Source organism: Apodemus sylvaticus, chromosome 8 (genome assembly GCF_947179515.1).
Source record: "Apodemus sylvaticus chromosome 8, mApoSyl1.1, whole genome shotgun sequence".
NCBI classification, from domain to species: domain Eukaryota; kingdom Metazoa; phylum Chordata; class Mammalia; order Rodentia; family Muridae; genus Apodemus; species Apodemus sylvaticus.
In genome coordinates, this window is record NC_067479.1 from 5,972,630 (window position 1) to 6,116,808 (window position 144,179).

At 46.7% G+C, this 144,179-nt stretch overlaps 2 protein-coding genes across 5 annotated transcripts; one reads left to right on the forward strand and one right to left on the reverse strand.

Moving 5' to 3' along the window:
- Window positions 1-5,164: 5,164 nt before the first annotated feature.
- Dzip1 (DAZ interacting zinc finger protein 1) lies at window positions 5,165-62,178 on the forward strand. Of its 4 annotated transcripts, none has more exons than XM_052190650.1 (23): window positions 5,165-5,475; window positions 6,085-6,178; window positions 6,511-6,708; window positions 7,322-7,570; window positions 7,684-8,232; window positions 14,334-14,418; window positions 17,317-17,441; window positions 18,286-18,447; window positions 20,290-20,427; window positions 23,906-23,968; window positions 29,199-29,339; window positions 29,723-29,771; window positions 31,145-31,201; window positions 33,279-33,335; window positions 41,473-41,535; window positions 44,771-44,907; window positions 47,207-47,369; window positions 47,707-47,836; window positions 48,652-48,705; window positions 54,538-54,731; window positions 56,469-56,599; window positions 57,998-58,166; window positions 60,993-62,178. In XM_052190650.1, the coding sequence occupies exons 4-23, from the start codon at window positions 7,568-7,570 to the stop codon at window positions 61,070-61,072; spliced, it is 2,550 nt and encodes an 849-aa protein (XP_052046610.1). In that variant the 5' UTR covers window positions 5,165-5,475; window positions 6,085-6,178; window positions 6,511-6,708; window positions 7,322-7,567; the 3' UTR covers window positions 61,073-62,178. The 4 variants fall into 4 exon arrangements, with proteins under 4 accessions (XP_052046610.1, XP_052046613.1, XP_052046612.1 ...); XM_052190653.1 differs by having other exon boundaries at window positions 6,589-6,708; XM_052190652.1 differs by lacking the exon at window positions 5,165-5,475 and adding an exon at window positions 5,502-5,632.
- Window positions 62,179-62,740: 562 nt separating this feature from the next.
- Cldn10 (claudin 10) lies at window positions 62,741-84,077 on the reverse strand. Its single transcript, XM_052190711.1, has 5 exons — window positions 83,753-84,077; window positions 77,663-77,824; window positions 77,492-77,573; window positions 64,486-64,593; window positions 62,741-63,998 (listed from the first exon to the last, which is right to left on the reverse strand). Exons 1-5 carry the CDS (start codon window positions 83,970-83,972, stop codon window positions 63,875-63,877), a joined length of 696 nt encoding a protein of 231 aa, XP_052046671.1. The 5' UTR covers window positions 83,973-84,077; the 3' UTR covers window positions 62,741-63,874.
- Between the last annotated feature and the right edge of the window lie 60,102 nt (window positions 84,078-144,179).

Genomic DNA, 144,179 nt, shown 5'->3' on the forward strand with positions numbered 1-144,179 from the left:
TCAACAGAAGGGTTCCCCAAATCTGATCAACCTGAGGCCCTATCTGTAAGTATTTTCAAGACAGGATCTCACTATGTAGCTCTGGCTATTCTGGGCGCAACATGTAAACCAGGCTGGCCTCTAACTCACAGAGATCTGCCTGTGTGGCACAACGCCCCTATGAGGTATTTTAATTACTAATTATTGTAGTAGGTCCTAGTGCAGTGTGGGCAGTGCCATCTCTAGATAGAGAGAATAGGCTGTATAAGAAAGTTGGTTGAGCCAGGCATGGCGGCACATGCCTTGAACCCTAGCAGCATCCAGGAGGTGGCTCTCTATGAGTTCAAGGCCAGCCTGGTCTACAAAGTGAGTTTCAGGACAGCCAGTGCTGTTACACAGAGAAACGCTGTCTTGAAAAAGCAAAAACACACACATAAAAAGATAGGTGACCGAGTAAGCCATGGGAAGCCAGCCAGTAAGCAACACCCCTCTGTGGGTTTCTGCTTCAAACTCTTGCTTTCAGTTTCTACCTTGGGTTTCCTTGATGGTGGATTAAAGCCCATAAGCCAGAATAAGCCCTTTCCTCCCCAGGCTGCTGTAGGAAATTAAATGGACATTAAATTAGAACATGGAGTAACTGACTACTCTCTTGATGGGATTTAAGGTCTTCTTCCCAAGAGAGATTCCATGCTGCTACTGTAAACATAGTCAAAACCCATGCCTACGGAAGTCATTGGCCACATCACAGAACTTACGGGTATTACCTTACTAAACGGTCATGCTACAAAACTGACTTGTAAATATTTATGTTCGTACCTATACATTAGTGCTGTTCGTAACCTTGGTCACAGAAGCTTCTTATTCCAGAGAGCGGTAGAGTGCAGTGTTTAATGCAAAGACTCACAATGGTCCCAACACACACACACACATGCATGTGCACACCTACAAGCACATGTGCATCCAGAGACACACACTAAAAAACAATGTCCCCCAACATTGTCTTCCCTGAAGTCCCTTAGTAAGTCACACTCACTAGATAACTGCTAAGGTCTTTCTAATATGTGAGAGACTTTCCTGCAAACCTGTATGAACAAAGTGTCCAAATGTTTAGCCTTTTGGGGGCACAGTGATGTTCCCTATCCTCTGCAAACAGGACATAACGTCGTTACCAAACACAAACTTTGGTGCAAAGATTAGAAACCAAACAAGATGTGCGCAGACATCAGCATCCTGATGAGGCAAGCAACATCCACAGGAAACCGGGCAGGAGGAGGGCAGCATCCAGACTCCATCTGCTGCCTTCCCTGACAGCCTATGTATAAAGCCTTCCCCATGCATTCCATTAGACTATAATCTTGGGAGGAGGGGCAGGGGAACCTTTGCTTGCTGTCACCTGCCTTGTTGTGATTTCTCCCAAGAACCCTAAGTCTTAGGCAAAGGAAAGAGCTCAGTTGGTGGCGTGCTTGTCTAGTGTTGACAAAGTCTTAGGCTCCATCAACCCTACATAAACCGGATAGTACACATGCCAGTGAGTGTGAAGTCACCAGGGAATAAATGAGACTCTTTCAAAACCAAATCCCTACAGCTTTAAGAGACTGGCCAGCTCTAGCATGGCCGGAGTGGCTCTGGCGGGCCTTGCCTCCCCCCATCCCCTCTGCCTTGATAAAAAACTGTTAGGTTACATTTCTAAAGCTAACCCCAAAGTCTGTTCCCTTATTTGGTCACTTCCTCCTCCTGAGGCTGACTGCTAAGGTCCAGCAATCAAAAGCCCCCCTTGGCTCACCTAATTAACATGGCCAATTAAAACCAAGCACCTTGTCCTAACCCCATGTTCCCACCACCTTTATAAACCACTATTTCCCTGTGAGCCACAGAGGAGCCACACCTGTCTCCTCTGATGCAGAGGCAACCTTTGTCCTGTCTTTGTTCCCTTTCCCTTCTCCCTCATCCTCTATCTTCAGTTTTTGTCTCTTTGTCCCTCTGGGGCAAATAAATCTCCTTTGTGCTGAGAACTTGTTCTTGGGAGTCCCGAGCCGATACTGATTTCTTACACACAACTCCCTAGTTGACTGATAACACTGCCATGTTTAATCTATACATAAGTTTTATATTTAAAGTGGATTTCTTTTTTTTTTTTTTTTTTGGTTTTTTTCGAGACAGGGTGTCTCTGTGTAGCCCTGGCTGTCCTGGAACTCATTCTGTAGACCAGGCTGGCCTCGAACTCAGAAATCCACCTGCCTCTGCCTCCCGAGTGCTGGGATTAAAGGCATGCGCCACCATGCCCGGCAGAATTTCTTTTTTTTTTTTTTTTTTGAGGCATGGTCTCACTATGCAGTCCTGGAACTCACTATGTGAAGCAGGCCTTGAACTCATAGACATCCTCCTGTCTATGCATTCCAAGTGCTCGGATTAAAGATATGCACCACCATTCCTAGTTAAAGTGTATTTCATACAGATAACAAATTATGGATGTTTTTATATAACACTTATACATTGTTAACACTTTAAAATCTTTTAATACATTTATTTAGACATTTCATTTAAAAATAATTATCCATATATGTCCTGGTGTTGTGTGAAAGGCTTTCTCTGAGGAGACAACACATGTCTACTTGCCTCAGATCAGAACCCCACAGCAGACCAACCTAAATACCACAAAAATACAACTTGGTGAACCAATGAATGTTATCAGAGTTGCTTATAGGAGCAGAAATGACTCAATTGCAACACCAAGGACCACCCTAGCATGGGTGACAGCTCACAAAAGTGTGGAACCAGGAGCACACTGCACAGCTTGGAGGGAACTCACCAGACTGGAGAGTCCTTTCCAAGCGACTGTGCTAAACAGTCTGCTGATTTCTGCTTCTCCTCAGCAGCTGGTCTGGTTTCAGAATCTTCTTTGCAGCTTGTCTTGTCTGAGAGTCTTCACAGTTTAACCCTGTCTGAGAGAGATTCTCAGCTTTTATTGATTACTGTGGGAGGGAGGGCCCTAGTGAATCTGGTCAGTTTCAGGAACTTCCTGAAGTTGTTTACCTTACTGCTTAAAGAGCTTCCCTGCAGCTTGGACTGTTTCCTTCTCAGAGGAAACTGTTGCATGTCATGTAGTTATTTCCCTGTTGCTGAGATAACAGCTGTTGTAGTTAGGGTTTTACTGCTGTGAACAGACACCATGACCAAGGCAAGTCTTACAAGGACATTTAATTGGGGCTGGCTTACAGGTTCAGAGGTTCATTTAGTCCATTATCTTCAAAGTGGGAGCATGGCAGCATCTAGGCGGGCAAGGTGCAGGAGGAACTGAGAGTTCTACATCTTCATCTGAAGGCTTCTAGCAGAATACTGGCTTCTAGTAGGATAAGGGTCTTAAAGCCCACACCTACAGTGACACACCTTCTCTAACAAGGCCACACCTTCTAATAGTGCCACTCCCTGGGCCGAGCATATACAAACCATAACAACAGCCATGACCAAAGGCAACATGGGAAGGAAAGGGCTTAGTTGGCTCCCATTATCCAAACAGAATCTATCACGAAGGGAAGGAAGCCTGCAGGTACTTAGGAAGGAACCTAGAGGCAGACTCCAAAGCAGAGATCTCAGAGACTGCTGCTTACTGGCTTGCTCCTCAAGTTCGATCAGTCTCCTTTATTTAAAAAAAAAAAAAAAAGTACAATTCAGAATCACCTGCCCAAAAGTGGATCCACCCAGAGTGAGCTGGGCCCGGCCATATGAAACAGGAACACGGAAAATGTCCCACAGACATGCCTACAAGCCAATCTGAAGGAGGCGATTCTTTAATTGAGGTTCTGTATTCCTGGGTGGCCCTAATTAATGTCAAGTTGATAAAAAAACTATCACCATATTTTGTGCTAATATCTTCCACATTTGCAATTGCTTCTAATTCTTCAAATTGAATTTAAATAGTTGGTTGGATCTCAGTTAACTGAAAGACCAGGTATAAGACAGATTTCAGGCTGTAAGGGTCCATGATTCACCGGGGAATGATACCCTGGACTCAAATAGTATGCACACTCAGAGTGTTTTATTCTGCAGAGGTCCAGCGTACTGGCGCCTCCCATTGCCAAGGTGGAGAGACAATCAAGAGAGCTTGCAGGCCCTATTTAAAGCACATTGGGATTCTGGGGCAGGTGACCTCCATCGGTTGGGGCCATCTCAGAGTAGGTGACTTTTATGTTAATCTGTCGGGTGCATCTCTACGGACATTCCATTACCGGGGTGTGGGGGCTGGAAACTTGCTGGGGAGGTCTGGAAACTGTTGCTGAGGAAGTCTGGAAACTGCTGCTGACCCGCTGCCCTTGCCTCAGACCAGGTGGTGGGACAGCTTCTGAGGCCTGGACTTGCCTGGGCTTGCCCAGTTCTTGGAAATAGAGATTTAGGCCTAGTCTCCTTAACTGCCAATTTGAAGCCTGTCACGGAATTAGCCTAGCCTTCTCAAGGCAGAATATGGACTTCAATCAAGTGTGTTAAAAACCTACTTCTTGGGCTGGAGAGATAACTCTGCGGTTAAGAACACTGACTGCTTTTCCAAAGGTCCTGAGTTCAAATTCCAGCAAGCACATGGTGGCTCACAACCATCCGTAACGAGAGCTGACGCCCTCTTCTGGAGTGTCTGAAGACAGCTACAATGTACTCACGTATAATAAATAATTTAAAAAAAAACCTATTTCCTGCCGCCCTCTGCTGTCATCGCGTTTGTTTTGTACCTAATCTAACACTCATCATGAATGAATATCATCCCCTTCCAAATGGTGTTTTTATCAGAGGCACCATGCGAGCATACGGGGATCCTTCCTCCCAGCAGGACCATAGCTCCAACTTCAGGTTAAAGAGGTGTTCGCGTTTTTTCTTAGCTCTAGAGCACATCCGCCTTAGACTCTTGTAGCTCTCTTTTATCTGCAGATATCTGCAGTTAGAATGCATCTCTTCTGAGAAGACAAATCACGCCAGCCCTTCGGAGGAATCAGCGAACTGAAAGAGAGGATTACAGCCCGTAGAAGTGAATCTGGGTTCTTTTTGAAAAGTCTTCCCCGGGCTAGCACCCAGAGCCAGCGACAGAGCTCGGCGTAGCATCACGTGTCTGCAGCGGCTGCGGGATTGGAGGAGCGCTTTTTAGTGCTGCGGTCTAGGCGCGGGGGGTCCCGCCCAGCTGCCAGAGGAGCCGGGTAGCGGAGAGAAGAGGCCACCAGAAGACCGTAGAGGGGAGGGGGCGGGAGGGGGGTGGGGCAGCCTTAGCCACCCACGGCCTGGAGCCTGGGAGGACCAGGAGCGACGCCGGGCTACCCGCCTCGTCACAACTTGCCCGGACCAGACACGCTTTATCTTGCACCCTGGAAGAAGGAGCCCGCCTGCTTCTCCCTGCTCCGTTGCTCCTCGGCCTCCGCGAGCCCCGCCTCTGCGCCAGCAGCAATCCCGGGATCTGGATCCCCCGTGACTCCCCGTGCCTTGCAGCGCCCGGCTTTCGCCCAGGAGCGCGCAGCTGGGGTGAGCCGAGGTCTAGGATGCTCCAGGCGTCCGCCGGACTTGAGCCACACAGAGCATCTCGCATCTCTGTTGGCGAAGTCCGGCCTTCTTCCCTGTTCTGTGTGCTGAGATCCGCAAGGCTGCAGATTTGCAGCTCCCCTCTACCATCTTTTGCCTTGTAGGACCGGGTTCCCCGAGCCTTTGTCTTTTTGGGTTCTTCAGGCTAGCGGTACAGTGCAGTGAGCCCAGAACAGTAGGATGCACAGGGCTGGGAACCCAATCTGGGGTGGGAGCCAGGGAACAGGAAAGTATGCCCCCTGCCTTCCTGTTCCGGCCATCTTGTGGCGGATTCGACCTAGGGGGTAAGGATGGCTAACCGCAGATGCCCTAAGCTCACGGACTGCCAAGACCTTGGGCCTGCACCGGTTCTTACTGGGTATGCAGCGGAAGCGCGGAAGCCTCTCCCACTTTCAGCTACTGGGCCTTTGGAACAGAGCAAGGCAAAGACCAAGAAAAAAGGAGAGTATGGGCCTGGAGCCATTATCTTCTTTACTGAACACCTAAGGCACTCTACCGTTTTTTTGTTTTTTAACCTAGCACATTCTGAACGTCCTTTCCTTTCTGCACTAGGTGCTGGAAATACAGCGGTGAGCGACACACCTCTCGTGTTCCCGCTGATCCTGCCAGCCCAGTGGATGGAGCCCAGAATCCGCAAACCTGCCAGGTCTGTAACCCAGTGCTTCAACAGATGGGGAAACTGAGGGCCAGGGTCAACAGATGTATTCTAGGCTGGCATCAAGTACGTGGAAGAACCAATCTTTAAACCGGTCTCTATTCTTAGGGCTTCTATGCTAGGTTGCAGTGAAATGACTTTTTCTTATTGCCTTAGAATCTTGTGAATGCGTAGCTTATATGAAGTGTATGTTTTATTTCCTGGACACTTTCGTGTGGGTTTATTTATATTAATATGGAAAGTGCTCAAAACAGTTGGTTACGACTTTACTTCCAGACAGTTCCTGGGATTGTATTTTCCTTTCTTCTGTTCTTGGTTGTTAGGAAAGAAAAAGCAATTCCTGACGGTTGGTCCCAGCAGGGCCTCCCTGGAGGACTGAGGAATGTCTGGCTTTTCCTCAGCTCCTTGATCCCGGAGGTGACCACAGGCGGCCTCCAGAAGACCCCTGCAACGAGAGGCCTGGGGTCTGCAAGGCGCTGCTAGAATTTTTAAAGAATGCAGCACCAACACAGATTTGTAAGGTAAATACTGTAGCCCGGTAAAAGTTCCCATCCGTTTTTAACGTCACTGTTTTAAGAAATGTTGAACGACATTTTTTATTCCAAAAATGGAATAGCAAGCTATTGCATTTACTGGGAGAGTTATCTGGTTTGTGCTTTAACACGTTGTCAACGCTGAGGGATAAGAAGACCTTTTAAAAGTACGCTGGGAGAATGCACGAAACACACCCTTAATTTTAAAAATACAATTCCATTAAAATTGGCAAAAGTAAATGTATACATAATTAATACCAAATGCAGAACACCCCGCCCCAGATTTTCCCCTTGCCCTTATACCCTCACTTAACTTTGTACTTTATTGCTACACGTTTCCCAAACCTGAGAAAAAGATAAAGACAAATGTGTCTTTCTAATCGCGGAACCTAACGCTAGCATAGGGATGGATAGCGAGAAGACCACCACTAGGACTGAAGATTCTGGAGACGTGACCACACGCGTGTTTTAGGGGCTTACTGGGCCCTCTCTTGATACCAAGGAGGGTGGTGTCAGGGAAGGTGGCCGCCAAGAGATGCCCACCACAGGTGGATGAGGCCTGTTGGTCCAAGAGGTCTTCTCTGCCTTTCTGGCCCCGCAGGTCCCTGGGCGCATGCTGAACGCGCGTGGGCGGACACGCCCTGTACTCCAGGTCGGGGCAGGGCGCTGCCATAGCAACGTCCTGGACGCCCAGATCTTAGGCCGCCGCCGCCGCCGCAGCGGGGGTCTGGGCCATCTCAGGCTCACGAGGGGAGTGGCGGCGGCGGCCCCAAGGCGGCCAGGACTGGGGAGAAGACACTGCTCCGCCCCTCCAGCGCAAGCCTAAGCGGAGGACTGGCTTGCAAGCATGGTAAGATGCACGTGGCCGGAGGTGTCTGTCCCGGGATGCAGGGCGGGACCGTCGGGTTCGCCGGGACTCTCCCCATCCCCCCGCTTCCCACCCCGCTGTCGCTTCCTCCGCAGCCCTTCCAGAAGCACGTCTACTACCCTCTGGCCAACAGCCCCGAGGGGCCCGACGCCTCTGCCGCAGGCGCGGCCCCCATGGCCTTTGTCCCCCCCAGCGCGGCCTCGGGGCCCCTGCCCTTCTTCCAGTTCCGGCCGCGACTGGAGAGCGTGGACTGGAGGCGACTGAGCGCCATCGACGTGGACAAGGTTGCCGGCGCCGTGGACGTCCTGACACTGCAGGAGAACATCATGAACATCACCTTCTGCAAGCTGGAGGACGAGAAGTGCCCGCACTGCCAGTCGGGGGTCGACCCGGTGCTGCTGAAGCTGATCCGCCTGGCGCAGCTCACCATCGAGTACTTGATGCACTCGCAGGAGTTCCTCACCTCGCAGCTGAACCTGGTGGAGGAGAGGCTGCGCCTGAGCCTGATCGACTACGAGCAGAGCAAGCAGCTGCTCACCAGGCAGGCTGGCGAGATCAAGCTGCTAAAGGAGGAGTGTAAACGCAGGAAGAAGATGCTGTCCACGCAGCAGCTGATGATAGAGGCCAAGGCCAGCTATTACCAGGTGGGACACTGTGCCGGGCCCGTTCCCTTTAGGACTCTACCCTTCCCATTCTGCACAGAGATTTTCTTTCCCCCCTCAAAGAAAACAGATTAAAGCCAAAACAGTCACTTTGATCAACAGCAAAAATATCTCAGTGCCTTCTGCAGCCGCCAAGGAATTAATAATTAAATATCTAATATTGTCTGTCAGGCTTATGGAGTTACCCAAATGTTGGCTGTTGAGCCTGTTTCCTCTTCACGATAGATTCTGTGAAAAAAATTCAGTTGTGTGCACGTTGCTATTGAAGTTGGCCCCCAGAGGACCTGGAATATGATTCAGTATGTGAGCCCCTCCCCCCTTAAATTGAGGCGTTTTTTTCCTAGTGACAGAAAAGTGCCAAAATAGAACCTTAATGGGCCACACACACACCCCTCAGCCCCTCTTAACCTGCATTTGTCACACCCCTGTGTCTCCTCTCTCCCTGTTTGGTTCCTGGGCAGGAACTATGTCAGTGAGTTACAGACTCCCAAAGTTCTCAATGTGTGCAATTCCCCAGGACAAGAATACTAACAATAGCATATAAGCACTCTTATATTCAAATCATAATCTCTGTCTGCTATGGATTAGACATTGAGCCCAGGATAAATATTGCAATTTTGAAATCAACATACAGGTCGATTACCTCTGCTTTGAAATGCTTGGGATCAGAAATGCTTTGAAATTTGGAATATTAACATTCATCTTACGAGGTATTGGGGCCGGGACTCAGACTCAAAAATTTGTGTGTGTGTGTGTGTGTGTGTGTGTGTGTGTATGAGCGTGTGCAGGTGCCTGAGGAGGCCAGGCAATGTCCGCTCTCCTGGAACTGGGGTTCTAAGTGCTTTGTGAGCACCTTAATCTGCATGCTGAGACTCTAACCTGGGGCCTCTGCAAGATCAGTGAAGGCTCCTCAGCCCCTGAGACCCAAACTAAGACCCACCCATCCCTTAGAGCGGGGTGTGGGATTTTCACACTTGTAGGGTGATGTCTATGCCTTGGGGCACTTTGGATTTTGGATTTTAGATCAGGAGGCTCAAATGGTATGTAACTGATGGAAGGACAAATGTTGATTAAGAAGATAGTAAACAACAGGTTGACAGAATTGGTCATTTGAGATAAGTGCCCTTTCAATGGCTTCGAGCCTTCTTGGGAAGGCAGGAACCCACCAGCCCGACGCAGGCTTCAGTGTTGCAGAAGTGGGTGCAGGGCAGAGAAGTGGTCCAGTTCATAGGACATGAGACATGAGACAAATCCCAGGAGCTCTGAAAGAAATGGACTGCAGCCTGGGAGCAGCTGGGAAATCACGCTGGCAGGAAGGCCCAGGGTGTGGCCGTGGGCAGACACCAGGAGGCGCTGTCCTCAAAGGATACTCCATGTCCTGGGGGCCTGCTTTGCAAATGCTGCTTGACTTTACATACCTATACGTAGTGCTAAAATTACCCTTCTTTCTTTCTTTCTTTCTTTCTTTCTTTCTTTCTTTCTTTCTTTCTTTCTTTCTTTCTTTGTACAACGAATAGACATTTAAAGGAAGTATATTGTTCTCTAGATTGGGTAGTAATCTAGTGAAATACTAACACATCTAGCAAAAAGTTATCTCTTGTTCTTTCAGTCACCATAGAAATAATTGTCAGTAAAGATTTTCACATGTGAAGTACGAGTGTGACTGAAAGCTCTCAAACGAATATGAAATATGATCGCCATGGGAATATGTAAGAGTAAGGACTTTATCAAACCACTGCTTGTCAATCCTTAGCACAGGTGGTCTCTCTGAATGCCAGCATGTTGACTCTGGTGGGGCAGGTGTGGGTTCATGTGGAACAGTGACTACATCATTGTTTCCTACTTAGGTGGACATTTCCGCCCTCTGTGAAATGACGCGCCTTTGTTAGTTTTGCAGTTAGACTGCATAGGTCTAAATGTGCTTCCACCTCAGTGTTGCAGAAATATTTCCTTTCTGAGCTCATTGTCCTCTCTGGAAACTGGACATTAGCAGCAGCAGCAGCCTATTAGGATGAGGAGTTCCGTGAGATAAATCAGGGAGCGTGTGTGAGGGCCCCGTGGAGGCATGGATTCTGTTTTCCTTGTGACTTTCCAGTACTGAGTTACGGCTTCTTATTGTCTCTAGTGAACCCTCACACCACCTTAAGAATTCACTGAGTATTGGAGGTGAAGAGGTTAAGGCCATGGAGGGGTGCACAGGGTGTTTCAGGTGTTCAAAGACTCCATATGTGAATGGAGAATGCACAGCTAAAGTGTTGAGACTCCAGGTTCTACTTGGACGCTAAGAGTTTACAGAAGATACTTGATTTTAGTTAGTCATTTGGTGTTAGGATACAGTCATGGGTTTTAATTAATTAATGAAAACTGATTAATAGCCCTACTACCAGAACAATAATCCAACCCAGGGCTTTGTCCCACGTGTAGGTAGCCCTCTACTGGAGCATGGACAAACTACACCCAAGAAGAAAACTTGACTGTCCCTCTGCCAATAAATACTGAGCTAGATAGTACAGGATCTCAGAAGCCTGCTCCTTCTCCAGGCTGGAGTGCTGACCAGTTTGATCTTGTGCAGGTCCTACGCTGGTGGCCGTGGTTCACAGATGCTGTGGCCTCATCGTGTCTTGGGGACGCAGTTTCTAGGGAAAGTTCCTGATACCTGGCTCTTCCGTTCTATCTACTTTCTTCTCCATGTCATCTCCCCAGCTGTTGGTGACCCCAGGACCTTCATGGCACCGTGGCACCGGTTGGCGTATCTCTCTAGGGCAGGGCAACTGCTGTTATGGCTTGCAGGACTCACAGCTTCGTGAGACTTGATGCCTTTTCTCCCTCCACAGCCTTCACAGCACCTTAAGGCACCGTGAAAACTAGCCAGCAGCGAAGAAACTTCCAGATTAGTACCAGCTTGATTTACCCATGTCCCGTACTCGAAGTGTGGGTCTTACAATCATGTTCTAGTAGGTAACCAAGAGCTCTGGTAATATGCTGTATTGTTTTGAGATTCTTGGCCCCTCAGCAACTCTATAGGGTATTCCCACGCCTGCCACTGGGGTTTTGGTTTGATAACCGAAGGCTTCTTGGAGGAGCACTATCTCTCTGCATAGGGTAATTAGATAAATATCAGTGGGATGGATGATAAGATTGTGCAACATATACCTAATGGAATTTTACTTATCTGTAAAGAAAAATGAAATTATGAACTTTGTATGTAAACTGTTCAGTATAATTTTACTAATTACTATTATAGTTTAATGTATTTTTTATAGTTTTATTAATCCAGACCCAGAAAATAAACACATTCTTTCTCATATGCTGATCCTAGCTTTGAATCTTTGGATCAGTAGGTTTATCATGGAGAACCTGTAGCAGCCAGGAAACTAGAAAGAGGAAGCATTAGGGAGGAGAAGAAAGTGCGTCAGGGAGGACAGACAGTATGATGTGGGGAGGGGGGAGCTTAAGTGGGGAGGGGGAGGGGAGAGTACAGCGGAAACAAAGGAAGAGAGGTAACACTAAGGATGTTTGAAAAAGTCACGTGGAACCCTGCTATGGTAGAAGCTTCCTAGTATTTGTATATTTTTATAACTTATTTGGATTTTATGTGTGTGGGTCTTCTGCCTGCACATATGTCCATGCAGCCCATGCATGCAATACATGCAGAAGCCAGAAGACGGACATCAGATTCCCTGGGATTGGGGTAATAGACAGTTGTGAGCTGCTACGTGGCAACTGGGCATCAAACTCAGGTCCTCTGTAAGGGCAGCCAGGGCTCTTACCCATCAAGCCACCTTTCCAGCGCACACACACACATGCATGCGTGCACACACATGTGCATACACGTACACACACATATTTACATCTTTTTAAATTGGAGACGTGTTGTAATAGCTATGCACGCACACACATAGCACACACACATACATACATTAACCTTTTTAAATTGCAGATGTGTTCCAATGGCCAAGTACACAGACACGCACACACACACACGCACACTTCTCAGTTTCTTTTCATTGGAGATATGTTCTAAGGCCAAGCATTCCTTGTGGCCTTCCCTTCCCTGCCAGGAGATTATGATGTCTTGGGGATTCTGATTCCAGAGGGATGGAATGAGGAACTACTCTTGTTAGGAGACAGCCACACCTTTCTGACGCTGTGGTTGAAGATGATGACAGAATTAGATTGTGTAGGAAAATGTGAGTTAAATGAGTCTGTCTGTCCCCAGGCTTCAAAAGGAAACTTGGCTCCAGATGGATCGAGATGTGTGTGTGTTCTCTCTCTCTCTCTCTCTCTCTCTCTCTCTCTCTGTCTGTCTCCCTCTCTCCGTCCCTCCCCTCCCCCTGCCCTGTTCCCTCCCTTCCCTTCTCTCCTTCTCTCAAACCCTTCCATACCTTCAGTCTAAGATAATTTTGGGGGGGACTATGTGCATTTTCAGAGTATAAGAAATCCCTTGACTTAGAAGGATACTGTCAGGACTAAGAAGATGGGGGCGTGAATCGGTTATTGACTAATTTATTGATTACATGCTTCTGCCTCCACAGAGAACAGTATTATAGACGCTTTCTAGGCAGAACGGGTTCAAATCCTGTCTCTACTACTGTCACGACTGCTAGACCCTAACAAATAACCGTGTGGACGTTGGTATCTGCTCCATGGAATGGGAATGGCATCATGCCACATCACAGCCATTGTCAATGGGCTGTGTGGCCATGCGTAACGTACAGTTCTTTTAGCCAGAACCTGAGGCTGCTGTACAGAGAGCCCCGTGACACACAAAACAAGCCCCAGAGCTGCTTGACTGCGAGATGACAGACGTCACGTGACTGCCAGAACTTTAGGTTTATCTTCACCTCTCTCAATCCCAGAGGCCGAGAGACTGAGCAGGCATGTGACAAGGTCACCTCCAGACATTCCTGATCCCATTTCTGTATTCCTTCTCTTTGTTTCCACTCCCTCTGCCTCAAATCACAGGACTTACGGAGTGGAAAGGAAACACTTAAGGATGTCTGTTTCCTGAAGGCCCCTATCCCATCAGGAACCTGAGCGTGACATGTTTTATGGAGTCAGAATATGTAAAGGGGTTACAATGACAATGTATATTGTCCTTTTCTCCCCCCTCAATATTTTGTTGTATAAAATTTACAATATACAGAAAAATCAAAATAACCATATGCCGGATCTGCATATATAGAAGATTTTAAAAGGAAAACTAATAAGAACAAGCAGTGGACCGAGTAACAATAACCTAGGAAGGGTGTGTGGACTGGACCAGTGCGGCTGACACACACCCCGCCTCCAGGGTGTGAGGCGCACTGGTGTTTGCTCTTTTTCCATCCTCTACTGTGGGGAACATTTAAGATGTTAAAAATAAATAAATAAGAAAATAGATATATTGGTACAGGACCATCCCCTGGAGTGTGAGTGACTCTGAGAGCTCATATCCCTAATTTTAAAAAGTAGTGTCCCTCCATCCATTTCCAGAGGAAATATTTCTGTCCCCATATTCTCCCTTATGTCTTTGTACACTGTATTTGTCGGAAAGGTTTTCGTGGATGTATATATTCATAGGAGAATTTTTTAGCTTTAAAATATTTCTCCCTCTTGCTCTGACACACACACACACACACCTGTATTAGTTGCTAAGTCTGCTATAATAAGTGCCTTCAATTCGTTGGCTTAAGTAACAGAAATTTATTTTCGTGAATATTTGGAAGCTGGAAATCTTATGCCCAAGCCATCGGCAGGGCCAGGTCCTGGTGAGGTTTCTCTTCCTGCCTTGAGCAAATTGGTGGTAAGAATATAGAAACCCAACGGGGTAGCAACCAAGTACAATGTAGTAGCATTGTAAGGGCTTCCAGAAATTACCAGGAGGGTGGCTTCAGCTGCCAAAAGACATACCCCGCTGACTCATTTTGGTTTGGGAAGGACATTCTTAACTTTACGTTTGCCCTTTGAGTTAATGTCGTAGCCCGCACCCCGTATCCTTTAGGAAGAAAGCCGCCGTAAGCCATGCTTTGGATCCTGGTTTTTGACTTCGAGCAGGTGAGGAAACTCACTGCAGACATTTAAATTTGCTGCTCTCTTTCCAGTGCCATTTCTGTGACAAGGCCTTTATGAACCAAGCGTTCCTACAAAGCCACATTCAGCGCCGCCACACTGAAGAGTCTCACCTTGGTAAGCATGAACTCTGTGCTCAGAGTTATTTTCCTCCTGCTCCCTTCCTTTCTTGATGAGACGTGGCCCAGGGCGTCCCTCGATCCTCTCGAAAGAGTCTCATAGGCTGGGAATAAATGCTGAGCCCCTTAGGTGCCCTGCCTACCACACAGCTGGGAGCTTGAGTCTTGCATTCTAACGGAGGGTTGAAGAGACACTTAAACCCAGTGTGGTGCTTTCCAAGTGCCAAATGCAAAGATAGGACAAAGGGACAATCCTCTCAGGTGGTCTTTGAAGCTCTCTGAGGAGCCATGTCTAACCAGCCGGAAGTCCTATGACGGAGCCACTGTCTGATGACAATGAAGAACCAGAGTGCGTGTACTGAGGGGCAGGAGGAGAGGCTGGGATGTGTGTTTAAGCAACAGCAAGGAGATTGGAGGGGTGGGGTGAGTCGGGCAGAGGTGTGGAGGGCTGGAGCTCCAATCTCAAGAGCCGATGAGAGCCCAGGCCCGTGGGTGTTACAGCAGTACGGTGGCAAGCCAGGGGATGACATTTTTTGTAGAGGAGAATGATGATGAAATTAGTACCCTAGAGAGAACATTCTGGCTGTTGATGATAGAAGAATGTTGAGACAGATGAAGATATAGTCTCTGTGAGGGCCAGAGCAGAAGCTGGCAGAATAAGGCCGTGCATAGAAGTCCAGGTGAAGTAGGGGAGAATCCTGGACCAGGTGGTTCCAGGGCAGAGGGGGATACAAAGGACACGCGTTGGACACGGAGCTGTGACTTGGGGTCAAGGTGAGAGACCTATGAGGACCTACTCCAGTTTAGATGAATTTTTCTATGATAGAGGGTAAGGGTGGGAAGGAGTTTAAAAGTGGGAGAAGCCGGGCAGTGGTGGTGCACGCCTTTAATCCCAGCACTTGGGAGGCAGAGGCAGGCGGATTTCTGAGTTCGAGGCCAACGTGGTCTACAGAGTGAGTTCCAGGACAGCCAGGGCTATACAGAGAAACCCTGTCTCGAAAAACAAAAAAAAACAAAAAAAAAAAAAACCAAAAGTGGGAGGAGACAGGAGCGTTTGCATTATATACACACAGACACACAACACACACACACACACATTTATATCTGTGAGTCACGTGACTGGTGTTTGAAAATGAAGGCCGGGGATGGATAGATGGATGGATGGATGGATGGATGGATGGATGGATGGATGGATGGATAGATGATGGATGGGTGGATGGATGGATGATGGATGGATGTTGGATGGATGGTGGATGGATGGATGATGGATGGATGGGTGGATAGATAGATAGATAGATAGATAGATAGATAGATAGATAGAAGGATCTGGAAGTCACTGGATAACTGGGCTGGCTGAAGTCATCTAGTTAAAGATCAGAAGACCCAAGACCAATATTAGCTCCCTCACACACACACAAATACACACACACACACACACAGAACCTTATTCCTCAAGAAGGGTAGGTAGAGGGTGGCAATGAGGGTGACCTAGGTAGGCACTGTCTTAAACCTCAAGGGGAAAAGGGTCCCGAGAAGATGGTAGTTGTCAAGTGTATCAGATGTTCTAGAGGCAAAGACTGGGATGCAGGTTGGGAACATCCTGTGGCTGCACAGTAGGTGGCCTTGATCTCACAGCTTCAAGGAACTGATAAGACAACAGATCAGTTTGAGTGAGCTCAGTCGGAAGCCAGTGAGGAAATGCTCTTAACAAACATGGCTCTGTATGTTAGCCATGTGTGCTGGGAAGGAAAGCCAGAGACCTGACACATCACCTCAGGTGAACTGTAGAGATGAGAAATTTGTCTTAGTGGGAGTTAGCATGTCTGGGTGCTGATGGGAAAGACCCAGAAGGGTGAGAGTGCTCTGAGGTTCACCTAAGGAGCCAGTCTTCCCACCGTTCCAGTCTTCTCAAAGGCTGCAGCGTCCCCTCCTCCCAGGCCAGGCTTTGCGCTGCTGTAACCTACGGAAGTGTTTTAAACGGTTGTACTGGTTTTCTTTGATTGGGGGCCAGTCTGTATGTATTCCCATCCATAATGCTTTGTAGTAGAAGCAAAACAGACGGCAGAAAGTTTCATTATACACCGTGGACCACCGATACGAGTAAGCGGTATCTCGGAAACATGAAGTGTTGGGCCATTTGTAAGTGGCCCACCATTCTTTGGCATGAAACTGATCTCTGTCTCTCTGTTTCAGTATCTTATCCTATCTCATACTCGTGTCAGAGCGCGCTTCAGACTCTGAAACGAGTATTGTCTCTTCAGGTCATCTTTGAGCTTCTGACTTTCTGCTTTGGTTCCCATACCTTTCATGTCTACACTCACAGCACATGTATACCATTCAGTCATGTGTACGTCCTCATGTAAGTACATGCACATAAGTTCCTTCCTTTCACCACCTTTGAGTTCTTCGCTTGTGCCCTAGTTGACAGACGACTGCCCGAGCTTGCGTCTCGGGTCCCCAGCCCTCTCTGTGATCGCTGATAGAGGACTTCGGGGATCTTGGGTGGGAGCGCCAACCATGGTGACTGATGGTTTCAGGATTGTGCTGCTTGTAGGCAAAGCCCTTGCTCCTCTGCTTTGAGGGAGACAGACATCTCTGAAAAAGTCTCGCGTACCCGTGGGTCAGAACCACCGGGCTCACTCCCTGAACAGGATCTCACGGTGGCCCTATTGAACAATCAACCTTAGTATAGTGGGTGGCAGAAAGAAGCCATTAAAACTAATGAAGTGTCCGGTCACACGAAGGGCTCCAGCTAAACAGTCAAGAACAGGACTGGGCTCGGGGCAGTCCCGGGGAGAGAGCATTTTCCTTTGCCTTATCCGTAGAACTGTGCCCCGTAAGTTTTCAGGTGAGTTCATAAGAAATCGTACTCTAACTAGATCTTCTCTTGCAACAGAGTATAATACAAAGGCCCAGACCGACAGGCTCCAGAAGGAGATCGACATGTTGAAGGAACAGCTGCAGCTCACCAGGTCTCAGCTGGAGTCCGCCCAGCACGCTCACGCAGTCCGCTTCTCTAAGGTAGGGTAGCGCTCTGTCCTGGAGATGGTGCGATGACAAGTAAAAGGCACAGGGAAAGAGGGATGCAGGCTTCATGGTATCTGTGCGTGTGTGTGTGTGTGTGTGTGTGTGTGTATGTGTTAGTATGTATCAGTGTACGTGTCTGTGGTAGTGTGTGCATGTCGGTATGTGTGTCTGTGTGTCTTGTGTGTCAGTGTGTGTGTATGTGTGTGTCAGTGTGTGTATGTATGTGTTAGTGTGTGTCAATGTGTGTGCACACGTGTGCATGTGTGTCAGTGTGTGTGTCTGTGTGTATGCGTTTGTGTGTGTGTGATCTGTGTATGATACATGTGTGTGTTGCATATATGCGTTCTTGTATGGGCCAGACACACTCTCACTGAATCTGGACAAGGCCGGGTGCCCTCGGTCCTCAGCAGTCCTCCTGTTTTTGACTGGCACATCACAGGGATGTAAGCTTGTGTGGGGCCTTTCTGGGTTTCTACCTTGGTGTCAGAGGTTTGAACTCAGGTCCTCAGACTCATGCCGCAAGCGCTGCTAACCACTGAGCTGTAGCTCCAGACTCCAAATGGAGTCTGGGTTTTTTATGGATTTGCATTTATTTATTGAGTTTGTGTATGCGGGTGTGTGTGTGTCCTTCGCCTGCTGAGCCATCTGCCTGTTCCCCTTCTGTGCTTTGCTATGGAAGAATCATTGTGTGTAGTCTAGTGGGTTTAGAAGTTATTACAGGTCTAATTCAAAGAAGAAACACTAACAGACTTGGGGTGAAACTATGATTTGCTTTTAAAATTTGCATATGTGTTATATACCAGAGCCCCTTGGTGACCTAATACTAAGATAATTTCAGGACTATGAAATGCAGAAAACAAAAGAAGAAGACTTGTTGAAGCTGTTTGACAGATGGAAGGAGGAGGAGAAGGAGAAGTTGCTGGAGGAGATGGAGAAGGTCAAGGAGATGTTTATGAGGGAATTTAAAGAGTTAACGTCTAAGAATTCAGCACTAGAATATGTAAGTTTGCACCCTAGACGTTTTCACAGAATCGCTTGCTCAGAGACTGGCGTTAGCATGGCGTCATAGCCAGGGGGCAGGTCTTTTACATGCCCAGTACACACCTCCCTCCTCCCGGGCATCCCGGGGAGCACGAGGCACTGAGGAGGTGGAGGAGGCAAGAGAGACGGTTTTGTTACGAGTGGACGGTCTGGCCCCAGACTCCATTACAGAACCCCTCCCCCCCCCCTGTAGGCGTATCTGTTCCACTCCAGAAGAACTTCCTTACCAGATTAGGTTTAAATAACCATAAACCACAGACCCTCAAAGGAATTCTAGAATGTCCCAAGTAGTGGATGGAAAGGCTGATACAGATCACAAAGGCAGGAGGAGGAGAGAGAGGAAGAATACTTGCTTACCCTCTCCTCAGTCCACACCCGATCTTTGAGGAGGATCAGGTCTCTAAAGTAAGCAGGAAACGGCAGGTGGGCCCTGTGCCGTGTAGGACGAGCTGTGGTCCACAGACACGCGTGCCTGCTGATCAAGTTCCTTATGATCAGATAACTCGAGAAAAGTAGGAGGGAACTGGGGTCGATCCTTGGGCTTCCTCTAGGGGCAGGCAAGTTTCAGAAGCAACACTAAAGAGGCCGCCAGAATCCATTTGTTTTCCTCTCCTGCTCAGGATCTTGTCCAAGACGCCACGTTACAGTGGGTCACCACGTTACGGTGGGTCACCACGTTACGGTGGGTCACCACGTTACAGTGGGTCATTCTAGCTCCGTAGGCTTTTCTGTGGCCGGTGAAAGTCTGTCAGCCTTGTTGTGGCGGAACCTGAAATCTGAAGTGCGGGCTGTTTGTATGGAAAGCCCTGTTGTTGGGGTTTATTGACAAGCGTCAGGGAATCGTGATTAGTCAGCATTTGTGCAGAGAGGATCTTGGAGATACCGTGTTGCTACATCGAGATCGAGATCGTACCAAGGTCACACAGGTCTTCATGACCTAAGGCCTTCACTCTGGCTTTCCCACTCTGTGCTGTCGTGTTGGTCGAGAGAAGCTTCCGTACTGAAAAGCTCCTCTTCCCACTTCGAGTGGCTGCAGTGAACGCAGAATGAAGTAGTAGTATAATGTTCTCAGTGTTAACTTTATTGCCTGTTGTTGTCTGAGGTTTTTTTCCATAGTTAACTTTGGGGAAATTAAAACATTTATACCCCTAGTGGATCCATGGGTGTAGCCCCTGGTCATTGTTCACCTTCTGTGGCAATATCCTACTTTCCCAGAATTGTCACAGGCATGGCAACACACCCCAGCAATCCAGCCCTCAGGAGGCTGAGATGGGGACAGCCGGAGTTCAAGTCCAGTTTGACCAACGCAGCAAGATCTGCCTAAAAAAGTAAACAGAAAGAGACAGATAGACCCAACTCCTCTCATAGATGGTATATTTCTGCCAAAAATGTAAAGACCCATCATCAAAGGCCAGAAGTTGACTTGGGGGCAGAAAGATGGTCAGTGAGTAACGCAGCCGTGTACAAGCCGGCCTTAGTCCCCTATTGGTCCCTGAAATCCACAGAAAGGCGGAAAGCGGGACCAGACCACAGTTGTCCTCTGACGCCCCTGTGGACACTGCCATGCCCCAGCTCCCAGCAACAGACCATTTTTAAAACAGCAGTCTCCTTCCCATTTTTTCCATATCCTGGTGGAGGTATCAAAGATCAGGGATGGCTAGGAGGGGAACAGCGGAGGAGACAGGCAGGGCAGGCCTGGAGGGACAGGGAGAGCGGAACGGGGCGGCTTCATGCTCCCTGGCTTTGTCACCATTGCAGGCAGTAAACACCTAATGCGTCTGTTGATTCTTGTCACCCGCAGCAGTTGTTAGAAATACAGAAGTCTAACGTCCAGATCAAGTCCAACATCGGCACCTTGAGAGACGTCGGTGGGCTGAGGGAGGACCACCTTCCGTGTCCCCAGGACTTCCAGAACATGCTGCAGCTCCTTGATAGCCAGGTACAGCATGCGTGATGGCCACGGCCACAGCATGTGATATGCATGTAATTACGGGGGGGGGGGTGTCTCCACGCACTTCTGTGTGTGCACCCCGTGGACCTAGAATTACAGGTGGTTCTGAGCAGGGCGGAGGCAAGAGCAGCAAGAGCTCTTTTTTTTTTTTTTTTAGATTTATTCATTATTATTATTATATGTAAGAACATGGTAGCTGACTTCAGACACACCAGAAGAGGGCGTAAGATCTCATTATGAATGGTTGTAAGCTGGAATTTGAACTCAGGACCTTTGGAAGAACAGTCAGTGCTCTTAACCGCTGAGCCAACTCTTAACCACAGAGCCAGGTCTCCATCACCTTGGTTTTTCTCTTAATGAATTCGTTCCCAGAAAATGTTTTTGTTCTGTCTCTTTCTTTCTTTTTTTTTCCTTGTCTCGTAACAAATGCCTAGTTCATAATAGGTGTTGAATCATAGATGTGAATATGGAATAGTAGTTAAAACTGTTTCGGTTTTCACCAGCAAAAATGTTACTGTGAACTAGTCAATTCATATTATTATTCAGTGTTTTCCAGATTGCAGTTGTAGATATCACTTTAAAAATGCATATTGAAACATTAAGCTTACATTTGGTTTACATATAGCATTGTGTTGACAAACTGGTATCTTTGACATATTTTATTTTCACTTGGAAGCCAGACTCCATAATCACTCTATAAAAGTTATTTTATCGCAGTGGTAAAGGAAAAGAAACTAAAAAATCAAAAAGGCTAAAGTATAGGTTGGTGGTATAGCCTTGAGAGGCCTCAAGTCCAGTGGTGCCTCTGTATTGGTGGGGAGGATTGTAACTGTGGGTATTATAGCCTACGAATTCACTCACTTTGTAAAAGCCTTCGAGTCAGTGAGATGGCTCACAGGGTAAAGGCTTTTACCACCAAGCATGAAGACCCCTGGGACCCAGCTCGTAGAAGGAATGAACCGGCTCCCACAGGCTGTCTTCTGACCCCCACTGGTGTGCAGAGGGAGTCCTTGACCTTACATGCACACACACAGGTGCACACACGTGTCTACCTAAAAAGCAAACGGAGCACAATTTTGGTAAGAGCAAACCTCCAGCGGATAAACAACTTAGGCAAAGTGGCCAGATATAAAACTAATACAAATAAATAGTAGCCTTCCTTTATACAAATGACAAACAGGCTGAAAAAGAAGTTAGGGAAACAACTCTGTTCCCAATAGCCACAAATAATATAAATATCTTGGGGGTGACTCTAACCAAACAAGTAAAAGACCTGTATGACAATAAGTTCAAGTCTCTCAAGAAAGAAATCAAAGATCTCAGGAAATGGAGCGATCTCCCTTGTTCATGGATGGGCAGAATTGACGTAGTAAAACTGGCCATCCTACCAAAGGATCTGCAGATTCAATGCAGTCCCTATCAGAACCTGTGAAGTTTTTAAATGGTAGGGGCCTTTTGAAACAGGGTGGCTGCTTCTTGTTCTAATGCTGCGTCTTCCCTGCCTCCCTTAAATGTATCAGTTGGCTGCACATGTCGCTGTCCTGTCTAACTTTAGTTTTTCAGTGACAAAGCCCCTCCCCCCAACACACACACACACACACACACACACACACAAACGCACACACACCCCATCTTCTGGGCCACACACACACTTTTCAGACTTCTTAACAAGTAGCAAGGTCTTGTTTTCCATCCAACTGTACTTTACAGCCTAGCGTCCTTTCTTTAGAACACAGCTCCTTGTTCCCTACCGTGGTCCTGCGGCCTTCTCTTCCAGCCGCAGCCTCTCTGTTCTCTTTTTTTATTTTATTTTTTTATTTTTTTTAATTCGATATATTTTTTGTTTACTTTTCAAATGATTTCCCCTTTTCTAGCCCCCCACTCCCCGAAAGTCCCGTAAGCCCCCTTCTCTCCCCCTGTCCTCCCACCCACCCCTTCCCACTTCCCCATTCTGGTTTTGCCGAATACTGCTTCACTGAGTCTTTCCAGAACAAGGGACCACTCCTCCTTTCTTCTTGTACCTCATTTGATGTGTGGATTATGTTTTGGGTATTCCAGTTTTCCAGGTTAATATCCACTTATTAGTGAGTGCATACCATGATTCACCTTTTGAGTCTGGATTACCTCACTTAGTATGATGTTCTCTAGCTCCATCCATTTGCCTAAGAATTTCATGAATTCATTGTTTCTAATGGCTGAATAGTACTCCATTGTGTAGATATACCACATTTTTTGCATCCACTCTTCTGTTGAGGGATACCTGGGTTCTTTCCAGCATCTGGCAATTATAAATAGGGCTGCTATGAACATAGTAGAGCATGTATCCTTATTACATGGTGGGGAATCCTCTGGGTATATGCCCAGGAGTGGTATAGCAGGATCTTCTGGAAGTGAGCCTCTCTGTTCTCTTACTCATTCCCCGGTAATACTACAGCAACACCTCCACTCGGTCTCCCCAAATCTCTCCACTAGACCCACCACGTTGTTGGGTCACCTGAGCAGAGCTGGCTTACACACATTCAACAGGACTTTTCTCGTGGTTGTGTACACCCCGTCCGGTACAGTGCAGGGTCTTTAATCCTCTTCCAAGCTGCCGGCGGTTGCTCAGGCATGGGACTGCCGGAAGCGAGCAGGACATTAGGAGCTGATGTTTACCTTCCACAGACCACAGTGTCTCCCGTACCGAGTCGCCTGTTTTGAAGACAGGCACCCAGCAACCCTAGTTCCTTGACCCCCTTAGCGTCTCACTCCTGATTTTTTTCAAATAATGTCTTATTGGAACACAGCCCACACATTCGCTTAAGTCCTGTCCACGGCTATTCTCCCTGTGCTGGATAGCTTCCTGTCAACTTGACACAGGGTAGGTGACACTGGGGACGAGGGAGCCTCACTCGAGACAATAAGGTCCAGATGCCGGCCAGACCTATAGACCGTCTTCTTAATTAGTGGTTGACACTGAAGGGCCCAACCCACTGCGAGTGGGGCCGACCCTGGGCTTTATATGAAAGCAGACGGAGCAGGCCATGTGGAACAAGGCCGTGAGCAGCACCGCCATGGCCTCTGCATCCTCGCCGGCCTGAGTTCCTGTCCTGACTTCCTGAGACGGTGTCCCTTCCTCCCCAGCTTGCTTTCGTCATGGTGTGACAGACTCCCCTGCCCCCACTTCATAACCTAAAATACTGACTGTGTCGTATAAACAAACACCTACTGGTCCCAACCCTGCAGTACAACCAGAGACGGGTGGGTTTGAATGTCCAGCTGCAGACACTCTGACGCGCCAGCAATTTTACTAGATTGTTGGGGTTCATGGGCACCCAGTGGAGAGCAGGCTCTAGCATGGAATGGGTTTTTCTGTTAATTACATTATACATGTTACATTGTACATGTATACATTATACATGTTACATTGTACATGTATACATTATACATGTTATGTTAATATACATTGTTCTGCTCTCTTCTTCAGGCAAGCAAGTGGACAGATCGATTTCAAGTTCTCAATGAGGAGCACAGCAAGGAGAAGGGACAGGTAAGACTGATTCAGCCACCCCGCCGCCATCTCCCCGGTGCCGAGAGTAGAAACCAGGGACGTGTGCATGCACGCATACACACACACCACACACCATGCACACATACCACATACCACACACCACACACAAATTGGTAATCCTTGAAAAGAATTTCTAGTTTACTTGATAATAAAAGTGGTATTTCCCTACTTAACATTTCCAGAGAGATAAGTAACAAAATTATTAGAATTATTTATAATTTTCCTGCCAGAATTTACCACTGCTACTCCTTTGTAAGTTTCTCTCCAATTTTCTTTCTGTATTAGAAATGTTAAAAGATTCTAAACTATCTTATTTGTCCTTTAAGAGTTTCACACACGTACACAGACTATTTTGAGCTTCCACATTTCTGACTCTTCACCTCCAGCTCTCTCTGGACTTGGGCCTTACCAGTGTGCCCTCTCCCCCTCCCCCAACCCCATGTCCCTTTTTAAAAATATACTTAAAAAATAACTCACCAGGCAGTGGTGGCACACGCCTTTAATCCCAGCACTTGGGAGGCAGAGGCAGGTGGATTTCTAAATTCAAGGCTAGCCTGGTCTACAGAGTGAGTTCCCAGGACAGCCAGGGCTACACAGAGAAACCCTGTCTTGAAAAACAAAACAAAATAAAAACCAAACCCTTCATTGATTCTGGTTAATGCTGCCCATAGGCACACAGGTATAGGACATCCACTAGGCACTGTGTATGCCAGAAAATTCATTATTAATGTTTCCACTGGGGGTGGGTATATCAAGACAGGAAATCTTGTTTACTTTTCAACAATATTATCTTTTGTACGCTTTGTATTCTTAATAGGCATTTTTCTGGGTAGAGCATGCACATTCCATAGAATAACCTTCCTCTCATAGAGTTAGTACTAAGAACTTCTTCCCTACATCTTTAAGCTGAATATCATATTGCTAAAGACTTTATATGATACAACATAGAGTGCATGGGGGTGCACAAGAGCTAGGAAAATAGAAGGGTAGATGAGCCCAGAATTTTCCAGTTTTTGTTTCTTTGTTTTTTCTTTCTTTCTTTCTTTCTTTCTTTCTTTCTTTCTTTCTTTCTTTCTTTTTTTTTTTTTGTTTGTTTGTTTTTTTTCAAGACACAATTTCTCTGTGTAGCCATGGCTGTCCTGGAACTCACTCTGTAGACCAGGCTGGCCTCGAACTCAGAAATCCGCCTGCCTCTGCCTCCCAAGTGCTGGGATTACAGGCGTGCACCACCGCCACCACCACCACCGCCCGACTCTTTATTTTTTTTCTTAACGGATATGTAGGGCGGGAAGGAAAGAGGGAGAGAGGGACAGTTTCAAACAGCATTAAAACTCAATGAAAACAAAACAAGGGAAAGGTGAGAATGCATGAGTGTGTGTGCAGGTGCACTAACCTGTGAGTGTGAGGATGGTGTTGCAGCTGAGCAAGCACTCGGCACTGCACTTCCCAGGGCTTCCGTGGGGAACAATCCCCATCCCAAGGGGATGGAAGGACACTCCCACTGTACTAAGGTTGATTATTCTACAGGGCCACCATGAGATCCTGTTCAGGGAGTGAGCCCGGTGGTTCTGACCCACGGGTACGTGAGACTTTTTCAGAGATGTCCTTCTCCCTCAAAGCAGAGAAGCAAGGGCTTCGCCTACAAGCAGCACAGTCCTGAAGCCATCAGTCACCATGGTTGGCGCTCCCACCCAAGATCCTCGAAGTCCCCTATCAGCGATCACAGAGAGGGTTGGCTCCCTTATCCTAATCCTTTCTCTTCCTGAACCTGCTTTTTCCAGCTGTAACAGCTTTCTGATAATTTCCAGAATATTCTGATTTTTCAAAACAATATACATGTGTGTGTGGGTGTGGGCGTGTGTGTGTTTCAAAAAACTATACGTGTGTGTATGTGCTTCAAAAAATGTGTGTGTGTGTGTGTGTGTGAGAGAGAGAGAGAGAGAGAGAGAGAGAGATGTGAACATGTATGTGTGTTCACATGTGTGGGTATGTATGTAGTCGTATGTGCACTGCTTGTGTCAGCACAGGTTGATAATGAATATCTTCCCCCAATCACTGTTCATTTACTGAGGCAAGATATCTTGCCTAACTTGGAACTTAATGATTTGGCCAGTTAGTCTGGGCAGCTGGCTTGGCCAAGGAACCTTCTGTCGCCTGCTCTGGAGCACAGCCACCCACTTAGCTACCTCGGGCACTGCGTATCTGAACTCTGGTCCTCATCCCACTGCTGTGTATATATTTTATCCACTGATCTCTCTAGCCTCATCTTGCTCTTTTTTGGGGAGCAGGGGTCTGGAAGCCTTCCTTGTAGGCCCTTCTTTTAAAGGGTAACTGAGCGAGACAAAACCAGTCAGGATAACTTCTCCATCTGTTAGCTGAAACTCAGCTGCTGTAGGCTTTTAGCTACGCCCGCGCAGTCCCTTCGCCTTTGCTGAATCCAGCTAGAGGCACGTCACCAAGGTCCCACCCAAACCCACGGCCGGGCTGTGCACAGTGTGTGCAGACTCATGCCCCGCAGGTTATGCTGTTCCTTTGTCTGCCCATTCCGCTGATTAGAAGCTGTTTGCTTCTCTGTCTCCCTTGTACCTAACAAAGAGGTGAGTTCAACCAAACGCAGTCATCTCTGCCGGAGACCTATTAATTATTCCACATGATTGGCGCCCCCTTGTCCCACAGAGCACAAGACTGTGTTTCTCTGTTTAAGGAGAGCGCCTGTGCCAGCTTGTTATTGCTTTACCTGGTTCTTGGCAGGCTTTTTTTTTTTTTTTTTTTTTAAATAACATTGCTAGGAGTTCAAAGGGAGTCACACATAAACCATGGTGTGACCTTCTGACCCGGCCTGAGAGCCCTGGAGGCACATCATGGTCACACAGTGACAGCAGGCTGGTGTTGTGAGCGAGTGAGGCTACAGAGGACAGCAGAGAGAGCTTAAAATGATAGATCTCAATCTCTCTCTCTCTCTCACACACACAAACACACAGGCACAAGGATCTAGATCTGTCTGTCTCCCTCTCTCTCACACACACAGGCTCAAGGATCTCAATATGTCTGTTTCTCTCTCTCTCTCTCTTTCATACACACACAGGCATACACATGCACACATATATGCACACACACAAGTGCAAAGCTCTTGATCTGTCTGTCTGTCTGTCTCTCTCACACAGGCACAAGGACTGCATGCTTTATGAGCTAGTATCTGTCTTGTTTAAGCTCTCTGAACCCCCCCTCATATTCTCGTCTATACCTTTGTCACCTGTTCTTGACTCTGCTGTCACAACGATGTCACCCCTTGATTTGTTGTCCTGGGTTCCTTTGCTTCTTGGGGGTTGACAAAACTCAGTTTGGTGACCTGATCTAAGACCCTAAACCTCCACCTGAAACCCTGAGCATTTCTACTAGAATTTCTTCCAACTTAAAGCTAAGCATTTCTCTGATGGCTTTTTTTTCTTTTTTTCTTTCTTTCTTTTTTTTTTTTTTTTTTTTTTTTTTTTGAGAGGGAGGGAATACGTTGTTCTGACCATCTAAAAGTACTGAGAACTTTCAGGTTTGTTCTGCCTTGAGACAGGAACTTACTATATAGCCTTAGCTGACGTAAGAGGACCCAAGTTCAGTCACCAGCTTCTTTGTCAGACAACTTAAGGCTGCCTCTATCCAGCTCCAGACACCCTGGACCTGGTTAGACACCCACATTGGCATATACGTGTGCAACTGCTTAAAATTAAATCTTCTACATGAACAAGCAAGCAGGTGAGGAAGTGCCCATCCGGACTCCTCCCTCACACCGGACGGATGCCTCCCCTGGCTTGACAATCCCTCCCCCTCTCTCTCCACATCAGGCTTTGAATGCACACTATCCTGAGGATGCACTACCAAGCTCAGTTTGGTTTTGTCTTTCTTTGCCGCTCTGTTTTGGCAATCACTCAAACTGCCTTCACAGGGCCCTCCCTAAATTATCAGAAGCAAATTTTCCCTGAGTTCTTTTTATCCACGATATAATCTCCCTCAGCATTAGGTTTCTTTGTGACTTTATGCCCCTTTGTGATGAAAGGCAGGCGAAAGCAGCGTGGGGACAGTTCACAGTTTGAGGGAACAGCCTATCCTGCAGGTGGGGAAGCAAGAACTCCCTGCAGCTTATAGTCACACCTTATAGTCAGAGAAGGAAATGGACATCAGTATTCAAGTCCCCAACCCCCTTCCTAGTCAGTCCAGGACCTATTCCACAGGATGGGGCCACCCACATTCAAGGTCTTCCCACCCAAATGAACTTCATTTAGGAAATTCCTCACCCTCACCTACAAGCTTAGAAGTTCGTTTCCATGGTGATTCGAAATCTCATTAAGTTGACAAGATTAACCATCACACAGGCTAAGGAGTTGGTTCAGCGATTAAAAAAGCTTGCCACACTAACAAGGGGACCTGGGGTCAGATACCTGGAACCTTCATAAATGCTTCATGGGCGTGGCAGCCAGCCTTGATTCTAGCCTCGGAAGGCAGTTCAGGGTTGGACAGAGGAACTCTGCCCACACAAGGCAAGGAGTGATGTTGGAAGACTCCCAGTATCAACCTCGTTCCCCACATAGGCTTGGCACATACCAGTGTGTACTCACATGACCGCACGCGCGCGCGCACACACACACTGTGCACATAAAGGAGAAAGAGTAAAGAGAGACTAATCCTCACAGTCTCTGAAGGTGCTTTACCCCTCCCACTCTTCCCCCCTTTCCCCTCCTTCCTGAAGCTCCTTCCTGGATAGACCAGGCATTGTGCTGATTTTTGGGAATGTAAACTGTATCAAATGAACTCTGAGGCCCGTGGATGCCAGAACTAGTGTGTTACATGTAGATGTGAGGGCAGGGGACAGGACTGTATGAAAAGTTCACCGTTACATGTAGATGTGAGGGCAGGGTACAGGACTGTATAAAAAGGTCACCGTGGAGGTGTGCCAGGGCCCTGGGAGCGACACCTTTATCCTTAATCGCCGAGCAGCTGTATATTATGTTATGGAGTGTGCTCCAGGTGAGGCAGCTGCCCACCTCATCGCCTTCATGTGTCTCATATCAGAAACTCCCCGGAAGAGGGGAAGTCTGGTGCAGCCAGGGCCTTGACATGCACTGATGGAAGGTTTCTGAGTCACTTGGTGAACAGAGACCACAGAACAGTTAGGACGAGCACAGTGCGCAGACTCTCGAGCCTCCTGTTGTTTCCCCAGCTCCTGTCGCACATTGAGAAGCTTCGAAGCTCAATGATGAAAGACTTGAGTGCAGATAATGTCTTCTACAAGAGGCGGGTGGAAGAGTTAGGCCAGAAACTGCAGGAGCAGAACGAACTGATCATCAGTCAGAAGCAGCAGGTATGGCGGGCGGGCGGGCAGGGTCTGCACTGGGCCTGAGGCAGCCGATTGCTCTAAGAACACAGAGGATTAGGTCACGGTGTCTGAAGTGGAATATGACAGAAGCAGACTGTTTCCTCTTCATGTCCTTGTGACTGCTTGCAAGAGTAGATGTGTGCAAATAAATTGTTCCCATGGCTACCTTAGACACAGAGATACTTCAGACCCAAATCTGAAGGCAGATAAGACCTCCACCCATGACCACGGGGAGAAGCAGCCAGATCCATTTGTGTGTCACTTCTGCAACCCTTGCCTCTGCTAGGAAGCACGTGCATCTGGCCGAGGTCAGTCTGTCCCTCTCTAGCTCAGACTGTGAACTTAACAGACTGTTTTCTGTTTTTCAGATTAGAGAGTTTGCCAGTAAACCATACAGCAGCAGCAGTGAGCCAAAAGGTGAGTGGCCGAGATGGCCGCGCCCGACAGCCTCGGGAACCGACCATCTGGGCCGAGGATTTATGTCTACGAAGGCAGCATGCTACTTGATATTTTAATCTGGGATATCTGTTCTTTTGCTGTTTGACTATTTAAGAGAGTTTTCGTTGTTTTGTTTTTGCCATAACCCAGAAAGTTGAAGATTTTAAATCTAAACTCTTATTTAAATTTTATATGTTATCCAGTCATCAATTATATGCAATTATCTTCTGGTTAATAGTCATTTGACTCTTTAAAAAGTTTTTAAATGGCTGTATGAGTGTTTAACCTGCATGTTTGTATGTGCACCATGTGTGTGTGCAGTACCCACAGAGGCCAGAAGAGGGAGACACATCCCCCTAGAACTGGAGTGACAGGTGGCTGTGAGCTGCTGTGTGAGTCTGGGCACTAAATAAACTCAGTTCCTCTGCAGGAGTAGCAGGCGGCCCTAAGCACTAAGCCATCTTCCCTGTCCTGCCCTTTATGTCTTGAATTATATACACAAGACAGAGTTAGAAGCACAGGGCTTAGAAAGAGTTTGAGCTCAGCCCCTGTCCCTGGCACTTCAAGCCTTTTTGCGAGTCTGTATTTGGTTTCTTCATCTCTAATGGAGGAAATATAATAGTAACCTCACTAACTCAAAGCCTTGTCACAAGGATTAAACGGAGTAACTCATGAGGTACACTGGTTACACACCTATCAGGACTGACATCAGACACTGGTTTAGAGTAATAGCTTGACCCGAAGCATCGTGCCAGTCCTCGTGACTTACAGGCTACAGCAGCTTCTCCCGTCAGGCTTGATCAAAAGGAAAATGGAACTAAAAGTCCCACTGTGCTTACCCTTCCCCCTGAGATCTTGGGCCCCTGCAGGCCTCAGGTAGTTTAAGAATTCTCAGTTGTGTGGGGACGCCTAGCTGGGGTTTGGTAATGGGAAGCACAGCTGGGTCTTCTTCCATTTTTATATGAGATAAATGTCGGGCAAGCAAAACAAAACCCGAAACGCTTGGGAGGGGCTGAGTTCACGATTTCCTTAAACCTCTCTGAGGACAACAAGCGCTGACGTGATAAGGACTGTAAGTTAATGCTCATTTAGATGTAAATAATCACCTAGAAGGCATTCCAGGAAAAAAAATGGAACTGTGAAAGAATCTGAGTCAAGAATCTTTGGTGGCACGCCCCTTTAATCCCAGCACTCAGGAGGCAGAGGCAGGCCATCTCTGACCTCCGCGAGTTCAAGGCCAGCCTGCTCTCTAGACAGAGCTCCGGGACAGCAGGGTAATTGCTGCTCAGTCATGCCCCTCCGATCGGATCGTGTGCAGTTTTCATTTTTAACTTCCATTTCTGTCATTCCAGGGACTCCTTTAACCCGACAAACACTGGAACCTAAATCAGCGGCACAGACTGCACCCAGTAAGTGTCAGCGGAGGTTCAGGGGCTAACTAACTACACGCTCATTTTCACTTGCTTATATAATTTTGTAGAGATTTTTCTTTGAGAAGCAGTGTACTTGGTGGTGAACAGTGACTGCTTTTCCCCCCAAGCTTTGACTGAGAGCCTGTGATTTGGGTTAGTTGTGCCTGTCATGCGACAGTTTGAAGGAGTGAAAATGTTGGCATCACATATGTTCAGAGTTTGGGACTTCCCAAAGTAACCCTGGAAGAGCATGGCTGGTGGCCACACCACACCGGCATGACTGAGACCAATTCTGAGGAGTTTAGCAGGTCTTCCTGCCCTTACTTGTGATCGCCATGGGCAACTGGTCAGAACCAGGATTTGTCCAGATGCAGATGTAAACCAACAAGATCAAATCTTGGGAGATGGCGGTAATATCCTTGCTAGGCATGTGTGAGGACCTGCCCTTGATTCCCGTCACTCAGAAACAATTCCACACAGGGTAGCACATGCCTGTGACCCCTAGACAGGAGTCTCTGGGGCCTGCTAGCTAGCCAGCCTAGTCAGATCGCAAGCTCTAGGTTCAGTCAGAGATCCCATCTTAAAAGACACACTGGATAGCCAGGAATGGCGGTGCACGCCTTTAATCCCAGCAGTCAAGTGGCAGAGGCAGGTGGATCGCTGAGTTTAAGGCCAGCCTGGTCTATGAAGTGAGTCTCAGGACAGTCAGGGCTACTTAGAGAGACCCTGTCTTAAAAACAAACAAACAAATAAGCTGGAACGATAACTTGAAGATTCAGAGCATTTACAAAGATTGGAGCTCAGATCCTCGAACCCACAAGTAAATAAATAAATACATACATAAATGAATAAACAAGCAAATAAATAATTGAGTTGGAGCCCAATTGAGGAAGCCACCTGCATTTGACCCCACATTCCACAGGCACACACGTACACACACTCATATCTAGACGATACCAAGATGTGACCTTTTCATGCTTTTTTTCAATGATAGTGAAATAATTTAGATCTTTTAATCTCTGTTCAGGAAAGAGAGAAGAAGGAAAAGCACTCTGGGTAGAGGAAGTCAGAGCAGGTCGTGTTTGTGAACAACAGTTCAGGGCCCTGCGTGCACAGGGTCTAGGGCACTAGTGAGCTCAGGCCTGAGGCTGGGCGCAGAGCTGACCCCGCTCCTGTGGGCCAAGAAGAGTGTGCAGTGACTGCGGTGCATTTGTTACTGGCGTCCTTAAGGGTTTGGCTAACAGCTTTCACCAGTTACTCTGGTGGGGTGATGAGAGGCTTCTCTTAGGAAGCCACTATTGCCTCCTAACGCCAAGGAGGAGATCGGAAGGTCGTGGGAGGAGGGGAGCTGGACTTAGCTTAGGAAATAAAGAAAATGTACACACACTTGAAAATAGAGGTGTAGTTCTGTATGTATGAAATGTTCAGAAGAAGTCAAGTCACAGACACACAAGGGACAGTCATTGTCACAGGGGGTGGAGAGATGGACAGAGAAGGAGCTGGTGGGCACGGCCACTGAGAGGGAGGCTGACAGAGGTGCTGCAAGGATCATGAGCGATTGTGCTGTCACAGCCCTGTGAGTATACCAAAAGCTACACACATGCACAGGCACACATACCCACACACGTACACAAACATTCACACAGGCACACACACATGAACGTACACACAGGCACACATACAGGCACATGCACACACATATACACATACTCACACATGTACTCATACACTTGCTCGCGCGTACACACACGCACATGCACATGCACATGCACACAGACGTGCACATGCACATATACCCACACACAAGTGATTATTTCTCAGGAAAGTTATTTGTAAAGACTTGACCTCATTAGCATGCACGAGGCTCTGGGTTTTATCCCTGGCACCTCCAAATAATACTTTAGAAAACCGTAATGAAAGTTAGAGTAGGCCATCTGCACAGCGCGTGCCGTGTGAGGTGTGTGCCTCCTCTGGGATGTCTGCATCTTTTTGGAGAGTATGCAGTCGTGCTCACGGTCAGATGCTTACGCTGTGGTGACAGGGCCAGTGAGCTCTCTCTTTTGTTCTGTTTCAGTGAATGCCTCAGCCACACAGCATCTGGATGGGACATCCAGCCTGCCCATGGTGCATGGTAGGTTTCAACAGTAGTCTTCATGTTTCGTGTGCATTTTTCACCCAGAGTTAGATAATCCATTAACCCAGATTGCCAGCGGGCGTGCGATTATATACAGCAGGAAACACTAGCAACTACAAAGCAGTTATTAAAACTGCTGTCTTCACCAACAGCGTGACCAGAACCAGCCAGGACACACCGTCAAAGCCATAAAGCATGTGTGTGTGTGTGTGTGTGTGTGTGTGTGTGTGTGTGTGTGTACCAACACCAGCTTTAACTCCACTCCCTCATTTATTTACGGTCCTTGAAGAAAGTGGTAGGACCAGAGGAAGAACAAGGTGGCTTGATACTAGACCAGCCAACCAGCACATGCCACAGGGCATGCGAGCTTGTTTTTATAACTTTCAATGTGGTAGCTAGTCACCTTTTTAAAATAAACAGTCTTGATGATTGGCCAGGAAAATGTAGAAAAAAAGATAGAAGCCAAAGGCAACGAACTGGACCAGGCCCCAGGGATGAAGTCGCTGCCAGAAGCTGGGCCTCAGCCAGGACAGTGGGGTCTTAGGGTCAGGCCCTGGTGGGCGGAGGGCTCTCTGCAGCTGTGGGGTCTTAGGGTCAGGCCCTGGTGGGCGGAGGGCTCTCTGCAGCTGTGGGGTCTTAGGGTCAGGCCCTGGTAGGCGGAGGGCTCTCTGCAGCTGTGGGGTCTTAGGGTCAGGCCCTGGTAGGCGGAGGGCTCTCTGCAGCTGTGGGGTCTTAGGGTCAGGCCCTGGTAGGCGGAGGGCTCTCTGCAGCTGTGGGGTCTTAGGGTCAGGCCCTGGTGGGCGGAGGGCTCTCTGCAACTGTGGGGTCTTAGGGTCAGGCCCTGGTAGGCGAAGGCCTCTCTGCAGCTGTGGGGTCTTAGGATCAGGCCCTGGTGGGCGGAGGGCTCTCTGCAGCTGTGGGGTCTTAGGGTCAGGCCCTGGTAGGCGGAGGGCTCTCTGCAGCTGTGGGGTCTTAGGATCAGGTCCTGGTAGGCGGAGGGCTCTCTGCAGCTGTGGGGTCCTAGGATCAGGCCCTGGTGGGCGGAGGGCTCTCTGCAGCTGTGGGGTCTTAGGGTCAGGCCCTGGTAGGCGGAGGGCTCTCTGCAGCTGTGGGGTCTTAGGGTCAGGCCCTGGTAGGCGGAGGGCTCTCTGCAGCTGTGGGGTCTTAGGATCAGGCCCTGGTAGGCGGAGGGCTCTCTGCAGCTGTGGGGTCTTAGGATCAGGCCCTGGTAGGCGGAGGGGTCTCTGCAGCTGTGGGGGTCTTAGGATCAGGCCCTGGTAGGAGGAGGGCTCTCTGCAGCTGTGGGGTCTTAGGGTCAGGCCCTGGTAGGCGGAGGGCTCTCTGCAGCTGTGGGGTCTTAGGGTCAGGCCCTGGTAGGCGGAGGCCTGTCTGCAGCTGTGGGGCTCCTCCAGTTGACTGAGCTTCTCACAGGTTTCTCCTCTTTGTGTTTTCCTGACACTGCTGTATGTTACAAAGGAACCAGGTCAAGATGACTGCCTTTTCCTGCCTCATCTACCAGTGGCTTAGAATCTAGTGATTACTGTCCTCCGCTTTGGGTTTGGACCCTGTGAGAGAGTAGAGATGAGTGAGGAAGTAGCTGAGGTCAACCAGTGGATAAAGCAGTTGCCACACAAGTGTGGGGATTAGGGTTTGGATCCCCAGAACACACATCTGTAATCCCAGTGCTACTGAAATGGGAGATGGGAGAGTCCATGGACTCTCTCCCTGGGCAGCAGCCCAAGGCCAGAAGCAGTAAAGAAATGACTGAATGAAAACAAGGTGGGAGATGAGGACTGAGACCCAAATTGTCCTCTCACCTTCTGTGCATGCCATGCTCTCACAGCCATGTTTACACATGCACACATGCATGCGCACACATGTGCACACATGTGTGCACACATGCACACTCACATGAACACATATCACACACATGCATATACACACAAACACACAGGACATACACATATTCACATACACAGAATGCATGTACATATACACTTACACATACACACACATGAACATATGCACACATACAGAAAGCACACATACATGCATATACATGCACAGAGCACATGAACATGCATGCACATGCACTCAACATACACAGAGCACATATGAACATATGCACATATGCACTCAACATACACATACAGCACACATGCACACATGTGCACACACAGAACACATGCATACATGAACATACGTACATAACACCCATGCACATATACACTCATACACATAGACATGCACAGATGCACATACACAGAATACATGAACACACATGCACATAGATATGAACACCCATGCACATATACACTCATACACACAACACACATAGACATGCACAGATGCACATACACAGAATACATGAACACGCATGCACACATATGCACACACAAACACACATAGTTATACACACATGCATACAAAATCATGCAGGAAGTAGAGTGCCAATTAATCAATGTTTAAAACATGTTTTTGAAAAAAAAGTAGACATGAGCTGGGTATGGTAGTTCATGTCTGAAATCCCAGCACTTGGGAGGCAGAATCTGGAGGTATACTGCAGGTTTAGGGCCAGCCTGGACTACATAGTAAGTTAGGCCAGCCAGGATTACATAGGGAGCCTCTACTCAAGCAAAAGAGTGGGCGTAGGTCCATGATGGAACTACATTAGACCTTTTGTCTTCATCAACACTGTGATCAGTGCACATGGCCTTTGATGATGATCTTTATGACTGGCTCATGAAGAATGAACTGAATCACAGTATGAAATCTACATGCTGGATTTTATTACTTATGGGTGTTTTTTGTCACTTACATAGAATCATTTCTCATTTACACTAATAATAGGTACAGTGCATATTCTACAAGTCAGCTTGATGGTGAAAATATAAGAAACTTATCTCAACCTTACCTGTCGTGTATGTGTATGTATATTAGTGTCTGGATGAGACAAAACTTTACTCAGTCTAAAGGTGATAGTCAGAAGAGCAAACCAGACAGTTGGGACCGCACTAGGCTTCTGTTCTAACTTATGCGGGGACAGTGTCTTCTCCCCATTGGCTGGGGTCCCCTCCCAGTCTTATCTGATTGGCTAGTCTTTTTTTTTTTTCTTTTTTTGTTTTTTTTGAGACAGGGTTTCTCTGTGTAGCCCTGGCTGTCTTGGAACTCACTCTGTAGCCCAGGCTGGCCTTGAACTCAGAAATCACCTGCCTCTGCCTCCCAAGTGCTGGGATTACAGGCATGCGCCACCACTGCGCGGCCTGATTGCTAGTCTTAAATGATGGACAGGAAATGAAGAAAAGGTGAGGTGCTTTATTCCCTGAGTGGAATAGGACCTTTGTGTAAATAAAGTTTTATTGGTTGTGGGGTGGGGATTATATTTACATAAGAACCTTATAAGGTGGTGGTGGGGGATAAAAAGATTTGAATTCCCTCTCCTAGGCACAGGGTTTTTTAGTATTTGGTAGAAAGGACCCATGTTTCCTGTCTCTTGCAAACCCTCTTCTTTTCAAACATCCTCTCCCTCAGACTCCTTTTCTGTCCTATCTTGGAACTGCAGTAAGAAGGGAGTACAGAGTAGCCGACTCACTCGGGGAGGCCCTTAACTAGCTTGTTAGCATAGTTTAAGGGATGCTGAGTCCCCGCAACTCAGTGCAGGCCTCAGCACCTTCCTGGGGGAGCTCTCCTGACCAGGAGACTGGCCTGCCTCCATTGCAAAGTCAGTTCTGCACCCAGGCTGGAGATTCAGTTCTCTTTGGGTTTTTTGTTTGTTTGTTTGTTTTTTGTTTTGGTTTTTCAAGACAGGGTTTCTCTGTGTAGCCCTGGCTGTCTTGGAACTCACTCTGTAGACCAGGCTGGCCTTGAACTCAGAAATCCACCTGCCTCTGCCTCCCAAGTGCTGGGATTACAGGCGTGTGCGCCACCACCGCCCGGCTGAGATTCAGTTCTCTTAACAGGCCTCCTGCTTAATATTCTCCTCCCTGAAGAAGTGACCCCCAAATTGTTTAGGAGCCAGACCAGAGGTCCAAGTTCTAAGTTTTAAAGCTGCCCACTGCTCTCTGGCAATCAACTCTTGAACTGTTCTGTCCTTTCTATCCGTTGTTAGCCTTCTGGGTCAGAGTGTATGGGATCGCACTTTCTTTTTAAAATATTTTTTAATGTATTATTGCTGTTGATGTTTGTGCACCAGGCGGGGATGGGGGTGGAGGGGGCTGGCGTGCATGCAGTGGCCGCCCTGGGGAGCTCAGAAGTGACTTTCTGAAGTCTGTTTTCTCCCGTCGGCACACGGTTTCTGAGAGCTGAACTCTGGTCATCTGCCCTGTGGACTCCGCCCTGACAAGGCCCATCATGGCTCCTTCCTGGCATCTTCTAAGATGCAAATGCTATCCAGACGTGGCAAGGGGCCAACAGCCCGAGCTGGTCACAGTAGCAGGAGCTAAGGGGGGACTTGGCCAGAGGCTACTGATGTCCTCTGCTGACACCGTGGTGGAGAAAGGAAAACATCAGTCATGTATCGATCCACACTAACCGGCTCCTTCATCCTCCATCTCTTGTTCTGTCACGAGTTGCTAACTACCTTGGACTGGATTCTCTGGAACCCGTTCGAGGCACAGACGTGAAGCTTTTATGCCTAGCATAAGGAAAGCAGGCTCTGGCGGAAGGGATGCTGAGTCCGTTCAGCTCAGTGCAGGCTTCAAAGATCCTGCTGCAAAGCTGAGGGGCACTCTAGAATTGTCCACCGCTAAGGCGAGGCGGGGCGGGGCATGGCAAGGCGTGGCATGGTGGGGCGGGGTGGGGCGGGTGGGGGAACTACACTCAACATTTCAGTGTCTCTTCGGGTGTGGGATATGGACCTCGTTGAGGAGAGGCTGAGCTGTCCTGTGCACCTTTCTCAGAATTCACTGTGAATCACATGGTCCAGCGTGGCCAGGACGTCTGTCCTGAGGGGGCTGAGGTGGAAGTGGGAACCAAGATGGCTCCCTCTCCAGCTTTTGACTTTACTGCCAACACTGGAGATAAAGGCAATAAGTTCTGATTCCAAGGTGGCCAACAGGACTGCAGATGAGTTAAGAGAACATTTGTCGTCCACTGCTCTAAGATAAAGACCAGCCTGGGCTACATGAAAGTATATATATGTGTGTGTGTGTGTATGTGTGTGTGTGTGTGTATGTATGTATGTGTATATATATATTTACACATATATATAAATACTATTTTATATATTATATATATATATATATATATATATATATATATATAATAGTATTTTTCGCTACTGGAAGACAAGCTGCTCTGAACTTGTGACTAGATGTGGTATCAAAATGCCTAGAATATGAAATACACTAGATGGCTATCAGCCTGACTCGCACACTAGCTGCTTATGTGGGCCATCCTGGGTAAAATGCCCCCATGTGAGGTCACAAAATGATCACTTCTCTAAAAGTGATGGTCACCTGATGGGTTCTGTCTCCAGCGGAGACCTTCAGATAGTTTATGTGTTCTCAGTTCTCGTGGTATAGCTAGGACAGAGTCATTACAATATGAAGTGAAAAATGGAGAAGTGGTCTGTCAGGATGTTACCATTGGTTTTTCCAAAGGCAGAAACATCTGTATTCGACTTCACAGTTCCTGATTTGCTGTTTTCAAGAATATTTTATATCTTGGGATGGTACTTTGAATGCAGCAATACTTAATTGTTGAATATGTGGCAGGTAATAGATTCTGGGATTCTACAGTATTGTAGAAGCAGGACTGGACCCTCTAACGCAGACTGGGTTTGATCTCTTCCAGGTGGCCATACTTAGGTACAATTCGATAAATGTTTAGATGTAGCTGACATCTTGATTTGTATCCTGCAGACCTTCTGTACTCTTATGGACACTTTTGTAGCCTGAGGTCTTGCTATGTAGTCCAGGCTAGCCTCATGATCCAGCCTCAACTTCTGAAGCATAAAATAGATGCTTCTTGTAACTACAGCAGTTCTCCAGCTGTCCCCTGTGCCATCTGTCCTCCTTCCTATCACAGACCACTGGCAGCAACAGAGGTTATAGGCAGCCTGGATGTGCAAGGCCAAGGCCAGATGCAACAGCCTCAGGAATAAATGGAAACAAAGTCTGTCCTTGAGGAATTTGCAGTCTACAAAATAACCAAGTTCTTACCCTTGTGTTAAAGGGAACAGATAAACTATGGTGGTATGGGTTATCAACCTTTGGCCATTTGAGGCATGGAGGCAAAGATGAACATTTGGAATGGCATCCTAGTAGGGTAGAAAATGGGCAGAAGAGGTAGTGGGCAAACACTGACTGTAGTAGTGGCACAGTTAATCACTTAGCTAAGCACACAGAGGAGACTAGAGGGAGGTAATGTTGGTCCTGACTAATCAAAGAGGACTAAGCATCAGACTCTAGCTGTCGGGGTGTTTCTGTGGACGTGTGTAGCCTTTGGATGTCCTTGAGGCTGGGCATGAAGGATCCGAGAGGAAGGTCACGGAGAGTGGCTTGACCAGAGTTTGTACAAAGAACGAAGGCTGGAAAGAGCAGCTTGGGATGTTGGTAACTGTGGTAATAGTCATTCCCTAAAAGCTGGGGTTGGTTACAGAAGCAGAAATGATTCAAGCAGCTGCACCACCAAGGGCCACCCCAGCATGGGTGACGGCTCACCAATGCCTGGAACCTGGCGCACACACCACAGCCTGCAGGGAACTCATCACGTTGCAGAGAGGCTTTTCCAAGTGCCTGTTGTAGACTTCTGGGAAATTGATGGTTTCTGCTTTCTCCCTGGTTTCCCCTTCTCCCTGGCAGCTGCTCCAGTCTCAGGATCTTTTCTTTGTAGCTTTGTTGTCTGAGAGTCTCCTCAGCTTAACCCCGTCGGAGAGTCACTCAGCTCTCAGTGCTTACTCTGATGCGGAGGGGCCTAGTGAATCTGGTCAGTTTCAGGAACTTCCTGAAGCTATTTTTGAGTTGTTTACCATCCTGCTTAAAGAGCTTTCCTGAAGGATGAAATGTGTTTCAGTCTTGGAGTAAACACCATTCTGGAGGATAAGACAGAGTGAAATGGCCTTCACCTCCAAGGTGAAAGTAGGGTGTCGGGGAGAAAGTGCTCTGTGGTCTCGGAGCTGCAGGTGGGTGAGCACGTATCCCGTAAGCCAGCTTGATGGGTCCCTGGTGCCTTCGCGGCTTCTCCCCCACCCACGAGTCATTCCTCCCTTCCCCGGATGGAGCTCCTGGGGGATTTCTTTGTGCATGGAAAAAGCATGGCCCTGGTAAAAGTCACCCAGAGATCGTATATCCCGGTCTCCAACTCATGTCCTAGGTGAGATGGGGTAGCTCTCTCCCCGTCACCCTACCGGAAGGCCAGGCTCGCCTCCAGCCTGTAGCCTCACCCTGGGGCTCCGTAGGACAGAGCTGAGTCTGGGGCCTCGGATATCCATAAACCGTGTCTCTGCGGCTGCTCCCCTGCCCTCGCCTCACACTCATGCTTCAGTACTCCCTCAGCTTTGCCGGCTTCTCCTGCCAGCAGTTCAGGGTTCCAGCGGGTGGCCAGGCGGAGCTGTGCGCTGTGAAGGCCTAACACATCCATCCCTCTTGGAAGGTCTGGCTTCGCTCTAACGTGTATCTACGCCATTGTATCTTAGGCACATGGCTCCTGGGAAAGGATTTTTGAAGTTGGATCTCATGTGTCAGCAAGAGATTAACGAGTGAGAAATTTAAACTTGTCCTTAAAATATATAATTTTAAAATGATACTGAAGTTCACAGAAAACACCTAGAAATCGGAGCGTTCCTGGAGAAGCGATCCGTTGTCACTGCCTCAGCCAGGCACGGTGGGTCTTTCTCACAACCCAACCGACCGTTTAGGAGGTGGGAGCAGGTCAAGGTTCGAGGCCACTGTTCACTCCACAGAGAGTTCAAAGCCAGCCTCAGTTATAGAAGACCCTATCTTTTTTTTTAAAGGAATAAATAAATAAACTAAAATAATAAAATCAGAAGTTATTGCCTTAGTATTTTCCCAATAGATCTTTGCTATTTAGTCAAGGTATGTCAGTGGATATGTGTATACACACGTATGTCTGTATAAGTTATTTGGAGGCAAACAAATGTATTTGTGTAACTCCTTTTTGTCTTCACTGACAGAGCAAATGTTCTCCTCACACGTACTGGAACCAATAGAAGAACTTTCTTCAGAGGAGGAAAAAGGTAATGAAGTCTTGACGTTCAACCGACCGTCTGCTCTGGGCCTGTGCTGTACGGCACACCGCGCCAAAAGCACGAGCAGCGTTTAGATGTGGATTGTGTTTTCCACCTCTGTGATAGACAATATTTTGTTAACTTGTTCCCCTAATGTTCATATATCTTCTGCTTTATTGAGTTTTTATGCAGGTAAGTTAGTAAGAAATTTCTTATGTCAGGAAACTTTAAGGCAAATATCCTTCATTTCGATAACTGCTCTCTGACGGGATGGTAAAGTGACTCCCGTTTTGCATACCTGATGATGTGAAACCCTCTGTGCCAGAGTGGTTTCTCACAGTGTTAGTCTGAATAAGTGAGTGAAGTTTTCCATTTCCAAATTACTGTGTTACAAGTGCTGGGGATGAGACTTGGGGCTTGCACACGCTGGACAAGGGTTCTGCCTGGGAGCCATAGCCCCGGGGACCGACCTCAAAAGTAAACACAGGCTGTAAGCACTGGGCACAGAATAGAGAAAATGCTATCCCCAGTGTGTCCGGTGGGAGCTGGCCAAGGTTTGAGTTGATAAATTATTTTTGCTTACATATTTATTTTGACATCCCTAAAAATTTTATGTTTTTTTAAAGTTTATGAAAAATTGGGTAATTATCTTCTCTTTTTAAAAATCCCTTTTTGAGGCAGGATTTCATGTATTCCAGCTGTACTTGAGGTCTGCTTCCTCCCCCCACCCTCCCCCACCTCTCCCTCCCAAGTGTAGTGGCAACAGGTGTCTGCCATAAACATTCAGGGTTCTTTTGGGAGTTGGCTTTGGTTTGGGTTTGATTTGGTTTGGTTTGGTTTTCTAGACAGGGTCTCACTGTGTAGACCTGGCTCAGGAAGAGAGGTGAAAAAAATAGGTATTCCAATATGTAAACTTTGAAAAATGTCTTGGTTTTTTATTTTGTGTGTGTGTGTGTGTGTGTGTGTGTGTGTGTGTGCAGAGGCCAGAGGCCAGAAGAGGGCAATGGAGTCCCTTGGAGGGAGAGTTACCAGCAGTAAGCTGCCTGACACGGCCACTGGGATCTGAGCTCAGAACTTTTGGAAGAGCAATGTGTGCTCGTAACTGCTGAGCTATCTCTCCAACCACAACATGTAAAATTTTAGTAGTTGTTATAACTCCTGTGTTTGCTGGGATTTTACCATTTTATCTTATTTTTATAAAGCTACAAATACAAATTGAAAATTGTCTAAACCAGTCCCGTTCATAAAATTTACATGATATATATTTTCATGTCCTAGCGTTCCTATGTTAATCATTGGCACTTTTTAAAAAATACACTTTTATTGAGGTGTATTTCCATGTATCTTTACTAGTTGCCGCTAACTTTTTATTTACTACTTCCATAGTAGCACCGAGATCCCAGGAGCCCTGCCCTGGCCAACTAGACAGCAAATCCTGTGATGTAAAGCACGCTGGTGGTCGGAATGACGGCCAGTTCCTAGGACAGAGTTGTTGTTGTTGTTGTTTGGTTGGGTGGTCAGGGGGTTGTTTTGCTATTGTTGGTTTTGTTTCTCTTTCTGTGTGTGTGTGTATAGTTGCAGTATTCTAAAGTATTGGCTCTGTGTGTGTGTGTGTGTATGTGTGTGTATATGTGTGTATGTGTGTGTATATGTGTGTTGTGTATATGTGTATGTGTGTGTATATGAGTGTGTATATGTGTGTATGTGTCTGTATATGTGTGTGTATATGTGTGTATGTGTCTGTATATGTGTGTGTATATGTGTATGTGTGTATGTATGTGTGTATGTGTCTGTATATGTGTGTGTGTATGTGTGTATATGTGTGTGTATATGTATGTATGTGTGTGTTTGCAGAGTTTTCTAAACCAGCAGTTAATCAAGCTCATGAATGGTGAGAGTGTAAGATTTAAGGTGACCCTGACTTGTAATAGCATAATCACATATACTTTGATATTTCCAGCTGAGCGATCAAGGATAGCAAAGCGTTATATCTTCATGTAGGAATTTTTGCTATTCAATATGCAAACTCGTTTGGCTAATTTTGTTTTTGGTGAAAATTAATTAATAGGTGGACATTTTGGCTCATGCTTGTAATCTTACCATTCCATCACTGGCTTCGAGGCCAGCCTGGGCTATATATTATAGTAAGACCTTGCCTCAAAAAAAAAAAAAAAAAACCACAAAATCAAAAAACATTAATTTAATAAAATCTGATTTAGTATTGGGATCAGATGGGTATCTGCAAAACGTGTGATTAACATCTTCCACAGATCCACGTCCCATATGCTAAGGCAGATGAGTAGCGAAGAAGAGTGGGGGGTTGCAAACAGTCTGAAAGAAGAAACGTGTCTTTCAGGCGTAAGGCATGTGTTTTGTCCTCGTGAGTGAAATGAACCTGCTTGGAGGTGGGAGCCCAGAGTGACAGTACATTTGCCAGACTTCCTCAGATCTGGCTTTGGACAGTCCCTGAGGTTCCCACCTGACAGATACTGGCTCTTTTTAGTCAGGACTTAAGCTACGGCGGACAGACAGACCCTCATTGGGAAGGGCCATGCCTTCAGGCTCGTGTTCCAGGCTCTCTTCAACTAGACACGTTTCCTGTGGGCGCTAAGGTAGACCAGCACGAGCTGGGGCTGTAATCATGGCTCTGTTCAGCTACCTGAAGGAGCAGGGACAGGAGACTGGGCCGGGAACGTGCAAAGCGACTTACCTGGGCTTTTCTTGCTTCTTTGTTTAGCTTTTGTTTGTGTTAAATTATAGGTTGTTTCCCTTTCTAAGGCTTTGGTAACCTGTTTGAGGTTTGGTGACAACTCTGAAAGGGGAGGATAGACACCAGCTTTGGTGTGTACTTAGCATTCATTAAATTGTCTCCTTAAAATTTAAATGAATTTTAAATAAATTGGACTTCTTCTCTTTGTAAGATAAAGTCTAATTAAGCTTAGAGACATTTTGGGCAATACGCCCACTGATAAAACAGTAAAGAAATATATATTATGTCTGCTTCTTAAGTCAGTTGACTCTAACTTAGCTGAGCAGTCAGGAGTATTAGAAGTCACTGAGGTTCTGAGGCAGACTTAAAATGGTTGCAGAAGCTAAGATACCTAGGCCTTGCAAAACATCCAATACCTTAAAATCTTTACAAATGTTTACTTTCTGCCTCAAAGTTGCATGTTTTGAATTTCCACATGAAATGGGTTTGTATAATCCTCTCTAAATCTGCTTTTTTTATAAAACCGTATCTCAGGACGAGAAACCGAGCAGAAATTAAATAAAAAGACGTACTTTCGGAAGACATCGGCCGCCAACCCGTCCCCTAAGGAGCTGAGGACCAACCTGGAGGAGGAGCTGGGAAATAAACTGAGAAGCTTTGGGATCAGCGCGGTAGGTCCTTCAGTCTCTGAAATTTGCTCGTTAGGTTCCAGCTCCTAAGTCAGGACACAGAGAAAATAAAAGAGGGCTTCTTAACTCTGTCCGAATTTAGAAACTGGATGCTGAGACGACTCAGGTTAGCAGCGCTGGGTAGCGTTTGCTAGAACCTGGCACATTTCTAAGACCTTAACAAATACAAACGTGTTTATAAATGGGGGGGTAAAGCTTGGAGGAGATGACATTATTATTTCTGTTTTACATAAAGATGAGGTAACTTGACTGGCTTCACGTGGCTAGTCACGAGGGAGCCAGAGTGTGTCTGCGTGCTGTCTAGTACTCTGTGTCTTGCCTCTTGCAATGATGTTCCTTGTTTGTTTAGTGCACCAGCAGGTCGGCCTGTATTTACTATAGCATTTAGTTGTAGAAATACGGTGGAGTTTTAGCTCTTTTTGATAGTGGATGTGCGAGGGTCCTGTGTGGACTCAGCTTCTAAGTCTTGTCCATGTCCTTTGCGGTGGCCATAGACCATCAGGCATTTTTTTTTCTTGGAGGTATTTCTAGGAATGGCATTACCGGGTCAAGAAGCAGCCATGTTTAATATCGTAGCTGTGGCTGAATTGTATTATTAAGTGTTCCAGTCTACACTTCCGCTATACAGGCAGAAGAGCTCAATGAGACCAAGTCTTCAGTCAGTCCTTAGTACCGTCAGCCTGTAATTTCTGCGTAGACTCTCTGTGTGGGTTTTAATCGGAGACATCCATGCAGTGTCACAGTTCCTTTGCAGACACTCTTGAGACTAGATTTCTGTGCTCACTGTTTCTGGACTTTGATTTTGATCAGAGCCTTATCTACGGTTTGTCTCCTAATACTTGGAAACATTTTTGCTTGCTTTGTGTGTGTGTGTGCATGTGTGTGTACACACACATATTTGTTCAGAATTAGAAACGTTGGACTTTATTTCCAGTTGAAGGAGTTGACCTCCTTCGTAGCTTGTGTGACGCAGCTTTGTCATTCATTTGGAATCGTGCTTTTACCACGTGGAAACCCTCCCTGCCTGCTCTTTATCCAATCGCTGACTTGAAAGTCAGCTGACTTCCCTTTATTCACACTGACTTGCTTGTAGGAGCTGCACATTAGTCTCACTATTTCAAACGTTTGCCAGTTCATCCACCGCTTGTTCCTGTTGAACTTTAGAAAAACACTCCCACTTCTAGATCAGCTGTGGTTGGGGTTCTGATGGAAACTGTGAAATTCTGGGTGTTAATTAGGAAAGACTGGCAGCTGTATAGCATCAGATCCTCCCATCTAAGTACAGGGTGTAGGAAGACAGACATTAACCCTGATGGTCACAGAATGTATTGGAAGTCTTTGACCCTCTTAAGAGACCAGAAGATGCTGGGCAGATCAGATGACGAACAGAGGACAGAGGAAATGTGGACATGACACCTATCTGATGACAGACACTTCCCTCCTGGGCAAGTGTGGGTCAAGATGGGGAACTCAGAAGAGAGGGGGTGTGAAGGGGGACTGGGGAGAGGATGGGTGCACTCGTGAGTCAGGCACTAATGCAGAACCAACCCTGTAAGTAAGAGTACCTTCTCTTCTGACTACATGCCCGTCAGCTGCAGAGTCCCTCGGTCACCTGTGTAATCACACTCATACACTTCAGCTGTACAGGACACACACATAACCAGGGCTCCCCTCTGCAGAGAGAGTGATGAGCTTCCCACGCTGGCTGGCATCCAGCTTCTTTCTTTCTTTCTTTCTTTCTTTCTTTCTTTCTTTCTTTCTTTCTTTCTTTCTTTCTTTCTTTCTTTCTTTCTTTCTTTCTTCTCACACATCTTTATAGGACAGGCCCATAGGACTTGTGGCTATGTCTGTCCTGCTGTCCTGTCTTTCTCACCAAGGCGTCCTTGGTGCCTGAACACCTGGGAATGACTCCTTGCCAGGTTCTGCAATCTCCACCTTTCATGAGATTGCAGCTGAGCACACACACACACACACACACACATACACACACACACACACACACACACACACACGCACACACACATGCACATGCACACGCGCGCGCGCACACACATACCCCCTTCTCTGCAGGCCAGGGCCTCTGATGGCTTTTCTTCTCAGGATTCCTCCCAGTTGCGTTGCAAGCTCCTTTTAGAACCAGGAGAGTTTGTTGTATGCTGGGCTCCCGTACCTAAAATGACCCTGGATCCCAAAAGAACAGAGTTAATGCTGATGTATGTCTACGAATGAAGCACACCCAAGGATGGTGACAGCAGATTGACATGACATCCTATTCCTTCAGAATATCCAAGGTATTCCGTGTGAGATCTTGACTAGATCACTGAAAGCCATGCAAGTCGCCAGACACGATCTAGCAAAGCAAATGCCTGACATTCAGCAAATCCGAGAGTCCCTGGAGCACCAGCTGATCTGTAAGATGGAGGAGAAAGTGTCACAGTCTTCAGGTAAGCCCGCTGCTACCACCTGGCATTCTACGGCCGCAAATGAGAGCCAAGTCTGACAGCCTTTTAATAAGTACTCAGGAGGTGAGGGCAGGTGGATCAGGAGTTCAAAGACATTCATAGACGTATAGCAGATTCAAGGCCAGCCTGGGCTACAAGAGACCTTTCTTTAAAAAAAAAAAAAAAAAAACAATAATAATGAAGGCCTCGGCTTGGGTCCCAGAGCTGAGAGGTGCCTTGTCTTTTTCTGTGGCACATGGGTTAGTGTTATATTTTTTAGTTAAGCCTTTTCCCCTTACCATAAAGCAGTGGAGACTCACGAAGGATCCTTCTCTTCCAGATAGGCACAATGTCCCTTCCATGACCTCCTTTCCACCTGAAGAAGTACCCAGAGCAACCCAGCTTCCCCCCAAAAGCAGACCGTTGGTCAGACAGAGAACCGTGTTTACTGATAAAGCGGCTGTCCCAAAGTGAGTATTTTCAACTGTAAGAAGAATGAAACCACTGTGTGTCCTAGCCAAGTAAAGCTGCTGTAATCATGCATCATGGGCCGGATCAGTGAAACAACTGGAATTTGGTTTGGAGGCCAAAAGATCAGAAGAACCAGGGTGTCAGAGATCAAGCTGTACTGCCAGAGCTATTCCCTCGTGTGTGCTCATACGGGGAACAAGCTCTGGTCTTCCTCTTTTAAAGGCAGTGCCTTCATTACTTTTTAGTTGCTGTGACAAAGCACTATCACCAAAGCAACTTATAAAAAAAAGCATTTGATTTGGGGTTCATGGGCCCAGAGAGTTAGAGCCAGAGACCATCACAGAGGGCAATATGGCAGCAGGCAGGCAGGCAGGTGTGGCGCTGGGGCAGCCCCTGAGAGCTAGCTTACATCCCAGTCCTCTAGCAGAAGGTCCAGAAAGCTAACTGAGAAGGGGTGGGCCATTGAAACCTCAAAGCCTGTCTCCAGCGACACACCTCCTAATCTTCCCCGTTGGCCACCTGGGAACAAAGCATTCAAACTTTTGAACTTCTGGGGACCATTTTCATTCAAGCCACCGCCGGTAGCAATGCCATCGTCAGGAGCCAACCCTGTGACTCCATTTGTCCAATTACTTCCCAGAGTCCTGCCCCTGGATGTCATCACACTTCAAGTCTTGAATCTGCAGCGATGAATCACGTTCACAACGACCTTGTGGTTTCTGATCGATAACCAAAGGCGATTTGTGGTTTTTCCATTCACTTGTCTACCTTCCTCTTATTTTTTTTCACCTTCCTCTTATTTTTTTTTTTTCAGACTCAAGAAAAATACCAAAGAAAGTCATTTTCTCAGAAGGTTTCCACCTACCAAGTGAGTCCTGGCAGAGGTACCGGGGCTGGCGGGGGATAGAACGTTTTCACGTGTTGCCCTCATGGTGAAGTAGGGCCCGCTGCGGCTAAGGAAAGCCACGGTGATTATTCATCATGGTTACCTTTTGAGTCCCTTCTGGTTATTATCTTTGACTTCATTAGTTACCACACCACTCAGTAGCTTTGCCACATGACAGTATCCACTAAGAAACAGGACCACCCTGAGTCATTGGGGTGCAGCCTCCTACAGTGTGCTTTCTTCATAAGCACATTTAAGTACAGTGCACGGTGTTTTGGTGTCAGCTGGTTCTGGTATTCTGGCTCCTGTAATGGCTGGTGATGACTTCTGTTGAGGTCTTTTCAATGCTAAGAATCTCTATTCACTCATCAGCTGATAGCCACCTGGTGCCTGTTTTGAGCCCAATTTAAGAAACACTTCTGTACTGTGTCACAATGCTTTTTTTAAACAAATTTTTGGGGGGCATTGGTTTGTTTTTTAGATAGGGTCTTATTATGTAGCTCTGGCTAACCTAGAACTCTCTATAACTATGCTGGCCTTAAAGTCACAGAGATGCTCCTGCCTCTGCCTCCTCGGTACTGGGGTTAAAGGTGTTGGATGCCGTGCCTGGCTTAGGATTACTTTACAAATTAAATAAGAACCTATAAAAGGGGCATGGCACTTGTGGGCCTCCAGTAAATTGCAGGGATGTTCCTGTTATTAGTTCTGAATAACACTCAGGGTTCAGTGCCCTCATTGTCTGAGTCCGGAGATATCAACGCCATAAAACCTGTCTCCTCTGGATACCTGAAAGTAGTGATGATAATGGTTTGTCTTTTTATGAACATAACCTCATGGAAAGAGCTTTGCTTCGAGGGATGTGTGTGGCCGAACCAACATCCACAAGCAGATGTGGCATACAGAATTTAGACATTCTACAAATGCTCTTCAAATGGACAAACACTCTAAGCTTATCTTTCACTTCCAAATAGGGGTAGTAGTCCCCAAGTCAGAAGTAATGCCATTTAAAAATAAAATGCTGTAGGTGTAGAAATTTATTTTCAATCACTAAGAAGTGTTTTCCTTTGGCATTTAAAAGCTAAGAATATCGAGAGCGCACTTTTGTGTTTAGGGGTTGAGACTGCACATCTGGGTTTAGGGGTTGGGATTGTGCACATCTGGGTTTAGGGGTTGGGACTGTACACATCTGGGTTTAGGGGTTGGGATTGTGCACATCTGGGTTTAGGGGTTGGGACTGTACACATCTGGGTTTAGGGGTTGGAACTGTGCACATCTGGGTTTAGGGGTTGGGACTATGCACATCTGGGTTTAGGGGTTGGGACTGTGCACATCTGGGTTTAGGGGTTGGGACTGTACACATCTGGGTTTAGGGGTTGGGACTGTACACATCTGGGTTTAGGGGTTGAGACTGTACACATCTGGGTTTAGGGGTTGGGACTATGCACATCTGGGTTTAGGGGTTGGGATTGTGCACATCTGGGTTTAGGGGTTGGGACTATACACATCTGGGTTTAGGGGTTGGGACTGTGCACATCTGGGTTTAGGGGTTGGGATTGTGCACATCTGGGTTTAGGGGTTGGGACTGTGCACATCTGGGTTTAGGGGTTGGGACTGTGCACATCTGGGTTTAGGGGTTGGGACTGTACACATCTGGGTTTAGGGGTTGGGACTGTGCACATCTGGGTTTAGGGGTTGGGACTATGCACATCTGGGTTTAGGGGTTGGGACTGTACACATCTGGGTTTAGGGGTTGGGACTGTACACATCTGGGTTTAGGGGTTGGGACTGTACACATCTGGGTTTAGGGGTTGGGACTATGCACATCTGGGTTTAGGGGTTGGGACTGTGCACATCTGGGTTTAGGGGTTGGGACTGTACACATCTGGGTTTAGGGGTTGGGACTATGCACACCTGGGTTTAGGGGTTGGGATTGTGCACATCTGGGTTTAGGGGTTGGGACTATGCACATCTGGGTTTAGGGGTTGGGATTGTGCACATCTGGGTTTAGGGGAATTTCAGTTTTAACAGCTCTGCTTCATGATGTCAGACTGGGTGACTCCTTAGGCTAGCACATGGCTTCCCTGCCTCATTGTCTATGGGTTCAGGGGAGTTCCCTTTATTGTAGTTTCTGGGAACCACCTGAGGTGGTCTGTAATACTTTAAAAGGCAGTCAAATCAATATGGAGAATTCTCAAAAAACTAAAATTAGAGCTGCCATATGACCCAGCTATTCCATTTCTGGGCAAACAGCCAGAGGACTCTTGAGTCCCACTACACAAAGGTATTCGAATACACATGTGCTTTTTCTTCACTATGTGACATAGCTAGAAAATGTCCACCAAGAGATAAATGATAAGGAAAATGTGCCACATACACACAATGGAGTTTTGTCCAGGAAAATGGTTAGAACTCCAAATTACTGTGATGCCAAGCATTCCATGTGCAGAAAGACAAATATCTATCGAGTGCTGTCCTCATATGCAGACTGTGTGTGTGGATATAGATATAGATATAGATATAGATATAGATATAGATATAGATATATATGGGTGAGGGAGGGGTGGTGAAGAGACCACAGATGGGAAAAAGGTACTGAGGAATGTTGCAGAGGGGAAAAAAAGAAATAAGAAGCAGGGGACAGGATGCGTGTAATGTGTAAGCAGCGGGGGTCTGCTGTGGGGAGGGAGGGGCCCAGCAGAGGGCGCTGAGGGAGAGGAAGCAAAGAGCAGCCAAACAGCTTTGTGAGAATTTCTAGTACAGCCAGCTGTGTTGTCATTAAACAGCATTGTGAGAATTCCCAGTACAGCCAGCTGTGTTGTCATTAAACAGCATTGTGAGAATTCCCAGTACAGCCAGTTGTGTTGTCATTAAACAGCATTGTGAGAATTCCCAATACAGCCAGCTGTGTTGTCTTTAACAGCATTGTGAGAATTCCCAGTACAGCCAGCTGTGTTGTCATTAAACAGCATTGTGAGAATTCCCAATACAGCCAGCTGTGTTGTCTTTAACAGCATTGTGAGAATTCCCAGTACAGCCAGCTGTGTTGTCTTTAACAGCATTGTGAGAATTCCCAGTACAGCCAGCTGTGTTGTCTTTAACAACATTGTGAGAATTCCCAGTACAGCCAGCTGTGTTGTCTTTAACAGCATTGTGAGAATTCCCAGTACAGCCAGCTGTGTTGTCTTTGAGAATTCCCAGTACAGCCAGCTGTGTTGTCATGAAACAGCATTGTGAGAATTCCCAGTACAGCCAGCTGTGTTGTCATGAAACAGCATTGTGAGAATTCCCAGTACAGCCAGCTGTGTTGTCTTTAACAACATTGTGAGAATTCCCAGTACAGCCAGCTGTGTTGTCATTAAACAGCATTGTGAGAATTCCCAGTACAGCCAGCTGTGTTGTCTTTGAGAATTCCCAGTACAGCCAGCTGTGTTGTCATGAAACAGCATTGTGAGAATTCCCAGTACAGCCAGCTGTGTTGTCTTTAACAGCATTGTGAGAATTCCCAGTACAGCCAGCTGTGTTGTCATTAAACAGCATTGTGAGAATTCCTAGTACAGCCAGCTGTGTTGTCTTTAACAGCATTGTGAGAATTCCCAGTACAGCCAGCTGTGTTGTCATGAAACAGCATTGTGAGAATTCCCAATACAGCCAGCTGTGTTGTCTTTAACAGCATTGTGAGAATTCCCAGTACAGCCAGCTGTGTTGTCTTTAACAGCATTGTGAGAATTCCCAGTACAGCCAGCTGTGTTGTCTTTAACAGCATTGTGAGAATTCCTAGTACAGCCAGCTGTGTTGTCTTTAACAGCATTGTGAGAATTCCCAGTACAGCCAGCTGTGTTGTCATGAAACAGCATTGTGAGAATTCCTAGTACAGCCAGCTGTGTTGTCTTTAACAACATTGTGAGAATTCCCAGTACAGCCAGCTGTGTTGTCATTAAACAACATTGTGAGAATTCCCAGTACAGCCAGCTGTGTTGTCATTAAACAGCATTGTGAGAATTCCCAGTACAGCCAGCTGTGTTGTCATTAAACAACATTGTGAGAATTCCTAGTACAGCCAGCTGTGTTGTCTTTAACAGCATTGTGAGAATTCCCAGTACAGCCAGCTGTGTTGTCATTAAACAGCATTGTGAGAATTCCCAGTACAGCCAGCTGTGTTGTCTTTAACAACATTGTGAGAATTCCTAGTACAGCCAGCTGTGTTGTCTTTAACAGCATTGTGAGAATTCCCAGTACAGCCAGCTGTGTTGTCTTTAACAGCATTGTGAGAATTCCCAGTACAGCCAGCTGTGTTGTCTTTAACAACATTGTGAGAATTCCCAGTACAGCCAGCTGTGTTGTCTTTAACAGCATTGTGAGAATTCCCAGTACAGCCAGCTGTGTTGTCTTTAACAGCATTGTGAGAATTCCCAGTACAGCCAGCTGTGTTGTCTTTAACAGCATTGTGAGAATTCCCAGTACAGCCAGCTGTGTTGTCTTTAACAACATTGTGAGAATTCCTAGTACAGCCAGCTGTGTTGTCATTAAACAGCATTGTGAGAATTCCCAGTACAGCCAGCTGTGTTGTCATGAAACAGCATTGTGAGAATTCCTAGTACAGCCAGCTGTGTTGTCTTTAACAACATTGTGAGAATTCCCAGTACAGCCAGCTGTGTTGTCATTAAACAACATTGTGAGAATTCCCAGTACAGCCAGCTGTGTTGTCATTAAACAGCATTGTGAGAATTCCCAGTACAGCCAGCTGTGTTGTCTTTAACAGCATTGTGAGAATTCCCAGTACAGCCAGCTGTGTTGTCTTTAACAGCATTGTGAGAATTCCCAGTACAGCCAGCTGTGTTGTCATTAACAGCATTGTGAGAATTCCCAGTACAGCCAGCTGTGTTGTCTTTAACAGCATTGTGAGAATTCCCAGTACAGCCAGCTGTGTTGTCTTTAACAGCATTGTGAGAATTCCCAGTACAGCCAGCTGTGTTGTCTTTAACAGCATTGTGAGAATTCCTAGTACAGCCAGCTGTGTTGTCTTTAACAGCATTGTGAGAATTCCCAGTACAGCCAGCTGTGTTGTCTTTAACAACATTGTGAGAATTCCCAGTACAGCCAGCTGTGTTGTCTTTAACAGCATTGTGAGAATTCCCAGTACAGCCAGCTGTGTTGTCTTTAACAGCATTGTGAGAATTCCTAGTACAGCCAGCTGTGTTGTCATTAAACAGCATTGTGAGAATTCCCAGTACAGCCAGCTGTGTTGTCTTTAACAGCATTGTGAGAATTCCCAGTACAGCCAGCTGTGTTGTCTTTAACAGCATTGTGAGAATTCCCAGTACAGCCAGCTGTGTTGTCATCAAACAACATTGTGAGAATTCCCAATACAGCCAGCTGTGTTGTCTTTAACAACATTGTGAGAATTCCCATTACAGCCAGCTGTGTTGTCTTTAACAACATTGTGAGAATTCCCAGTACAGCCAGCTGTGTTGTCATCAAACAACATTGTGAGAATTCCCAATACAGCCAGCTGTGTTGTCTTTAACAGCATTGTGAGAATTCCCATTACAGCCAGCTGTGTTGTCTTTAACAACATTGTGAGAATTCCCAGTACAGCCAGCTGTGATGTCATCAAACAACATTGTGAGAATTCCCAATACAGCCAGCTGTGTTGTCTTTAACAACATTGTGAGAATTCCCATTACAGCCAGCTGTGTTGTCATTAAAAGAACCAGATTTCAAAAAGGAAGGTAAAAAGAAAGGACAAGTGGCTAATAAGTTCTGAAGTGAGGGAGCAGCGCCCCTGACCCCCGGCTTTGGCTCTCACTCACACAGGACGCCCCCCTTCAGCTCAGAGGAAGACCCGGATGAAGAGGACTTCCTCCAGGCGTACCTCTCCCCAGACTTGCTCGCCACACGGCCACCTAAAAGCAGCACGAGTCACTTCGGAAAGAGCGCCGTCAAAAGTGACACGGACTGGACGGAGGGAAGCGAAATGGACGACTCGGACTTCTCTCCTAAGCTGTCAGGTGAAGCCCGACCCCTGAAAACCCTCCTCAAGTGTATGGAGAGCAGTGGTCTCCTCTCCCAGGGCACCAGGCACTGGGCACCTGAGCTGGGATTGTCGGGGTGGGGGGAAACCCACGCACCTTCAAGTAGAAGGGGAAGAACAGTTGGAGATGTCTGTGTGTATGGGCTTCCTCAAGCTGCTGTAACAAAATACTGTGAGAGACAAACAACAGAAATTCATTTTGCCAATATTCTGTAGGCTGGATAAACAAACTCAGGGTGCTGGCAAGGTCCTTTCCTGACAGAGCTACCACAGAGAGAGACAGAACGCTCTCTTTTGCAGTGGCTCTCATCTCTCTGGCTGTCTTCTTATCTTCCTCCCGCTGAGTTCATGGCAGTCCTGGTATTCTAATGGTTACAGCAACTGTTCACATAGATCATGGACCACCTTTTTTTTTTTTAATTATGTGAGTATGTATGTGTGTTTGGTGCATGCATATATATGTGTGTGCCTGTGTGTGTCTGCTAACACAAGTGCACACATTTGCAAAGAACCAAGGTCAATGTTGGGTATCTTGTCTTTTGAGGCACAGTCTCTTATATGAGCCCAGAGCTCACTGATGTGGCTGGCTGCTCTTATGTACACCTCCCCCCCCCCCCCCACACACATACACACACACGCACTGGGATTGCAGGCACGTGCCCACACAGCTGGCTTTTATGTGGATGATGAGGACTGAACTCAGGTCTTCATCCGTTAATCTGGGATGGCTGAGAACGGCTGCTCTAATGCACCTAATGAACTTGACAGGGTAATTTGAAAGAAAGACAAACTTCCAGTGTGAGATTTCTGATAAGCTACCAGGGAAGTAGAGGCAATGGATAGTTTTTTAAAATAGATTTTTTTTTAAAAGTATACTTTTAAAGTTACAAATTTTAAACACAGTGGGTTTAATTATATTACACATAACTCTTATATACTATGTAATTATATAACTTTAGAAAACACAATGGATACGTTTAAAAATAACACACTATATTGGAGAATACCCATTGGATTAAAGTTTCTATCACATATTTGAATGAGACCACCCATCTGTGATTTCTGAATGGAAACTCTGTAGTTTCATGCCTGGGCAATTGTGATTTCTTTTAAGGGAATTCTATGTATTTAGTGTGTGTGTGTGTGTGTGTGTGTGTGTGTGTGTGTACTTGTGTGTACCATGTGTGTTCAGGTGCTTGCAGAGGCCAGAAGAGGACATCAGACCCCCTGGGACTGGAGTCACAGGTGGGTGTGTGCTCTGTGCTGTGGGTGCAGGGAACTATACCAAGTTATATGTAGGAACTGCCCCAGGTTATCAGCAAGAACTGTTCCAGGTTATCTGCAGGCACTGCACCAGCTTATCTGCAGGAACTGCCTCAGGTTATCTGCAGGAACTGCTCTAGGTTATCTGTAGGAACTGTATGCACCAGGCTATCTGCAGGAACTGCATTAGGTTATCTGCAGGAACTGCACTAGGTTATCTGCAGGAACTGCCTCAGGTTATCTGCAGGCACTGCAAGCTCTTTTAATCTCTGAACCATCATCTTTCCAACCATATTTTTTCCCAAACCCAAAATATGTGTTAGTCCGTTTGAATAATAAATAATTGTGTGTAAAGGTGAGACTCCTTCAGAGCCAATAGTGGGGTCATTTGGGGACTGGGGTAGATGTGAGTGTTGAAAGCCTTTCTTGACTGGATCTGTCACTCTTTTAGGAACCTCCATTAAGATACAGACGGAAAATGTTGAGAACATGACTCTACCCCAAGGAAATGGGAATAAAGCAGTTCCTGGAATGAATCCTCCTGACACTGTTATCAAAAGGGAAGCGTTGCAAGAGTTAAAGGTGAGACTGCTGGCTAAGGAATGGATTCGTCCTTTGAGGAACTAGTTTGTGAATACATTCTGTATCAAAGTAAAAGCCAAATGTGTTTAGTTAATGCAATGATAGCATGTCTGATAGCAGGTGTGGACTGAACAGCCTGAGATCTGAAGTTTCAGTCCCAAAGTGCTAAACTTTTTAAACACCAGCATCCACTAAAGATTCTCAGATTTCAAGAGCTTGGATGTAGCTCAGTTGAACCTGCAGGAGCCATAACGCACACAAGAAATCTCAAGCACACACAAGAAAGTTGCCAGGGGTGGTGGGGCAGCCCCACAGCACTCGGGAGTCAGAGGCAGGCAGAGCTCTCAGGGTTCGAGGCCAGTCTCATCCACAGGAAGAGTTCCAGGTCAGCCAGGCTGCACAGAGAAACCCTGTCTTGAAAAGAAAGAAACAAACAACCCAAAGCAACCACGAAGAAAGTTTCTGAGTTTGGTAACATGTGTGTAGTTTGATATTAGATGCCTTTGGAACTACAATCTGAACCTCCACATGTAGCTCAAGGATTTTTTTTTTCTGATACCTGAAAGAAAATAGGAGCTTTTAAGGGTTGTCACCACCTGGGAGTCAGGATCACTGGAGAAGAGGCCTGGAAGGTTCTGGAGCATTTCTAACCGCAGAGTGTCCTGAGTGGGGCTCGGCTGTTAGAGTCCTGGCCAGCTGCTGTATAGACCATGTCCTCCAGTACCAGTCCTCCTTCTCAATTCTGTGATAACCCCGCCCTCTTCTGGTCATCCGTGGGACTCAGAGTGCCCTGCTGAGCTCCCTTCAGTAGTCACTGCCTTGTTTGTGTGTTAACATGAACAAAGAAAATGACAAAATGTTGCACCAGTCAAGATGGCAAGTCTTTGGAAGGGGTTGGCAGAAGTGTGTTTCTTCTAGGTGGTTCTTCTAGCCCGGGTGGGGTGGGGTCGGGTCATTCTCTGCGGGGCTCCTGAGTGACCTGTCTCACCCTGACTTTCAGAGATACCTCCCCTACAATCCTTGTGGTCTAGGACCACAATTGATTTTTTTTTCCGAGACAGGGTTTCTCTGTATAGCCCTGGCTGTCCTGGAACTCATTCGGTAGACCAGGCTGGCCTCAAACCCAGAAATCCACCTGCCTCTGCTTCCCAAGTGCTGGGCTTAAAGGCGTGCGCCACCACTGCCTGGCGTTTATTTATTTATTTATTAACAATTTTTTTAAAAGAAAAATTGCCAGCATCTTTTTTTAAAGTGACTTCTGTGTCTTTCAAGTCATGGCTCTGCGAAGCTGCCTCCCGTGTCATTCCCGGCTTGCCCTTTGATGCCAGCTGCTCAGCCTAAACCGCGAGGGGCACTGTTCCCTTAGGAAGCTCCCACTCTTCTCTGTGTGTCTTTCAGTGCACCGATGCTGACGATGAGGACTGGGACATATCATCCTTAGAGGAAGAAAAATCTCTGGGGAGTAAGATAGAGCAGAGGGAACCCCCACCTGCGAAGCGGGATCTCAGCTGCAGCCAGGTGCAGAGGGCCTGGGGCCCAGTGAACCCCCGGGAACTCAAGGAAGAAGGTTGGTGGGCTCCACCCTCAGGTATCATGCCTGTGACTCTTCAGGGCATTGTGTGTGTCCCTGTGGGTGCCCATTTCTGTACACACATGCGTACGTCAGAGTCAGCCTTGGTTTTGTCCACCTTGTGTCTAGAGGCATGGTCTCACATTGGCCTGGTGCTCACCAAGTAGGCTTCTGTCTCTGCTCTCCCAGTGCTGGGGTAACAGAGTGCGCTCTAACTCGTGGTGAAATCGTGAGTTCCGGGGATCCAATCCAAGTCCTCGTGATTGACTGACAAGCACTGGACCAAGAGAGCTAGCTCTCCCACCCCCAGAGCGGGTCAGCTTTTTAAGTACCTGTCCTTGTTACCCTTTTATTCCCTCAGATGGAAGCATTATCAGATCACTGTCACAGCACTGACAAAAAACAGAGCAAAGCTAAATAATACACCGTTCTAACCCAGATACGGTGCTACTCCTTCTGTTATAAGGTACATCTGAGTGTCGGTGACTTCCTTCCTTCCTTCACATGCGCACAGACCATTTGAACTGTGCTCTACTAACTATTTCATTGAACACCATGATGTTGTTTTTGCAATGTTCACACATATTCTCTTCACACAGACACCTGGCAGAAATTAGAATTTCTGAGCTTACTCCTGGGTGAGAACATCCTTCTTACAAACTTCCAGTACTCCTCTGTTCCCTATGAAGTACTTTTCCTGGTTTTTCTTCCAAGGGAGATTTGTTTTCTTACACCAGTGTAGCCAGTGGGATGGATCCCAAATGAAATTGTAAGTTGGGATACTTCCTGTGCACCAGAGAGCCTAAATGTAACTCTCAGACAGTTATATAACTCTCAGTGGGCTTAGTTTGTAAATTCAAAAATCATAACACACATGTTCATGTCTGTGTACACGAATACATATTTTGTTCATTTTGCTTGTCTGACTTTTTGAGACAAGCTCTCAACTATGTCACTATATAATCCAGGACTGGCTTTGAGCTTGCAGTCACCCCCCCCCCCACACACACACACACACACATCAGCATCTTGAGTACCAAGATTATAGGTGTGCCACCTTAGTCAGATTTGGTGTGATCACAACCTGTGCCCCAAGTGAGATCCAGCCACCCATCCTCAGTAAGCCAAATAAAGGGGCCAAATTGAAAGTGGGAGCAGAAACAGTAGATTTATTCCATGTGGCCACATTGGGAAGAGGGACAGAGTGATGCAGTGGCCCCCTCTCCCCCCCACACACACAGTGCACAAAGTTTTAAATGAGGGCCAAGAACACAGAGCTAAGCAGCCGAGTAGGGTGCAGTCCCACCCACCACTCGCCAGGGATCTCGTCAGGTAATATGGTCTGGCAGGTTGTAAGACCTGTATAACACCTCTTCCTGGGCTAGGGCCTTTCCCTTCCCCCACCATGAGATTCATGGGGAAATTATCAGTTCTTTGAAGTCCATTGCTTCAACAGTCTGATTGTCAGATAGAGTGACACAAGTATCTGTTGAGGATACCTCCACTTGTGTTACTCCACCATAGCCAGCTGAGATAGGCAGGCAGACACAGATAATCAGAGTGACCTTAGTACGTGGTAAAAGTGAAGACGGAGAGAAAGGCCCCTCCATGGTTGGTGTTCCTCACCATCTTTACCATCCGGTGAGCCATTCCCATATCTCTCAGTAACAGACTCAAACCTGGCTCTTGATTTGACAGCTTTGGGTATTAGGTCCTGATGTCCTACGAAGATGGGGAGTTCATTAACACCATCCCCTGTACCTCTTGTGTTCCTTGGATGAAATCTGTACCATTATTTGTTGTGTTTTTTTAAAAGATTTATTTATTATTTTATCTAAGTACACTGTAGCTGTCTTTAGACACACCAGAAGAGGGCGCCAGATCTCATTTCAGATGGTTGTGAGCCACCATGTGGTTGCTGGGATTTGAACTCAGGACCTTCAGAAGAATAGTCCATGCTCTCAACCATTGAGCCATTTCTCCAGCCCTTTTGTTTGCTTTTTAAAGATTTATTAACTGTGCCCTTATTTGTAATTTTCTGCCAGTGCCTATAGATTCCATAGTCATGTCTCCTGTCTTCAACACTTTGCCCTTACTCTCCCCTCCAGAGCGTCAGCTCTGCAGTTAATGTCACACTGTCACCTGATAGGACGATGGCAAGCCACCGCCATTTTGAAGTTGGATCCATTATGAAATGGATCCTCTGCTAAGGATCCATTCCACTTAAAAAACAAGATGGTGTTGGAGATACAGTGCCTCGTAAGGAACAGAGCCAAGAGGACACTTGAGTGCCAGGACTTCTGCATTCCTCAGAGAACATTCTAGATTCAAACCCACAGCCTGCTATTCCTGTGGCTAAAACCATGGCTCTTTTTAATTAACTTCAAATTAAGTTCTTCTGCCCCAGCAAAACCTATGTTTAACACTTACCTCTAGATATTAAACTAGAGATTGACCTTGCCGTATAGGGTTTTATGTTCCTTTCCTGCACAGTTTCTATCTGCCCACAGTTAACAACACAATACAGATGTGCTGAGAGCCCTCGATAGCCGGGCTCCGTGCTGAATGCCAGGAGGAGAGAAGCAGGGCCCAGGACACAAGCCCCGCTACCAAGGAGCTTGTGTGCTTCAGGAGGGGTGGTCACAGGCCACATCCTGTGGGGAGATCTAGGAATGCGGCCGCCTTCCGCCAAAGCTTGTAGTGGGTGTGGGGGAACAAGACTTGCTGCAGACTCAGACCCTAGGTGAGAAACGCCTGAAGCCGGGATTAAAGGCGGCCTAGTTTCACCTCAGATCCCTCCTCTTTCTCTTCTTCCCCATCTAGGACTTCAGGAAAACGAATCAAGTGCACTCAAGAGCAGCTTAGTCACCGTGACTGACTGGAGTGAAGTTTTGGATGTCTAACCACAATCTCGCACATCCGAAGACTGTGCAGAAGCCAGCACCACTGCAGTCAGCAGCCTCTAGGACTCTTACACTCTTAAATGTTTCCTACCATAGCAAGGAAGCCTGTTCACAACTAGGATGTCTCGTAGGACACATAACACAGTATTGAGAACAAACTGTCAGCTGTCCACTGTGTATAAACAACGTATCCTTTAAGTCATAAAAACTCTTTTCTTCAGTACAGAACTCTAGTGTTAAATGTATTTTTTTCAACTAACTTTTAAGTCTTCTTGTTTGTTTGTTTTTGTTTTTTACTGATAGCAGGCTTCAGTTTGAATTATTATAGCTCTTTAAAATATATATGTACTGTCCTATTGGTAGTTCTTATGTTAGAAAATTCTGTCAGGTCTCTTCAAACTAAATTAGCGAACTCAACGATCCCATGAATGGTAACAGTTAGCTAGGCCCATGGTAAACACATTTCCTTAAAGAACCTTTGACCCCACTGAGCTCTGACGCCCCGTTAGCATGTCGTTACTAATGAGTTGTTTCCTGCAGCGTAACTTTCATCTTGGATGTTTTATGAATAATGTGCAACCGTTGTAAATGCCAATTGACTCCTGTGAGATGGTCACTAGAAAAAGATGAGTCACCCACATGTCATTTTCCTGTGTTCAGTCCCCAGCCCATAGTATAAAATACCTCAGAACTAATTTATATTCTTGAATAATGATCTTGGCAATGATCAGAAAGTTTATATAGAAACTGTTTCTCTTTTCTTTATTTTTTCTTTTTTTAAAAAATATTTTTTTATACTTTGTGGAACTATGAGGACTATCTCAAAAAAAAAAAGCAACATTTTAATGGCTTGTTGATTTGGGGTCTCCTGTCATCCGTCCACCATGCCAGTAAAGTCCGCCATCACACCCTGTGACTGTGGCTGCTTATTAAGAAGACTTCTTGGCTGGATTTATGAGAGGGCTTGCACAAAGCCCTAGCGTCTGACACCCTGACCTTAGAATATATCTCTGTGACTAATGTGGCTACCATCTAGAAACCTATAAGCGCCCATTCCAGACCATGAAAAAAATTCTCCCACCCCCATGCGGGGGGGGGGGGGGGGGGGTGGCGTGGTGTGCAAACAGACTCACTTTATGTGTAGATCTCTCGTCATCGGGTTGTTATTGTCTTTATGGGTTTTGGTAGAAAAATAAGTGTTCCAGACTGTGTCTGCCACAGTTCCCCTCCCGCACCCCAGGGACTGGGGAAGTAAATGTAAGGATCTGGTCAAACTCAACCTATAAATTAAGTTGGTATTTGTGGGTCACAAAGCTCAATCCTTTGTGACCTAAACACAGATAAGTTTAGGGTTTGTTTTCCTTCCTCATTCAGTTGTTTTATTCCTTTTTCCTCAACAGAGCTTAGCCCCTCCCTGACCACCGCTGCCTTCACCCCCCCCCCACTCTCTCTACATTCTCAGTCTAACTCCTGTCTTCACCAGTTCACCTAAAGAAAAAAAAAATATTCTAAACTTGTGCCCACACAGCACTGTTCCCACGCTCGTCTGTGGTTCATGATCCACCTTTACGGAAGCAAAATGTATCTCAAGTTTTAACAAAGTATGACACTGGAAAAGTTTTGGGTTTTTTTTTTCTTTTTTTACTTTTTTAAAAAAAAGTTTCCTTTTCTTTCCATTGAGTACCTGCAAACAATGTGCCTTTTTTTCCCCTTCTTTTCAGTCTTTTACCCTCTGGGAAAGTCATGTAGTCAGTCATTTGACTCGTTCTGGGCAATTTATAGCCTATGACAGAAGTACCAATCCTTACAACTTGAAACCATGTATTTTACCCTAGACTAGCTCACGTCCTGGTTCTGTCTCTACAGGGGTCATTTGCCTCTCTACGTTTCTCCACTGCACACACAGGAAAAGGTGAGCACCCGTGGTTAAGGGGAAGGTGTAAGGGTAAATGTGCTGTGACCTGTAAGCTGCATGCTCGTGGGGACAAGCACTGCCTTTGTGGGTAAGTGACATGCAGGGCTGGCCTTAGGAATTCATCTACATCTTTGTTCCAAAACCACCTGATCAAGTTCCACGTCTTGAAAAATGGCCAGTGTCTCAGTGACCTAGTAAGTGCTGTGTGCAGACCCGTGGGACACAGGAAAGGAGAGAGGCAGGCCCACACAGGCCCCAGAGCGTCCTTAGCTGGCTTTAGGTTCAGCCGCCACTGGTGGCCAGCTCAGCCAGTGGTAATGTGCTCTGGGTCAGACAAGCCTGTGTGGTTTATGGTCCACACAGGGCAAAGGCACCTTGGTCTCACTCGCCCGTTCTCAAGCCATCATGATGAATGGCAGTCCTGACAGACAGAACTAAGGAACTAGAAGTCAGCTACATGGTAGATTCTGAAGTTGTTTGGCTCGGATACTAGATGAGGACTAGCCTGAGACCATCCTGTCCCCTTCACAGGACACTGTAGTCTACACCCTTCTGTTTGATATATGGATGGAATGAGGGAAGTTCTCAGCATATTAAGGATCAAAGTGGCTATCATTCCCTGAGCCTTATGAACTAAGGGTGTCCGTGTCTGCTATGTGTATAAAATGTAAAAATCCTGTAATAATAACCTGTTTATTTCCCTTATAGAAAGGCACAACAGAAAATGATTAGTATATAACTATAAGAACTTTTACATCCAATCAACAGTCTTCAAATTTATATTTTAAAAAACAGCTTAAGCGGTAATTACAGGAGAGCCCTGGAGGGAGCATTGTGAGAACAGTTCTCTTTCGCAGCAAACTCAGGAGGCAGCTTGCCAGAGCTCTTTAGACATAGGCATTTTTATCAAACTGTTTTGAAGGGCCTGTGGTTTTAAAATCTCCTTCTCCGCCTTGATACTTGGTCCGAGAAGACATGACCGACGTGGGTCCATTGTATGTGTAGGCCACTCTGAAAGGTAAAACACACTGGGGTCGATTCTGTTCTGCGTGCAGGGCAATGGATAGAACCATTTCTGACAGTAGCCAAGAGGTTAACTCTCCTCTGGTTAGCTCACAACCCTCTCGTGCCTGCAGGATGAAGGGATCCAGGATGTTCCCTTTTGTTCTAATGTTCCTTCTCAGAACTATTTTTTAAAGCTTGTTTTCCTGACACTCAGAAGGCTCTCTAGCGGCTGAAACAGTTCCTGGCTGTGTGAAATTACAGTGAGGTCAACTTGAAGACCACACGTTTCCCCCTGGGCTTGACCCCCCCAGTCCCAGAACCGGCTTTAGAACACAGTCATGGAGCCTTTCAAAAATAGTAACTGTATCCTTAACCTTCTTCAGTTGTTACTTTTAATTCCAAGAGTCCCAGGAATTGCAGGTAACTTGTCACATATGTAACGATTGAGAATAGTGCAGGTTTTTAACAGGGCAGTTTTGTTTCTCATTCCTACCTGGGTGTTTTGTTGTTGTCGGAGATTGAGAAGCAAAATATGACGCCCCCAATGATGCAGAGAGAGGCTCCTGCCCAGCCAATGAAGAGAGCCGCTCCTAATTCATACCTGTGAGAGAATGACGGGAGCGTTAGAGCCAGCCCAGCTGCTAGCTAAGGTCTACACCCACACGTTCCTCTTCGCTTACAGAGGAAGCAGTATCATGTTCAAGGCACTGGGATGCTCCCCACTCTTGAAACATTTTAGCCTCTCCAACTTGCTGACCAGAAGCAAGGGTGATGAGGCCAGGTCAGGTAGAAGACCAGGCCGCCTAAGCCATCAGCACTGGTCTTCTGCCCTTGGCCTTCACTTCCCCTCCATTCCTTTCTTGTGTTCCACAGGCCAAGATATTTAGACATACTGTAGTAATAAGTCTGCCTCCATGTTTGTTCCAGTTCAATAAATGTCAAGTGTTTGCTGAGTGTGAATACGGGAGGGTGCCAAGTGTCCATGTAAAAAGGCTTAGGGGCAGATGAGCGCGTCACCCCTACAGTCTAGTGGGGATGCTCATCTAGAAGGAACCAGTGACCAGGCTTCTAGGTGGCAGGACACAAAGTGAATGTAGACATGACATAGACAGCCATTCTCCAGAGAAGAAGGCTAGTATCTAAAGGTGAGACCTTCAAAGATGAAGTTAGTGGTTAGACAGCTAGAACAAATCCTCTCAGGAACAGCCACACGCACACCCTACACATAACAATCAAGAAATAGGGATAGAGAATAGTAAAATCGTAGGTCATCTTCTTTCTGTGGAGTTGGGATTTTTTTTTTAATGAAAAGGCATCACTTGTGACACACACACACACACTGCAAAACTGTGTGGTGAGGGGACTGGTGTGTTTCAGTATAAAATGAGCCCAGATCCATATTGGTCACACGGATCCATGCAGAAATAACCTTTGGAGAGTTGAAGGTAAAAGACAGGGCTCTAGGTTGCACCTTCTCTGTTACTCCTGACGCAGACCAGGCATGCTCTGAGAACCTGACTCTGGCTTGGGTGTGAGACCAACCAGCTGCAGAGAGCTCTGGGGTTCTTGGCCCCCTGATCCTTCGCACTTGGCTGTGTTCGAGGAGGGATCTCTGCACCCTTGCACCCAGCATGGGCTTCCTGTAGCCGTCTGTGCAGTAGGGATTTCTGTAGCCCAGGGCCACCAGCAGGCAAACAGTGGTGCTCACACAGCTCAGGGACTTCATTCACAGGATGGAGTTAAATCTACTCTGCCCTGTGATCCTCTCTTGTACTTCCTTGGGAAACCAGGAGACAGCTGGGGGCAAGGACCGATTGTGACAAATCAGGTGGGCATTGGCACTGCCTCTGCTTCTGGAAGCCCATAGACCTTTTCAAGGGTCCCCATGTGGCAACGACGGAAACAAAGTCGATGTGAAGAGAAAGAAGGCTCTTGCAGGCTGCACAGCCGCACCAAGAGTGCAGCACACATTGGAAGAGAGAGTTGTCCAGATCATAGTCGTCAGCGGGGAAATGTCTTAGGAAAGAACCTGACAAAACCATCATGCTGAACGTACACGATTTGCATAGCCCAGATTTCTGATGTAAGTCCCCCTTTTTATGTTGTTTTAATAACATTGTGCACATAAAAAATGCAGGCCTAGACACACGGCATGCCATTTGACCCCTGTAAACCCTGAAAGTCCTAAAATGGCCTGGCTTCAGATCCTTCCAGACTCATCCTGAGCCAACGCGCAGAGGACAAGGCTGTCGTCTGTGGGGGCCTTTCCCATAGGAAGTGAAATCTCACCACACCATCTTTCTCTACTTGCCCCAGAGGTCATCTCTCCAACCACGCTGCCGTGAATATGCACGCCTTCAAAAAGCCTCAGGTTTTCTTAGTTTCGAGCTTTCCTAGAGGAGGCTCCCAGTTGTGGGTGCCCCAGCCAATCGTTTGACTTCCAGTGTTGCAGTCAAGTCCAGGTTCAACCTCCCAGTCCCATGCTCCCAGAAATAAGACTCAGACTCATACTGCCAAATACCTTGGCCATATAGCTAGACTCTACTCTGACCAGGTCATAACTAACGATAACCGTTTATTTTATCCTACATTCTGCCATGTGGCTGGTTAACCTGCACCTGTCTCCTCATCCTTTTTCCTGCTACTTGTCCTGCCTCCTCCTCTCCCAGAAGTCTTTCTGCGCCCAGATGTCCCACCTCTATTTCCTGCCTAAGCCATAGAACGTAGGCATTTTAACTGACAGGTGAGACATCCATCTAATACAAAGCTGGTACAACCACTCTGGAAATCACTCTGGTGGTTCCTCAGAAAACTGGGCACTAATCTTCCGGAGGACCCTGCTGTACCACTCCTGGGCATATACCCAGAGGATTCCCCAGCATGTAATAAGGACACATGCTCCACTATGTTCATAGCAGCCCTATTTATAATAGCCAGAAGCTGGAAACAACCCAGATGTCCCTCAATGGAGGAATGGACACAAAAAATGTGGTATATTTACACAATGGAGTACTATTCAGCCATTAGAAACAATGAATTCATGAAATTCTTAGACAAATGGATGGAGCTGGAGAACATCATACTAAGTGAGGCAACCCAGTCTCAAAAGATCAATCATGGTATGCACTCACTGATAAGTGGATATTAGCCTAGAAACTTGGAATACCCAAGACATAATCTCCATATCAAATGATGTCCAAGAAGAAGGAAGGAGTGGCTCCTGGTTCTGGAAAGGCTCAGTGCAAGCCAGGCGGTGGTGGTGCACACCTAAAATCCCAGCACTCTGGGAGGCAGAGGCAGGCAGATTTCTGAGTTCAAGCCCAGCTTGGTCTACAAAGTGAGTTCCAGGACAGCAAGGGCTACACAGAGAAACCCTGTCTCGAAAAAAAAAAAAAAATCCAAAACACACACACACACACACAAAAGGCTCAGTGCAGCAGTGTAGGGGAATACCAGAACATGGAAGTGGGAAGGGGTGGATGGGGGAGCCGGGAGGGAAGAGGGCTTATGGGACTTTCGGGGAGGGGGGAGCCAGGAAAGAGTTTTGAAATCATTTGAAACGTAAATAAAGAATATATCAAATTAAAAAAACAAAAAGGAGCCCGCATCACAGGCTGGCCTCAAATCACAGATCGGCTTGCCTCTGCTGAATTAAAGGCGTGTTCCAACACCGTTAAGACTGTCTGCACTTTTTAGGAAAGATCAGTGTGGAGCAAACATGCTAGAAATCAGGAACTGCACGGCTGAGCACCAAGACCTCCCTGAAGGGAACATTGCAAGTGGCCTGCCTCTGTCCTCTGTCATCATTAATTCAAACCATCTTGAAATTTACCAAAGGGACTTACGAACGATGACCCTTGTTTGTAATAATAACTAGCCCCCCCCCCCCCCCAGTTTTTAAATTTTGAGTCAGGGAGGGACAGGGGCTAATAGATCTCAGGAGGACTTCATATTGCTGTGTAGCAGAGGGTGACCTTGACGTTCTGATCTTCGTCCTCTGCCTCTGGAGTGCCAGGATTGCAGGTAGACCACCTTGGTTTATGTGGTGCACTGGATAAAACCAGGGTTTCCTGCATGCTAGCTACACCAGTACTCTAGGAACCGAGCCCCACACCCAGACCCTCATTCCAGTTTTAAAATATATTTTGTTTTTTTAAACATAAGCGAGATCACTTTTGAGTGAATTATTTCTACCTAATTTCCATTGTAAGCCTTGCCAAATACTTCGAAGTAGTATCTATTTAGAGTTGAATCTAGAGACCCTACGTCATCCCCTGTTTATTTTTAACTCTGCTGTGACGGCTTTTGTGACTGGTTCTTCCTCTCTCAGACTTTTCTTTATTCTGCTGAGAGCCATGTCTGAGTCCCCCTCAGCAGGATGACTTCAGTCCACGCCTATCCCTGCATGTCCCATGGCAAACAGCGACTGGTTCCACTCAAAGGCAGCCTGGAGAGAAAGGGCAATCAAACTTCTACCTCAATCGGTTTCCAAGGCACGTTTCCCTCACCTCTGCCTGGAACTCTTGGTCATGCTAAGAAACTGATTTCAACATTTCTTATCCAAATTTCAATTTTTTTTTATGAGCAATATCCTCTTGTCCCTAAGCCAGCTTTGCACTCCCGTTGTGGTCTCCACGGTCCCGTCACCTCAGTTTCTTCCCTATGCTGGAAGAATAACTAGCTCCACTCCAGACCACTCCTTAACTGTGAGGACAGAGACTGGTTTAGACTTGAAACATTTTAGCTAGTGTACAACAAATGGTAACACTCATCAGAGCTCTGCCCCCACTTAGCTCTGACACATTTGTATCAGAAGACGGGACTTTAGCACACCAAGACTGGGCAATAAATGTACTTCTCAACAGAAAAATTAAAACACAGATTAACTGCCTAAAAGTATCCTCCCAAATAAACCAGAAAGATCTGAAGTATTTAAAATATGCTTTCAAGTCGTACTCCTCTCTCCTTGCTGTAGGAGATGGAGCTAGATAAGGCTCTGTTCACACCCTTCATTCCTGGAGCGGGCAAGATCTGCATGGTGGTGCTGACCAGCACAGTGCACAGGGGCTGCTGACTCAGCACAGTACACCCTCCGTCTCTTAAATCAGCCCTAGCAAACGAATTGGGGACTACTTATTTTCACACCCTGATCTGGCACCCACATCTCCATTTCTGCCCTGATTTGCAGTTCCTGGGGATCTCCTTGGCCTCATTTTGTCACCACAGACATGCCAAGTCACTCATCGTGTCCCGGATGGACAAGAGATGTCAGTCTGACAGCTCCTCCCACAGACCCTATAGTCTGGTAGGACTAGTCAGACATTAAGCAAATAATTACAGTACTGTGTGACGAAGCCTAACAATAGAACGCAAAGAGCATGTCGGTGCAGACAGACATGCCTGGCCTCAGCCGTCCCTCATACATACAAACGTGGTCTGGGGAAGGACACGGGAATCGCAAGCCCTGGCTCGTAGGCTGTGCTGTGCATCTGAACACACATCGACGGTCAACCCTCATTACAATTCTGAGATAGGGGTATATGGATCCTCATTTTGCAGAAAAGGAAACTGAGGCTCGGAGAGATTAAATTACTTGTCTCACATTTGAACCAAGTAAAGTGTAGAGCCGAGATTTAAAGCCTTTAACTGGGACCCCAAACCTGGGCTCTTACTGTTCTTCTCACAGTAAATGAGTTTATGAGGATTTGAAATGCCACTGAATCTACTCAGAGTTCCTGTTTCAGAAAGGCTTTTCTCCCTCCTTGGCTCATTGAGTTCTCAGTGGCTACAGAACCACAGGGTGTGGAATTTTTCCCAAGTGCCCTGGGGCTGATCTTTCACCCAACACCACAGGAGGAGCCACTAAAGCCAGGGCATGGGGAGCAGCCCCTCCAAAAATAAGAGGCAATAGCAAATGAAAAGACCTCATCCTTTTGGGACCCAAAGAATACTGAAGGGACCTTAATGAAGGTCACAGGTCTTTTTAGAGTACAATGTCCTTTCTTTAATTAAAATGTACACACACACACACACACACATCAGTTACCTTAATGCAAAACAATATGCTTTGGGGGGAAAAGTAAAAAAAAAAAAATCTACAAAGTATATTTGTATGTTAACCACATGAATTCTTTAAAACCGAATTCCATAGTTCCACTGGTAAGCCAGCCTTTTAGACATCATCACTGTCTGATGTAGGTACCTTTAATCTAAGGCCACATAACTGCAAGGATAAGTCTATACAAATATTCTTTAAATTTTTTTTTTTGTTTTTTGTTTGTTTTTTCGAGACAGGGTTTCTCTGTGTAGCCCTGGCTTTCCTGGAATTCACTCTGTAGACCAGGCTAGCCTCGAACTCAGAAATCTGCCTGCCTCTGCCTCCCAAGTGCTGGGATTACCACTGCCTAGCTTACAAATGAATATTCTATAAGGACTATACATAAACATGTCTGTTCCTAGCACTGCGCATTCCATGTTGCTGACGTAGAGCGGGCCGTTGAGAGCCTGTGTCTGCCCAGTGCTTGCCATAGCCCACCTGCCTTCTGCGTGATACCCACAGCCAATCTCCTCTGCGAACAGTCCCTCCCCACAGTGTGGTATCCCACAACAATTACCAAACAGTGCCGGGGCCTCCCAACCAGCAGCAAAAGCAGGACAAAAATCTAAATCCCATGTTGTGGGATCTTCATAGGGAATTCTCAAATTTGAGAAACCAAAACAAGATTGCACTCTATTTATTTCCTCCTCAGGTGCCAGTTCTCGGTTGCAGATCATAACAAGTCTGCATGCATTGCTTTGCAGCGTGTGTGTGACTTGCTATCAGGTGGCTTAGAAGTTGACAAGCAATGTGTTGATGGCAGGAGCCTTGTTCCGATTTCTCCCTGTGTGCTACTGAAGGGGCTACTCTCACATTTTTTATTTTTAAGTTGAACATGTTGCTACTACTTAACTCATTAAAGAATTAAAAAGGCAAGTAAGTGTCAGAATAATTCCAAGGTACATTTAAAAAAAACAAAACAACAACAACAACAAAAAACCAAGCAACCAAGAGGGCTGATCTTACAAACCTATGTAAACTGCTCTTTCTACTGTTTTTATTTGGTAGCCTGTGACCAATATTCTTCTGGCATGTTATTCTCTTTAATCTTCATAACACTGTCCATCTGTGTTACTGTGATGAAGCAACTGAGTGACTAAGAGGTCAGGGCCCAGATTAGCATCTCATGACTGACCTGCCTCCAGTGCCTTCCCAGCTCCCACTGTACCAGGTGACCGGTGAGGTCTTCCGAGGAGTAACCTTACCAGTTACCAGAAACTTAGAAGTCATCTACAGAGGAACTAAATGTAAATTATAATTTAGTAGAAATATCTCATGTCCCAAGTTACTCTGTTGCAAAAATAAATCTGTTCCTTAGCAGCATTGGTGCTATTGATCTTGTCCAGCGGGGTGGATAATTGTGGGGGGGGGAGGGGGGTTGGTTTACCTGGTCTTGATCCGGAGCAGGGACGGCCTGCTGAGTCATGGTGCTCACAGAGAGTTCAGGGACATGTTTACGGGCAATTCTGAAGTCTGAATAAACTGGCCATGCTGACAGGGCTGGAAGTTCCTAACTATTCCTAACTACTGTCCTGAGACCTTCGGGACGCTCAGGCTAAGCCTTAAGTCTCTGTGGGGGTGGGGCGACCAGTCCCTTCATACTGAAGGGTATATGTCCACATGTACTCCAGCCAAAAAAGCAAAAATCCTGAACAATTAAACTGCTCCCAACAGCCATTCAGAATCCCCGCCAGGCCACCCGAAAGCAACTGAGAGCCAAAGCGGGAGCCCCTGTGAGCTCCGTTCTGATAGGAAGAGTCCCCGGTTCTGAACACCTGACAGGGACAACAGCTGCTCACTTGTAACTCAGTCCAGGGATACGGGTGACCAGAAATTAACAAATTACACTCTCCTTGTGCGGGTTTTCCTAATGGTTGCACGTTAGGAGCCCCCCCTCCCCCTTGAACCTTCCTTCTACTTGAGCGCCAAGTGTCACCAAAACAATATTCCTTCTGTTAGGTCTCTGGCATTTCTCCATTGCTAATCTCAAAATACTGTAAGAGGCGAGGTTGTGCTGTGTGGATATGTGTGTAAGGATCTTTCGAAATAAGAGCTAGCATTTTTCCGTAGTGTTTATTATACACTACCAGGCACGACTTTAAACTCTGAACTGCGCCATCCTGCCTATTACAACTACTTGTCCTCATTCTGCAGACTCACAAAGCTTAGGAATGAAGTGAAACTCAGCAGGGCTGAGTTCACGCCAGGCTCTCGGACCCAGGACCCTTCCTGACCTTTGCGTGAGCCTGCCTAGCCTTTGAGGCTGAGTCATCTCTCTAGGCTCAGATCCTCCGGTGTGCTTACACTTATCCCACAAGCGAACGTCTCCCGCTCTCTCCGAACGTCTCTGGGGAGAGACCCAGAGCGGTCGCTGCTGCTATCCCGCTGCTGTATCCTGAAGCATGGACTAGCTGCAGGACTACAAGAAGTCCAACACATTAACAATGCACCCTGTTTCATGATGCTCTCTGTCTGGTCTGGGAAACTAATAAACCAGCAAGTGTGAACTACCAGTAGGATTTATAATGTGGTCACAAAGCACATAGGAAATCCCCCAGAGGCTACATCTCCCAGGAGGCAAGTGAGGAAGGCAGCTCAGAGGTAGAACCAGAGTTACACTTCTAATAAAGTGTAAAGGGATAGGGGCTGAGTTGCCAGAGCCCAATGTAAACTGGCAGGAATAATTTCGCCACAGGCTAATCAGTAAAAATGAAATGGAGTTGGCAAACATTTGCTATCCCGGTTGATTTTTAAAAGACTCACTAGCCTAACAGAAGCATCTGGGGAATTCCTGTAAGCAGAGGTGACCCGTGCGACTTCTGAACAAAGCGAAGTCACAGACTCATGCCTTCTTACTGTTGAGTTCCGTTTATTCTCCGTGTTTAAGACTTCCGTGTGATCAATCTCCGACCCAAAACTCTATGGCCTCTTCAACAAACATCAGTTCACTTTCCAGTTAACCTTTCGTGCAGAGTAATTCTAAATACGCATCTATATCACAGCATTTCATGATGAAGATGGAAGGGAAAAGTTAAATAGCCTGGCTAGGTCACTTGTGCACCTGTAAGGTTGGGGGTCTCAACCAGAAACCAGGATGAGAGAATTTATATCCAAGTAGATCTTCCCTCCCCACCTCACCCCTGCCCCTCCCTCTCCTCTTCTTTCTTTTTGCCTTCCACCCCATCTATGCTGAGGACCGAACCTGGGTCCCCCCCCACCCCTATTAAGCACTGGATCTATACTGGACCACAACCCCAGTCTGGCAAGCATTAATTTCTAACCTACAATAGTGAAAAGATTGTACTTAAGTATAGTCTAAATCCTAAAGTATCGAATCAAGTATGCCAGGAATGAAGAATATTCCACAGTAAAATTGAAAACAGAAAAGCCTCACGGCTAAGACCCAAGCGCGAGGCTCAGAGGCCCAGCAACACTCGTGCACAGTAGCGTCTCAGACAACACTGTTCTGCTTCTTAAGTGGGTCATGGGGGCAGGCTTTGCTTGATTTGAAAGGCAGTTTCTTTCTGCCGATAGGTTGTGACTTGGAACAATTTAAGAAAACTAAACAAGACGTTCAGGAAGTTAGTGGTTTGGGCAACCAAGCAAAGGTAAGAATAATGTTATCATGTGGGTTGTGAATCTTGCTTTGGGGTACCTATTAGCATAAGCTTGTAGGTGGATAGATTTTTTTTTCTTTTGGGTTTGTTGAGCTCTGTTTTAATAAAAAGGAGGAAGTTGGTTTGGAATAGCCTGGGGGAAAGAGAAAGGGTTGTTTTCAAGTCTGTAAATTCCTGAGTTGGCATTGTTCAACCAGAATCACCACCACTTGGATGAAAAATCACAAAGAGGGAGCCAGCAAAAAACACAAACTTGGGGAGCTGTCTAAGCTCTGTGATTCTGCCAGATGTAAGTTGGAAGAAAATTCTTCTCATATACGATGGGGATAAAAAGCATCTTAGAATAAGAAGCCACTGAAGATATCACACAGCAATGTGACTACAAGATTATTGACCACAGCTCTACCCTCAAAGCCACCCATGTTGTACACATGAATAAAGCTACAACTGGGTTCCTTGCACACAGTAGGAATTTATTGATAAGCTTAGCTGTGTTTTCCTAACTTAGACAGCCAAGGTGTATATGCTACAGGGATAGCAGGGAGCTCTGCAGAGGTCTAATACTGGAGAGATGTATTGTAAAATTCAACAGCATCAACAAACCAACAAGAGGAAAACGTGTTTCAAGGCCTGAACTGTCTTCTAGCACATTTTAGGATCCAGGTATAAGAGCATAATTCAAACCAGAGCCTGTGGCAAACAGCTGTCTTCCAGTGCTTTGCCCAAGGACCCACCGGGGAGAAGACACTTAGAGGTAACTTGGTGTAGCCTAGTATGTGCCATCTGTGGGGAAAGGGGCATGATTGTGTCTCCCAGCTACATCTGCAAACTCTTGCGTCCTCAGACTGTCAACACAGCAGGAAGCTTTGGGTCTGAAAGGACCAGATTCTCTGGACTGTCATTTGGGGGCACTCTGGTAGGTAGATAGAACTGAAGGAGATGCTTTCTGACCTCGAGAAAGCCACAGAGTCCTCATGCCAGTCCAGAAAGACATCAGAGAAACATCTAGAACCTTCTTACAGCTACTTCTCCAAACCTCTGCTCACCTGGGTTGGCAGAGTCATGAACTGTGAGCCCCACACACGTTCAAGCTCAAATAAACTTGAAATCAGACAGCAGTTATTAAATTCTAGAGAAGCCAGCTGAGAACACGCTCTCCCGTGAATAAGCCTGGTCAAAGACTTGCTTTATCTCAAGACCTATGGAGCCAGGTTAACTCTGTGCTGGCAGCCAACGAGTACGTAGCTTCAGATTTTCTAAGTTCTATCACCCACCCTCTAAAAGGTGCTGATTTAAAAAGTGAAACATCAGAGGAAATCACAGCCTTCTATTGACTGGCATTTGAAGGCGCACTTGGTTTACCTGAAGCCTGGGTTCCTATCATGCCCCTTCAACTAGAATGCGATGGGACTTTTACCACCTCGAGTCTAATCGTTCCTTGATCCAATTAGAGTTTATTGAGATTGTGAAATCTCAATCTTCACCTCCGGGTTTGTTTGGTTTCCTGTACATCTGTACAAATCTAATTTTCAAAAATAAACAAGAAGCTGAGCCTATCATCCTAGCACCCAGGGTGCTGAGGCAGAAGGATTTATAGTTCATGTCTAGCCTGGGCTACCTAGCAAGAATGTATCTCAAAAATATGAAATACACAGGACAAAAAAGAAAGAAGTAAGCAGAATATTTACAAATGAGGATATATTTTTCTAATATGTGCAAAGAGTAAAAATTATTCTGCTACCTGACAGAAATGCAGTAGTTTTTGGGGGTTACCACTAATATGAACTAATTCTAAAACAAGCCATTCTGTGGAAGTTTCAGAAAAAAAAGACTAAAATGTACCGCGGATGGTCAGTAATCATTATCTAGGCTGTGGAAAACACTGAAGAGAGTCTTTGTCAAAAGTTTATTTAGTTATGTACTTTTGTTTTAGGCGTGGGAGTCATTCCAGAAGATCCCTTCATAGATGGTCATGGGAACTGAACTCAGTACCTCTGGAAAAGTAGCCAATGCTCTTAACCACTGGGCCATCTCTCTAGCCCACTGAAGACTCTTAGTCCTGATTCCTTCAACCAATTACAAAGAAAGGGAGAGGAAAGGGGAAGGAAGAGAGACAGTGCTAATATATACACAGTTGGAAGTCTTGATAATCAAAATATGTGTGTTTGTTTGGATCCCTAGTCTAACTAACAAATACATTATGAAAAGAAAGTTAGCCGGGTGGTGGTGGCGCACACCTGTAATCCCAGCACTCTGGGAGGCAGAGGCAAGAGGATTTCTGAGTTCGAGGCCAGCCTGGTCTACAGAGTGAGCTCCAGGACAGCCAGGGCTACACAGAGAAACCCTGTCTCAAAAAGACCAAATCCAAAAAAACAAACAAACAAAAAGTTAAGCTGTTCATAATGCAGCTGAAAACTTGAACTGTGGTTGGATATTTTACACTAATATCACATTTATTTTTTTAAATACAATAATGGTATTGGGTTCATGTATACAAAATCTCTGCATTTAAACTATAGCTATACAATAAAAAAGTATGCAGATTAAAAAAAAAAGAGTAAAAATTATATTGGGTCCAAGGACAAGGTTTGTTTGTTTCTTAATTTTAAATGTCTGAATGGACACTATTTTAAAATAAATGTATGACAGATGCTCTGGAATAAAAAGTAGCATGCAGTTTCAAAAATTATGAAATTAGTATTATAAGTTCCTCAGTATAGAACATGTGTTCTACAGAACTCCACCTCCTGGTTTGATATGTGGATTAGTTTAGTCCAAGAGACTCTCAGGAGAGAGTCCTTCTTCATGAGGGTATTATAAAAGTGAAGTAATTTGATGGACTCCATCAGTGCTGTGCCTGGCATGTGAAGGGACCCATATATGTTCATATAATCCCCAGAACCTACACAATGCCACTACTCTGGCTTACTGAAGAGAGGACTGGAAAAGCAGTGCCCTGAAGACTTCTAAAAGCACTAGGAAAATGTAACGCCCACTTGACCAATTATTTCTATACTTGTCCTTTAAAATTTTTACAATCCTTATCTCAAGTCTGAAATATAATTGCCAGCCTGATTGATAGCAAAATCACCCCCTCCCCACACCATCCCACAAATGTGCACTCACAATTTCCTATAGAAATATGTGAGCTGCATGTGAGGTTTCAGGATTTGATATACAGTGGGCTATTTCTCATGTGATGTCCCTGGGATTTTCACAATCCAAAGAAGAAATCCTGGGGACCCTACAAAAAGCAGCAGCCCTGAGCTCAGAAACAACCACCAACCCACCAGCTGATATGCCAACCCTCGGCTGCAGATCCCAGCATCCAGCCCAGGACTGGATAGCACCCTCCCACGGCATGGCTAGACACCTCACTAGGTGTAGTTTCTGTACACGGCCAGGAAGGCAGAGGGACGAGCATTTTGCAGCTATTGTTCTGAGTGAACCACCAAGGCAAGTTTCATCTTCTTAACTTGGTACGCTTCTTACTTCACTCTGACTTTTTCTGAATTTCTCTTCAATTTTGTGACGTAAAACGGATGAGTTTACTTTTCTACATCCTCTGCTTTTGAGCTATCTAAAGATGGCGGATAGTGTCCATAACGTCATCAAACGCATCTTTCATCAAGATGACTCATAAATCTGACGTCAGATTTACCGACAAACTTACCCACAAACTTACCCACAAACTTCATCTTAGAAAGCTACATGGGAAATGTGTGGCATTTGTTTCTGTCATTTTTCTATGGGCTAGAAACACATCGGCTGAAGAAAACACTTACTTTTGCTCCATAAAGAGAGGATCGAAGAATTCTGTTGTGATTTTGTTTGCGTACAGGGAGCAGCCTGTCATGGAGCACAGACCTGAAAAATACCAGCGGGCAAGCACATCAGTCAGCGTTTCGTCACTGACATCCTCAAGTGCCTTTGTTTGGTAGAAAGTTACTATTTACCTGACAATATGAATACAATCCCAGCCAAGCAAGCGATCTTAGCTTTGGCTTTATCTGAGCCTCCAACTTTGGTACACTTCATCCCAAAGAGTGCAAAAATGGAACCGAAAAATCCCAGGCTGACCGCAGCGATCATCAGTCCTCTGCATGCCTGGATGTAACCTGTAATTAGAGCAGGTCGTTCGTGTTAACACAGAAGGCACAGCTCTCCAGAAAGAAAATCTCGCTTGCACTGTCACTTGGGAGGGTTGTTAGGGTGTCTTGGTGGAAAACCAGCAACCCAACGGTCCATGCACACAGTAAGGCTTTCAAGAACAGAAAGCAAGCAAATCTACCTGAAAAGCCCGTTCTGAGCCACACTCTTGAAGGTTCACCTTATGCATAGCCTCTGGCTAGACCTTTATATTATTCCTGTATTTGCTAAGGCATGCAAAGGTTCTGCGATTTGCCATGGATGAGCTAGTAAACGGTAGAATCGACCCCACCCTGGAGGAGATGATTAAGTTCATGCCTCATTGGTCTCCTTCAAGCTCCTTAGTGTATCAACCTTCTCAATAGACACCATATTGAGTCTGGCACTGTAAAATTAGAACGTTTACAACTGGGCAGCAAGATCTCCCAAAGGGCAAATCTCCTGATACCAATGGAAGTTTATAAGTGAGACTAGCCAGCATCTGTTAGTGACCCATGCTGAATCTAAGAATTATTTTAGAGACACTGTGCTATTATATGCTAGCCTGCATATAATTATATTTATTATATGCTAGCCTGCATATAATAAAGTTGGGCTTTAGAAGATATTGCCGAATAGAAGAGTAGCTTATAATGAAGTCAGGTGTTTGGATGGAAGTAAGGGCCTTCTGTTAGCTCGTTCCTGCTGAACCATTTATGGTTTCCCAGTCACGGATTTTATTTGCATAGCTGGGGGGATGACAGACTTTAGCAGGGCTTTTGGCCAGGCACTGGCTCATTTTAAATTAATAAAATTCAAAATGATATACCATCCCCATACAAGCCACTTAATTTCAGCAGGAAACAACACTGTGTTTCAGACTGATGCAGAGAGAGGGACATATACCAGGCGTAGGCAAAGATAGTAAGCAAATAAACACACAACAAGCTTACTTTGGGAATTAGGCCTTATAATGAAAATGAAAGAACAAAACCCTCTTAAGTGCCACCTGTCATTATTTAGTATTCAAGCAAACCAATAATTATAAATTTGTAGAGTAAAGGTTGCTAGTCTCCTGCTTCTCTGGAGAAGGATGGAAATTAAAGGTTGGATCCTATTCCTAGGTGGCTGTTCTTTCTATTTAATGTCATACGCACTCAGCCTCTGTACACACAGACTGCCGGGGCAATGCAGCCAGGAGTTCGCGTCATTGGTGAGGAGGCTATCAAAGACAGCAAAAGAAACTTGGTTTGGTGATTCAGGACAGTAGAGGCTCTTTTTGTTAACAATTACAGTGCTGCAAGGCTGTCTGGGTCTCCACTACTAAACACTGAACCAACTCTATTTCAAACTTTATCCCACAGCACAGGAGCAGAAGCAACACCGGGAGAAGGTCTCTCACCACCTTACAAAGTCCAAGGGTCTGCAAGGGGACTCACAAGGGGCTCCCTGATCACCACAGAACTACATCAGCCTGGGATATGTTAGTTTCAAAACTCCTAGGAAACCACAAATAATACTGAATTTTATGTATACACGACTTTTGCTATAAATACGTGATAAAATTTACACTTGAAGTACAGAATTAACAGTAACGATAAAGCCGGGCTTAGGAAACATAGGCCTGCAATCCCAGAGCTCTGCTGATGATGTAGCAGGCAAAAGCCATTCAAAGCCTGGGCTCCCTGGTGAGACACTGTTAAAAAAAGGTAATAATTAAGTAAAATAGACTTTAACAGTTATTTGAATAAAACGTATTCAAAACTTATAGATTATTTAATTTTGTAATTTTTCATTTACTATTTTGGCCTTTAGTTGACCACAGGCCATTGAGACCCAGGAAAGGAAAACCATGGGAAAAGGGAGACTTCTGTGTGTGCTATATATTTAGAAAGACAGAAACACACATCCCTCTATTACGCGCCATAATCCACAGCTCCATCAGCTGCCTTACGGGCTTTATCACGGGCAGATGGATGGTCTGGAATTTACCAAGGGCTACATTCTGCAGTCTGGTCATTTAGAACAGGGAATGAGTTTCCCTACGTGGTAAACAGTGGCTGGTTAAAATGCTGTCCAGGCCAGTCAGCCTGCAAGGCAGGGAAAATAACAGCGGCATTTACACTTCAGAGGGAAAAAAGTTTTCCTGACTCCCTCATTGTAAAATCTCCTCTCTCTGAGCCTCCCTGGTCTCTAGGCACAGACCCAGGAGGGAAGGGGGACCAGGGACTCTCAGTCTGCATAGCTCTGCCCCTCCTTCGGTGCTACCAAGAAATATGTGTGCAGGGCAGCGCGCTCCGCACGGCTCAAGAACACTAAGGGTAATTTGCTAACTTCTGCATGCACTAAGGACAATAAATGCCCTGATTTTTCTGTGATGGGGGAAGGCCAGGGGTAAACTACCCTGCCAGCCTTGAGAGGAACGGCTTGTGCTGTTAATTAGCCTGAGGTTTGTAAACTCAGGCCTTCTGGACCTTAAAGCTACAGAATCTCGAGCCTTTCGTAAAGGGCCAGGGGACTCTCGGAGTTTATCTTTGGCAAGGCACATCTCTACCTACCCTAGCTTTTTAACAGGTCCGGAGGGCAAACTTAGAACTTACAGCATCAAGAGAAGTGGGAGCAAAAGCCTCGTCAAGGAGGTCATTATTTCTGACAGGTCTAATTTACTGACACCGTTAATAGCTAATTAGCACATTAAAGTGCTGAGGCATGAACTTATTTACCCAGAAGTTCTCAAGGTGTAATTTATCGTTAGTTCTCCTGCAAGAAATGGCAAACACCCCCATTAGCGAAAATGGATGGCACATGGTAAAAACAACCAGGCAGAAGAGAAGTTCAAGTGTGCTCTGCAAGGGATATGGGCTAGCAGTAAACAGAAACCACCAGTCCCTTCAACCGTGAAATTTTCAAACAGTAATTTGGACAAAATGAATTCTGTTGCAGAAGCCTTCAAGGTAGCCCTTGAAAGTTAAATGTCTTCTTAATGGTGCATCCTGTACTTCCACATGCAAGTCAGCAGCATAGTAAGCCACTGTGTTTAATTGGGAAGAATACAAGCTTTTGTTGTAGCGGATTCGGAAGGCGGGACGTGACTGTCAGCTCTCTCACACCCATCTGTAGACACTGTGTCCTTGATTACCTAGGGATCTCTATATCTCCACTTCTCATCTGGAAAACAGGATAGCCACAGGGTGAATGGCGTGGGGGTAAGACACAGCCAAAGAATCCCTTCTACAACACTAAGATCGAGCTCTCCGCAGATCTGAGTGCCTGGTAACCTGACATAGCCCTCAGTTTAGATGTTAGCTTCGCCACCCCTCGTGTTTCCCAAAGGGAAATCGGGGAGGGGGGGGCACCAGTGATTCCTCCAGAGGATGAGAAATTATATTGCCAATATATATTGCCAATAGGACATTCGGTTTCCCATAAAACAAGATAGCAAAAGTCACCAGCCTTTTCTCTTGGCATGTTTAATTTGGTACTTATGCCTGGCTTAAGTGGGGAATACATAGGATTGTTCTGGTCTGTAGCCACTAGAGACCAAAGAGAGGAGGCTTTCTTCTCCCACTTCAAATATCAGACCCACCTCCCAACATACCTATCTGCCCTGGGAATCTAAGGTAGAGAGAAGGCAGAGTTGGGTTTAGCTGGGGAGGTGCTGCTCTGGAAAGTTCCACTTGTAGTGGGGGAGGGGGATCAACTCCCTTTTATGCAGAAAAAGTAGCTGTGTCTGAACCCTTGTCTTTTGTAGTTGAAAGTGTGCCAGTGTGCCAAGGGGGTCACTGGTGAGGTCATAAAGGGAAAGACTGGTAGCTGTAATCATCACTGTTTTCAAAGTTCAATATGAAAAAATTAGATCACCTAGACAAGCAGTGGGCTCAGATTACACCAAGACACAACACAAGCACTGTCATGAGACATAAATAGGAAAAAAGAAAAATGTTCAACAAATTAAGTCTAAAGGGTCAGACTCACACGAAGGAAGGGGAACTCAGACCAAAAGTAACAGTAAGCCCACAGCTATGGCGCGCCATTCTGATTGGCAACGGCAAAGAGAGGCCGGCAAGGCAGCTGCCCCTGCACGCTTGCAGAATGCAATTTGGCAGTGTGAGCTGGATACTAAAATGCATGCATCCTCTGGCCTGGTGGTAGAGCCGTGCACAGAAACATACATGTGCGTGGAGAGGTGGATATAAAGAATTTCAGTAAGGCAGTAAATAATAGCAGGACAGAGTTGCAGAGTGTCCAGTGCCCACCAGGGGTAGACGGCTCGAGTGGACTGCTCTATACAGATTACTGAGAGCTATGCAGCAGCTAAGAAGTTTGTCTATCTGTACCAAACTCAAAGACGTTATTAATTTTTAAACGATGTGGAGTATATAATTTCTGGTTTTAAAAACATGTTTTCTAGTCATGTGAGCATGCCCATTTTACATATATGCATATGAGTGCCATAACTCACTCTGTTCAACGCCTGCCTAACTCCAGGTCTTGATAATGCGGACTGTGTCCCATGTCGTCCTCAGTACTCAACTTGCCAAAACCACAGAACACTTCCACCCTCCCTCCCAGCAGACGCATAAAGGAAACACCACAGCCCTGTGCTCAAAGCTTGAAGGAGTCTCTCTCTCTCTTCTCCTCCTCCTTGAGCCCCAACTCTCCTGAAGAAGGAAGCAGACTTATCTAGCAGGCTATCTCAGGCTACAATAGCATTACAAACAGAAGGGTTCTAGAACATAGTGTGAATCTTGTGTTCCTGAATGTAAACCGTAGAAACCAGAGCTTGTCTGTTGTCTCCTGAAGGTGCGCTCCGCTGAGCACAGGAAACTCAGCAGCAATGCATGCGGTAAACAGTGTTCCAGCTACTTATGTTATACAGCAGGGCCCAGCCCAGGTGCCACCCCTGTAAAGCCAGGTACCTATTCCCATATACCAGCTTCCACAGAACTCTGCATTGAGCAACAGTTTGCTCTTTGTTGCAAGCACTGTCTTAGGGGAATCAAGTCTTCTATTTACCCAGCTATGCAAATAAAAATTGCAAGAGGAATAATAAAGAAAAGGAGAACACCTCGAATCTGGAAGCAGTACAGGCTGCTCTTCTTAAGTTTCTGCCAAAATCAATTTAGTCACTTGCAAAACCCTGGAAGAGCCTAGAACACGAGCGAGCATTGTGTTGTAGCAGCTATATTCTGGAAACTAAACGGCCAGTTTTCTATGTCAATATCTATCTGCAAATACATATATATATTTGGATATACCATCGATGGTATATACATATATATACCAAGCGAGGAAGACCAGAATGCTTGCACAAAGCTTGGAAGAGTCAGTCGTTGTGTTGATGCATGCTGGCCAACGTTCCTTGCCCTCGAAGCCACTTTACCCCGGGATGAGCAAGGGCTACTTATTTTCTTCAGACTTAGAGGAAGTATGAAGCTCAAGCCCTCAAGTTTGCAGGAAGGATTTTAAGGAAAACAACAAAAAAACTTCAATATGGTTCTTTTCCCGCTGCTTCGTGCCTGGTTTTGCAAAGACTCAATGAACCGGCTAAAGGGATCTTAGGGCAGGCATTCATGGATCTCAGCGGTGTCGTCTTAGTAAGAATCAGATTTTGGTCATGGGGTGACCAGCTCTGCTGCCCTACAGTCCTAGACAGACTACGGGAATAGCCTTGTGCTCCACAACTGCCTGGACTGATCCTACCCTTCACCACCAGGGGCTCCCAGGCTCAGAAGACGCCCCACCGGACAGCCATCTGTACACAGCGGGCTTCGCAGACCCTCCCGGGACCGAGTATAAAGCCCGGCCTCCCCTCCCCCCGCCCCCGGGGTTCCCACGGCGAGTCCATAAGAGGACGCGCCCTCCAGGAAAGCCAGTAAGGGGCAGGGATAGGGATGGGGTCCCGAAGGGATGCAGACCATCCAGCGCCAGCATGGAGGGGAAGTCCTTGCAGTTGGCGACACCGGTGGAATCGGTAACGCACATCTTCCATAGGTTGGCAAAATAAGTGGCGGTGGTGATGACCGTGCCATCGATGGTGGAGACCTTCCAGTAGTCGGTGGGCAGCGTGGAAGACACCAGCACCCAGCCCGAGATGGAGACTACGAAGGCGATGATTTCCAAGGCCGTGCTAGCCATGCTGCCGGCTGCAGCGGCGCTCGCGCTGGTTCCCGATCCGGTGGCGGCGACCCCCGCGCGCCCAGCCCCGAGGCTCCGCCCACGGGCTCCGCCTCCGTTCCGCCCACTGGGCACTTGAGGGAACTGGCGGACCCGAACTCACGCCACTGCGGGTCAGGGCACCCAGGGCGCGCGGGCAGATCTGGGGGTACCTCCTCGGTCTCCCGCTCCCAGCAGCTGGCCTGCGGTCCGCAGTCACAAAGCCCTCAGGCCAGCGCGCCCCCGGGCTCGAGGCTCCCAAATCTCCCACGGACGAGCCGCGGAAATCGGCTCTTTTATTGGTGCTGTCCCGGGACAACCAGATGTGGACAGCCTGCTGCGCCTCCCTCCGAGTCACCCCCGACCCAGCCCTACCCGCGGCAAATAGCTTGGCTCATTGGGTGCCTTGCAAAAGCAGGACAGAAACAGCTTTGGTGTGCCCTGAAAAGAAACGGTATGGTAACGCAGCCTCGCTTTGCTGAACGCAAAAGGCCAGTGTGCCACGCTTGTTTGAGTTGACCCTGTTTGGCTAGGGAAGAAGGCGTACTGGGACTGAAACTGGCCTTACCCTTACAGTTCAGGTCTCTTCGGCCTAGTGGTATGCGGAAAGCAATCAAGTAGCTCAGGCCCAATTCTAAGGTCGCCCAGGAGTCCAGCACAAGCTCCAGGGAGCCTCGAGAGGGTCTTTGCTAATTAAGGCGCTAGAGGTGGGGCTGCCTTTTGACTCATTTTCCCCCAGAGCTACACACTCTCTGTTTTCGGGAGTCTGGTCTGTGAGGGCTCTGAAACAAGGGAGTTATATCTATGAATCTTGCTCAACTGTGTGTGTATATGTGTGAGTGTGAGTGTGTGTGTGTGTCCGCGCGCGCGCATGCGGCACATACCTGTTAATGTGGAGACCCAAGAGCAGCCCCTGGAGTCATCTACTTTGTTTAGTGAGACAGGGTTTCTCTCACTGGGACATGCCTTTCAGACTTAGGCCCCTGACCAGTGAGCCTCAGGGACCCCTTTTCTTTGCCTGCTTTCCCAGATCTACACCACCATCTGGCCTTTTCCAGGATCTAACTCAGGTCCCCAGGCTAGGACAGCAATTGCTTTACTGATGTGCTATCTCCCCAGCCCTCCTCAACTTTTGTTTTTCTTGCTTGTGTGTGTGGGAGAGTGTGTGTGCATATGTGTGAGAAAGTATCGGGTGTGTGCACATGTATGTGTGTGAGTGTGCATGTATGAATATGTGCACATGTGTGTGTGACTTGTATGCACGTCTGGTTGCATGTGTGTGAGTATGAGTGTATGAGAATATGTGTGAATGTGTGTTTATGGTGTGTGAGTATGTGTGTGTGTGTGTGTGTGTGTGTGTGTGTGTAGATCAGAGTTAGACATTAAATATCAACCTTGATGGCTGGTCACCCTATTTTTTGAGACAGGGTCCATCATCAAACTAGAAGCTCATCATTCTGGCAAACTGGCTGGCCAGTGAGCCCTGAGATGCCACCTTTCTCTCTCACCGACCCCAGTGCACACCTCACGCTCAGCTTTTACAGAGACACTGAGAATCTGAACTCAGGCCCTCCTACTCTGACTGAGCTCTCTCCCCAACCCCCACCAGCGTAAAACAAACAAACAAAGAAAACCCACTCCACCTTTCCCGCCTAATTGAAGAATAAACTCATTCATTCATCTTTTCTCTGCTGTCTCAAGATAAACACAAAGATCAAGGTGTCCTTCCAGCTCCTGAGGTCACAAATCTGGGCATAAATGAGAGAACAAAGACACTGGCTTCATTATGGGCGTATTATTGTCCACTTTAAGTTCTTGCAGTTCTTGGTGTGACCTTTCAGGATCCGCTTCTTGCCAAAAGTAACCAAAGGTCTACAACATATAAATCAGCGGCAGGCAGAGAAGCAGGTTCCTAGTCCAACTTCACAATATCCGGGCAGAGCTCCTGTGGCCGGTTGGGAAAAATGTAACTGCTTGTTGCCTTTCTTTAACTAAGTGAAACACAGTGAGACCTAAAATGACTGGGTGGCCAGGAAGCAGACACAAAGTTGGACGCTGAATTACTAAACTTGGGTTTGGAAAGGGCCATGGGAAGGAGATAAGTTCCACTCATCCTCCTCAGTCTATCTACAGAAGAACATTGAGAAAACGCTCCCGGCCCAGGGTTTAACAAGATGACTATTACTGTTTTGTTTTAATGGCCCCTTTGGACACATTTTTCAATATTGGACTTAAATTCCCCCCCCTGCCCCTGCTGTACAGCCTCAGGTGGGTGGTGTGCTTGCATGTGCGATCTCATGGCTGTGGGAAGGACCGTGAGGGTGAGCATGGTGTGGTTAGTGGGCCACAGACATAGTTACCTCCTGTTCTGGCCTTGAGCTCAACCTATCCCAACTCTGGGTTCACTTGTGGGTCAAACTTAAGAGCAAAGTTTGGGGACCTAGTCCTTGTTATCTCCTGTTTACTCACACCAGCACCCCTGGGGCAGTGACTGCCAAGGGCCTCCCGGGAAGCACTCCCATCTCCGGGGTTCCTGCCCTTTGTCATAGCTTCCTGTCAGATTCTTCCTGAACCCCATTCCTGATCTAACTTTGTATTTTGAGCCTGCATATTCTCTGTGAAGTTGGTTAAAATTAGCACTATCCAAATTATTATTATTTATTATTATTATTTGTCCTCAACAGGCCTTTTGCTCTGGCTCAATAATTTGTCAACCATTTCTTGTTTTTACTTGGCAGAATGCTGATACAAAATATTTTATACAAAAAATATTAGAGTTGCCGGTAGACCTCTAATTCACACTTACCAGGCGATTGGTTGTCAATTCCACTCTTTGGCCCCAAAGGCACCCTTTTAAAGTTATAACTGTGGAAAGTTTAAAATGTAATAGACTTGTGTCTATTGCACTTTGGGGAAACAACCCACCAACCAGGAGCTATGCAAACAAAGCTTCCAGAAGCAAGAAATTCTGAATTCCAAGGGAGAACTGGCCCTGCCTTCCCACATCAGTCACTGATGAAGCTAAAGCCTCCAGGGTAGGTGACTGCCTGAGCTCCCAGTACAAGCTGCTCTGGGGACCTCAGTTCCAAGCGGGAGAGACCCGTGAATATGTGTACAAGCAGTTTAACATAACAGATGGTGTGTATTAGGGAGAGAAAGAAGATTAATCTCTTTGTTGAACACTTAAAAATAAAAATAGTCTATTACCATAGAGATTGCGACATAGTTTTAACTTAAAACAAGTGGGAAGTGCCACACACAATCCATAAATCACGTCTGGCCGGCAGTGCCGTTAGTTCCAGAGCCAGGGTCGTCACGCCTGTGGACTTGACTGATGTTTTTTCTTTTTTATTCTTTGCCCTTGCTATGAGATTGGACAATGCTAAGCTCCCTCGACTACATTACATATGTACTGTAAAAAGTTACTTTTCTTTGAGCCCACAAAACATGGAAAAATATTTTCTTTAATGGCTAAAGACCAGTGTGTAATGAATCAAGCATTTGGCTTAGATGTTTTATACCATAAACTTTAAAAACAATGTAGTCAAAATGTTGCTGATGGTATTACAGAGAATCGTGTAAGCTAACATTAAAAACGTGCAGGACAGCCCCATGGGAAGAACCACGATGTCGGCCACCCAGACGCCCCAGGAGTCCCAGGGACTGAACCAACAACCAAGGGGCACACATGGTTCCAGCCAAAAATGTGGCAGAGAAATGCCTTGTCGGGCATCAGTGGGAGGAGTGGTCCTTGGTCAGGTGAAGGCTCAATAGAGGCCCCAACAAAGGGAAAGCGAGTGGGGAGGTGGGAGTGGAGGGGCATATAAGTGGAGGGAGGAGGAGGGAGGAGGGGGAAGGGTTGGGCGCCTTAGGGGGAGGGGGTAAATCGGGAAAGGTTTTACCATTGGCAATGTAAATGAAGACGATAGTCAATAACAAAAGAAAAAAATAACGTGCAGGAAATGAAAATGGACCACACAGAGGATATTTAAAAAGAAAGATAAATGTCTTGTGTTGCTTTAAGATTACGTAGTTCCAAACAACCTTTGTATTTTCACTAAGCCTCGGCTCTCTGACACCTTGATTTCACGATTCATAACCCACTATTCCTAAGTGTAAAATTATTTTTATCAAGAAAATAGCTTTTTCTAATTAATTCAGTGTAACATCTTAATCATAACTTGTTCGTTACAATGTATCCTTTTCTACTCCAAGAAGCTCTCAATTGATGTATAAATTACAAATTCTGCTTGAAGATATTTTAGCCCCTGAAATGCAACATCCTTTCCACTTCGGAGGCCTTAGCACTAAAAGTGATTTGTGTCTTATTATGGTCATTAAGGAAAAAAAAGAGGGTTCCCCCCCACCCCCAGGCCGCAGTTGATCAATGGGAGTGGAAACCTGTTTGGCCAACTGAACAGGAGATTTGCAGAAATTCTTTACTTGAGATTCAGTTTGCCTGCCAAAGAACACAGGTGTGCCTTTCACCACAGCTCAAGGATTTTCTAAGCATCAAGTGTGGTTTCAGTATACATTAGCTCCTTCCTAGATTCCAACGTTAGCATGCTGTTAACCAACTGGGAAGAAACAGAAGCCCTAAAAGAAAGTGTTATCTAAACAACTATTTAGCAACAAAGTATTGTTACAAAGAGCTGCTAACAAAGGCGCTAATGCCACAAGTCTCGTTAGAATAGTGTATCTGTGTTCTTCTCCCTAACATGAGTCACTCTTGGTGTTCCATGTAAGTTCTGTGATGCTTGGAGTCTAGTGGAAAGGCTGCAGTGACAAGAGAATTCAGGGAATAAACACTATTATCCATGCACTGATACACACACGAGTAGTCACGTGTACGTCACTGCACATGCAGGGCCATGCATGTACATCTGCACTCATTTTTACTTTTTGCAACTTGTAAGCACACCAACCGTTTTGTCTTAATTTGTGGAGGTTTTATTGTTTTGTTTTGAGTTTTAGCCTCTGAGGCTGGACCCACTCATGAGTTACTTCCTGTACCTGTTACAGTTGATGCCTTTGCCTTGAGATTTGCTTGTCAGGCGTTTGCTTGAAAACACTCATTCCCATTCACGAGACACCTTGAGAACACTGGGATTCAGCAGGTCGCAGCTGAACACCCTTCCCATTTGAAGTGCCTCTCACTCTGGGCTACTAGAAATTCCCAGGCTTGTAGGTAGAGAAGGTGACTTCCTTCTGTTGGTCAATGTGCATATGGTGTTCTAACTCAATTCACTCACCCAGGGAGGGACAGCAAATAAGTGTTTATTTTTCTGAACAAGACATTTTTCTGATTTACAACTTCTTTCCCTCCCACCCCCACTCACCCCCCCCCCCTCCAGTCGAGACAGGGTTTCTCTGTGTAGCCCTGGCTGTCCTGGAACTCACTCTGTAGACTAGGCTGGCCTCAGAACACAGAAATCCACCTGCTTCTTCTTCCCAAGTGCTGGGATTAAAGGCATGTGCCACCACTGCCCGGTGCTTTTTTTTTTTCTTCTTAATATTAGAAACATGGTAAGGCATGGTAGTGCAATATACTCATAAAAGTAGGTGATGTGGACCAAGGACAGACTATGGACATCGGCAGAAATTCTATCTCTTGCTGTGTCTTGCTCAGTATCATGTCTTTATATAATGGTAATGAAAATGACTTCCTTCTAAGTCTTATGACAATTAAGCACAATGTATCCAAAGGTCTGGGATGGGATGGATACAAATAATGGGTGTGCATCTATGGCCACAGCACTCTGAATGTGCCTGCTCTCGCCTGGATGCTGTTTGGTTTGCTCATAGGTCTTCTCTCTCAAAGTATATGATTACATTTTCTAGAAGGATGGTGTTGCCCAGAGCTGGCGATGAGAATCAGTGGGTAGAGGTTTAACCAGCATCAAGGAGCCCTGTATTCAGTCACCAAAAATCCTGGCATAATGGCTAAGTCTGCCTCCAGACCCAGTCTCAAAAATACAAAAAGAAAACAGTATCTGTTAGATAAAGATGGGCAGTAAGTGGATGTGGTGCCAAGAGCTAGGAAAGAGACCAGGAGGCAGGTGGGTGGAGCCAAAGGGAGGGGCCAAAGGAAGTTAGGGGACACCAGGAGGAAAACTATGTTCAAATGAGAGCAAAAATCATTTAGATTGATAGGAAGAAGGGAGAACTCTTCGCAGGCCTGGGTTTTCCATATTATAGATAATTCTTTTAGTGTGTGTGTGTGTGTGTGTGTGTGTGAGAGAGAGAGAGAGAGAGAGAGAGAGAGAGAGAGAGACTGACAGAGACAGAGAGATTACTCCTGGGCAGCAATAGCTAGATACCTAGCCAGCTCTGTTCTACAGTCTACACCCTTTATTTTATTGAGAAATTGCCTCCTTCCAAGACTCCCTGTAACTCATGTAGTAACTCATTCTGTGCCTACTAAGTATAAGAACAAAACACACAAACCTGAGTTAAATTAATTCCAGCTAACCTGACTTAGATTAATTTTTTCAGGAAAATTGTCTTCATAAGTACATTTGAACAGGTGCCCAGTGCCCTTACTTAACTTCAGCACATTGAGTTGATTTTGCAACAGGTGAATTGAAGTTCACTAGTGTGTTTCGTTGTGAGTGATGGTTCTTCACTATGTCATAGGTCAGAGCAGGAGCAGTTTTGTGAATGCACACACACACACACACACACACACACACACACACAGAGTTGGTTTTATTTTCAGTTACTCTGTGGCACCCATGTCTTCCCGCTCCGGGTTCTGGCACCCTCTCAGCTAACACAGCTGACCTGAAGAGGTTTGCTTGGCCAGGGAGGCCTCCCCGCTCTGCTCTACCGAAGGCACTACCTACCCTGAGGCGGGTCTTGCTCACTGTTAGCGGGTGCTAAAAGCTCTTCTCTTCACATTACTTTCTGATGAGTGTTGGTTTGTTTTGTTTTGTTTTTGTGACAGGGTTTCTCTGTGTAGCTCTGGTTGCCCTGCAGACTAGGTGGGCCTAGAACTTAGAGACCCACCTGTCTCTGTCTCCCAAGTGCTTAAACTAAAGGCGGCCGTGCCAGAGCATGGCTGAAATTTTGACTTATTTGTACCAGCTGACCAAGACACACTAAAATCTAAGAGGAAAGGTCATATTAGACGGTAGGTGCTTTTCTCCTTGCCTATTTGTTCTTGTGAGTGCCTGGCCCACAACCTCCCTCCGGTCAACTGCAGGTGCCCTAACTGTGCGAGCCACGCTTTGCAGAAAGGTCACTTGAGAAGGTGAGGCACTGAGAGACGGCTGAGCTTCACTGGCCCGGGGCAGGCAGGCTGGGCAGGGGAGGACACAGATGCGGCATGAGATGTATCATCCAGTGGTGACTTCTGGAGACTGAGGACGGGATTCCTCTTTATGAGGATAACGTTCCAATAGCCTGACGTTCACTTCATTTTGTCCTCGCTTTGGAAATAGCATCAGTCATCCTCTGAACAAATCCAGCATGTGGTGTGTATGTGTGTGTGTGTGTGTGTGTGTGTGTGTGTATGAGGAACCAGACAAACCCCTGCCCATGGGTACCTCATGTTCCACTGGGCAAACAAGGGACGGTTAAAAACAAAGCTAAATCTATTCAGGCCAATCTATTAGGTCATATATGCTAGGGAGGGGGAGGGAGGAGGGAGAGAGAGAGAGAGAGAGAGAGAGAGAGAGAGAGAGAGAGAGAGAGAGAACTGGCGAGCTGAGGGGAACAGAGCTATGAACTGTGTGTCTAGAGGAGGATGGTGACTTTAAAAATCTCAGGTGGCCATAGAAAGCCATCCTGGATGACTTTGAGTAAAGACTGAAAGAGCTGAAGACAAAGTGTCTATAGACTCTTCAGAGGAACATTCTGGACAGGAGAGCTTCCTGCACTTGCTTGAATAATCCTGGAGTTGCCCCTGGAGTGTACACAGAGAAGGAAAACAGAGGATGAATGATGAGGTGGAGGACGGGGGCAGCAAAGAGACAAGGGTGCGGTGCGGGCCGCGTGTCTGTGCATCCGCACACCTGTGGTCTGACTATGTGTCTGTTTCCATGGGATCATGTATGTGATCATGTATGTGCATGCATCTGTGTGTATGTCCCTGTCTGTGTTGTTCTTGTGGTGTCTGCCTGTCTATGTATCCGTGTCTCTGTATGGGTATGTGTGTATATACAGGCTTGTATAGCTTGTACACAGCCCTAATCACTTAATAACCACTAAACACACTGTTAGCTCTCACTCAGGGTGTCACAGGGAGACTTTGATTACCTTTGAGATGAGATGAGATGCCTAGTGTGTTTGGAACTACCCTGGAGTTGTCAGAAGTGGGGGCAAGATAGGCACAGGAGCAGAGAGACCAACTGGGACGTGGGGTGGGAACAAAGGGTCTAATTCGAATCTTGATGTCTTGAGGGTAGAGATGAGCGGATTTTCTAAGCAGCTGGCTGAGATGTGTGAAGGAGGACGGTAGAGTCTGGTGTCAGTCTCAGGAGGGATGGTCCTGCTGGTTAAGAGGAGGAAGCCTGAAGAGAGCAGGGGTGAGCACCACCGGGAGTTTAGCCTCAGAACCACAGAATGGGAGACCCCAGGAGACATGAGAGGAAACACCAAGGGGCGGGGTGAGCCTCCACACGCACAACTGGAAAAAGAGCTCCAGTGAGCAAGGCACATTTGGGGTTGTCTGGGGTCGGCACAGATCCACAGGACAAGCCAGATCCCCTAGGGCTGGGTAAAGCAGAGAGGAGAAGGGTCAGGTCCATCTCCCACCTCACAGCCAAGACGACAAGAGGAACTGGCAGAAAACACTGTCAGGCCAGAGTGTCTGGGCAGGAGAAAGGCCAGGGTAAGAACCTGTGACCTTGTGAGGAAGATGGTCTAAGGGGGACTACGTGGGGCCACTGATGTGGCCAGGCATGTGGCGAAGGACACACAGTTGTGACTAAAGAGGACACCATATAGGTCCCAATTAACCTTGACTGAAGCTGCCTCAAGAGAGAGGCTGGGGTGGTCCCTTTTCTCATAGCTCAGAGAAGTGGAACACACGGGAGGAAATGAGTCTCTTTAAAGGGAAGAGGTAAAAAGGGTTGGAGTGTAGGAGGCACTGTGGGATCATGGAGAGCTTGTGTGTGTGTGTGTGTGTGTGTTTCTATGAGTGTGTGTGGGTATGTGGGGGAGGTGAAGGTGTGGGTGTGTGGGTGTATGTGAGTTGTGTGTGGGGGTGTGAGTGTGTATGTATGTGAGTATGTGTGGGTATGTATGCATATGAGTGGGGTGGTATGTGGGAGGTGAGAGTGTGTAGGTGTATGTGGGTTGTGTGGGGGTGTGTGAATGTGTATGTATGTGAGTGTGTGTAGGTGAATATGTATGTATGTATATGAGTGCATGTGGGGTGTGGGGGAGGTGAGGGGGTATGTGTATATGTGAGTGTGTGTGGGTGTGTATGTATGTGTGTGGGTGTATGTATGTGAGTGGGGGGTGTGGGAGGTGAGGGTGTGTATGTGTGAGTGTGTCTGTGTAAGTGTCTGTGAGTTGTGTGTGGGGGGGGTGTATGTGATTGAGTATGTATGTGAGTGTGTATGTGAGTGTGTGTATAAGTATGTGTAGCTGAGTGTGTGTGTGTAAGTATGTGTGGGTGAGTATGGGTGAGTGTGTATGTATGTGAGTGTGTGAGAGTGGGAGTGTGGGGTGAGGGTGTGAGGGTTGGTAAAATATAGGTGAGGGTCTTCTGCTGTTCAGTGATGTTTTTGGATAATTTTTTTTAAAGATGTCCTTTATCTCTGCAGCTGGGATCCTGCCCCGGGGCATAGAGCCCTGGAGGTTCCTAAGGGCAGGGACCACAGTTGCCCATGACCCTGGGACTATTCCATTTCATTTCCCATAGAGAACGGACACACAACCTAGCTCCTGGAGGAAAATAGTTCAGGTGCAGCTTTTTCTTCCCAATTTCCATCTGTTAACTTTGCACTATGATACTTTCATTTGGAAGTCATTTAAAAAATAATAAGATGTGAATGTTATTGCTCTAGAATGGTAGAGTCAGAAAGTACTCTTCAAGATTATTTAATTTAGTATTTTCAGATGAGGAAACCAGAATCCACAGGCAACTTCTTAATGTATATTATGTCATAAAATACATATTGGAATAGCACATCAATTGGACCAACATTTACATATATCCATTCTTTCAAAAAGCATGAATTTGAAAACTTATCTGAATTTAGCACTGGAAAAAAGTCAGAATCACCATAAGCAAGCAAGATTTGAATAACATTTCAGTGTTGAAAACTATCATCCTTCTCCCAGATATAATCCTGCTGGTAATGTGTTTGTGATCAGGGGTTTAATCGAAGGTTCAAAGAGTAAAGAGTTGGGCACAAGTGGGAGAGTCTGAGTTTGGATCCCCACAGCCTAGGTGAAGCCAGGTATAGCCTGAGGTCTCACCGTGTCTGTCCTCTTTAGTTTTATGTCAATGCCACAGAAACTAAAGTCATCAGAGAGGAGGGAACTTCAGTCGAGAAAATGCCTGCATAAGATCCAGCTGTAGACAATCGAGTAAGGCATTTTCTTACTTTGGTGACTGATGGTAGAGGGCCCAGCCCATTTTAGGTGGTGCCACCACCCTGAGCAGGTGGTCTTGGTTCTGTAGAAAGCAGGCTGAGCAAGCCAGAGGAAGCAAACTAGTAAATAGCACCCCTCCATGGCCTCTGCTTCAGCTTCGACTCCAGGAGCCTGGAGGTCCCTGCCCTGACATCCTCCAGTGGTGAAGGTGATGCAGAAGCAAAATGAACCCTTCACTTCTGTGATGGTTTGTATATGCTCCGCCCAGGGCCTGGACCATTAGAAGGTGTGGCCTTGTTGGAGTAGGTGTGTCACTGTGGGCGTGGGCTTTAAGACCCTCATCCTAGCTGCCTGGAAGACAAACTTCTAGCAAAAGAAGTCAGATGAAGATGAAGAACTCTCAGCTCCTCCTGCACGATGCCTGCCTGGATGCTGCCCTGTTCCTGCCATTGACCAATCCTGCTCAGTCAGTCAACAGGTTTCTCCAGTGCAGGAGTGAGGATTAAAAAGAAAAAAAGACAATTAGACAACATTGTAGCATGACCCCAGTCAATTCTGAGACTGAGGCAGGTTTAATTTTTCCTAATCCTCTTTTATACCATTTTAATTACATGCAAGTATTAAGGGCAATAGTAGTACAATGAGGAACAAGCAAGACAATAAGCAAAGTCCCGAGACAGTCGTTTCCCACGGCTTGTCAGAAGGACCAAAATACCTGAGCCCATTTCCTTGTCCAAGCCCAAAACCTTGCCTGAAGCCTACTTCTTTTAAGATTAAAATTCCTGCCTTGCTGGGCGGTGGTGGTGCACGTCTGTAATCCCAGCACTCTGGGAGGCAGAGGCAGGCAGATTTCTGAGTTCAAGGCCAGCCTGGTCTACAGAGTGAGTTCCAGGACAGCCAGGGCTACACAGAGAAACCCTGTCTTGAAAAAAACCAAAAATCAAAAAAAAAAAAAAAAATTCCTGCCTTAACCTATTTCCCTATTATAGCCTAAAGTTAGATTCTTGCCTGATTAACTTCCCTTCATGCCCTAATGTCAGATCCCTGCTTGAAGCCTGTTTACTTGTCCTAGGTCAATGTCATACTCCTGCCAAGTGGTACCCCAAAAAGGCTCTCTACATGCCATGATAATGGACCGAACCTCTGAACCTGTAAGCCAGCCCCAATTAAATGTTGTCCTTATAGGAGTTGCCTTGGTCATGGTGTCTGTTCACAGCAGTAAAACCCTAACTAAGACACCTCCCCAAGTTGCTTTGCTTGCTCATGGTGTTTCATTACAACAGTGACTCTAACTGTGGAAGTACCTAAGGCAGAATGGGGGGCCAAGTCCCGAATCCTGGGACGCTCATGAGCCAGCTAGCCTAGCAAATGTGGCATTGAACAGGAGACTGTTTCCAACAGGGATGACATCAGAAGTCACTAGGAGGATGCGTGGCCCCTCGGTGCAGAACCAGCTGTCTCCGGATGATTGAAGAGTAACCCGGAAAAGGGAAGAGCCGTGGGCTGAACCCCACAGATGACACGGTAGAAAAGAGACGCGCCCCTCCGTGGTTCCGAGCAATGGCTGTTTCTGTTTGAATTAGGGTCTGTGAGTGTTAGGAAGAGCAGAAGAACAAAGGAACATCACGTTTCTACCTGTGGTTATTATGAACGCCACACCTCTAGGATGTGGCAGGGGTAGGGGGCGGGGCGGGGTATGAGTCTTCCTAACAAGAAACATGCCCGACCGACTGACGCCAGCGACTTCCCCACACAATTTGTCTGTCTGTGTAATCCTTTGGTGTTTACAATGGCTTTTTCGCACCACTAAGAACACAATATGAAAGGTTATATTGTAATTCTTTTGGCACAGCCTATACAGCAGCCCACGGAATTTGGTTAAGTAGCCTGAACGCCGTTCTGTTTGCCCTCCAGACTCTCGAGTTCCCATACTGTACGGGAGAAGAGCAAAGAACGGAACTCTGCTATAACCTGTTTGTTTCCAGATGTAACTAAGAGGAGTGAAAAATTAAAATACAGATCCAGAGGAATGGGGATATTGTAGCATTCGATAGTCATTGAACTTAAACTTATTAGTCAAAAGGATAAATTACTTAAAATACTGGATGGAACATTAAGTGTAAACTCGAAAAAAACTTCCTGTAATTGTCTAATCTTTGTTCTTTGTAAATAATCTTCTGTGTATAAGCACTTTCTATAATCTTGTTATGAATATAATGTCTTGTCATTTATACTTTAAATATACTTCTAACTTGGAAATTGTAGCTTTTCTTTTTCTTTTGGGAAAAAAATGTGTTTTTTGAGACAGGGTTTCTCTGTATATCCCTGACTTTCCTGGAACTCACTCTGTAGACCAGGCTGGCCTTGAACTCAGAGATTCACCTGCCTCTGCCTCCTGAGTGCTGGAATTAAAAGCATGCACCACCATGGCCCGGCTTTTGAAAAACAATTTACTTACATTTATTTGTTTGTTCATTTATTATGTATTAGGGGCACATATATGCAATGGTACACGGTACAGAGCTCAGAGGACGGCCTCTGGGAGTCATTTTTTTCCCTTTTGCCATATGCTGTTTCCCATGGATGGGAATTCAATGGCTGATCTTGGCAGCAAGCACCGTGACCATCTTGCCAGCCAAGAAAGGTGACATTTCTTTTTCCTCTTTATATCTATTTTTACAACATGCATATAAGTCCTAAGCCTGCTTGCCCTGAGCTCCGGGAATTGTCTCTGGCCTCTTCTCCCTGGACACACACATTCACATGCTCTCGCACCCACAGGCATACGCGTGCTCACTGTTGAGTGTACCGGCTTTCTTACCTCTATCTCAGAGAGCACGGCTTTTTGCCTTCCTCTTATCCATCTCTTCCTTGCGTCGGCTGCTGAGAGCTATGCCTTCCTGCTCTGTCGCCTTTCCCTCAAGAACCAATAAGATTTTCCTTGAGTTTCCACCTGAGTCTATTTTGTTATTGTTTGTTTTGTTTTTAATTTTTTAAATAACAAGAATAGGGAACCTACAGAAGGGGGCCTGTACTTTCAGGTAACATCCTGGAATCACACAGTATGCATTTATTGCTTTGGAATTTACTGCCTAGAATCTGCCAGAAACAGCTACGTGGGAGCATCTCTTTCAGGTTAGGGTTGAAAATATTGAGGTTGCAGTTTCTTGTACTTCTCTATCAGCCAATGATTATTATATGTAAGTACACTGTAACTGTCTTCAGACACACCAGAAAAGGGCATCCGATCTCATTACGGATGGTTGTGAGCCACCATGTGGTTGCTGGGATTTGAACTCAGGACCTTCAGAAGAGCAGTCAGTGCTCTTAACTGCTGAGCCATCTCTCCAATCTCCCAGCCAATGATTTTTTTTAACTTTCAAGGTATTTATGTATCTTGTATAAGAAAAGAAAAATAGTCAATTACACCTACTTAAATGGCATTGATCTGTTCTCCAGAGCCCTTGGAAAGTTCTGGATGACTCTTGGTTTCAAGGCAGGGAGGGTCTCACAAAGCTCATCCCTACCTCAGACTCACTCTATAGCTGAAGATAACTTCCTTACCCCTCAGATCGGCTTCCACATTCCGAATGCTAGGACTCTGAGCATGCACAGCTTGTCTGGTCCGGGTGGTGTTGGGCCTGAGCCAGGCTTCTTGAAGGCTAGGTAAGCACTCTGCAGACCGAGTGTGCTTCTTGAAGGGTGAGTCTCAGAGCTATGCCTGCTAATATTAGCTCTGCCTGCTCAGGAACAAACAGGACCAGGCCTTCACTGTCACAGCCAAGGCTGGGACTGTGACCTTGGCCTCTAGATTCCAGAGTTGGTTAATGAAGGCAGCTCACTTAGCTTCTAGCAAAACCTTGGTGAGGATGAGCCACACGTTTGACTAGTTTCCAGAGCACACCGTTCGTTTTGTTTTAGTTGTGTACATTCTAATGTAAATAGTCCTTGCATAGATAATGTTCACTCTAATGTAAATAGTCCTTGCATTCTACTGTAATCCTTGCCTACAATCACATCTGTCTTGTGCCCTGACTATTCTGGTTGTAAAGGAACAAGCATGGGTCCCATTTTACATGTGAAAAATATAAAAGAGGCAATGATACTTCTAAATAGTTAAACTTTGGCATAATGAGAGGAGTTAGCATTGTTTTCTCTTTCGGGGTGCGTGTTAGGAGGGGACAGGATGTTTTATGGACATGTTCATACCCGTGTTGTGTCAGACAGTAGGTGATCCCAGAGTCATCTTACGCAATCACTCACGGTCTCTTTTGAGATAAGGGTCTCTCACTGAACCTGGAACTCACTAATTTGGCTGGGGGAGTGGGTCACTGTGCTCTAGGGATCTGCACGTCCCTGTTCCTGAGCTCAGGGTTACATGCAGTTGGCGGGACCTGGGATTTGACTGGGGCATAGGGACCTGACTTCAGGTCTTCACGCAGTGCACTCCTGTAGTTTCTTCTCTTGTTGCTGTGATAAGATGCTGTGGCAAGAGCAACTCACGGGAGAAAGGGTTTATTTGACTCAGAGTCCAGGTTGCAGCTGGACATAACAGGGAGTCACAGCGGCAGGGACTGAGGGAGCTGGCCACATTGTCACAAAGTGACAAGGGCCATGGGTTTCTCTGCATGCTAGCTCAGAGAATGGTCCCAGCCACAGGGAAGGTGGGTCCCCCTCATCAATTAACCTAACCACTCAAAAACATTGTCAGAAACAAAATTGAATCTAGACAGTCCTTCCCAGGACTGGAATTTAATGGACCAGAAATCCATCCTCTCTCTGTCCCTGCCTTGTTATTAGGAGTTTAGAGCTCCATCATGCCTAACCATGAAGGGGGAAATAAACACTGTGTGTGAGAGGGCATGACATCCTTCTGCTCTCCAGTGCCAACAAAGGAAAACCAAGATAGAATGGGGGAAGAAAAGGGAAAGATGAGGAGGAGGGCAGTCTGCTTGATGCAGAGCCAAGATGATAAGGGGATGACGGAGTATAAACACACATGATGGTGTGTGAGCACACACAACAGTGTGAGCACACATGATAGAGGATAAGCACACAGGACAGTGAGCAAACATGATGGGAGTATGAGTACATATGACAGTGTGAGCACACAGGACAGTATGAGCACATATGACAGTGTGAGCACACAGGACAGTGAGCACATATGATAGTGTGAGCACACAGGACAGTGTGAGCACATATGACAGTGTGAGTACACAGGACAGTATGAGCACATATAACAGTGTGAGCACACAGGACAGTGTGAGCACACAAGACAGTGTGAGCACACAGGACAGTATGAGCACATATGACAGTGTGAGCACACAGGACAGTGTGAGCACACAGGACAGTATGAGCACATATGACAGTGTGAGCACACAGGACAGTATGAGCACATATGACAGTGTAAGCACACAGGACAGTGTGAGCACATATGACAGTGTGAGCACACAGGACAGTGTGAGCACATATGACAGTGTGAGCACACAGGACAGTATGAGCGCATATGACAGTGTGAGCACACAGGACAGTGTGAGCACACAGGACAGTGTGAGCACACAGGACAGTATGAGCGCATATGACAGTGGGAGCACACAGGTCAGTATGAGCACACATGACAGTGTGAGCACACAGGACAGTATGAGCACATATGACAGTGTGAGCACACAGGACAGTGTGAGCACACAGGACAGTGTGAGCACATATGACAGTGTGAGCACACAGGACAGTGTGAGCACACAGGACAGTGTGAGCACACAGGACAGTGTGAGCACACAGGACAGTGTGAGCACATATGACAGTGTGAGCACACAGGACAGTGTGAGCACATATGACAGTGTGAGCACACAGGACAGTGTGAGCGCATATGACAGTGTGAGCACACAGGACAGTATGAGCGCATATGACAGTGGGAGCACACAGGTCAGTATGAGCACACATGACAGTGTAAGCATACAGGACAGTATGAGCACACATGATGGAGTGTGAACACACTTGACAGAATGTGAACACACAGGATAGGACATAGTGTGAACACACACATGACAGAGTGTGAGCACACGTAACGGTGTGTGCACATAAGATGGTATATGAGCACACATGACAGAGTGTGAACACACACATGACAGAGTGTGAGCACACATAATGGGGTGTGTACATAAGATGGTGTATGAGCACACATGACAGAGTGTGAGCACACATGAGCAGACAGGAGAGCTGGAGCCCTGAAGAAGCCTCACAGTGCTATGAAGAGTTTGCTTCCCTGGCACACACTGACTGTCCCTCCCATTTATGTGCATTTACTCATATTGGCCTTTTGAAAACTAAGACAGGGACCTACAGCCTGTTGCTCCAAAGTCCGCGCCTCTCTAACAGGAAGGAAAGGAGACACAGAGGGTGTGGAGCCTGGCTTACTTTGTGCACACGGCCCGGTTTTCTTTAGCTCTAGCGTAGGGCACTGGCACCTATGTTTATTCTCAGGGCTGGAGTCAAGCACTTTCTAGAAGGTCCCTCAGCAGGTTAGTGACAGAGCTCGATTTAGCATGCACAGCTGCTGACTTCTCAGTTGTGGCCCTGGGCCACTGGGCCACGTGGCCAATGTGCCTGGTTCCAAGTCACAGCGTGTCAACAGCAGGGGACTTCCTAAGCCCATTGTTGTGAAGAAGTTTTACTAAGCAGAACTTGTACGAAAGAACGGAACTCCTGAGCCTTGAAATTTAAAAACTACTACCTAACTCTCTCAGTTCTAAACAAACAAGCATCGCAAAGGAGTAAGAAATTAATTGGCGGTGTTGATGTCAGTAGACAAGTCCCGATACCCACCCCCAACCTCTGCAGCCAGGCGCCCCACTATCACCGATATCTAAAGCTTGTACATTCATATTCTAAAGTAAATAATCCAGAACCCATGAAGTAGTGGTGTTGAGACCATAGGTGCGGTGTGATTAATATCTCCCCAGGTAAGAAAAGCAACCACCTTTAAGAATGGTGCTTCTTACCTCCACAGACAAAACTACTTCTGACAGGGTCTCATACAACAAACACACTAACGATAATGTTGAACGTGTGAGTCTCCTGTCTCCTCCGTGCCTGGTTTTAGTTCGTGCTTCCCAGCCACCAAGCAGGGGCTCCATTCCCAGCCCTCTTTGTACTTTTTAATTTAATTTTTCTTTTGAGAGGCCGGGTCTTACTGTGCAATCCTGGCTGGGATGGTCCTTCTCACACAGCTCAGGCTCCTCAGCGCGGGGACTGCAGCCGTGAGCCACGACACCCAGCATTGTCTCCCATTCATCAGAGTCTGTTTAGCTTTTTTCTTATATTTCAGAGGCTGTGGCTTAAATGTGAAATGTCTCCACAGAGCCACACCTCTGCTTGGTAACACTGTTTTACAAGGTTGCTGTCCTTGCTGCTATCATAGGTCTATATATGGAGAAGAAGCGTGCTTCCTGTGCTTTTGCAGAAGGGGACCCTGTGAGGCCAAGTTGAGGATGGCAAAGCAAATGAGTCAACAGGTAAGGTTGGGGGTGGGGGAACGCCGCATACAGTTGCTTTCATTGGCTGGAATGAGAAGTCAATCAAAATGGCTTATGGGGGTGGGGAGGCGGAGGGGAGTCCATGCCCCGGACAGCGTGCCAAGTGGAGAAACCTGAGGTCAGGGTCAACCCAGTCACAGAAAGAAGGAAGAATCAGGCGAGCAAAATAAAACAGTACGAAAACAGCAACAAAACAGCAGACCTTTCGATTTGGAGCTCTGCCATTCTAGGGAGTGAATGTTATTTTTAACCCTAATTCCTAAGTTTTACTTTAATTCATACCTTTTGTGTAGAGGATTTGGCGAGACGGATTTCTGCTGAGTAAGGGATCCTTGGAGCACAGCGCTGTACCGGAGCATGGCGAGCCTTTGTACGCCCTCCCAGCTGCAGGGTTTGCATTTATGTCATGCCATCCCTTGACTAAATGTGCACAAGTCATGAAAAGACGCAAGCACAGCAGAGACTGGAGACCGTGATCTACGTACCCTCCCTTTGGTCAGTCACTATTCCCTATGTGAAGGGCAGAGCCCAACATACTGTGTGTGTGTGTGTGTGTGTGTGTGTGTGAGAGAGAGAGAGAGAGAGAGAGAGAGAGAGAGACAGACAGACAGACAGACAGACAGAGACTGAGATGTGAGCGATCTTAGTGATGGTGTGTGTGTGTGTGTGAGAGAGAGAGAGAGAGAGAGACAGAAAGAGACAGAGATAGAAAAAGATGGAGTTGTGAGCAGTCTTAATGATGGGGTGTGTGAGAGAGAGAGGGACAGAGACAGGGAAACAGACAGAGATATGAACAGTCTTAGTAATGGGGGGTGTGTGCTGGCGTGTGTGCATCAGAGAGACAGAGAGACAGAGACAACGAGACAGAGTCAGAGACAGGACTCAGAGACACAGACACACAGACACAGACACAGAGAGATCAGTAAGCCCTCGGATGAAAAACCTGATTTAACTTTAACTCCCTTATACAAAGTCTGAACTTGACCGGTTCCTGAACCATCCTATGGGCCGTGTTAGCGTAGGAGCAGTCTAAAGTGAGGCGACTGGGCACAACTACCCGCTGGCCCTGGCGCGCACGCACACACACACACACACACACACACACACACACTTGCTGTTTCTTTTTAAAGCATTCTTAGTTTGATTAAGAAACCCCTTAACTTCACCCTATTTCTCTACCTCAGTTCCTTTCTGACTCTGTTTAACTCGGCCTCACCGGCAGGAATGATTTCACACATGTGCCACACACTGCTCTAAGTTATAGCAGCTACAGCATTTAAACACTGTCACGAGAAACAAAATTTTATGAGTTATTGATATTATTTTTTCATGAGAATTTTGCGCCTTCTTTTGGGTGAAAACCTCTAAGACGATTCAATGTGGTCTTTAAAAGAATGAATCAATGGCTTAAAATAAATATGGTTTGGTTGCAGAGACCATGGGAAAGGAGGAGAAGCGACAGATATGGCAAGGAGGAGGCACGGGGTTCACGGGGCTGCCAGGCAAAGATGCGACTGTCAGCAAGTAGAGACGCGTGAAGGGGCCCAACCACGGCTCTGTGGTTTTGAGTAAAACGTTTTAGGGAACTCTCTCCAATGCTAAATTATAGTGTTCTCTGGGGCCAACATGTTCGAGAAAACAATGGTTTAAAAACACCACAATGAAATCCCCCAAAATGTCTCTCTATCTCCAGGCTGCAACTTCTACTAAGGAAGGAAGAGACTGCCACTCGGTGATCTCTCTGCAAGGATAAAGCAGATGGGATGAACTGGTGGCTTTGGGGTTTAGGAGAATACACAAATGCAGTTAGAATATTGTGCGGGACCATGCAAAGAAAGTTCTCCACGGTTCCTTAACTCCTAGTGTGATGGAGTTGTCTATTAGCAGATCGCCCTCCAGCCTGCTCTGCACACGGCCCACTACTGTTGGCAGCTCTCCCTCCAGCCTGCTCTGCACACGGCCCACTAGTGTTAGCATATCTCCCTCCAGCCTGCTCTGCACACGGCCCACTACTGTTAGCTCTCCCACCAGCCTGCTCTGCACACGGCCCACTAGTGTTAGCGGATCTCCCTCCAGCCTGCTCTGCACATGGCCCACTACTGTTGGCAGATCTCCCTCCAGCCTGCTCTGCACACGGCCCACTAGTGTTAGCGGATCTCCCTCCAGCCTGCTCTGCACACGGCCCACTACTGTCTAGGTCCTGGTTGCTCTCTTCCCATTGGTACACCATACACAGGACAGCGGCATGGTGTTACCTGTCAGTGGGCTTTCCAACTTTATCTAGGTGTCCTTGCTGCATCAGTTCCTCTATTTCTCTTTTTTAAAAAATACTTCCAGCAGCTCCCATGGCCCGATTAATATTTTGTAAGTTCATAAAGGTTTTTGTTGTTGTTGTTGTTGTTGTTTTGTTTTTTGTTTTTTCTGAGACAGGCTTTCTCTGTGCAGCCCTGGCTGTCCTGGAACTCACTCTGTAGACCAGGCTGTCCTCGAGCTCAGAAATCTGCCTGCCTCTGCCTCGCAAGTGCTGGAATTAAAGGCATGCGCCACAATTGCCGGGATAATAAAGTCTTTAAATGCTTGAACTTTTACTGTATTTATTTTTACTTACTTTTTGGAGGTGGGGTTCTATTAACCCAGGCCGGCCTTATGCTATTTTATGTGTCCTACGATGATCTTGAGTTCCCGAACATCCTACCTCCATCTCCCAAAGAGTAACTGTTACAGCTATGTATCGAATCACTGACCAGCTTTACAAATGCTATCTTTAACGCTGACTTGAAAACATGAGGCAAGGGCTATAAACAGAAACCAATGCTATGGAAATTGCTAAAATCTACTGACTGAAGACTGCCAGAGAGGCACAGTACCCAAGCGCTCCCTCTGGGTGACAAGTCATTATGGATGGGTTCTACCCGCTCTCGCAGAATAGCTCTGCTGTGCTGCACAGCCGCAGAACAAAGGACCCTGTCTGCTCTTGTTTCGAGTGTTATGTCTGCGAGGAAGCAGACTGGCGCGGATGCGGATGCTGCCACTTCAGTGTAGTGTGGGAGAAGAGAGTCAGCTACGCTGCATCAATAGCTAGGGAGGGAGGGCGTGGGCAGTAAGAGGAGGGGCCGAGGTTAGACCTGGGCTAGCTGCTGGTTCTGCTTCTCTCATAGCCTGAGCCATGCTTCTCTGTCTGTTTGCTTGTTTGTTTGTTTTTGTGGCTATTCAGTGAGAGTGTGCTGTCTTCTGGTGAGAACAAGGCTGCAATTTCTTATCCCCTACAGGCAAATCCTACACACACAGTGACTGATGGCTGATTCTTTCTTCCTTTGTTTTGTTTTGTTAAGACACAGTTTCTCTGTGTTACAGCCCTTGGGTGTCCAAGAACTTACTATGTAGACCAGTGGACCACACTGAGACCCTCCTGCCCCTGCCTCCTGAGTGCTGGGATTAAAGGTGTGTACCGCCGTGGACAGCCAGTGACTAGTTCTTAATTCATATGACCTAAGGATGTTTTCCTACCTTCTATGCTGCTTTAGAAGAAAAACACCAGCTTAATGTACCCTTCAGTGAAAGCAGCAAATTAAAGATTTGTAGCCGAGCCTCACTAAAAAGCAATTCTGCATAATGTACAGGAGAGTGTGTATCCAAAGAAGCCAGTTATTGCTCTTACACACACACATGCACACACACATGCACACACACATGCACACACACATGCACACACACACGCGCGCACGCACCCTATGTCCTTTTCCTTTTCTGTTACTAAAGTTTACTTGGGCTTACAGTTCCTGAGACATGAGTCTGCCATGGTGAGGCCTGACAACAAGCAGCAAGTCTAAAAGCACCGGCAAGAAATGCTAAGAACCCACGCCTCACAGCACAAGGCAAGTCAGAGAGAGCAACTGTCTCTTTGTTTCCCAGAAAAATCGAGTGTCTGTATTGCTAGTTAAACACACTGTAATACTGATTTGAAAACTGGGGGGTGGGGGTGGGGAACTTTAAAATGCAAAACAGCTACATCACTGCTTATGTATTTAAATTCTCTTTAATTTGTTGTTTAAGAAAGATGGTCCAGCTGGGGGTGGTGGTGGTGGTGGTGGTGGTGGTGGTGGTGGTGGTGGTGGCGGCCGGTGGCGGCAGCAGTGGTGCATGCCTGTAATCCCAGCACTTGGGAAGCAGAGGCAGGCAGATTACTGAGTTCAAGGCCAGCCTGGTCTACAGAGTGAGTTCGAGGACAGCCAGGGCTATACAGAGAAACCCTGTCTCGAAAAAAATAAAAAATAAATAAAAATAAAGATGGCCCATTTCCTTTTATTGATGCCTGATACAGTTGAGTAGGCAAAGACCTTTTCTAAGAACTTAGTGCATGAACTTAGGTAAGTAGCTTCCTTTATATTCATTTGAGAACATAAACAATCCTGCAACCCTTCCTACTATAATAGACCATTGTAAACTCAGTATATGTCAAAGAAATATTTCAGTGGATAAAATAATATTAAAACAGGGGCTGGAGAGATGGCTCAGTAGTTAAGAGCACTGAAGGTCCTGAGTTCAATTCCCAGTGACCACATGGTAGCTCACAACCATTTGTAATGGGATCTGATGCCCTCTTCTGGTGTGCCTGAAGATAGTGACAATATACTCATATACATAAAATAAATAAATAAATCTTTAAAAAATATTCAGGAGACAATTGATATACCCAAGGATTTTTTTTTAAATGTGTGGGTAGCAGGTGTCACACTCTTTCTCCTTATGCAATTTCTGAGTTCCCTTCGCTAGAATGAAGTCCTAGAGGCAGATAGATGGGGGAGGGGGTACCTGAGGCCACCGAGGCGGCTGCCCCACCGCACCCCCCTCTCAGGTGGATTAGTGGTTTGACTCGCTGGTAATTCAACACCCGTTTCCTTCCTGTAGGGATCGCCTGACTGCCTAAAACGTGCCCTGCGTCTTTGTCTCATGCCATTCATAAATATTGTGGCTTAAACAAAGACCTTTCACATCTCTCACGTCCCCAAATAAACAGCAGCTCTGGAAATGTCAGAGGGCATTCAGAGCACAGGGAGTGGGTTCTGTAAAATGGACTGCAACCATTCACTCCTTGTTCTGAGGCAACTTTAGGCAACTCCCCCTCCCCCACCCCACCTACCCCTCCCCCACCCCACCTACCCCTCCCCCACCCCACCTGCCCATCCCGCCCACCCTCTGTCCTACAAACTGAGAAGAAACAACCACAGGTGCCTGGCATTATGAACTTGATTGTGCAGTCTCTGGTTGGTGTGGGTGAGCACTAAAAAATCATTATCTGCAAATAGCTGAATGGTCTATTGTGCAGGATTTACTCACTGGTAAGGCCTTTCAAGTTAATGATGATCCACTCCAGGTTTGAAGCTAGGATAATTAACCAGATTTTCTTCTCTATTTTAAAATCTTTTTCTGAGCCTGGCCTCAAACTTGACTTGGTAGTTCTTAGTTCTCCCTCAGAACTACGTGCATTTGCTGTGGTGTGTGTGTGGGGGGGGGGGGGCGCAAATATGAAATAAATAAATTTTTAAAAGATCTGCTTGTTCGGTATTGCTTTCAATAATGCTGGCAAGACAGGGACCTGGTGGCTCATGCCTTCAAGGGGTAGAGGCAAAATGTCCAGGGCTCACAGAACAATGTCCAGGGCTCACAGAACAGTGTCCAGGGCTCACAGAACAGTGTCCAGGGCTCACAGAACAGTGTCCAGGGCTCACAGAACAGTGTCCAGGGCTCACAGAACAGTGTCCAGGGCTCACAGAACAGTGTCCAGGGCTCACAGAACAGTGTCCAGGGCTCACAGAACAGTGTCCAGGGCTCACAGAACAGTGTCCAGGGCTCACAGAACAGTGTCCAGGGCTCACTTTTCTCCTTCCACCTGTGGGCTCCTGGGGTCGGACTCTACAGCATCGGACTCTACAGCATCGGACTCTACAGCAGGGTGCTTGCGGCAAGTGTCTTTACCTCCTGAGCCATTTTGCTGCCCAGATCAATTCTGTGATAAGCTGGTTCTGAGGGAGAACTACCAAGTCAAGGAGCAATGTTAAACTTAAAGTCACTTGAAGCTATTGTACAACTGAATTGTAATTAGAATGGATTATTTGTCCATAAACTCTAGAGATGCCCTGTGCTTTCTTCAAAAACAATTTGTGTGCCGTCGCAGAGGAGTTGGGTAAGAAATTGGTGTCCTACAAAAGATTCTTGGGAAATGGGAAAGGGCCCGTGTGTGCATGAATGCACCTTGTGAAGCCAAAAATAATAAAGGTTACGGGAACGTCAGGTGACTAAGTTATTCCAGCCCAGAGGCAGACTCGTGAGGATGCTAGGAGCCGCAAAGGAGTGGCGTCCCCGCTGCCCTTGACCGTGCACACAAAACTGCATGCTAATAAGGCCAGTGGGCCTTAGTTCCTTCCAAACCCTGGTTTCTAAGTTACATGGCACATTCTTCTGAAGGAATTCTCTTTAGTCATTTCAGTTAGTTGGAAGTCTCACTTCCTCTGAGAAATATTCCACGAGAATGATAGAAACTGTTCATAAAGGGAAAGACTGCCCTGCTAACTTTCTGGCCAGCGAAGTCAGCTAGCAAAAGCAAGAAGAGATCTGGAAAGTTCCTGTAAGTTTTTCTTTTGACGTTTTCAAGATGGGGGTCTCATCTTACCCCCATCTCCTGCCCAGCCAAGGGTAACCGGAGACTCCTGCTCTCTATGCCCCACATCATCCGTGCTGGGACTCGAGACACGTGTCGCCATCGACAGTTACCATCAGGCTGAGCTGGCTGGGGCTTGGTGTGTGCACTAGGCAAGTGCTCTACTGACCGCCCCACATCTCCAGCCCTGCCTCATTTTTTTTTTAAAGATTTATTTATTATTATATGTAAGTACACTGTAGCTGTCTTCAGACACACCAGAAGAGGGCGTCAGATATCATTATGGACGGTTGTGAGCCACCATGTGGTTGCTGGGATTTGAACTCAGGACCTTCAGGAGAGCAGTCAGTGCCCTTAACCGCTGAGCCATCCCTCCAGTCCCTACCTCGTTATTTTTTTTTTTGATTTATTTATTTATTATATGTAAGTACACTGTAGCTGTCTTCAGACACCCCAGAGGAGGGCATCAGATCTCATTACAGATGGTTGTGAGCCACCATGTGGTTGCTGGGATTTGAACTTAGGACCTTCACAAGAGCAGTCAGTGCTCTTAACCTCTAAGCCATCTCGTTATTTTATGGACTTACTTTTTAATGTTAAATTTTATAGGTAACGGCGTGCATCTATCTGATCGCTGTAGGAAGCAGCATCCCACACACCTCACTAATTCCACGTTAAAAAACAAACAGGCAAACAAAAGGCCTTCGTGAGCAGTTTTGTTTCAAAAGGGAAGCCAGTGGCCTTTGATGACCTCGGACCTGTTAATGCATGCTGGCGGCGGGTCCGCATCCCAGGGCAGATCCAGCTGCGCGCTGTCTCTAAGCGTTACTTGGAGTGGTGTCATGGCTTCTCCGTGCTTGGTGTCCTCTCTAACTCAGTGCGGACAGTTAAACTACCAACTCGAAGGCCACTTTGTGGCAGGGTTGGTGAAGTATGACCATCGATTCCTGAGACCTGATGCAAGGCAGTGCTGGAGCCCAAGTGCGACTCTCCCGCACAGGACTGCTCTTTCTCTGTGGCGCCCTCTGATGACATCATCGGTGGCCTTCAGCCCTTGTCTCTAATACACATAAGAGGGAAGGATATTTCTTTCCAACATAGTTATCCAATAAACATGTACCTATTAGTGTTAACAGTGAAACCCATGAACAGTCTTTTCATTTTCTTAGTTTCCTTAAGTGGGGGGAAAAATCTTATTTCTGGGGGTGGGGGTGTCATGGTTTGTATATGCTCAGCCCAGGGAGTGGCACCATTAGAAGGTGTGGCCCTGTTAGAGTGTGTGTGTGTGTGTGTGTGTGTGTGTGTGTGTGTGTGTACCTGTTGGAGTGGGTGTGGCTCTGTTGGAGTAGGTGTGTCACTGTGGGTGTGGGCTTTAAGACTCTCATCCTAGCTGCCTGGAAGCCAGTATTCTGCTAGCAGCCACCAGTTGAAGGTATAGAACCCTCAGCTCCTCCTGTGACATGCCTGTCTGGACACTGCCATGTTCCCTCCTTGATGATAATGGACTGAACCTCTGAACCTGTAAGCCAGTCTTAGTTAAATGTTGTCTTTATAAGAGTTGCCTTGGTCATGGTGTCTGTTCAGAGCAGTAAAACCCAAGCTAAGACAGGGGGAATCCCTGTATTTTACTGCTTTTAAAAGCCCGAGAGTCAAACAGGAAGGGAGGGAATCTTGTAAGAAGGGTGGGGGAGGTGCTAGAAATGGTGTCTGTTCAGAGCAGTAAAACCCAAGCTAAGACGGGGGGGGGGGGGGGGGGGAATCCCTGTATTTTACTGCTTTTAAAAGCCCGAGAGTCAAACAGGAAGGGAGGGAATCTTGTAAGAAGGGTGGGGGAGGTGCTAGAAATGAGTGTGGTATAGAGAGGTATATGCTGTGAGGCAGAATGAGCTTCAAGTCTAAATACTGCAAAAGAAATTATATGCACCTTTATTCATAAGAGAACACATCCTGACTTTTGCTAGACAAAGTGTGAAATTTTACCTTTGCCCCTGAGTCTGACAGAAAGAACAAACACAAAATATTTGCTGAAAAAAACTAGTGAAGATCTTGACTGTAAACTGTAAAGGCCATTCCAAAATGACAGGACAGCTCTGAATTCAAGTTTATAAACATCAGATGTATGCGAGTGTGCTGGACAGTTTTCTATCGCCTTGACACAAGCTAAGAGTCATTTGAAAGAAAACTTCAATTGAGAAAATGCCTCCTTAAGATCCAGCTGTAGGGTATTTTCTTAGTGATTAATGGGGGAAGGCCTGGCCCATTGTGGGTGGCGGCATCCCTGGGCTGGTGTTCTGAGTTCTTTAAGAAAACAGGCTGAGCAAGTTACAGGGAGCAAGCCAGTAAGCAGCACCCCTGTTCTTCAAGGACCTGCAATTTCCTGAGAAACACTAGCTACCTGCGGAGCAACTGAACTAGTTCTGCTGAGAACCTCCAGCCTTTTGGGGAAGGGTTTTCCTCTGCCTATATATTTGGAGTTCTCCATTAACCTCTGAGACCTTGAATAGCAAGGTCTTGTTGTCTTGGTCTCCATCTCTTTTTGCCGTTTTCCCATACATCCCCAGCTTCCCTTCCAGGTAACCCGTTCATGTATCTGCGGCAGTTCCAGGCATTGACTTATTTATACTGTTGGAGTTTGGTTTTGCTTTGATTTGATTGTGACTGTGCCGTGGTTCTTCCCTGCTGAAGTAACAAAGTACTTAATTTATTTTCAATTTTATAGGATCCCACAGTTGAGAGACTAAACGACGGGGGTTTAGAGAAAAGTTGAATTTTAAAACATACTGGATATCGTGACTTCTCTGTTAATGTGTAATCTTGGGGATGAACAAGAAAGGGAAGGTTTTGACTTAACAGGGATGTGTGTGTCAAGTTGACAAGGGGTCAACTGTGCTGGATAATTTTATGTCAGCCTGACACACAATAGAATGATCAGAAAGGAGGGAACCTCATTTGAGACAAGCCCCCCATAAGATCCAGCTGTAAGGAATTTTCTTAACTGATGAGGAAAGCCCTTTCTTGGGTTGATGGCTTACAGATGGGATCTGTAAGAAAGCTGGCGTCAGTAGGCCCCGAATATCCACTTATCTCCACATCCCCAGCGCTCAGATTACAGGTAACCACGCCCACCCAGCCCAACCTAATCTTTTCATAGCTTTAAAGAGTGAATCCAGGCTTTCCTGCTTGGCTAGCAAACGCTTTACCAACTGAGCCACCTCAGCGGCCTGAAGAACAGCCTTGACAGAAGACTTCTCTAGCTGCCTGCTAGTCTCGGTCTGCAGTACTAAGAGGAGGCCCCGCCCCTCGCTCCTCCCCTCTGCCCATTGTAGAACATTCTTTCTCAAAGAAACCACGGAAGTACTTGTGTGGAAGCAGCAGACTGCCTAGATGAGCAGGCCTGGGGTTGTCTCTGGCCTTGCTTTCTTTCTTCCCTTTGTTTTCTGGTATTCTATCACAGATTTTGCTTTTTTCCCCTAAAGGAAATCCCACAAGGGCTTCAGTAAATTAAACTAATTGTGTTTATAGTGTCTGCCTCTACTTAATGCGGGATTTGGCTGACAGTTGAATGTGAGAAAATATTGGACAAGGTTCTTGCAAAACTGGTTGTTAAATCTTAAATTCTGTAGGTGTTCCAAGAATCTTTGAGATTAAAAAAAAAAGACTCCAACAATGCAAAATGTTTATTTTCTAGAAAATTCCTATGCCTGACAAATACATTTACTCATAGTATTTTTTAATGTTTAGGTACTTTATGTTCTCTGGGCCTTTTTAGCATACCAATAGCTGTCTTGTTACCATTGATGTGTACAATGGGGACTTAAGCCTGACTAATTTGCTTCAGGTAGCAGGGCAGTCAAAAATAAAGGTAGGTCATGAACCATCACTATGTCTTTCTTAACACAACTGACATCTATGGCTATAGCTCTGAACGGGCCTGCTCTCATCTGGTCCCAGAAGCTAAGTAGAGTTGGGCCTGGTTGGCACTTGGATGGGAGACAATGCTTTAATTAGTTACCAGCCCTGAAAGGTGTGCAGCAGACACTTCACATGATAGTAAACACAGTTCTTACAGTAGGCAAAGGGTACATGTTTACACACACACACACACACACATATATACATACATATATATATATAATCACACCAAAGTATGCAGAGCCCAGAGAAAACAGGGTAAGGTTCCAAAAAATCAACAAATCAAATGCTTAAGAATCGATTGCAGGCTGGTCACGGTTACCCATGGTGCTGCCAGCACTAGGAAGGAAGACGTGGAGAGATTGTCTCAAGCTCCAGGCCAGAAGGGAGTCCGTGTGTGTGTGTGTGTGTGTGTGTGTGTGTAAGGTCAATTGAGATAATCCTCTTAACACTGTAATTTGCACTGGTCTAGAGGCCAGTTACAAAGGTTTGCCAAAGGGGGAGTAAGGAACGAATTCTCCAATCCTGAGGTGCACTCAGAGAGCTCAGGGCACCCACAGGCTTTCTGAGAGGAGCTATGTGAAGTCTGAGGTTGGTGACTGTGTGGCCACACAGGCAAGAGGAAGACTGGCTATGCGGACCTCACAGGTGGAGATGCCCAAATGCCCTCCATTGTCAACTGTCCTAGGTTAAGTCTCTGTCATCAAATGGGACGCCTCTCCATTTCAGAAATAGTGACGTGACACAACCCGCTTGCAGAAGAGTTTAGGAGTCTCCCCACTGTCAGGTCCGAGAGGCAATCAATGTGGTGGCAGTCTGGAAGCACTTGAAGTAGAAGGGTTTTCCCTATAGAAAAGGGCTAACAGATTATGAGGAATGTCTCTCCCCTTGGCCCCCCATCATTCACTCACTAGTCACAACACATTTACCAGCTCACTTGGAAGACAGGGCTTCACAATAACGGAACCATGCTGATGGTTGCATGTGAGAGAGCGCGACTATACCTGGGAAGAGGAGCAGGTTCCGGGGCAGAAAGCGGCAGAGGCAACGTCAGTAAACAACCGTGACCATCCAGAAAGGCCGGCAGTTGCCCCGGACCCTCTGTGAAGGAGACAGGTGGGGACCCCAAATCACCTCAGTTGTATCTTTAGAGCTATCTGAGACCCCAAATTGAGGTAGAAAACATTTGGCTATTGGGGCTGAAGAGATGGTTTAGAGGTTGAGAGTGCTTGCTGCATTTACAGAAGACCTAGGTTTGATTTCAAGCACCCACACAACAGGAATTCCTGAGCATGGATGTGGTACACATAAAGTAAACCTAAAACAAAAATCTGGCTGTCCCTTTACACTGTCACCAAGCTGAAGTGATCATACTTCTGCTGCTAGATCAATCTCTTATTTCTCTGTTTTTGGAGCAGGTCCAAAATGACTCTTACAGAATTTTGGTCCAGCTGGAAGACACTCCTATCTTTTACTTCAGAATTAGACTATCAATGACGACTTCTTTATAATCCAGTTTCATGGTAGGTGCCAGGTTCAGTCTCCTAGCCCACTTCTCTGACAAGGTCTCTAGGTCTCCCCTTAACTGGTGGCTGAATTTGATATACTGTGTCTTAGGGTTTCTATTGCTGCAAAGAAACATCATAACTAAAAAGCAGGTTGGGGAGAAAAGTGTTTATTCAGCTTATACTTCCACACTGCTGTTCATCACCAAAGGAAGTCAGGACAGGAACTTAAACAGGGCAGGATCCTGGAGGCAGGAGCTGCTGCAGAGGCCATGGACAAGCATAGTTTACTGACCTTCTCCCCTGGCTTGCTCATCCTGCTTTCTTATAGAACCCAGGACCACCAGCCCAGGCGTGGCACCACCCACAGTAGGCTAGGATCTCCCCCATTGAGAAAATGCCTTACCGCTGGATCCCATGGAGGCATTTCCTCAAGAGAGGCTCCCTCCTCTCTGATGGCGCTATCTTGTGTTGGTACACAGAACCAGGCCATTCAACTTGGCGCTGTGAGGCAATCTGAACCTGCAGCTGATTTATGATCTTGACAGTCAATGTGTTTCCCCTCCAGCCCAACACTTGTCCACCCTCTAAGTATTTACTCAGAATTAAAAAGTGGGACCCATCTCTGGTTTCTGTAACCCTTCTCAGTGACATCTGGTCTCTGAGCTCGACATCTGTAATGTGCTCCACATCTGTAATGCGCTCCACATCTGTAATGTGCATTCCAGCTGTGAGTGTTGCTGCCTGCCATGAATTAGGTAATGTTCTCTCTCTAGATCTCTCCAACCACCTGGATCATGTCAGGGCTGAGCCTTTACCATCACCATCCTTTAATGTGTTTCAAGTTAGAGTCCATTTAAAACCACCATTCGATTGTGTCCCCTCCCTGTCCCAGCAGAAGTTGTTTAGTTTCCATGATCAATTTTAAGCTCTCCACATCAGCTAACAAGCCCTCACAGCATGGAGCCTTCTGGACTTTAGGGCTTCCCCAGACCCCAACCCTTTCAGAGACCAGACAAGTCACGCTAGATGCACGTGCATATTCTGTACCTGTAGACTGGGATTTCACCTGACTCCTCTAACAGACTCACACCTACTCCATTACCTAACTGTTCCCATCTCTTAGAATTCTGCTCAAAATGAACTCTGAAAGGAAGTCTCCCATGATATAGAGTCAATGTGGACTCCCTCCGTCCTCCTCCTCTGTCATAGGAAATTCCCTGTCCAATTACATTAGTGCAGAGAAGGTTTATGATTGGACAAGGAAAAGGGGCAGAGCTAAGCGTTGTGGGGAGAGGACACACCCCAGAGGGAAGCGAGAAGAAACAAGATGCCTTCGGACATGTACCTGCGTGGCATTTGCCAGCCACAAGAAACTATGACGTCACAAGGTTAGAAATGTTGGGGTAAAGTTTTATCACTATTAATTGGCTCTAAAATTATTTTAAATTGCGATATTATTGATGTATAAATCTGATTGGTTAATTAAGCCTTAAGAGTCTTGATTCTACTGGATAATTAGGTGTTGAGATGGCTGAGCGTGGGGTGTGGGGGGTAGTGCATGGAAGTGAGAGGTACTTGGGACCCCTGGAGAGATGGCCCGGTGGGGGCTTGAGAATTGGCAGGCTGGCAGGGCCACCAGAGAGCCAGGGTCACGTAGAGTGGGACCCTGCCAGGACAGTGCTGTGGTCCCTGCAGTGCTAGAGCAGGACCATGACCCGGTGGGGCTGGAGAGTTGGCCGGTCGATGTTTATTATGTCCTGCAACCCCACCTCCTCCATATGCTCCAGCTGCCTCAGTACATTTATATTACAACTTGGCCATACAGTTGGGTTCCTATCTGCTTCCTCACTATGTCACTATGTCAGAAACAGTAGCTCTTTGACCTTCTGTCTCTTTTGCATATCATTAATTGAATATTATATATGGGCGTATATAATATGTATGTATTATGTACTACATATTATATAATATGTGTTATATACATATTAATAATAAACAATTATAATAATATAATTAATATTGTTATGTGTATATATTAATATATATTAATATCTGGGCAGTTGCTTGTTATGGACTCGATTGCCCTTATAGCTGGGGTCTCCTATAGCTTGAGAACACAGCATTACATACAACACGGGAAGTGATGCAGTATGTGTTTGTCTTTTTAATGTGTGTCTCCAAAGATGCAGGGACTTGGAAGGTGAAGATGGAGTAGTCGTGTCTGGTCATCTTAACAGCACTGCCGGTGAGGAGAGATGGCGCAGAGCGAAGGTAAGATGGCGGCACTCGGCCAGGATGCTGATGGTGGCCGCAGGTCAGGGAGCTTCAGAACGGTCACATGACAGGTGCAGGGAGGTAGGAAATCATCAGTAAAGCTAATGAGCATTTGTTAGTTCAGATGTGCCGGACACTTCGCACATGCAACCGACTTCCTTTCCGTTACTGTGCAGTAACCACTCAGTTAAATGGGGCTACCACCTTTACAATGAGAATTAAAATAGTTAAGCAGGTGAAAGCCTAGCTCTGGCATATTTTGAAACTGACAAAATTCTCCAATAATGGTTAGCAGTGATGTATGCAGAACCTATTTTGAGTTCTGGCTGAACAGAAGAGGCCTCAAAAATGTTGATTGTGACTGGTGACATCCTTTTATACATACCATATACATTCCCAAAGACTGCTAAAAATTAATTTATATTATTACATATGGGTATTTTGCTTGCATGCATATATGTAACATTTGTATGCCTGGTGCCCATGGTCCTTCGGAATTACAGTTGCAGACAGTTGTGAGCTGTCATGTGGACACTGGGAATTGAACCTGGGTCTTCTGGAAGAGTAGCCAGTGCTCTTAACATTGAGCCATCTGTCTAGCCCATACCACAGACTTCTTAAATTGTATAACCTGGCACCCATAGATTAAGGATAAACCAAATTGGTATCTGCATACCGTGAACTATTAAAGAGAAAAAGTCTTCTGACATCTGATACAACTCTGGTGACCCCTGAGGACATTATGCTATGTGAAAAGCTATTTACTGCAAGACAAATACGGTGTGGTTCCACTGGTAATGGTGTAACCAGACTAGGAAACTCATGATGCCACAAAGAGAAATGGTAGTGGACATGGGGAGGTTTTCATGGGATCAGTTTCTGTTTTGTGAGGTAAGAACTTTTGGAGCCTGGTTGAACAACAGTCTGAAATCCTTCACAGTCTAAACTCCAGACTGGTTACTATGATGCATTAGTTGCTTTGCTTATTGCAATAACCAAACACCTGACAAGAAACAACTCAAAGAAAGAAATTCAAGGGTAAAGTTCACCCTGGCAGGGGAGGCTCCGGAGTGTAAGGATGCTTGTCATGTTGTATCCAGGAAGCAAAGACAGAGAGTACACATGTTCAGCTCATGTCTCCTTTCATTCACTGTGAGCCTGGGGGATGCTACTACTTACATTCAGGGTCTCTCTCTCTCTCTCTCTCTGGAAACACCCTCATGTGTACACTTAGAAGCTTTGATTTGGCTGACTCCTAATCAAATTCACAATGAAGCCACCATAGAGGGTAATTTTTATATGTATTTTCTATTTCATTACAATTGATTTTTTTATACAAAGAACTCCAGAGCCCTGTTGATACTATGTCTCCGTGTGTTCTGGAAGCTTGGGCTTTTATTCTTCTGATGTGGTTTCTAACTGAGTTGCTGCTTGAAGAGAATTTGAGGTAAGGAGGACGTTGGGTGTCTCAGGTAATGAGAAGATGGAGTTTGGCACCGTAGCTCCCATGTGGATTCCATGAGAACCTAACAACGGCTGGCGGTGCTGGGGGAGAGCTCAGAGCCCACTCCAGGGCAGGACTGCCTCTGGCTGTGGCTTCAGCCTTTCAGTTCCTTAGTAAAGACCTGCCTCCACCTCTCTTCAAGTGTTCCAAGAATCAGCACAAAGGAGCTGGGGTTTTTGTTCCCCTGCATCGAAGTTAATAGGCTGGAAAGTGTTGGTCCTGATGATTTCAAATCATCTTGAATTCTAGTTCTTTCTCTCTTGGTTTTAAGAATACATTCATTCATATTTCAGCAACTCCATTTTCTTAATCTTGAGGAGCAATAGCATTTTTTAATTATTATTATTTAAGATTTCCTTCCCTCCTAGTTGATTTTGTTTTCTTCAGAGCCCCCCCCCCCCTTAGTACTCAGCTGACTGGCTTCTTTTGAGAGAAAACCATTTGGCAACTTGTACTTTGGTTGTGAAAGTACTGGACAGATTTTAAGCCCTGGATTTCCTGGCTGGCGTGGGTCCCTCGTTGCTTAAACAAAGGGACCCTTCCAGCCCTTAAGCATGCAGGGGACAGTGCATTGGGCTTTCACTGCCCTGGGATTAGTTGGAGAGGCAGACACAGGTGGGTGCTTGCCACATTCTCTCAAAGAGGCTCTATCAGGAGTCTGAATGAGCAAACAGAACAGGGAAGGATGGGCCAGTCAGCTAGTCTCCTGTGCAGCCCGGGATTGTCCCTGCCACAGTGACAGCTCTTCTCTCTGCGGGGCTGTGGGGCTGGCATGGTGGTTTGGTGCTGAGAACAGTAGCCCCTGGCTCCTTTAGCCCAGCCGCGCTGTTTCCAACCACACACCTTTGCGATGCCTGTCAGGGTTTTCCCACCCTGTAGACTATCCTCTAGGAGCCTCTGACTTAAAATCAGGCTGGACAGTGGCATGAATGTAACATTCACTATGCCAGCTACTGAAAGTAACTCTTGCCAGTTACTGTCACTCATGCTGAATGCTACCATATTCTGATATTTACCAACAGTGAGTTGTTTAACTAAACTGTTACTAAATGACAACAGTTCACAATTACAGCTCACTGCCCAGAGTGAGATGTCCTACATTGTATTACTCTGTTCCTGTGCATGTGATATCTGCTTGTTACTCTGTAAGTGGGAGTAGTTGTTCTCCCATTTTCCTGCTAAGGGGGGAAAGCCAGGCCTGCAGAAACAGAAGCCGGAAGAGGGGCAGCAGGGAGACGGAGTTTGGTATTCTGTTGTTGGTTTGTTTGGTGCTTTGGTTTTAATTCTAGCAGTTGGGCTCTGGGGCTTCACCTGAGTTCATAGCATCTGTGAATGTGGGTGCCAGGCCACAGAGTCAGCCTGAATCTGTGGCTGAGCTTCTGCTTTCTAGTGGGATATGTGGCCAGCAGGGTTAGACAGCTGAAGATATATAAAGGGTTGGTAGCCGAGACCAAGAGGAGAGAGAGATGTATACAGACCCTGAGAAAGACAGCCGTAGCCTGTGTCAATGGGCAAACACTCAACAGGAAGAGCACGGGAAGGTGTGGTGGCTGAAAAGACAGGTGGGAAGCTGCGCTCGGACTGAGTCTGGTGAGAGGTGCATTCAAGGAGCAGACTTTAGGTTCTCTCTACATGGATGGAGGAGCTGATTCTTTTTCTTTCTCTCTCTCTTTCTCTCTCTCTTTCTTTCTTTCTTTCTTTCTTTCTTTCTTTCTTTCTTTCTTTCTTTCTTTCTTTCTTTCTTTCTTTCTTTCTTTCTTTCTTTCTTTCTTTCTTTTCTTTCTTTCTTGAGACAGGGTTTCCCCATTTTGTAGACCAGAGTGGCCTTGAACTCAGAAATCTGCCTGCCTCTGCCTCCCAAGTGCTGGGATTAAAGGCGTGCACCACCACTGGCCGGCAGGAAGAGCTGATTCTAAGAGTTGAAAGGGCTCTGGACAGATGGCTCTGTGGCTAAGAACCCACATTGTTCTTACCGAAAACCTGAGTTTGGTTCCCTGTTCACAAACACCTGAGGACTCTTGGAGACCTGTACCAGTTAGTTTATTGTCAACTTGACCCAACTTGGGTCATCTGAAGAGGAAACCTCAATTGAGAAATTCTCCCCATAACACTGGCCTGTGGGCAAGCCGGAAGGGGCATTTTCTTGATTAATGATTGCAATGGGGTGGGGGCTGGGCACTCGCTGTGGGTGGTCCTATCTCTGGGCCTGTGTTCCTGATAGGTGTAAGAAAAGCCACTGAAGGTAAACCCACTAGCAATCCAGTAAGCAGCATTTCTTGCAGCTTCTGCTTCTGTTCTATCTGCAGCTCCTGCCCTGATGGGCTATATAAGTTGTAAGGTGAACTCAACTCTTTCCACTCCAGATTGCTTTTGGTTGTGTTTGTCACAGCAGTAGAAAGCAAACTAGAAACAGGATCCAACACCTTTTCCTGGGCTCTGCTGTCACCAATGCCCCCACTCTCTCTCTCTCTCTCTCTCTCTCTCACACACACATACACACACACACACACACACACACATACTCCTGTCACATGCATACCCACAAAATTTAAAAATAGTAAAAAAAGAAAAAATCTTTAAAAGAGATCTCAGCCACATCTGCTGTCCTAAGATTCTTTGTTCCTGCTAGAGGAGGTCTGGGGGAATTTTTGTGTTATTTCAACAGTCCATTTGCGGCGGGTGTCAAACGGTCCATTTGCCAGAGGCATTCAGCCTATCAGTCCCTGGCACAGTTATCTTTGCCCAGCCAAGGAACACATAAGCACAAGTCGTCTCCCTCACTTCACACCAATGCTGTGGGCTTTTTATTTAATACAAATTGCAAGCTTGATTGATATCAATAATTATCCATTTGAACTGAAATGCACCGAGGCTTTGATGCAAGTCGCCCAGATCAGACGGCACATCTCTGAGTTCCTTCATCTACCTGTAATTACCAACAGCACACAAATGGTGTCGTCTCTTTGCCAAGCCAACTTAGCAGTTGATCACTACTGCCATCTACAGGTACAATGTGGTGTGACACTGGCATTGATTGGGGCAAGATAGAGCTGCTGAGGTGAAGGAGGACGTTAAGGCCGGGTTAATTTCTTTCTTTCTTTAACTTTTGTTTGTTTGTGTCTTTGTGCCAAGCATGGTTCCCGTGTGGAGGTGAGGAGACAGATAACTGGAGTCAGCGGTTCCCTCCCACAACGTGGGTCCTGGGAATCTGGCCATCCGGCTTAGGGCAAGCCACGGTAAAGAACCGGGTAAATCCGCTTGACTCATGGAAGCAGAAAGAGATGGAAGCTGCTAGGAGCTGGGTGTGGGGAGGAGCAGGGGCTCTGCTGGTTAATAGCTACAGAGTTTCCATTTTTCAAGAGGAAAAGAGTCCGAGGGATGCTGGATGGTGGATATAAACAACGTGAGTGTGTTCAATCCTACCGAACTATCCAGTTTAAAATGGAAAGTGTTTTGTGTATTCTATGGCAATGAAACTTCATAATCACAGAGGTTTGGAGTACAGATAGGACAAGACTGGTCACAAACACACAAAAGTTATATCCACCATATTTCTTTTCTTTTCTTTTCTTTTCTTTTCTCTTTCTTTCTTTCTTTCTTTCTTTCTTTCTTTCTTTCTTTCTTTCTTTTTTTTTCTATTTTTTTGAGACAGGATTTCTCTGTGTATCCCTGGGTTTCCTGGAACCCACTCTGTAGAACTCAGAAATCCCGCCTCTGCCTCCCAAGTGCTGGGATTAAAGGCGTGCACCACCACTGCTTGGCTCACCATCATATCACTATCTTTAAAATTCTCAGGCCAGAGAGATGACCCCCTGGGACAAGACACACTTGCTGCCAGTAGTGAAGACCCGTGTTCAAACCCCAGGCCCTTGGGTGGAGGGAGAGAACCGACTCTCACAGGCTGTCTCTGGGCTCAGGAGAGAAGCCCGGGGCAGATGGAGTCCTGGCTGTACGTGGAAATTCACTCTGCTGTGGCCTCTCCATCCAAGGACCCACAAAGGATGGCAGGATTTAGATGTTACACATCGTCCAAAGGGACAGGAACAGCAGCAGCCAAGACAACAACTTGAGCTTTGTGACTGCACACTATTACATTTTTACAGACCAAGGTGGGGGGGGGGGGCTCTAGGCTGCTGACACCAACACAGCTCTTCACCTTGGATCTGACCCCCCTACTGTGGGAAGACTCCGCTAATTAATGTCAAAGTCTACCATTGGCTGGTACCCTTCCTGTGCTAGTCCGATCATGAAGGACTCTGTTGCTAACAGATGTTCTCCTTCTTTGACCTTGTCTGGAGAATTCCAATCCCCCACATTCACCTCTACCTGAGCAAGGTTACATAGCCTCTCCATTAGTTCATAGGATCAATTTCCTTTCTCCTAACAAAACCTGTTCAGCCAGCACCTGAGATTCCAGAAATGCTTCAGAATTTCATGCTAATGAGGTGTGCCAGGTACCTTAATCCTCCAGCAAATGATCTCCGCCCATCCCAGATGTCCCTTTCCTCAGTCCCTCAGAACTTTATAAGCCTTCAATCACCCTCAGAGAAGTTGAGTTGCCTGTTGGCAAGCGGTCCTGGGGTGGTCACCATACGTACTCACAGGGCTTTTGAAGCCCCTGTTCAGCATCCCTGCTCCCACCCGCTGCCCCTGTGGACTGTCTTGGAGACCCACACCCTGGCTCAGCACAAGTGGGAAGAGAAGGGAGCAAGGCAGGAGGTCAGCTCACTCTGTCCTATACCTCCTGGCTGGAGAACCGGAGTCCCAGGATCCTCACCTGTCAGGCAGGCCTGTAGTATGTATGACCTTTCTTTGATGGCCTGCTTCGTAGCTTTGGAATGTTTAGACATAGGCTAGAGCCTTAGTTCATATTCTTGGTCCAGAATCACGAACACTAGTAGCAGATCTACCAGATAGTAGGGACCACCTGAACCACAAATTCACAGACCCCCACCTGCTGTCTCTTGGAATTGGAATTTGCATCTGACATCTTTCCTGGCAGTCTTGAGCCACACCAGAAACTTCAGGAACACATGTAACTGGGTGTGATGGTTTGAATGAGAATGCCCGCCCCCACCCCAAGTTCCTATGTTTAAATATTTGGTTCCCTCAGTGGAACTGTTTGGGAAGGATTACGAGGTGTGGCTTTGTGGGAGGAGGGTGTCACTGGGGACAGGCTTTAAGACTTGGAAAGACTCCGATGTGTTCTCTGCATCTTCCTGTTTGTGGATACACACTGGGCTCTTAACCATTCCTGCTCCCACGTCTCTGCCTTACCATCATAGACTCTATCTAACCCTACAAAACCATGAGCCCAAATTAAACTTCTTTTATAATCCTTCTCAATCTAGGTGTCTTATCACAGAAATAGAAAAGTAAGATTCTGAGGTAGAGCGGACAGAAATAAGCTATCCACAGTGACCAGGGAGCCTCAGGAAGAGGCCAGGGAGCCTGCCGGGCAGGGGTGGGAGCCGGGCAGGGGTGGGGGCTGGGAACGGCTGCCAAGGCAGCTTTCTGTGCTAGCTGGGCCCAGCCTAGCCTGGGAACTGGCTGCACAGAAACTTGTTGCCTGAACAAAAATAGGGTAATTGACTGTACCGGCTGATTTTGTGTGTGAACTTGACACAGGCTGGAGTTATCACTGAGCAAGGGGCTTCAGTTGGGGAAGTGCCCCCATGAGATCCAGCTGTGGGGCATTTTATCAGTTAGTGATCAAGGGGGGAGGGCCTATTGTGAATGGTGCCACCCCTTGGATTCTATAAGAAAGCAAGATGAGGAAGCCAGGGGAAGCAAGCCAGTAAGGAACATCCCTCCATGGCCTCTGCATCAGCTCCTGCTTCCTGACCTGCTTGAGTTCCAGTCCTGACTTCCTTTGGTGATGAACAGCAATGTGGAAGTGTCAGCTAAATAAACCCTTTCCTTTCTAACGTGCTTCTTGGTCATGTCATTTGTGCAGGACTAGAAACCCTGACTGAGACATGGACCAAGGCAGCCTTCCACCAAGTTTGGCTTTTGTGGACCGCCCTGCAGATAGGCGTGTCTGAGTCACTGTGAAATACAAAGCAAAATTAACAGGGAGACCACAGAGGCGCACTAGGTGAGTCAGAGCTCCCGGGAAGGTGAGACCTCCGGGGATCTTGCAGAGAGTGTAGACTGTGCCGCCTCGTAGCTCTGAGTTTAAAACTTGCTTTGGTAGCCAGCTTGAGAATCTCAGGCTAGGACCTCAAGGGTGGTTATTGAGTCAATAAGATGGGCTTTCTATTCCGTTAGAAGAAAGCATGAGGGCCAAGCAATCGGCAGCCTTGCTGCTATTTATGTGAAGAATCTTAAGCTTGATCTCATAGGAAGCAAGACAGAATGGATATTCTCAACCCTCAGCACAAGAGACAACTTAGGCTGCAGCTGCGACTGTGGTCGGGTGCCAGAGCCATGCTCGGGTGGTGATGCCCCTGAAGCATCTGCAGAGGTGCAGCTCTAGAAGTCACAGGGCCCTGCTGTGCCCGGCACATTTCTAAGGATGTCATCAGACCTGGACCTCCATAAAGCTAAACTTGAAAAACAGAAACCAACCCCTCCTGGGACAGTCATGCCATACCTGAAACCACCAGCAGGGGGCAGCAGAATACACGTATCCTTGTGAAACCGCAGAAAAGGCTGTAGCTCTCAAAGCAAAACTGTGGACAGGAAAGACTCCTCTACCATGCACACGTGCTCTTGGTCTCAAGCCACCGGGTGACTCTTCTACTCTGTCCTGGGTTTTATATAGCTCCTTCAAGACAAAATTCAGTTCTCACACTCGGCCGCGCATTTTCCCGGGCCGTTCCGCTGGGCTCAACACTTTACCCAGGTGATTCCCACCGATGCTTTAAGGAAAGCGGCCCCTTTCTCCCTAAGCTGGGCCTGGCTTTCCCTGCTAGGTGATTCCTCTAAGAAACCTCCCTCCCTGGTAGTGCCGTCTTCGTCTTTCCAGGCCCGTTCGTATATTATCTACCCACAGACCTCGTCCCTGCGTTCCTAATACAGGGGTTTGAACCTAGTGGGTTGGGCGGGGCCAAGTCTCTATATTTGGGTCACAGATGATACGCAGGCGGGTCACAGGATGTTACGCTGCCTTTGTATCCCATTGCCGCCATTCTGTGACTTCTTTGAGTTCAATGTCGCTGTGCTTCCAGATGCTGCAGATGAAGGCCCTACCATCTGCCCTGAAGGTGTATAGTAGCCACACCTTGCTCCGAACAACTCAGTAATTAAATACCTTTGCCATCGACCAGAGTGCCCTGCCATCTCCAAGGGAGAAGCTTTTCAAATACAATCAAACAACGCTGACTGCACATCCCCAGTACCTCAACTTATTTACTCTTTCTTTTGGGACCACTGATGCCCTGCCTTTAAAAACCTCAGGTGCCAGGTGGCTGTGCCTGACAACCAGCCAATCCTAAATACGTCTGTCTGCCTCACTCTTGCCTTCCCATGTGTGCTGCTTGGTTTTAGCCTAGAATCACTAGATGAGGTTGGCCCGTGGGCACGTCTGAGGGGATTGTCTTGACTGTTGATTGGTATAGGAAGGCCCAGCCCACTGTGGGCGGCACCATTCCTTAGGCCGGGCTCCTGACTGAAAGTGAAGCTTCAGTTCCAGCCTTTATTTCCCACAGTAATGGGCTGCGCCTGGAGCTGTAAACCAGAGAACCCTTCTTCTTCTAAGTCGATTTTCGTCGGAGTATTTTTATCACAAGCACAGAAATGAAACTGGACATCTGCAATGGTGCCTGCTGAGGTCTCCCGTCTGCTAAAAGCCCCTGAAGTATTTCTACCACACGTGACTCCTGTGTAATGGCTCCACTGCCCACTCCTGGGATCTACAACAGATTCTTTTCTATGGCGGCCATCTCTTGATCTATCACACCTGAGTAACGCCGCAGCCTACAGAGACAGCTTTCCTACTGCGGCGGGAAGAGGGGCTGGCGACTCCTCTGCACCCCGAGTCCCAACCCGGCCACGCCCAGTAACGAGGACACACAAGTGAGAAAATGAACGAGTGATCAGGGAACACTCTGAGTTGGGAATCCGGCCCTGGCTCTGCCTCCTCCCACCATGAGGACCTGATCCAGCAACGAGTCCTGAGCTCGCAGCCACTTTACTGTGACTTCTGCTATGAGCTGACGGAAATCACAGCCTTTCCAATAACCACAGCAGCACCTTCCTTTACTGTCTCCTGTTTGTCTCCTGTCCTAGGGTCCCACCTTGCACCCACACACCTGTAGAGTCCCCTTTAATCTTGAGACTTCTGCTCTCCTGCTCCAGCCTCTGCTGTCTGAATAGTTTTATTCCACCAAATTCTTACACTGACATCCCGACTTGAAAGATGCTGGTATTGTGAGGCAGGGTCTTTGGACTGATTAGATCATAAAGGCTGGAACTCCTGAAAAGAGCGGTGTCCTTATGAAGAGGGCTCCAGAGAGCTGCCCCTCCCCTCTACCGCACAGGACACAGTGCCCTCTGCCGCACAGGAAGGTGCCCCCGAGGGTAAGAACGAGGCCCACACCAGTCACAGTCTGCTAGCAACTCGTTTTGGGCTTCTACCCTATGAGAAATACATTTCTGTTCTTTTGAGTTGCCCATTCTAATGTTTGTTAGAACATCTTGAGCAGACTGAGAAACCAGCTGAGAGGTCCCCCCGAGCTCCAGATAGACACATTAAGTGCTTGCTGACCTGTCAAGGTCACACTGAACACACCTACAGTCAGGTTCATCGCATCTTACACCTCCCAAGCCAGCGGTTTCCGCCATCTTTTCTAGCGCCATTGGTCCCCAGGAGGAGACCAGCACAGGAGGAGGGAGCTGGTGATCTCAGGGACACAGTGGCCCAGGTCTGAGACAAGCAGAGGAGACTGTTGGCATGCTCCAGGGAGAGCTCTCAGTCCCCGTCCTGTCATAGGAGGGCCACAGCCGTCCAGTCCTGATGGTCAGAAGCAGGGCAGGGGACTCTGGGTTGCACAAGAGGACCAGCCCTCACACGGTTAGCCGAGATGCCACAGGGCACACTTCCAGGATGCACTTCTTATAGATCACGAGTTTTAAAGTTTTCAGCTTTGAACCGTGGCCAGTTCTACCAGAGCGCTTCCACACAGGGCTGTCTCCTGCCTCTCATTCCTACAAATCCATAGAACATGGAGAGGCAGGGGCAAGCATCTTAAACACTGGGCATGAGACGCTTTTTATTCAGATTTAAGCTAGGCATCATGTGTGTGCCTATTGTCCTTGGACTGTGTGAGTCCTCCGCTGTGTGACGTCAGCGCCGTGTGGTGGAAGCGCAGTATGGCATCAGCCTTGACTCCTTTGCAGACAGGGTCTACTTCATCATTTCTAAAGTCAAACCCCAAATCTGCCCCAAGAATTTTGGCTTATGCTCAGATCCCAGGATCCTCTGAGCCTTGACCTTCTCCACCAGCCTGGCCTTGGCGAGCTCAAGGGGATCTCGGTTCTCCCTTGAATCGCTGCTGGGCCCCACCGTCCACCCAACCACGGAGCTCCCCTCTATCCCTGGAAGATCAGCTCAGAAGACAAATCCAAATCATCTCTGACTCCAGCTCCCCCCCGCCCCCTGTCATTCTCCGCTCTTCTGTCCTCTGGTGCCCTCTGTCATTTGCTGCGTGTGACCAACATTTGCCCTACTCTCAGGGACACAGGCGTCTCCCTGCCTGGGCTGTGCATGTGGTTTCCTTCTCTTTGGGCTTGTTTGCCTATTACCCCTTTCTCAAGGGCCTCAGGCTGATGTAAGCCCTCAGGCTAGTCCTCTCGTTCCTGAGTGTCCTCTCCCATTTGCTAGATCCTCCTTCTACTGTGTTGCTTCCGAACGCTTTACTACTTGTCTCCGTTCTCACCACTAGTGGGTGAGCCCCGTGAGGGTGTGGTGAGCCCCGTGAGGGTGTGGGTGGGCCCCGGGAGGGTGTGGGTGAGCCCCGTGAGGGTGGGGTGAGCCCCGCGAGGGTGTGGGTGAGCCCCGCGAGGGTGTGGGTGGGCCCTTGGTTATCTTTTTTGTTTTTTGTTTTTGTTTTTTTTATTTGGTTTTTCGAGACAGGGTTTCTCTGTAGCCCTGGCTGTCCTGGAACTCACTCTGTAGACCATGCCGGCCTCGAACTCAGAAATCTGCCTGCCTCTGCCTCCCAGAGAGCTGGGATTACAGGCGTGTACCACCACCATCCCCACCCCACCCCCCCACCCCCACACCACACCCCCCCCCCACACCCCTGGCTGGCTTTTGATTATCTTTACGCTCATCAATACCTTCCCCAGTCTGGTCCCTGGTCCACCAGTTTCAGTATCACCTGGGAAACTTATGGCCCCGCCCAGCCCCACCTAGTCAGAGCTCTAGGATCAAAGCAGGAGACTGTTCTTCTAAGCACAGTAGACAATCTTGATGTGTGCTCAAAAATTGACTGAAAAAACAAATGAGAATTGGGTGCATGACAAATACAGAGGGGGACCCTCAGCCAGCCATTGACCTGAGCACAGGTCCCCAGTGGATAAAGAGAAAGGACCCAAGGAGCTGAAGGGTTTGTAGCACCATAGGAGGAACAACAAGGAGAGTCACCCAGTACCCCAGAGCTCCCAGGACAAAACCATCAACCAAAGAGTACACTTGAAGTTACCCATGGCCCCAGACACATCAGCAGCAGAGGATGGTCTTGTTGGACACCAAATGGGGGAGAGGCCCTTGGTCCTGGAAAGACTTGATACTGTAGTGCAGAGGAATATCAGGGCAGGGAAGCAGGGGGTGGGGAGTGGGGGGGTAGGGGGATGGGGGGTTGATTGGGGAAGGGGAGATGGTTTACGGGATTTTCAGGGGAGGGGAGAACCAGGAAAGGGTACAACATTTGAAGTGTAAATAAAGAATATACCTAATTAAAAAAAAGTACAGGCTAAAAACAAATGAGAACTGGATAAATATGATGGGTGATTTGCTGTTATGCTCCATGGGCTTAATTACTGAATGACTGGTTGGTTATCTGCTGAGAAGAGAGCCTGAGTCTGGCTCCTGACCCTGTCGCCGTGCATGCAGGCTGCCTGGGGACACATCATCTGCCCTTCCTCAGCTCCTGTTGTACTGTAGAAGCATTGACATGAAAGTTTCAGTTATAACTTGAGGAACTCAGTGACCAAAGAGAGAGACCTCGGTTTTCTAGGTGCCATGGCTGGGCACTCGGGAGGTTACAATGCCTGCTTCCCACCTCAGATTCAACTGTTGACATCAGTTGCTGAGAGAATTAACTCCTGAATACTTAGAAGCATTATCTTCCCTGTGGTGACAAATGTCCTACTCTTGGGTTCAGTCTGAAGGCGTCAATGGCAGACCCTGCAGCCTTCCATTGTTGTTTTGGGCCTCAGTTCTTGGATGTGCTCATTGCTAAGGGGATCCAGTACCTCAAAAAGACGACAGAATAGAGGTACATGCCTTTAATCCCAGCACTTGGGAGGCAGAGGCAAGGGTCTCTGAGTTCAAGGCCAGCCTGGTCTAGTGAGTTCCAGACCAGCTATGGCTACCTAGTGACCCCTGTCTGATCAGGAGGAGAGGAGGAGGAAGAAGAGGAGGAGGAGGGAAGACAGCCTTATTTGATGAGTTTCCTAATGGGAGGGTCACTTGACAATGATTTTTTTTCTCTGCTTTTGCCTGTTCTCCATGGGCACTCAACAAACGGTGGGCTTTGTTGACTCACGGACAAAACTCGGGATGGCCATTTAAGAAGCCAGCATTTGTTTCCTCCAGGACTGCAGGCTACATACCTTCGTGTCGTATCAAAAGCTCTTGTAAGGATGTTTAGAGGGTGCTGTGACAAGCCGGTCACCCTGATTCCTGCCTCTCTCCTGCGTCATCTGAGATACCTTATCTTCACCCTGTGTTACACAGCACGTCTATCTCTTTCTTGCTTTTGATTTGGCAAAATTATTGGTTTAGGCCTGTTTTTCCCTGGTCTGAAATTTTCATGCCTGGTTTACTCATCTGTCAAGGCTGCAGTGAATGCTACTTTTGAGGGGGATTCCTACTCCTGCCTGAGGTTAAGGCTTTATCCTGTCTCTCCTGTGACTGCCTTGGTCACTGCCTTCTCTGCTTTAACCAAGAACTGTGACCCTTCTTCTCTCCGGCACCCCTCTCAGAGGCTGGCCCACACAGGGCTCACGTACCCCCAGCTGGCTTTGGATGAACCGCCTCGCTGAACGGAAGTGAACAACTTTCCAAATGTGTTGTTTTGCTTCCCTTTTGCCCTTGGACTAAGAGCTCAGTACCTCGGATGGGAAGAATGCACCAAGAAGAAATGAGACATTTCAGAGAGAGTCCAGCCACATAGAGAAAGGAAAGGAAAGGAAAGGAAAGGAAAGGAAAGGAAAGGAAAGGAAAGGAAAGGAAAGGAAAGGAAAGGAAAGGAAAGGAAAGGAAAGGAAAGGAAAAAAGAAGGAGGAGGGAGGGAGGGAGGAAAGAACAGGGCACATGGAGAAGCGCATAGCCAATGGGAAGTTGTAATTCCTACAAAGTCTGTCTGTCTGTCTGTCTGTCTTCTTGGGAGGAGGATCGCTGAGCTAACAGCACCGTGGAAACCTTCTGTCTGACTTATTCTCTGCTGTGCTGAGACTCTGGAGCAAGGCTATAAACAGAAGCTGAACCCAGGCTTGGCAGACAGAGGGATTATAGATTACATTTCATCATATAAGACTATTTAGTGGCAGCTCTGCCCCAAACCAGCCACATCAACTAGGACATCACACAGATTGTAGAACCAACTTCCCATCCACTCTCAGGACTGCAAAGCCCAGCAGAGACTTGGGGCTTCTCTCATGGCCTCTGCAGATTTTGGGCAGCACTGTCTTTAGGGTCACCCCTATTAACTTGGGAGGCAGCCACCTCCATATCCACTGGAGACATGATTGTTGGAAAAGCCCCTGTACCAGCCACTGTGACAACTTGATAGAAGCTGAGTCATTTGACAGGCAGGCACATCGACAGAGAAAGAACTTTTGTAAGACCAGACAGTAGGCAAACCTGTAGCAATTCTGGGGCATTTTCTTTATTAGTGGTTGGTGGAGGGATCCCAGCCCATTGTGGCTGGTTCCGTCCCTGGGCTGGTGGTCTTGGGTTCTATAAGAAAGCAGGCTGATGAAGCCGTGGGGATCAAGCCAGGAAGCAGCACCCTCCATGCCTCTGTTTCAGCTCCATCCTCCAGTTTCCTGCCTAGCTGAGTTCCTGTCTTGGCTTCCTTCAAGAAACTATGGTTGGGAAGTATAAGCCAAATATGCCCTTTCCTCCCTGAGCTGCTTTTGGCCATGGTGTTTTATCACAGTAAAAGAAACCCTAGCTAAGACATCCTCTGTAGGTCAGTGCCTAGTGTGACACAGTGCTTTCCTGAATTAGAAAAATGAACACAGGTGACATTAACGATCCGGAGACTGTGGCCATTATTTTAAATAGATGATGGTGTGATTGCCTTAAATGTGTAAAGAAGAGTCTCCAATTACACACCCCGGCTTGAGTCTTACCTGAATATTAAAAGGACAATAAAAGTATCTTTCTATACACTCAGCCAATGACTACGTGTCAAATGACTGACCAAATGTCCTATACGAATTTGTGATGGTTTGTATATGTTCAGCTTAGGGAGTGGCACTATTTGGAGGTGTAGCCCTGTTGGAGTAGGTGTGTCACTGGGGGCGTGGGCTTTAGTACCCTAGTCCTAGCTGCCTGTGAGAGAGGATTCTGCTAGCAGCCTTCAGATGAAGATGTAGAACTCTCAGCTCCTCTTGCACCATGCCTGCCTGGATGCTGCGGTGTTCCTGCCTTGAAGATAATGGACTGAACCTCTGACCCTGTAAGCCAGCCCCAATGAAATGTTGTCCTTATAAGAGCTGTCTTGGTCATGGTGTCTGCTCACAGCAGTAAAACCCTAACTAAGACAGAAGTTGGCACCAGGGACTGGGGTGTATTGCTGTGATAGGCCTGACCATGCTTTTGTTTGGAAGAATGTAAATTTTGGGACTTCGGATTTGGAAAGCATTAGAATGCTTTAAGTGGGGACTTAATGAACTATCCTAGAAGGAATGTGGAAGAGTTTGCTGTGAGGATTCTGCTAGCAGCCTTCAGATGAAGAAGTAGAACTCTCAGCGCCTCCCGCACCATCACTGCCTGGATGCTGCCACGCTCCGCCGTGATCATACTGGACTGAACCTCTGAACCTGTAAGCCAGTCCCAACTGAATGTTGTCCTTATAGGAGTTGCCTTGGTCATGGTGCCTGTTCACAGCAGGAAAACGCTAACTAAGACAGAATTTAACTCAGCTCAGTCTTGAGATTAATGTTTCAAAATCTCCCCCTTCGCCACCAAAACAGGCCATGTCCTTCGGTGTTGACAGCAAGCAGAGGTGGTCAGAGCAGGTGGTCGCCCAGGTGCGGTCCCCGTTGCCCACCCCTAACTCCAGCACTTTGCTTTTTCCTCCTACAGCACAGCTTCCATGGGTGAAATGGCCTCCTGGCCAGTTGGATAACTGATCCTTAGCGAAGGGGAAGCTGTCGCTCACGATAGAAGCGTAAGTCAAAGCCCACACTGCAGGACAGCTACATATCTAGCCTCCCTGAATTAGCAGAAACACGAGTTAATAAGTAGTTGGTTATAACACCAGCTGTCCTTGGTCACAGCCTCGCCGGGGCCTCGCTGCCGCTGCTTTCAAAGTTGGCCGACATCTCCCAGTGTCATCTGACCGGATTTTTTTATAGGCTTCTATTTTTAAAGCACATGATAGTTCTGGATGGTCAAAATGGGGTCTATGCCAAGGTAGGGGGTGGATAAAAGAAAAGAAAATTAATCTTGAAAAGCTGTAATACGACTGGAGAGAAGGCTCAATGGTTAAGAGCACAGACTGCTCTTTCAGAGGTCCTGAGTTCAATTCCCAGCAACCGCATGGTGGCTCACAACCATCTGTAATGGGGTCTGATGCCCTCTTCTGGTATGTCTGAAGACAGTGACAGTGTACTCACATGTAAATATAAAATAAATAAGGTATTCTTTTAAAAAAATGTAATAAATGGATTTTTAGTAATTATCTTTTTGCATGAACTTCCCCCAATATATTTTTGAGTGTGTATGAACCACAATATCTTTAACAGAAAGAGTCCCTGTTCTTTAATTACAAAGCAAGAATTTCAGTTCAAGAAAGAAATAAAAACATCACATCAAAGAACACATCCCACTCCACCCAGCACCATAGTGCTTCACAAACTCTATTCCCCACTAACAGGATCAGGGCTCCTCATGTTTGCCTCAAGACTGGGATGGCGCTGGACCAGCTGTCCCATGAACACGCTGGTGCTGTAACAGATGCCCTGACAGAAAACTTCTCAGGAGATAAAAGGTTTTGTTTGGATTATTATCTCCAGGTGACAGGCCAACACTGAGGTAAGTCAGGCAGGGACTCAAGCAGCCAGTCATATCACACCCAAGAACACAACCAGATCCTTTGTTCAGACACACACACACAGACACACACAGACATGCACACAGACACACACAGACATACACACAGACACACACATACAGATACACACACAGATACACACAAATACACACACATACAGACATACACACATACACACAGAGACACATATAGACACATACACACACACACAGACACATACAGACACATACAGACACACACACACAGACACATACAAACATACACACATACAGACACACACAGAGAGACACATATAGATATAGACACATACAGATACACACACAGATACACACACACATACAGACACACACACGCACAGACACATACAGACATACACACATACAGACACACACAGAGAGACACATACAGACATACACACATACACACACACACACACAGAGAGACACATACAGACACACACACACACAGAGACACATACAGACACACACACACACAGAGACACATACAGACACACACACAGACACATACAGACATAGACACACACATACAGACACACATACAGGAACACACACACACACACACACAGGAACACATACAGATACACATACACAGGGACACATACAGACACATACAGACACACAGACACACACATACAGACACACACAGACATACACATACACACTGTAGGTTGCTTATATTCAGCTAGGTCGTTTCACTTTTAAACAGTTCAGGGCCCAGCCATGAAATGGTGCATCCCATAATAGGCTGTGTCAATTAACAACCAAAGGAATCCCCACAGACATACCCACATTTATTCCACATTCATTCATACCCCACGGACATTCCTCAGCTGAGACTCTCTTCACAGGTGACTCTAGATTGTGTGGCAAGTTGACATTTAAAACTGACCCAAACTCCCAACTATCAAAGACAGGAGCACAAAATGAATATAAATACAAAGAAGACTGAAATGTATTGAAAACTGTTATATACATTGTCTCTAATGTGGTGCCTGCTTACATAGCAGTGCTTGGGAAGCTGAGGCAGGAGAATCATGGGTTTCCACTCAGTTTAGGCTATACCGTGAGATTCAGGTAACCTTGGCTATAGAGTGAGCCTTTGTCTCAAGAATAAACAAACTAAAGACCTTAAACAAAAATCCATGGACTTCTTCATTTCCCCAACAATTAATCATACCTATATATGATGTGTATCACGTGGGTGTTGGAACATGCGTGTGTGAGTAAGTGCGTGTGTCCATTATGCACGTGCACGAGGAGGCCAGAGGTTGGTGGTGTCTTCCTGGTCGCTCGCCACTTGATTGACAGGGTCAGGATCTCTTGCTGCTTCTGGCTTGGAGAGCCAGCCAGTGAACCGTGGGTGATGTTTCTGCATCCCGGCACTGGGACTGCAGAGGGGCCACCATGCTCACAGGGTTTTTATGTGGGTTTGGGGAACCGGCACTCTGGTCCTCCTGGTTGTACAGGAGCCATTTTCTCCACTGGCCTGTCTCCCTAGACCTTCACAGCACCCTAGGCCTTTCAAGGAAGCTGGGATCCAACTCAGTATTCTGAAAACTGCAAAGTAAACAAAGAATTACGTGTTCCTCCTGCCCTCTGTAGAACTGTACCGGAATTATCGTTTAACGGTAGCCAATAGTTTACGAAACAGATTTCTGTCTTTAAAAGAACTCAAGATAGGAAATCAGAAGGAACAACAGAATGAGAATAGCACTATTTTACAACCTCTAACATTATCAATTGAGACGAGTGGGTTTTAGTGACTGCAAAAAGATTAAATGCTGACGGAATTTTATAATTAACGAAGCAGGCTGGGCCTTCCCAACTGGCCAATGGCTTTTTTTTTCTTTTACATTAGTTTATTTATTTATCTATCACTTTGCATCCTGATCGCAGCCCCCCTTCCTGGTCCCTTCCCTCAGAGGGCCCCTCTCCCCATCTCCCTCCCCTTTTCCTCTGAGAACGAGGAGGCTTCCCTGGGTATCCCCTGGGTATCACTGCAGGACTAGGTGCACCCTCTCCCACTGAGGCCAGACAAGGTGTCTCCGTTAAAGGAATGGGACCCACAATCAACACACCAGTGACTTTAATGAAAACAAAACAAAAAAACCAAAAGGATAATCAGGCCTCATAAACCTTCTGATGTTACCAGATGTGACCATGATGTTACCAGACCAATATTGCCCTGAGACAAAAACCAGACAGACATTACAGAAAAGGAAAATTATAGACACATTGACTGTGTGCTGCCTTCCTTTGAAAGGCTCCTAACCACCTTTTTCAAGGGATCCGAATGTGCCTGACCCAGCCTAGATGTTGGGACTTCGTTGTCTCATATACGTATCTACACATACATACACAGTAGCATATACAGTGTGTGTAAATGTGCATATACAGGCATAATCTATTCTTTTGACCTCTGTGCTTCTATCCTGATTCCAAATTAGAATCTTCCAAAACAACAATAAACCAGAAACAATAACTCTCTCTTCAATGATCTACTCCCCAAACAAGAAGAAAATTTAATGCATATAGAAGATGCTTAATAGACATTTGCCGTGTGAACAGATGGATGGACTGTTTGGTTGCTCGTGTGCAGACCTCATGAGGTGTGTTACAGTGCATCAGGACAGGAAAGGGCAGGAGAAAGGAGTTGGGGGATTTGTAGGAATAGAAGGCAGACACCCAAGGCAGTAGAGAAGCTCTCAGTGGAGTAAGAGAAGCAAGAAGAGGAGGAAAGACAGCAAGTTAACCCGCCAGGAGTGGCGATGGCAGTGGGGTTTATATTTAAAGGAGGAGAATTAAACTTTAACTCTCAAGGCAGGTGAGATAGCTCCGTGGGTAAAGGTGCTTACCGCACAAGCTAGGTCACCTGAATCTGATCCCTTGAACCCAGGGTGGGAGAGCGCCAACTACACAGACTTGCCCTCTGACCTCCATACATGTGTGCTGGCATACACATCTCCATACACATCAACACCACACACACACATCAACTCCCCCCCCCCACACACACACACAATAATAACTTTTAAATGTTAACGGTTTAGTGTCACATGAGTGCAGTACCCATCGCAGCCAGAGAGGGCGTAAGAATCACCTCCCCTTCCCCCACCCCCACCCCCCCTCGAACTGAAAAGACAGACAGTTGTGAGCCACCATGTGGTGTTGGGAATGGAACCTGGGTCCTCTGCAAGAGAAGCCAGGGGACTGAGCCATCTCTACAGTCCCTGCCCCCCCCCCCCCAATAAAAAAAAAGTAGCCCTCAGTACACACACTTATAGCTTCTGTTATCACACTAAATAAAAACCTCTGTCAGCTTCTCCGCACCCATCCCATGTGGCCCAGTGCAATCTTTTCATTGGGCCGGGCTGTCTTTGTTTTTATGACCAAACCAGAAATGTCCCGCTAAGTCATCTTGAAACCAAACTTTGCTCGCTCTGCATGCTGTTTAGTAATTAAATTAAAATCCCAGGAAGCTTTGGATTAGAGGAATCTTCCTTCAAGCAAATCCAGGTTAGTAAAACGCAGTGACCTGTCTGGGACAGAATTCCCTCATCCAAAACATCCGGAGCATTGGCTGGATTAATTTGCAACTCACTGGGAGATTTTTCGCTTCAATCTGCTAGAGATTTTCTGTCTGCTTCTATTTCTCTTTTCAATTCAGGCCAATATGCATTTATTCAACTCTTTTATTGGAAAACGATACGAGAAGTGTTACCAAGTCCAAAGAATAAAGAAAATGGCAGATAAAATTCAAGAGGAGGAAGAGGTGTAATGAGTGAATAAATATGTTCACTCATGAATAAAAAATTTATTCATGAATAAATAAATTCACCCATCCAACAAATGAACCCACAGAGTCCTTATTTTTACTAGACACTGGGTTATTATGCAATATAGAGAGGAACACAGATCAGTGTTTCTGTTTTTTGGGGGGATTTTGAATTTAATTTATTTTTATATAAAATACCAATTAAACTGTTTGAATTCAATTTATATCATCAAACACTTCCAAAAGAAATAAGCCAAGAACAATTTCTTTGCACCTCAAGAAGATATAGAATGGGGCTGGTGAGGTGTTTGGTGGGAAGACATATTTGCACGGTGTCTGGTGACCTAAGATTGATCCCAGAGACCCTTGCTATGGACAGAGAGAAAAGATTCCCCCAGGTGTTTTTCTGACCTCCGCACACATGACCTGTGGACATGTACATGCATGTGCACTCAAGAACACACGCACAATTTATCTGTTTGTTTATTTGTTTGTTTTCTTGGGACAGGGTCTCTCTGTATGTGGCCCTGACTGTCTTAGAACTTGCTATGTAGACCAGACTGGCCTCGAATCTACAGATAATCTGCCTGCTTCTGCCTCCCAAGTGCCAGGATTAGAAGCATGTACCACCATGTCCAGCTAAAGTATTTTCAGAGAGGAGATATGAAAGATTTTCTTTGGGAAATGCTAATAAAATCATGCTGCCATGATGAACAGGATTGGACATGTGGCCAGACAGAGTCCTGTGGCCGCAACCACTAGGCTGCAGAAAAATAATTTTTTAATTAAATTTTCTGTTGGGGGCTGTGGGAAATATCCCACACAATAGGTGTGCTTTTCTCTTTGAGCAGTCTATAAAGTCCTGGAGCTTTGGAGATATTAATTATTGAAAGTAATTGAAGCTATGGAATGGCAATTCTGTAGGGGAACAAACATAATTAGAGGTCAGAATCTGTCCTAGACTTGAGGACCATCAATGGACATAGAGTGTGTTCACATACAGTGTGTCTACATACAGTGTGTCCACATACAATATGTGTGTCCACATAGTGTGTGTCCACATACAGTGTGTGTCCACATACAGTGTGTGTGTCCACATACAGTGTGTGTGTCCACATAGTATGTCCACATATAGTGTATGCATCTACATATAGTGTGTGCATCTACATACAGAGTGTCCACATACAGTGTGCATCCACATACAGTGTGCATTCAGAGCGAGTGATATTGAAACTAGCTTGTCCAGCTCTACCCAGATAGATTTTGAAGTGCAGCCAATTGAAGAAATGATCTTACCACTGCTTAGGTTTTTATTTCCTTACCTAAGGTGTTTGAACTTGTTATATCTATGCGCTGGGATGTCCCTGTGTGTCTTGTGACATGACATTGTTTTCTTCTTTTTTCTTTATTTTTTATTTATTTATTTATTTATTTTGGTTTTTTTGGATTTGGTTTTTTCAAGACAGGGTTTCTCTGTGTAGCCCTGGCTGTCCTGGAATTCACTCTGTAGACCAGGCTGGCCTCAAACTAAGAAATCCGCCTGCCTTTGCCTTCCAGAGTGCTGGGATTACAGGCATGGGCCACCACCACCCGGTGGACATTGGTTTCATTAAGTTGTCACGGAGGACTATTTACACCATAGGACCTGGCGGATCTCACGGATCAGCACTTAGTTCTCCCCTTTTGTTTCCTCTATTTATGAAGTAGAGGATGGCACTAGAGAGGTGGCTGGGTTGGGAGCACTTGTAATCCTTAAAGCTTTCAGACCTGGCGTGCTCATCTGCAGGATGCCAGGACCTGGGTGGGTCATTACAGAACCCAGCAGAGTAGACACAGAGGCACCGCTAACAGACACGATCGGCTGCATGAGGATTTCTGCAAAAGACCTTCAACTTACTAGACTTCCAACTTAATCGAGAAGGGGGCTAGAACCATGCCTCACACCTCCACAGGTTGTTTTGCATTGCTTAAACCTCACACACTGCTCGTGGAGTTCAACAATGCATTCCCATCAGTATTTCTTCAGATTCTCAGATTTTCATAAGTCATATCTTTTCCCGAAAGTCAGGATGTTGACAACTACCCCACTCCTGCCTTCCCTCCATCTTGATTCCCACCCCCCACCCCCCCATGAACGGCCAAGCTGAGGTCAAGGTGTAGACAGTATTATCCTTCAGGCCATGCATTAGATGAGGAGAGACTGCGATGTGGCCTGCATCACTGAACAGTTCCACGTCAGCACTGAGCCCTCCAAAATTCTGGGGAGAAGAAGCTCACGCAGGCTTCTGACCCAAGGTCGTACGTATCTCGGCTGTGGCTATCACCTTACGGGAAATACCTACTCACACGGCCGTCAAACTTATTAACACTCTTAGGACCCTGACACTGGCCAAGGACAAAGAAATGGGCTTCAGGCAGGAATCTGACATTAGGGCATGACAAGGAAATTAAGCTCAGGCAGGAATCTAATTTTAGGCTATAATAGGGAAGTAGGTTCAGGCAGGAATCAGATATTTTGGTCACTCTGACGCGCCCTTGGAAACAACTGTCGCGGGAGTGATCCCAGGACTTCGCTTATTGCCTGGTTTGTTCCTCATTGTGCTGCTCACCCTTAATACTTGAACATAATTAAAATGGTAGAAAAACAGATTGGGAAAAAATAAACCTACCTCAGTCCAGAACTGGCTGGGGTCACGCTACAATGTTGTCTAGTAAGTCTTTTTTCTTTTTAATCCTCACTCCTGCACTGGAGAAACCTGTTGACTGACTGAGCGGGCTTGGCTAACCCTTGAGAAAAGTCTGTCTGTAGTCAACAGTGGAGGAACAGGGAGGAATAAGGGATAGGAAAAAGAAGATGGCATGGGGTGGGGTCAGAGGGAGAGAGGCAAGGGATGGAGAGACAATCAGAGGCCAGCAGGTTGGAAGACTTTGAGGGACAATGTGTCATGTGAATCTCAATGGGCAGAGCTTTGCACACAGTCTTCTTGTTGGGAGAGGTATGCCGGGGACCTCTCAGACATAGACCTTGATGTGTTTATGCTCATTTAGAGGAAAGGTCAGTGGGGCTTGAGGATGGTGGTACCATTGTTAGAACAAAAGCCAAGCTCAAGTTCAGCTGGGAAGAGTCTGGCTCCCTCTCTGTAGATGTGGAGCAGGAAGGAGATGTGGAGGAGCTATTTCCAGGAAAGCTCAGAGATGGGGATCTCTGGAGAAGCCTGCAGCTTCGGCCCAGACCCCATCAGAACTGGGACACAGCTATAAAACGACAGCGTTGCTTCCAGAGAAACTTCAGTTGACCACACACTCTTGTGCACAGGAAAAAGAAGAAGAAAATGGAAGAGAGGTTAAAAGGTCAAAAAAGCATGGCGCCCAGATTAAGAATCAGTGTTTGTAAGCAGGCAGGGACGACCTAGAAATTTAAGTCAATCATGAAAGCTATTTACAGATCTTCTACAAAGAAGCAAAAGAGTGGAGTTGGTGAGTGTTCGTGATTAACGAAGGAGAGAGTGGCTAAGAAGATCCTGACAGGAGGCAACTCCAGAGAGCAAATAGCTTATTGTTGGGAAATTATTTCCTCTTCCCATCTCACCCACTGGGGTTGGGAAGGCAGACTCAAAAGAGGACTATTTCCAAGGCAGTCACACTGAGCCGCATGCTGTGACAGAGATAACAGAGGTGGTCCCTGCTATCTCAGAAGGCCGGGGCTAGCAATTTGGTCTCTGTGTGGTGGACAGCTCCATGTGTTTGCCCTGCGCTTTGCTGATGCAGTCTAAAGCATTCAGAGATTGGAGCCCGTGTGGCCTGGCCACCCTGAAATCCTGCAGACGAGGTGCCAGGGAGCCCATTTTCTGCTGATGGTGGTCACGCGTGGCTGGGTGATTTATGGACAAGATCAACCACCACATCCATATTTGAAAGTCATTAATTAGCAAGAGGGGACTTAGCCCAGAGTTGCTCGGAAGACAGGAAGCCCTCTGGCCAGTCAGAATGAGTCTAGCTAGTTTCCTCCTTCATCTTTACAATTACTCTCAGGTTTTTCAGGGGCTTGTTTTATCCCAGAAGGAGCAGTGGGGGTGTCGGCTGGAGAACTTTTATGTTAATGTCTGGATGCAAATGAAGATCTGCGAGGAGAGCAAGGGTCAGGGTGTCACCGACCTTACAGGGCACATTTCAGAGATTACTGTCAGAGCAAATCCCAGATGTGTTCTGGAATAGATGGTTAAAGAGATGACATTTGAGCCCTCAGAACAAAAAGTCCCACTAAGGCATGGGGCATTTCCTCTCCCACTAAGTGAAGGTGGATGTGGAGGTGGATCTGTCTGGAGAGATTCAATAATTCCACTAAAGGAGCTGTGGTTTGGATAAGGTTTGAGTGTGTCGCTGGAGATGCTTTGGTTCCTATGGTACTGATACCTTTGGGGGAGGGAGGGAGTAATGAAAGGTCATTAGGTGATTGGAGGTCTGCTGGACTGTGCTGGGCCTCTAAGGAAAGAGGTGGTTGTTATAAAAACAACCTCTCTGGCCTCTCTCTGGTCTCTAGTCCCCATCCTCACTGTGTGAACTTTTCTGGCAGAGCTGGCTCCGTTTCTGCTTTTCCACCAATTACAAGGTGTAATTGATACCCCAGTGTAAAGGAATGCCAGGTCAGGAAAGTGGGGGGAGGGGTTGGTAAGCAGGAGGAGGGGGATGGGATAGGGGGTTTTCGGAGGGGTAACAAGGAAAGGGGACCATTTGAAATGTAAATAAAGCAAATATCTAATAAAAAATAAATGACAAGGTAGCACTCACCAGAGGCTCTTTGCTGGGCTGCCTAGCTGAATGTGGTGGCTCAGTACTCCAGAGGCTGAGGCAGGAGGATTGCTGCAAGTTCAAGGACAGAGCAGGCAACATGTTGAAGAAAAAGTGTGTCTGTCTCACCTGGGCTTTAGCCTTTCAAACTGTGAGGTAACTGAATGTGTAGAGGGTGGATTTTCATCTGGCTGGGGCGGCTCTTGACTGTGGCCCCTAGCAAGCGTGGGGTAGAGACAGGAGGATTGCTGCCAATCTGAGGGCATCTCAGGCTACACAGTGAGGATGAGGGGCTCCAGGTCTATAGAGTCTGACCCTGTGTCAAAAACAAGAGTGTGGTTTTTGTGCAGAATGGTTTAGACAAGGCCAGGCAGAAATTATTAAACTCTGTTCTCACCAGGCTGCGGTACAGTGCTGAGAGACAGAGGTATGCAAAATGTGGGGAGCTTTTGGTGCCACTTCTAGGAACTTGGCATTTGTCACTGGGCTCAGACAAAGAAGCAGGCTCAGATAAGAATATTAGAAACAGAGACCATGGGGCCCGGTTTACTATTTTTCTGAATTACTAACTCATGCGATCCCTTTGCTGACTACTTAATTCTTAGCTTGTGTGATCCTTTTGCTTACTACTCTGCTTGATTACTTTCTTGTGTGATCTCCTTGTTTGCTACTTCTGCTTGATTACTTTGTCTTCGATCTAAGAACCGACCATGTGTTTTGGATGTACCTAGAATGATATAAAAGCAGGCTGGAGAGACATAAAGCTGCTTCAGCCTCAGCACTGCCTGGAGTCGTGTCAAAATGTTGTCTAGCTTTTTCTTTTTCAATCCTCACTCCCTCCCTTGAGACCCTGTTGACTGCCTGAGCTGGCTTGGTCAAGAAGACAGATTAGTAAAATCATAACGCAAGTACAAGGAGATATGGGGTCAGGGTGGGGGTCAAGGAGGAAGATATGAAAAGGCTGTGAGTTGAAGCTCAAGGGGAAGGAAGACCAAAGTGTGGAGACTTTGATCCTTATTGGAAAGTGGATCAAAACACCCATGGCTCACAGCCAACCAATAGACTGAGCACAGGGTCCCCAATGGAGCAGCTAGAGAGAGGACCCAAGGAGCTGAAGAGGTTTGCAGCCCTACAAGAGGAACAAGAATATGAGCCACCCAGGACCCCCAGAGCTCCCGGGGACTAAACCACCATCCAAAGAGTACACATGGGGGGACCCATGGCTCCAGCCACATATGTAGCAGAAAATGGCCATTTCAGACATCAGGGAGAGGAGAGGCCATGGGTGCTGTGAAGGCTAGATTCCCCAGAATAGGGCAAGGCCAGTCAGGAAATGGGGTGGGGGTGGGGCTAACATTTGAAATGTAAATAAAGTAAATAATAAAAAAATAAAAGGCTGTGTGAGACTTGGCATTGGGGGTGGAGATTGGGGAGGGAAGGATGGAAGGAGGGAAGGAGAGATGGGGCGGGGTACGTGAACAGGACAGTCTGATCTTGTTTGTTGAGAATTAGCCACCTCTGGAGCGCCCTGATGGGTGGACCATTACAGCTTGAGCTCTGTCATGAATCCAAACCCACCACACCTGTTAGGATATTACGGCTCGTCACTAAACTTGAGCCACTGCGCCTGTAACAAGCGCAATTATAGGCAGCACCTGACATGCAAAGCCAGTGAGGGGGACTAGGGAGGCCATCTATGCAGGGGTGCATGGGGCATGCAGCTGAATGAAGGCCAGGGTTGAACTAGGGAGATCAGCCTTTGGAGGTTACCCCTGGCTGTGCCGTACAGCCCGCCCAGAATGAGTAGGGAAACAAGAAAAAAAATTCCTAGCATTTCATCCAAATCTAGGTCCACAGAGAGAGCCCTGAGGCTTGGCCTGCGTGGGAAGTCACCTATGCCTGAGACACGGTGAATCTTCTTCTGGGGAAATGGAAGGGGACGTCAGGCAAATTCTGTGGCCGTGGCATGCTCAGACACCAGCCTGCAAAGGAAGACAGCATTGTGGGAAACCAAGGAGTAGGGAAGTAGGGAGGTCGGAGAGGGGAGGGGCTGTAGGGAGGTCGGAGAGGGGAGGGGCTGTAAGGAAGATACACGGCAGGGGGTGGGGCCAGGATAAAGAGGGACATATGGCAGAGCCCTGGTCAGCAGGATGGGCGAGCCAACGAGGAGAGATACGGAAACCGTGGTTACAGCAGGGAAATCGGGGTACAGAGG

Coding starts and splice junctions, on each gene's coding strand:
- Dzip1 (XM_052190650.1), top strand. Junction 48,706..54,537: donor AGAAGGTTTCCACCTACCAA/GTGAGTCCTGGC, acceptor TCACTCACACAG/GACGCCCCCCTTCAGCTCAG. Junction 58,167..60,992: donor CCGGGAACTCAAGGAAGAAG/GTTGGTGGGCTC, acceptor TTCCCCATCTAG/GACTTCAGGAAAACGAATCA.
- Cldn10 (XM_052190711.1), bottom strand. CDS start 83,972: ATGGCTAGCACGGCCTTGGAAATCATCGCCTTCGTAGTCTCCATCTCG. Junction 77,825..83,752: donor CTCCATGCTGGCGCTGGATG/GTCTGCATCCCT, acceptor CTCTAATTACAG/GTTACATCCAGGCATGCAGA. Junction 63,999..64,485: donor GACAACAACAAAACACCCAG/GTAGGAATGAGA, acceptor TTTACCTTTCAG/AGTGGCCTACACATACAATG.